Source organism: Pelobates fuscus, chromosome 3, assembly GCF_036172605.1.
Source record: "Pelobates fuscus isolate aPelFus1 chromosome 3, aPelFus1.pri, whole genome shotgun sequence".
NCBI classification, from domain to species: Eukaryota; Metazoa; Chordata; class Amphibia; order Anura; family Pelobatidae; genus Pelobates; species Pelobates fuscus.
This window is the reverse complement of record NC_086319.1, coordinates 373,656,140-373,788,936: the sequence shown is the minus strand read 5'-3', so window position 1 is coordinate 373,788,936 and position 132,797 is coordinate 373,656,140. Positions and strand designations below refer to the sequence as shown.

The 132,797-nt window shown below is 42.6% G+C and overlaps 3 protein-coding genes across 4 annotated transcripts; 2 read left to right on the top strand and 1 right to left on the bottom strand.

The window, feature by feature from the left end:
- Positions 1–56,401: 56,401 nt before the first annotated feature.
- LOC134603458 (TRPM8 channel-associated factor homolog) lies at positions 56,402–72,573 on the top strand. The gene is made up of 8 exons (XM_063449445.1): positions 56,402–56,518; positions 61,902–62,527; positions 64,025–64,989; positions 65,895–65,989; positions 66,396–66,609; positions 67,488–67,727; positions 69,896–70,233; positions 71,590–72,573. The coding sequence occupies exons 2-8, from the start codon at positions 61,911–61,913 to the stop codon at positions 71,824–71,826; spliced, it is 2,706 nt and encodes a 901-aa protein (XP_063305515.1). The 5' UTR covers positions 56,402–56,518; positions 61,902–61,910; the 3' UTR covers positions 71,827–72,573.
- Positions 72,574–74,074: 1,501 nt separating this feature from the next.
- Positions 74,075–95,401, bottom strand: LOC134603457 (zinc finger protein 271-like). The gene is made up of 8 exons (XM_063449444.1): positions 95,293–95,401; positions 93,402–93,472; positions 89,197–89,958; positions 86,348–87,043; positions 82,793–83,494; positions 81,181–81,669; positions 75,571–75,906; positions 74,075–74,825 (listed from the first exon to the last, which is right to left on the bottom strand). Exons 2-8 carry the CDS (start codon positions 93,403–93,405, stop codon positions 74,287–74,289), a joined length of 3,528 nt encoding a protein of 1,175 aa, XP_063305514.1. The 5' UTR covers positions 93,406–93,472; positions 95,293–95,401; the 3' UTR covers positions 74,075–74,286.
- A 301-nt stretch (positions 95,402–95,702) lies between these two features.
- Positions 95,703–110,716, top strand: LOC134603461 (hydroxymethylglutaryl-CoA lyase, mitochondrial-like). Of its 2 annotated transcripts, none has more exons than XM_063449451.1 (9): positions 95,703–95,814; positions 100,269–100,352; positions 102,072–102,179; positions 103,483–103,578; positions 105,347–105,495; positions 106,258–106,321; positions 107,063–107,251; positions 108,285–108,410; positions 110,021–110,716. In XM_063449451.1, the coding sequence occupies exons 1-9, from the start codon at positions 95,725–95,727 to the stop codon at positions 110,120–110,122; spliced, it is 1,008 nt and encodes a 335-aa protein (XP_063305521.1). In that variant the 5' UTR covers positions 95,703–95,724; the 3' UTR covers positions 110,123–110,716. The 2 variants fall into 2 exon arrangements, with proteins under 2 accessions (XP_063305521.1, XP_063305522.1); XM_063449452.1 differs by lacking the exon at positions 95,703–95,814 and adding an exon at positions 101,808–101,850 and having other exon boundaries at positions 100,271–100,352.
- Positions 110,717–132,797: the final 22,081 nt, after the last annotated feature.

Sequence of the window (132,797 nt, the reverse complement as noted above, 5' to 3'; positions counted from 1 at the left end):
TTGCTGTGACAGAGAGCATGAGGATTGCCTGTATTAGGTTTCCGAGCTCACACGCATCACTTTTTCGTATAGAATTCTATGCTATCCTCTAAGCTAATAATTAATTGGAAGACAAAGTGGTGCCATATCTTTATATAGTTTATTAGAGATCTTAGTTTTCTGACAAATCTGCTAGCAAATTACAAAGATGACATTTTATGTCCTATAAACTTGTATGTGCCATGACAGGTATACTTCATGTTGCATTTAAATCTAGTGCTTACATTAATAAAAGGAATGGAACATTTTAGTTATGAAGAAATGTTAATAAATTTAAACCTCTTTAGTTTAGAAAAACATTGCCTTAGAGGGGATATTATAATATTATACAAATATATTTGGGGGCCAATACAAACCATTGTCTGGAAATCTATTAACAAACATGACCATACATAGTGCACTAGGTCATGCTTTTAGAATAGAAGAAAGGAGATTTAGTCTAAGGCATAGGATTTTTTTTTACCATAAGAACAATATGGATGTGGAATTCTAAAGAAGGGGTTTTGTCAATCTGTACAGATGTTTAAACAGCAACTAGATGTTGTATACTTGCAAAAGCATAATATTCAATGATATCGTTTTTTAAGTGTAGGGTTATAGCTTCTTGATCCAAGGATAAATCTGGCTGCCATTCTAAGGTCAAGAAGTTTTTTTTACCAGTTTGTAGCAAAATTGAAAGCGCTTCAAACTGTTGGGGGTTTTCTTTTTGCCGCCTTTTGGATCAACAGCAAAAACAGATGTGAGGAAGGCTAAACTTAATGGACACGTCTGTTTTGAGCCTTTGTAACTATGTAACTGTATGTTACCACTTAACTATGTAAACCCAACTTAAGCTTGTGTGATTCATCATTGGTTTTTACCATATTGATAATTCTATGACTCCATCAGGGCCTATGACTCCATATTCTGTCCTTCTACATCTATTTTCTGCATTCACTTACACGTACTCCATAGTTCACAATTTATTGAATAAACCCATTGATATGTAGATCAAGACAGTTTTATTTTAGTAGATTTAAAAGGGTGAAAAACACACAGACCTGAACTAGCAACTGGGCAAACTAGGCAACAGGATATAGACTGCCACAGGAAGGGGGTTGGGTTCCGCCTTTGGCCATCCATTGCCAGCATGCTGATGTTTATAATGCACAGAGCTCACATTAGGAGACCTGAACTCTCAATCTGCGATGTAAATGATTTTGCCAGAGATGAATTACACCTCCAGCAGCAAAATTAAATATCTCAGTATGTGCAGCCCCAAACACCATAACTACTTTAAAAAAATGAAGTGGTCGTGGTGCTTGGAGTAACCCTATAAACATAGTTAGTGGAAGAGGAGTGATTAAAATAATATTTCTGTTCTCTTTCTCATTTGCATTGTGTGCATTGTGTGTTTCTGAACTGGATTGTGATGTTACTTGCTACATCTTTCATATACATTTGTAAAGGAAAAAAAGGACCTCTTTAAATGCAAAGGTTAAAAAACAATGCAGGTTATTTCCACTGTGTTATTTAATGATGTAATTTACAGAGACGTGACTACCCCACTTTCTATTAATTATCTTCACAGTATTCGTTAAGGGTGGTGATTGACAACAAACCATATGTTCAAACCACAATTTTTTATTTTTTTTTAAGGAATAAAATATAGAATAATGACTTTCACAGCCAGAAATCACTACATGTAGTGTTCATCTCACTGAGTTCTGCTACAGTACATATTTATCTTTGAACAATGCTGCATATTATATCTCAGACTGACCTATTCCAAGTAGTTGTATAATTCCACGTTTTGAGAGGTCAGAAATTAGGATATAATAATTTGCTCACTGACATTTATGTTAATACGTATATCTTTTTTTTTTTTCTTTTTTAAAGCTGTAGGAAGTATCCCGGTAACTTATTTTGAGAGTAGAGTTTCCTCTAATTATCTTGTAAGGTCAGAATATAGGATTTCACAGATTTTGTCTTTGTGCATAATATACACGTATGCATTTTATATTATTCCTCAAAGTTCTATCTTTATATCATTTAGTGGCATTTAAAGGTCACTAATTTCCCACTGGCTATCCTGTATTTAGTTTCAGAGTAAATCCTACTTTATGATTAATTTAATTCCCATGTATCAGGTGTACATTATCAGAATTTAAAATTTAAAACAAAACGGGAATACTCAGAGCGAAGCATATTTATAAAGGAAATGCTGAAAAAAATGCCAAGGCAGAATTGTAAAGGTAAGTCAATGAGCAGAATTCCCAATTGCATTGGTCTTTGTAGTGAATAGTAGTTTAGACCTTTACTATATAATTGTTTTGCCTATATATATATATATATATATATATATATATATATATATATTTATATTTATTTCTTTTTTGGCAATTATCTTATTTTACTGATTTGAGTAAGAACGTAAGTTCAATATACTCCTCTGCTATAAAAAAAAAAATAACATCTCTATTATGAAATAAATTAATAACTAAATAAAAGGATGTACCATAATGTGTGATTAACTAAGGTACAGTTGCAAATTTGAAGTAAATTAAATTTGAGAGCCTTTTTCTGCAACTAGAAGTGTTCTAGTGAGTAGTCCCACTACAAGGGTCTGGCTCTGGGTGTGAGGGCAGCTGGCTCTGGGTGTGAGGGGACCCTCCTCGAGACAGCAGGGTATCCAAAATATCTCTAAGCTTGGCCCTGTGCCCCCTCAGTTCACTGAGGAAGCATTGTAGTCTGTAACAATGTTCCCGTGTTCCCCCAGTACTTCACAATGCAACAGCTGGCACTCCGAGTCACTGACTGAGTGCCCAGAGGGTGCTCTTAAAGGTGTTTGAACCTTGTATTGGTCCAGATTAGTGATGTCCCGAACAGTTCGCCGGGAACCGTTCGCCAGCGAACATAGCGTGTTCGCGGTCACGAACACGCGCGATGTTCGGTCCGCCCCCTATTCATCATGGAGATGGAAGGGTCTGGGAGGGAGGGTCTGCTGCTGATTGGCTGGAATGTGTCTGCTGACTGTGAGGTACAGTGTCAAAGTTTACTCAATGATGACGAATAGGGGGCGGACCGAACATCGCGCTGGCTATGTTCGCTGGCGAACGGTTCCCGGCGAACTGTTCGGGACATCACTAGTCCAGATGATAGAGCTCTTACACTGGACTTCAAGTTATTCAGCTCACCCTCCACTGGACCACCAGGGAAAGTAAAAGCAGGGGGTAAAACATACACACACAGCAAAAAGACTCCCTACACACACAATTCACAACAGTCAGCCAACACACACAAACAATTTGAGACCCCCCCATACAGCTCTCACCCTCATCTATACTCTCAACACTCACACACTACACACACTCTCACACACACAGCACTAAGTTAACACGTACACCACTCACAGAAACAGAGCTCATGGCTATAGGGGGAGATAAAGTATATTTATCACCGGAACCAAGGTCTGTAGCTCTTATACTGGGCTTCATGTATCATGTTGAAACATTTTTACCAAGAGGGATATTCAGATATTTCTTGTTTCTACCTGTGTAGCATTGTGTTGCACTGCAAATGCATACTATACACCACTATATTGTTAGAGAATGTACCTAGAATGACTCATTAGCATCACACCAGCCGCGGTGTCAGGGTCCAGGTGACAATGTCGGTGCCTCTACATAAATTTAATATATTTTTTCCTATTGTCGGTGTCCTGTTCAACACACTGCACATGAGTCAATGATGCACAACCAATGCAAGGGCCTGGGCTTATATAAACTTATGCAGTCTATGGTTCAGTGCCCTGGTTTGTGGTTCCAGACCTTTAAGCGTGCTGTTCTGTATGCTTTTTGGATCTATTTATTCTAGTCTTGACCTGGCAATTTGTTATTCTGGTAGCCTTGACCTGGCTAGTCCTGACTTTTATTTTTGCCTTTTGTTCTCCTGGTGTTGTTTACCCCTGGTTAGATTATCTGGCATAAGTTATTCATCGGATAGTTCTGCTACTTCCAATATCTGTACTAAGGATTAAGCCAGGCCACTCTAAGGACCAGTAATACGCCTCTTATATCCCTCCTACAGTGCCGCTTGTTAGTGGTTAACTTATATTTAGCTGAGGATCCATTCTGATCCGGCAAAAAAATAAAAAAGGTGCACTGTGTCTTTAAATATAGACTCAAATATTTAGGTGCCAATAAATTAATGCACGGCTGTGGAATATAATCCCAATTAACCAATTTTGTGCAAAGTAGCAATTATGTGCAATCCAACAAGAATATAAAAATGGAAATGGTGTTTTAGTGTTATAGTGATACACAACCACTTACATAAGTTCGATTTTCAATGCATATAGCTGTTTCTCTTCCACAGAAATGTATAAAGAAAGAGACAAAATATATATAGTGTGATACCGTTATACATAAACAGTAACAAGGTGAATATTAAAATCCCACTCACAGGTGGAGAGCAGGCCAGCCTGCTCTAACTATCAGCGTGTGTATCAGCAAGGGAACAAGAATGCAGCAGCAAGTGACTTTCCCAAATCTTTATTGTGGAATATCTCCATAAAATCACTTCTTTCCCCTTTTCACCTTCCGTCTGGACCTCCTTCCCTGTGTCTGGATATAGCTCCTCAGCTCGCTGCCGGCTAAACAAGAGATGGATTGCACGGAGTACCAAACACTTCCTAGTGGGCGGAGCTTCGTCCTTGACGTTCAACGTGATGACGGGATGCTGTGTGATGACGCGTTTCGCCACAGATCGGCTTCCTCAGATCACTCCCCTTGCTGTCATTGTCTTGCTCTTAAATACACCTACATTGGGTGTGTCAAAGTCCCATATGAACTGTCCATTGGTGCTTATACGATCTATATGCTAATCAGTCCCCAAGCAATGTGGTCTATCTACTAAATGTCCAAAATACAGGTACTGACAGAATAACATATAAATAGAACATTAGAAGAACAATAAAAGAGAACCTACTCATTAGAAAAAATAAAAGGACAAATATTAGTTTATATGGCACACAAAAAGCAATTCTAGATATTATTCTACATAAAATATTCTATTATAAAATACATAAACTTTAAAAATCCTCTACAAAAAAAAAAATATATATCTATAGAAAATTATACAAATCAAACTTAATGTTAAGCCCTTTTGGTTCTAGAGTCCCTAATTTGTGCACCCATCTCATTTCTTCCTTTCCTATATTAATCAGATAGTTTCCGCCTCTCCATGATTTTTTAACTATTTGTATCCCTAAAAATGTTAGTCCTTGTGGATCCTTATTATGATATTTTCTAAAATGAGCTGAAACGCTGTGTTGCTCAAAACCCTTTTTGATATTGTATACGTGCTCATAAATTCTTTCATGTAGAGGGCGAATAGTGCGGCCTACGTACTGTAGGCCACAAGGACAAATTAATAAATAAATAACATTTCTGCTAAAACAAGTAATAAAATCCTTAATGCAAAAATCCTCTACTTTATATTTAGTTTTGAATTTACTTATTCCTTTCAGGGCTCTATTTGTGCTGCATTTGCAGCCTGCGCATTTTCCACAAGAATAAAAAACACTTTAATTATTGAGAAATTTTGTTTTTGTTTCCATTTTAGGGTGATTAAAAGTTAACATCCGTTTAATATTAGGTGCTCCTCTAAACGTGATAAAAGGTTTTTCTGGAATTATTTTTGACAACTCTCTATCTTTTTTTAAAAGAGGCCAATGTTTATTAATTATGTATTTCATTTTTCTAAAATCATTATTAAAATCAAACACTAGAGGCATAACATTATCTTTGGATTTCTCATTTATAGTCTTATCCTTAAAAATTAAATGGTCTTGGTCCAAACTACTTACTTCATCCAGAGCTTTATCTACTATTGCTTTGGGATATCGTTTTTCCATAAATGTATTCACAAGTACATTAGCTTGTTCTTTAAAAATTTCCTCATCTGTACAATTTCTTCGTATTCTTTGGAATTGTCCTTTTGGAATATTATCCAACCAAGGAGTATAGTGACCGCTATTGTATAAAACATAACTATTTGCGTCCACCTTTTAAAAAAAAAAATTATTTGTTTTAATATTCCCTGATTCTAAAAAAACCTCCAAATCCAAAAACTTTATATTTGATTCACTATACGTACTGGAAAGGTGGATTCATATTTCCTGCACAATCCATTGAGAAGATTTAAGCATGATCTATTTCTGTACAAAGCAACAAAAGGATAACGTTTTGAGATTAAGTTTGGAGGAGGAAATTTTTTTTTGTAAACTCAATGAGAGATTAGACAAAAATGTATACTTTAGGATTGTATTAGTTCATGTCCGGTGCATATTTTAAGAATGGTGACTTGCTATATAAAGTTGCAGTAGACTAAATATATTTATTAGGTTTAGCCAACTGTATGAGTTTAGAGAACTGTGCGTATTGTATAAATGCCAGGACTAGAATGTAAACAGAACCTCTGATTGCAGTATCCAAGCTAAGTCTTCCTTCTTCACCTGATCTGATTGTCCGTAGATCCTAATTATATAAGCGTTGTTCCAACTCTTGACTGCATATCTCTTAGGGCAGACAGGAGAAATTCACTTAACATCTGTGTATTTTATTCTTGAGTGTTGTTATACATAGTTTTGTTTTGCCAACCAAAATTTATTGTATCTCTTTACTTCTGTTTAAAGGCTTTAATGCCTTATATTATAAAGCATTAACAATTAACCCGAATGCAAAATTAAAGTACTCACCTTTAAAGTTTCTGCATTAGCTGCAAATTCCCAGGGCTTTCAATTTCCTGCTACAATATCTGCCTCAAACTAGGAAGTAGCTGACCAGAGAAAGTAAGTCAGCATTTTAATGGAAACATAAAAATTAGAATGGAAATTAACAAGAAAGTAAGTGTTGGGCAAAAAGGTGGCAGACCTTTGAGGCAGCCCTCTCCTAGACAGCTGGATTATCGCTGGAAGGGATTCCCTTTCCCCCTTAGTGAAAGCACCCAGATTGATTATAGTTTCCCCATTGTCATCAGCCAAGGTTGATGTAAGGGTACAACATGAACACTTTATTGAGCCATTGTCACCTTGTTATACACGGGTCCCCAACAAGGGGGTCACCAACAGAACAATAGTGTTGCACAATACATTACGCAATCCTGGCATCAGGGTGTCTGTATATAACATGATAACTTTATTAACGATCAGACACCTGGTCATCTAACAATAGTGTTCCCTAAAACAAGGTGTTCACCTGCCCGTATCCCCAACTGATTTTAACTACGGAAAGCTCTCTCCTCAAAGGGCAATAAGTTCAAAAAGTGCTTGGATCAGAGGTGGCTAGCCCAAATAGTCTGAAGGAGAAGTTTTGACCGGCCACGAACATCCTCCAATCCAGTGATGAGAGCTCTGGGTGGAAAGTCCTGGTACATGGAGCTCCCTTAGGTCTTGGTCCTGGGTGTCTTTGGCTGCCCTGCCACCTCCTCGATCAACCCTCAAAAATAGAGCCATGTTTGGTGGTCCTGGGGCCTTGAGCTACCTCGATTGAGTTTGACTGGACTGCGGAAATCCAGGAATCAGAATTGTAGTTCCAGGAGATTTCTAGATAGCTGCTAGTTGGGCCTGCTGTGCCTGTGAGTTCCCAGCAGGTCCCCGGTCTTAGTTGCTGGTTAGGTGGCAGACATGGTAGAAGGGGGGTTAAGTGGGTGATTACAATTCCTTCAGGAGAAGGTGGTGATTGGGAGACAAGTACTAGTCTATGGTGACCAGGTGGTCTGTCACAACCTTCATTAGCCTTTGAGCCCTCCGTCTACAACCACTACTACCCAAGCTAATTTCTACAAATGGGATCAGTTCAAGGTATGGAGGCACATAGCAACACAACCTAAACCTTATTTATGCTTCAACCAGACAGGGGGCTCATTCACTTATGGTTTTGAGAGATGCAGAAAAGGTGTTTGACAGGGCAGATTGAGATTTCCCGCTAACAGTTTTATAACAATTAGATTAGATTAGATTGCGGCCCTCTACTCAAAACCAAAAGGGCAAGTCTATGTGAACAGTGTACCTTTGGTACCTTTTGGGTTGTTTAGCTCTTTTGGTACCTTTTAGATTGTTTAGCTACACTTTATTTTTGGTTTTTGTAATTTATGTGAGAAGAGCATTTTTCACGATATATAGTGCTGCTTTAAATTTGTATTGTACTGTACTATTAGTTTTAGCGCCATTTTTTACTTGTCTTTTGGTACCACATGGAGGGGCTGAGGGGCGAGAGAGAATGGGACATATGGAGGGGTAGTGGGGCAGAGGGAATGAGATACATGGGTGGGTCTGGGTGCAGGAATGAGACACATGCAGGAGCTGGGGGGAGTGTATGAGACGAGGAGGGGAGGGAATAAGACACATTGGTGGGGGACAATTTTCACACCAGGGCCTGGTGGATTCTAGTTACGCCTCTGCACAGACCCCAGCATGGGGTCTCTATTGTCTGTACTCAGTACCCACCCAGGAGTCCTGTGTCCAGGAGATAATTGAGTTGCTGATCAGTAAACTAATTATCTCTCGAATACAGAGTGCCGAAAATAAAACATGAAACAAAAAACACCCCAAAACACAGTAAAAGTACAAAGGAACCCCACATATCTTATATACCCAGATAGCTCTCGTCTGAGTGCCAAAGCTAGAAAAATAGCACCCGGATCCATAAAGAATTGAAAAAAATTGCCACCGGGGTAAAGTTTTGACCAGCCGCACACAAAGACTAAGCCTAAAATAGTTCCAGTGCGAAAGTGGCTTTTACTGGTCAAATATCAGGTACTCCTGCGGCTAAACTAAATGGGGCTCCCCCTGGTTCTCTGGGAGTGATTGTTACAAAGAGTCTTTAGTACTTTCCCTCCTAATAGCGCTCCCCTGGAATGTCAGCAAGCAGGTCAAAACAGGCAGACAAGTAGACCGGGAACCGTATGGTCAAGTAGCCGTATAGAGTTCCATGAAGTTCGCGGCTAACTACAGCTGGGGTCATTCGGGAGGCAAAATGGCCACCATCTACCAGGGAGCATATGTTTGGCAATACGTTTGGTGGAAGGGAAAGTACCAAACCAGGGGGACAGTGAATAAGTCCTTTGGGGAACAATAAGTGTACAAGAACAGGGTCCGCCACACACACTAACATTTAACCCCAAACAAACACATTACACACACACCCTGAATCCACAATAGCCACAGGGTGGCATACATAGGAATAATCCAGAGACCTAATTGACTTGTCCATCTTAAGCTCTTGGTGATGGTGACTACCATTGCAACAGGGATTCGTGAGGGACTAGGAGAAGGTTGAGTGATGGCGTACACCAACAATTTACTTTTCTCCATCTCAAACCCAGTAGAATCTCTACCTTCCATTATGCATGAGTTTCAGACTGTAGCAGACTCAATCCCTTTCTGTTCAGTGGTCCGTACCCCCTTGTTCGTTTCCCAAATGGCCGATGTGTAGTCCCCCTTTTATACCCCCTTGAACACCGACCAGGCCTGGCTGTTAACCACAATTAAGTAATTAACTGGAGTGCTTTTCCTGGTTGGCCACCATTCACTGGAGCACGTGTGTTTGATTATGCAATTGGCGACCATTTTGTCTCCCGACAACACAGGCAGCATTATTTGGTTGTCGACGTTCGGGAGACTGGAACTACCGACTGGGGGGGGGGGGCATTCACCCCCTAAAAGCCAGTGGGAGCATTCGTCAGTGTTCGCACAGGAACCCCCAAAAGTGGACAGGCCGTTGCCCCCGTTTCTCTGGAACTGTTATGGCCCATCACCACGTGGACGACCAGTCAGAACTACCCAAATGGCGATTCCGTTCTACCGAATGGATCTGAGTGCTATTTGGACAACTTGGGCGCTCAGATCTGGACTATTCGGGGAAATAAGACTTCCTGTGAAATATGATGTTTTTGGGATGTTTCATGTATTTTTCACGTAGTTTCCTGTAACCGGATAAACTGAGTTACCAAGTTTACATCTTCTGGAGAGATATAGAGCTAGCACATGTGCAGCATCCTTGTCAGGAAATGAGTTCCAGAGGAGAGTGTTGGAGGAATTGGCCTCCTTCTGAGCTAATCCATCAGCAGAGGTGGTGCAGCAGATCTGGAAGGAAGTGCCCGTAGAGATGGACCAGGCAAACATAGCATCCTTCAACTCCTGCTCTTTTTTTGAGGTGTGGCAACAGCTGTCCTTTTATGGCCCTGATGGCTCAGTGGAGACCCTCAAGGAAATCGCAACCCAGATGGCCGTCTTTTTACATGAGAGACCGTTAGTTCTGGTTGGCCGAATAGATGTCAGAGATCGTGGGTGGAGGGATCCAACTAAAAGAGGGTTGCAGTGGCCTATCAGCAGAGGTGGTGCAACTGATCTGGGAGGATGTGCCCACATATTTAATTGGCTTGACATCCAAGGATGTTGGCCAGGTAGGTGTGGAGGTACCCATGTTCTCCACAACGTAATTAAAGGGACTCTGGGCAGCCAACCCTGATCCCCAATCCTCTGTCATAGGGAGCCTGGCCACCTCGCTACATCCCCACCAGCATATCACTGCCAAGGTAATAGAGGCAGTTGGCCTACCTCCCCAATGGCGCATTACAGCCCAGCGAGCAGAGGTAGAGGTAGCCAGCCTCCCTCCCCAGTGGCAGATTGGGCTACAGGGAACGGAGATTGTCAGCCTTTCTTTCAGCGGCAGATGGAAACCAAGCAAATGGAGGTAGAGACAGTTGGTCACCCTCCTCAGTGGCAGATAGGAACCCAGCAAGGGGAGGGAGAGGCTGTCGGTCTCCCTCCAAAGTGGCAGATGGGACCCCAGCAAGCAGAGATAGAGGCAGTTGGTCTCCCTCCAAAGTGGCAGATGGGAACCCAGCAAGCAGAGGTAGAGGCAGTCAGTCTACCCCCACAGCGGCAGAGTGTAACTAATGGAGTGGAGGTAGCTGGCCTCCCTCCCCAGTGGCTGATCCCAATAAAGGGAGTGGAGGTAGATGGCATCCCTCCCCAGCTGCAGCTTGGAAACTAGGGCGTTGAGGTAGTTGGCCTTCCTCCCCAGTAACAGATGGGGCTACCTGGAGAAGGGGTTGTCATCCTCACTCCCAAAAAGCAAAGTGCAACACAGGGAGGAGAGGTAGTCGGTCTTCCTCCCCTGCAAAAGATGGCAACCCAGCCACAGGATGTAAAAGTAGCCAGCCTCTCTATCCCAGCAGGCTGGCTGCTTCTATCCCCAACAGCACAACAGAGCTAGATAGTGTAGCTTTGTTCAGAAGGTTGCTAGGGTGGATAGGCTTTTTGGGGCTGGTTACAAGACTAACTTAGGCTAAGGCTTTATGTTTGTGCCTCGGCCGCCCTTCCATCAACTTAGATTATTCTGAGTATGCTGTTGGCCATTTTACCGTGCGCTCAGAAGCACTTACATTGTTGCTGACTAGCGCCAGGTAGAATACTGGTCCGGCGGCATTCTCAACAGCCCTCGCTCCCGTCCCTTCCCCTGTACGTGGGGAGAAGTGGGCAGGAGCATAACAGGAAGAAGAAATATGCTGAGAGAGGATGTAATGGGCAGCCAGCAGCAGGCAACAAACACCAATTAAGGTAAGGTATATCAGAGTATATCAGTCAGTATGTTTATGTATGTCAGTCTGTATGGGTCAGTGTGTCTGTCTGTATGGGTCAGTGTGTCTGTCTGTATGGGTCAGTGTGTCTGTCTGTATGGGTCAGTGTGTCTGTCTGTATGGGTCAGTGTGTCTGTCTGTATGGGTCAGTGTGTCTGTGTCTGCATGGGCCACGGTGTGTCTGCCTGGGTTAATGTGTGTTCCTGCATGGGTCAGTGTGTCTATATGTGTGTGTCTGCATAGATCAGTGTCTGTATGTGTGTGTCTGCACGGATCAGTGTGTACATATGGGTCAGTGTGTTTTAGTTTACATGGGTTAGTGCGTGTGTGTCAGTTTGCATCGGTCAGTGTGTGTGTGTCAGTTTGCATGGGTCAGTGTGTCTATATGTGTGTCTGCATGGGTCAGTGTGTCTTTCCGTCTGTATGTATGTGTGTGTGTGAGTCTGCATGGGTCAGTATGTGTATATGAGCCTGTGTGCGTCAGTCTACATGGGTTAAAGCATGTGTGTCATTTTTCCTGGTTAATGTGAGTCTACTTGAGTCAGCGTGTGTGAATCTGCATGATTTGGTGAAGCAAATGGGGAGGCAAATTTGTTTTCGCCTAGGGCGCCAAAAATGCTTGCACTAGCCCTGCTCAGGCATAGACCGATTGGAAGGTGGAGATATGTGACAGAAGCTCCTATGCCATGGCAACAAACTATTCATTGTTACTTGATAACTCTGCAGTGCCATCTACTGACTGCATTGAATTGTGTATATTTGCATAATGCTGGTATGCAAATAATGCCCACTAAATAGGCAGTTAAATGCATATATTGTTGAATATTATTTTGTTTGAAAATACTATTTGTAGTATATAGTTCATGTATGTGGCAAACCTAGCCACTTCTGGACTATACTATAGAAGGGTTGTCCGTAGGCTATATGTATGGCTGTGTATATTGTGCGGTGTGGGTATTGTATTATGGTAGTTCGCATGCTGGCAGCCGTAAGCTACCAGCATGCAAACACTTTGTTCGACGAACCTCGGCTATCCGGGCTGTTTGTCAAACGAATACGGGCTCCCCAGGTAGACCACACACTTAGAGTCGTGTGGCGCTCGTTAACCGATTGCAACAATGTTGCAATCGGTAATTAAAGGCTCTCCTAGGTGGGCGTCGTTCGACTACCGACCATGCGGCGGTCGGCCATCTTGGGTCCTTTGTCTCTGCAGCGGTGTTCGGTCGTCGAGTGCCTGGAACCGAAAACGGCTACTCGATGATACGAACACCGCTGGACTTCCAGAGCGTTCGGGAGTTCCGCTCTTCTCGCATTATGTTCCCCATCGGTGTTCGGTCATTTCTAACCGAACTCGATGGTTAAGTGTATTTCGTGCGGCGTTCGGTTAGTTTAGCTGGGATCTGAGCGGTAAATGTGCCCGCAGACCCCAGCTATCTACCGAACGACTGTTTGTGTAAAAGCGATGTATAATGTGTAAAATATGGATTTTCATATGAATTGTCAGTTTCGCTGCACGAGGGGATAATCCACTTAATCGTACATTTTAGTGGGAGTATCCCTCTCGTGCAGCAATGCCTGTTGGGATAATTACACTGCCTGATGGGAGAAATCCCCTGTAACATCTGTACGGAAACCCCTTGCAAGGGGAACTGCATAAATATGGAAGTCTGTGAATAAAGCAAGTTAGTTGACTCCCAAACTGTGTTTCGTCCGGTTATTGGGAGGATTGGGATATTGCCTTACTTTTCAGCGCTGATTGTGGATTTACCTGTTATACCAGCGGAGATCATGGATTTTAATTTTGCACTCCGCTACAATGTATTAATTATAATTGCTCATTCCACAATGCTCTATATATATTTGTATATATGTATTTTAAATGGCTATCACCACATGGTTAAGGAAAGCTAGTCCTTGTATAAAAATAAAGAATACTACTCAAGTTAACTACTAGAAGCACACTATTTAAATTTCTGTACTTCCACAGTGAACTGGATATGCTTTACTCCTTCCTTATTTGTTCTAAGCCGCGTTATATGTTTCTGTATTTTGCACAATGTACAAATTTCTGTATCAATGCTTCAATAAAGCAAAAGTTACACAAATTTATTTTCTTCCTTTTACATTTGTTGTTGCCAATAATTGTGCAAACTGGAGCTTGATATGCCTATAAAATGAGATTAAAGGGGCACTATTGTCACAAAAATAACTTTTGCTTAACCCCTTAAGGACACATGACATGTGTGACATGTCATGATTCCCTTTTATTCCAGAAGTTTGGTCCTTAAGGGGTTAATGAAGCAGTTTTGGTGTATAGCTCATGACTCACTACTCAGTTCTCGGCCATTTAGGTTTGAAATCACTTTTTTTTTCTGTCCATGCAGCCCGTGTCCCCCTCCCCTCCCCTCCTCCCCGTGCCTGTGACTGACACAGGATGCATGAAAAAGAAATGGTTTCATTTTCAATCAGGTGTAACTTACTTTAACCCCTTAAGGACCAAACTTCTGGAATAAAAGGGAATCATGACATGTCAGACATGTCATGTGTCCTTAAAGGGTTCAATGATTTTTATTGCCTGTCCTGTTAATTGAGCTTTAATTACATACAGGGGGCTCCTGCAGGCAGAACAGGAGATAAGAAATACTAAATTAAACAGAACTTGCAATAAAGGACTAAAGGTGACTATCCTGTCGTGTTTCAAATGTATCTTGATGTCCGTGTGTGTTTATGCATGCTTCAAACAAACATTTAGGGTATTTTTTTACATGTGTATTTGTTGTGTTATCAAGCCATACTATGTTTGTGTAACAGTGCTTATTTCTCCTTTAATTCATTAATGAGAAATTGTTAATATATACGTTTGTTGATGTTGACAAATGTCATCAACTATGGGAGGTGTTTGTTGTGCTTACGTATACACTTTTTTTCTGATTTTATGGTATTTTAAATTAGTTGACGGGTGTTTTCAGTGAGTTCTGAACTCCTTTTAGCTGTTGATTTGGAGAAGGGTACATTGGTTCAATTGCCTCCCCTGAGAAACAACAGTGCCTTGCTCTCCCCTGTTGGATGCCTTCAAGGACCGGAGAAGAGATCAGTGATCTCCCTCACTGGTCCGCTGGTACTTTGCCGGCTGGGGAGGGAGAGAGGACCCGGGAGCTCAGTCTGCAGCTTCTCCGGGACCTCTCACAAGCAAAGAGCGTTGCTGCGGTTACCACAACAACGCTCCGGTTCTTTGGGAGCTGCAGGCTAGAGTTCACTCTCACCACTAGGACCACCAGGGTTTCTCCACCGGACCACCGGGGATTTCAGGAAATATCCCCCCTCCCTCAGCACACATACATGCACAGTCCCCAATAAACACACACTGCTCCAATACACTCACAGCACTGTCCCCCAATACACACACACACTGCACCTTTCACACACACACACAGCCCCCAAATACACACACACACAGTAACCAATAAACACACACACTGCCCCAATACACACACAGCTCTGCCCCCAATACATACACAAAACACTGCACCTGAATACACACACACACTGCACCCGAATAAACACATACACACTGCATTCCAATACACACACCTGCACCCCTCACACACACTGCCCCCAATACACAAACTGCACCCCCATACACACACACACACATTGCCCCATACACACACACTACACCCCTCCTGCCCCATACACATACTGCACTCCTCACACACACACAATGCTCCCATATACACACACACACTGCACCCCTCACACACACACACTACTGCTCCTATTCCCTACAACTGTCCCTATTCCCTGGGAGAGCACCATGGCACTCCTGGCACCATAACCACTACAGAGAGCTGTAGCGGTTATTATGCCTGGATTGTTTCTTTTAAAAATCTACCATTGCCCCTCCTGAGATTAGGTTCTAGACACGCCCCTGGCAGGTAGCATGTCAATAACTGTGTAACAATAGATTGTAAACTACCCCCAAGTTGACTAGAATCAGGTAGAACAAATGGGAAACTTGTTAGACTTCCCTAACATAGGTATGCTGGAAGTATAAATTGTACAGATTTTGTTTTCCAAGAATGCTTTAGACTTCCACTAGGGGTCAGTAATTAGATGTTGGTTGGAATTACCATAGATATAAGTTACAATTAGTGGAAATGACTAAAAGTCCCTTATTTATTTCCTACTTGCATTACAGATGTGAAAACTAGTGATGCCACGAACACGAAATTTTCGGTTCGCGAATGGCGAACGGGAACTTCCGCAAACGTTCGTGAAACGGCGAACCGGGCGAACCGCCATTGACTTCAATGGGCAGGCGAATTTTAAAACCCACAGGGACTCTTTCTGGCCACAAAAGTGATGGAAAAGTTGTTTCAAGGGGACTAACACCTGGACTGTGGCATGCCGGAGGGGGATCCATGGCAAAACTCCCATGGAAAAATACACAGTTGATGCAGAGTCTGGTTTTAATCCATAAAGGGCAGAAATCACCTAACATTCCTAAATCACAATGGATATGGATCGACACCTGACATAGGACATAGTGACACCTTGACATATGGATTGACACCTGTCCTCAGAGACCCTGATATACACTGACACAGAGCAGAATAGGGACTGTTCCTCCTACATAGGGTCACTTGGCAGATATGGAATGACACCTGTCCTAAGGATCCCTGATACACACTGACACAGAAAAGCAGACCTAATGGGTCAGAGAGAATAGGGCGCCCCCTAGTGAATATCTATATATACATATGTACAAAGCATAAAATATAACTTTTAATAGTTAATGCATTAAAAATGCTTGAGGTAAGGACCCAGATACAGAAATGAAGTGAAAGAAAAAATAACACACACAAAAAATAATAATAATAAAGAAAAAATAATAATAGATGGGAGGATATAAATAGACGTGAGAGCGTGCTGAATGGGGATAAAGTAACTTGAGGTGATGTCTCAAGAATTACTGTATGAAAAAACACACACACCCCAAACTGCTGTCTATCTCACAATTACACACTAAACTCTTAGTTAACTCGTGCTGTACACCCTCAGTATATTCCCAGCAGGCACACTATAATATGCCTCTAGAGAGGGGAATAAGCGCAACCAGAGAATAACAATAGGAGTAAGTGTATCATATAGTGGAGATCTGTCTCAGGATGATACTAGTGTATCTGTGATTGATACAGTTGTAGGAGCAATATCTCTGGGGTTGGGGAGAAAGTTCCGGTGAGGAGAAGGCAACCAACACTATTCAGACAGTGCTAAACGGCACTAACCACCCATTTATGCAGTGGTGTCTTGGAAGGAAAATCTCTCTCTACCCACCAAACGTCCCCCCTCCTGCACCCCACTCAAATAGAGATAATACAACTTTTGGAGATGGCTGCGGGAACAAAATCTCGATGTATAGAGAGCGCTCACTAGCTGACATGCGGGGTTACCGAGGACCAGATATGACCAGCCAATTTGCACGTCTTGGAAAATGGTTTTGAATTTAAAACACTAAATAAATTCCCTCTGTCCCCTTGTCGCATACAGCACCGGCTCAATACATAATTTCACCAATTCTGTCCCTTAGTCGCCACCCCTCTAAGTCGAAGAGTACAGCACGAGTTAACTAAGAGTTTAGTGTGTAATTGTGAGATAGACAGCAGTTTGGGGTGTGTGTGTTTTTTCATACAGTAATTCTTGAGACATCACCTCAAGTTACTTTATCCCCATTCAGCACGCTCTCACGTCTATTTATATCCTCCCATCTATTATTATTTTTTCTTTATTATTATTATTTTTTGTGTGTGTTATTTTTTCTTTCACTTCATTTCTGTATCTGGGTCCTTACCTCAAGCATTTTTAATGCATTAACTATTAAAAGTTATATTTTATGCTTTGTACATATGTATATATAGATATTCACTAGGGGGCGCCCTATTCTCTCTGACCCATTAGGTCTGCTTTTCTATTCATACAAACTTGTAAGGGTTAACCCCTAATTTGGTCGCCCCAGGGCACATCATTAGTTGAGTCCCAGTCTGGGTATTCAGCTTACTTTATCCTTATTACTAACAAGGTTTCAATACCTACCTGTGTCCCACTATACAATTTATATCCTGGTGTGTATGGTTCTCACAAATAATGGCTAACTTTTTAAACCAACTTAAGGATCCAAACCAATGGTGCCTTGATGCCGAAAATGTCTTTACAGACAAAGAGAGTGTGTTTCTTTCTCAAGATACCAGCATTGAATCTAAATTCAGAGTGGTTTCCAATGCTTGCAAACAACAGATTAGACTGGGCTGGGAAATTTCTTCTATTCACAACTACCTTAATAAATCTATGATTCCTAGAGGTCTTAGAATTCAAGTCTTGCCCAACATGCAAATGGAGGACACTGCCCTCATAAAGGAATGGGAGGATGCAGCTAATCTATGCTCCCGCACCTTTATGAATATTATTTGTAAATTTGAGAGTCAAAGATTGGAACTCATAAATAACAATGTTAAAGAAGCAGTAGAAGCTGTTCAAAAACACAAAGATGATCCATCCTTTGACTCACAAGAATTGAAACTCCAGCATAACTTAAACAAGTACAAAGATACCATTAAAAATCGGAAGCACAAAAAGTTTATAAGGGACAATCTAGACTATAAAAATGGTAGAGTCTATAGAAAATTCAACAGAAAAAACATACGCACGGACTCAGATCAATACTCAACATCAGAATATGAGACTTCTGATACAGACACTGAAAGCTCAAACACTAGTTCTACACCCTCTAATGCCCCTCAGACAAGAGGCATCCTAAAAAAGGGGTGGCTTTTTTAGGCCAAAACCCCCGAGAGGGGGAACCCCAAGCACAATACAGGCAGACACGGTACAGGGGGAGGTCACGCAAACGTTATTAAACCCCAGTAATAAAGTCATCAACTTCTCAGATAAGGCACTTACAGAAACCCAGGTCCAGGTTCTCGTAAAAGGGTTATCCTTCGTCCCAGTCCCTCTATTCAACAAGTTTGAATGGATAAAGGATATCCACCTTTTTGGACGGAGACTGGCCCTCCATAAATTCTTTCTCATTGGGAAAGAGAAAAAAGCCAGAGACCTGGGCTTCAATATGAGGGAATATCAGTGCCTCCAAGATCTAGTAACCTTACTGGATGAGAATGATGACTCTGAATTGCTACCTTACACCGACCTTAGAACCAAGAGTAAATTCACCCCGAACATCAGGGATTATAAGAATATTGATATGTTCGTAGAGTCGTCCTGTAAGATGATACAAGATCTAAGACTGGATAATCTCGAACTTCGACCACACAGTAACCTTTCAAGGGTTGAATGGCAAGCCCTCTGTGAACTACAGTCAAATGACGACATTGTCATTAAGCCGGCAGACAAGGGGGGTAATATAGTGGTACAGAATAAAACACAATATGTACAAATGGCCCTGAATATACTCAAGGACAGTACCACATATAAACACCTACCTTCAGACCCCTCAACCAAATTTCTACGAACACTTAAAAACCTCCTGGACAAAGCCTTTGATGAGGGAACCTTGGGTAAAGATGAATATTCGTATATATACGTAAAGTGCCCCACTGTGTCCACCTTCTACTGTCTACCAAAGGTGCATAAACAGTATGACGTCCTGTCTGCCAGACCTATAGTGTCGGGGTCTAACAACTTAACATGTAAAGCCAGTGTCTATATAGACAAGATTCTTCGTCCCTTTGTAGAGCAATTACCCTCCTATCTCAGGGACACCAAGGACACCTTAAAATGTCTTGCTTCCATTAACCTCCCTGAGAATGCCATTCTATGCAGCTTGGACGTAGAAGCACTCTATTCATCTATTCCCCACTCCCTGGGTTTAAGACACACCAAGCATTACTTGCAAACACGTGGTCCTAGACATCAGGCCCACACCTCATTTGTAATAGACCTACTACAATTTGTCCTGACCCATAATTTTTTCCTGTTCAACGGACAGTATTACCACCAGGTGCAGGGTACAGCTATGGGGACATCTTGTGCCCCATCGTATGCTAACCTGCACCTGGGTTGGTGGGAGGAGCACGTGGTCTTCAGTAACCTTAACATTGAATACACTAAATTCATCTATATGTGGAAACGCTATATAGATGACGTACTAGTGGTGTGGACTGGCACGAGAGATCACTTCTCATCCTTTGTAGAGACCTTGAATTCCAATGATCTTAACCTGAAGTTTACAATGGAGATAGGTGGGTCCTCCTTGAACTTCCTGGATTGTACGTTCACGACCACATCAAAACAAACCATAGAGACGACCCTATTCAGGAAACCAACCTCAACCAACACTATGTTGAGGTGGGAGAGCCACCACCCCCCTGCACTGAAGAGAGGCATCCCTGTGGGGCAATATCTCCGGCTCAGGAGGAACTGCTCTAACGTGGAGGAATTCACCATCCAAGCCAAACTCCTCAGACACAGGTTTAAAGAGAGGGGTTACCCCAACCGCTGTCTAAAACAAGCGTACCAGAGGGCTCTACATAGTGACAGATCGGAACTCCTCAGCGACAAATTGACAATTGCCACACAAACGCCTATTCGCTGCATCGCTAACTTTGACTCAGGCTGGAACCAGGCCAAGAAGATACTAGGCAGGTTCTGGCCACTTATATCACAGGACCCCCACTTCAAGGGGACAGTCACCCCCTACGTATCCCTAACAGCACGGAGAGGTAGAAATTTAAAAGAGACACTAGTACCTAGCCATTTATCTTCCAAGAAATCTGGACAAAACTGGCTCTCAGTACAGGGCACTTACAAGTGTGGCAAATGCGTTGCGTGCAACTACATCTACAAAGACTCTAAACATCTTATGGACTCAAGCAATCAGGTGGTCTGCAATGTTAAACAATTTTTTAATTGCAGTACCAAAGGTATAGTTTATCTCCTGATCTGCGAATGTGGCCTCAAATATGTGGGCAAAACGATCCGCCCTTTTAAAAGGCGAATCATGGAACATGTACACTCCGTGAGAAACCTGAGGGATACACCCGTGGCAAGACATATCAGAAACCAACACTCTGGTGACCCCAAGGGTGTTAGGTTTGCTGGCATTGAGCGAGTGACTGTAGGTCATAGAGGTGGAGATTTGGATAACGCTCTGCTCAAAAGAGAGTGTTATTGGATTTATAGGTTTAAAACCTTGGCCCCTAATGGTCTAAATGAGGGATTTACATTCACTCCCTTTATTGAGAAATAATCACTCCAGGATTTTAATAACATAATGATTACATTACATTTGTACATATTTCCTTTAGGGACTGTATATACCTTCGTTACACTTCATTCATCATCTTTCCACTTTGATTTATTATATACACATTTTTTGTTTCATTTTGCATACTTCATTCATTTTCATTCATCACTGTTTTATTCAAGTTTTATCAACGGGGTCCCTATATTCCAGTGAATAACCCATGGTGCTCTAATCCCCCTTATTGTCTACCGACTAACCCTCCTGTGATTGGATCCCACTACGGTTACTCCATGGATCTGTAGTAGTCGCCTCTTATTAGAGGACCGGTATGACTGGAGGCTACCCTATGACCCCCGGTCCCTGTATTCTTCGGGGCCCGTACTTTCATACCAATTGACACTCTATTACCTGTTAATACAGGCATTGTTTGACCGGGAGTAGCCTCCTCTGTACATTAGGATTCTTCATACTCCAGGACTCTATTATGGCTACTGGCACTGAAAGGGTTAATGGGCCTGGTTAGTCCCAACACCACTACCCAATCAGCTATACACACATAGTTAAGGGGCGGGGCTTATCCGTTCCCGGCGTGTTCGGGCGCAAAAATGTCAAACACGCCCACAGCCGGGACTTAGCCTTTAGGGATATTTAAGGGGCTCCCGTTCTTCACTCTTCGTTTAGCCTCAGAAGAAGGCGCTTGTATTGGCGCCGAAACACGTGTCAGGCAGGCAGATAGGGAGGATATGTTCACGAGTCTGTCTGTATGGACAACTAGATAGTAAGCTGAGCAAATCGTAATTGATCCTCACTAGTGTTATAGAGTTTCTCTTCGACTTAGAGGGGTGGCGACTAAGGGACAGAATTGGTGAAATGATGTATTGAGCCGGTGCTGTATGCGACAAGGGGACAGAGGGAATTTATTTAGTGTTTTAAATTCAAAACCATTTTCCAAGACGTGCAAATTGGCTGGTCATATCTGGTCCTCGGTAACCCCGCATGTCAGCTAGTGAGCGCTCTCTATACATCGAGATTTTGTTCCCGCAGCCATCTCCAAAAGTTGTATTATCTCTATTTGAGTGGGGTGCAGGAGGGGGGACGTTTGGTGGGTAGAGAGAGATTTTCCTTCCAAGACACCACTGCATAAATGGGTGGTTAGTGCCGTTTAGCACTGTCTGAATAGTGTTGGTTGCCTTCTCCTCACCGGAACTTTCTCCCCAACCCCAGAGATATTGCTCCTACAACTGTATCAATCACAGATACACTAGTATCATCCTGAGACAGATCTCCACTATATGATACACTTACTCCTATTGTTATTCTCTGGTTGCGCTTATTCCCCTCTCTAGAGGCATATTATAGTGTGCCTGCTGGGAATATACTGAGGGTGTACAGCACGAGTTAACTAAGAGTTTAGTGTGTAATTGTGAGATAGACAGCAGTTTGGGGTGTGTGTGTTTTTTCATACAGTAATTCTTGAGACATCACCTCAAGTTACTTTATCCCCATTCAGCACGCTCTCACGTCTATTTATATCCTCCCATCTATTATTATTTTTTCTTTATTATTATTATTTTTTGTGTGTGTTATTTTTTCTTTCACTTCATTTCTGTATCTGGGTCCTTACCTCAAGCATTTTTAATGCATTAACTATTAAAAGTTATATTTTATGCTTTGTACATATGTATATATAGATATTCACTAGGGGGCGCCCTATTCTCTCTGACCCATTAGGTCTGCTTTTCTATTCATACAAACTTGTAAGGGTTAACCCCTAATTTGGTCGCCCCAGGGCACATCATTAGTTGAGTCCCAGTCTGGGTATTCAGCTTACTTTACACTGACACAGAGCAGAATAGAGACTGTTCCCCCTACATAGGGTCACTTGGCAGATATGGATTTACACCTATCCTAAGGATCCCTGATACACACTGACACAGAGCAGAATAGAGACTGTTCCCCCTACATAGGGTCACTTGGCAGATATGGATTGACACCTGTCCTCAGAGACCATGATACACACTGACACAGAGCAGAATAGAGACTGTTCCCCCTACATAGGATCACTTGGCAGATATGGATTGACACCTGTCCTCAAAGCCCCTGATACACACTGACACAGAGCAGAATAGAGACTGTTCCCCCTACATAGGGTCACTTGGCAGATAAGGATTGACACCTGTCCTCAGAGACCATGATACACACTGACACAGAGCAGAATAGAGACTGTCCCCCCCCCACTTTGGGTCACTTGGCAGATATGGATTGACACCTGTCCTCAGAGACCATGATACACACTGACACAGAGCAGAATAGAGACTGTTCCCCCTACATAGGGTCACTTGGCAGATATGGATTGACACCTGTCCTCAGAGACCTAATTGTGTAATAATGGTAATGCTATTACCTATTATATAACATTGGCAGGGGCAAGGAAATTCCCTCTAAATAGATGGGTATAGGCAGAGAGTATGGAGACCGGAGTGATAAAGTGTCAATAAGGTGATATAAAGTTAAATGTATCACAGACACACAGCCACCCTTTCTCTTAGCTAGTTTCCAGAAATGCTGGATAGGTAGAAGGGCTATAAAGACCCAGAGAGGTCTAAGAAGAATCCTCTAAACTAGCCCTAATCTCCTTAAATACCTTTAAGGGTGTTCTAAGCTAAAGCTCAATCTAAACATTTAGATGACTGCCTGATTTCCCATCACAGATGCTGGCTAGGAATAACAGTGTGCAAGACAAAGAGTGGGTCTAAGTGCCCATAGTGCAGTAAAGTGTCCCTAGTGAAGTGAAAAAGAGAATAACGAGCTGGCGCCCAAGAGAATAACGAGCTGGCGCCCTATCAGGGAACGTGTATATGGCATCGATTTTAGGAACCGGGAGAACCGGGTCCTCCTACTTCAAATTTGGGGCACTGCGCGTGCAATCTAATGTGCCACCAGATAGGAGTGGTGTGTTAAGTAGTACTATTCCTGTCAGTTTAATCCCTGTTATGTGCCTTTTTTTTGGTTTGGTTTTTGAAGCCACAGTGCAGCACCAGAGGGCCGAAAAATTAGGCATGTACACATGCCTGAAAAATTAGGTATTGTTGCAGCCAGTGTCGTACATACCAGGGTCGCAGGGGTCGCGGCTGCGACCGGGCCCGGACCACCAGGGGGGCCCGGCCGCCCCTGCGACCCGGTATGTACGCACTGGGCCAGCCTCTTCTCCTGGGGGGCCCAGGAGCCGGCCACCTCCGGGCCCCCCGAGGCTGGCCCTGCTTACACCCGGCGGGCAGTCAGGCTGGCCGGTGCGCGAGGGAGCACTTTCCCCTGAGTGCTTCCTCTTCAGCTCCCTCGCGCACCGCACTGATACCGGAGCCGGAATATGATGTCATCTTCCGGCTCCGGTATCAGTACGCGGCGCAAGGGAGCTGAAGAGGAAGCACTCAGGGGAGAGTGCTCCCTCACGCACCGGCCAGCCTTACTGCCCGCCGGGTGACCGGTCCCCCAGGAGCCCAGCAGCACTGGACCCCAGGGAATCCCCTCAGCACTCCAAAAGGTAAGGAGGCTGGGGGGATTAAATTAAAAAAAATGTGTTAGTGTGTGTGTGTGTGTGTGTGTGTGTGTTAGTGATACTGTGTGTGTTAGTGTGTGTGAGTGTTAGTGTTACTGTGTGTGTTAGTGTTACTGTGAGTGTTAGTGTTACTGTGTGTGTTAGTGTTACTGTGAGTGTTAGTGTGTGTGTGTGTGTTACTGTGAGTGTTAGTGTGTGTGTGTTAGTGTTACTGTGAGTGTTAGTGTTACTGTGTGTGTTAGTGTCACTGTGAGTGTTAGTGTCACTGTGTGTGTTAGTGTCACTGTGTGTGTTAGTGTCACTGTGAGTGTTAGTGTCACTGTGAGTGTTAGTGTTACTGTTAGTGCCGGACTCCCTTGGCGCTGGGGATCCCTCCGCTGCTCAGCTCCGAATGCGCATGCACGACAACAGCCGTGCGCGCATTCAAATCGCCCATAGGAAAGCATTACTCAATGCTTTCCTATGGACGTTCAGTGTCTTAGAATGGCGGAAGCTCCTCTAGCGGCTGTCAGTGAGACAGCCACTAGAGGCTGGATTAGCCCTCAGTGAAACATAGCAGTTTCTCTGAAACTGCTATGCTTTCAGCTGCAGGGTTAAAACTAGAGGGACCGGACACCCAGACCACTTCATTGAGCTGATGTGATCTGGGTGTCTGTAGTGGTCCTTTAAGTGTCTGTGCATCTGCATGCACTGGTGTACATACCGTGGTCGCAGTCCTGCAACCCCTGTGACCAGGTGCCCGCCGCCATGTGTTGCGGCCCCGGCCTGCGCAGAGTAAGCGTGCGGAGGGGGGCCCACGTATCAATTTTCGCACCGGGGCCCCATAGATCATGTGTACACCACTGGTTGCAGCCGCTGCTGTAGCAGCGGCCATAAAAATTTATGTTTGTTTCCCAGGCAGAAAGTGCCCTAAAACATTGCGGCTTGAACCCTAGTTGGTGGCGGATAAGTCACGCAAGTCAACCGGCATTCAGAGCTAAAATACAGCAGCGTGTGGACCATTTTTAGCCCAGTGTCAGTCCCTTCGGGATCCATCCCTCATTCATCTTAATAAAGGTGAGGTAATCTAGACTTTTTTGACCTAGGCGACTTCTCTTCTCAGTGACAATACCTCCTGCTGCACTGAAGGTCCTTTCTGACAGGACACTTGAAGCGGGGCAGGCCAGAAGTTCTATCGCAAATTGGGATAGCTCAGGCCACAGGTCAAGCCTGCACACCCAGTAGTCAAGGGGTTCATCGCTCCTCAGAGTGTCGATATCTGCAGTTAAGGCGAGGTAGTCTGCTACCTGTCGGTCGAGTCGTTCTCTGAGGGTGGATCCCGAAGGGCTGTGGCGATGCATAGGACTTAAAAAGGTCCGCATGTCCTCCATCAACAACACGTCTTTAAAGCGTCCTGTCCTTACCGGCGTGGTCGTGGGAGGAGGAGATGACTTCCACCTCTCCCCCTGTTAGATTCCTGTTGTGCTGTGACATCACCCTTATACGCTGTGTAAAGCATACTTTTTAATTTATTTAGCAAATGCTGCATCCTTTCCGACTTGTAATTCGGTAAAATTTCCGCCACTTTCTGCTTATACCGGGGGTCTAGTAGCGTGGACACCCAGTACAGGTCGTTCTCCTTCAGCCTTTTTATACGAGGGTCCCTCAACAGGCACGACAGCATGAAAGACCCCATTTGCACAAGGTTGGATGCCGAGCTACTCATTTCCCATTCCTCCTCCTCAGTGATCTCAATGAAGGTATGTTCTTCCCCCCAGCCACGTACAACACCATGGGTACCAGATAGGTGACAACGAGCACCCTGGGATGCCTGTTGTGGTTGGTCTTCCTCCTCCTCCTCAAAGCCACATTCCTCCTCTGACTCCTCTTCCTCACAATCCTCTTCCAGCGTTGCCGCAGGTCCAGCAAGCGATGCTGATAAGGCTGTTTCTGATGGTGATGGTGACCACAACTCTTCCTCTTCCTCTTCACGCTCATCTACGGCCTGATCCAGCACTCTTCGCAGGGCACGCTCCAGGAAGAAAACAAATTGTATGATGTTACTGATGGTGCCTTTGGTGCGACTGACTAGGTTTGTCACCTCCTCAAAAGGATGCATGAGCCTACAGGCATTGTGCATGAGCGTCCAGTAAAGTGGCAAAAAAATTCCCAGCTCCCCAGAGGCTGTCCTAGCACCCCGGTCATACAAATATTCATTAACGTCTTTTTCTTGTCGGAGCAGGCGGTCGAACATTAGGAGTGTTGAATTCCAACGTGTCAGGCTGTCGCAAATCAAGTGCCTCACTGGCATGTTGTTTCGCCGCTGGATATCTGCAAATTGCGCCATGGCCGTGTAGGAACACCTGAAATGGCCACACACCTTCCTGGCCTGCTTCAGGACGTCCTGTAAGCCTGTGTACTTATGCACAAAGCGTTGTACGATCAGATTACACACATGTGCCATGCACGGCACATGTGTCAACTTGCCCAACTTCAATGCCGCCAACAAATTTGTTCCGTTGTCACAAACCACTTTGCCGATATCCAGTTGCTGCGGAGTCAGCCACTTTTCCACCTGTGCGTTCAGGGTGGACAGGAGTGCTTGTCCAGTGTGACTCTCTGCTTTCAAGCAAGTCAAACCCAAGACGGCGTGACACTGCCGTATCCGGGATGTGGAATAGTACCTAGGAAGCTGGGGGGTGCCGTTGATGTGGAGCAAGACGCAGCAGCAGAAGAGGACTCAGCCGAGGAGGTTATGGAAGAGGATGGATTAGGAGGAGTAGAGGAGGTGGCAGCAGGCCTGCCTGCAAGTCGTGGCGGTGTCACCAACTACTCTGCAGAGCCACGCATTCCATGCTTGGCAGCCATCAGCAGGTTTACCCAATGCGCAGTGTAGGTGATATACCTGCCCTGACCATGCTTTGCAGACCAGGTATCAGTGGTCAGATGGACCCTTGCCCCAACACAGTGTGCCAGACATGCCATTACTTCCTTTTGCACAATTGAGTACAGGTTGGGGATTGCCTTTTGTGCAAAGAAATTTCGTCCGGGTACCTTCCACTGCGGTATCCCAATAGCCACAAATTTTTGAACGCCTCAGACTCCACCAGCTTGTATGGTAAAAGCTGGCGGGCTAATAGTTCAGACAAGCCAGTTGGCAGACGCTGGGCAAGGGGGTGACTTTCTGACATTGGCTTCTTACGCTCAAACATGTCCTTGACAGACACCTGACTGTGGGCAGATGAGCGGGAACTGCTCAAGGCAAGAGACAGAGTGGCGGATGGTTGAGAGGGGGCAAGGAGGACAGTAGTGGTTGACGTGGCTGAAGATGCTGGACCAGGAGGAGGATGGCGGCTTTGAGTTTGTGTGCTGCTTGTACTCATGTGTTGATCCCATAGGCGTTTGTGATGTGCGATCATGTGCCTACGCAAAGCAGTTGTACCTAGGTGGGTGTTGGACTTCCCATGACTCAGTTTCTTTTGGCACAGGTTGCAAATGGCATCGCTGGTGTCAGAGGCAGACACATAAAAAAAAATGCCACACTGCTGAGCTCTGCAATGATGGCATTCTGGTGGTGGACACAGCATGCGTTGATTGGCGTGCTGTCGGGCTGACCCCGGGTGCCGATGCATGCTGTCTGACTGTGCCACTAGCTCCTTGCGACGACCTCCCCCTGCTTCCAACTCGTCTCCTCCTCCTCCTCTCTGTCTCCCCATCTGAACTTTCGTCCTGTTCTTCTTCTTGCCGAGCAGGCACCCACGTGACATCCATGGACGCATCGTCATCATCAACCGCTTCACTTGTATCTGACAACTCAGCAAAGGAAGCAGCAGCGGGTACAATATCATCATCATCACACCGTACGTCCATGTGTGTAATGCTGCCTGCCTGATACATATCCCTGTTATCTACATCCTCTGGCAATAATGGATGCGCATCACTCATTTCTTCAAACGGATGTGTAAATAACTCCTCTGACATACCAAGTGAAGCGGCTGTGGTGCTAGTGTTGGTGAGTGGCGGCAGGCGGGTGGGTGGAGGAGGATGGTGCGTCAAGGTTCCGAGCGGAAGCTGTAGAAGATTGGGTGTCCTGTGTTAGCCAGTCAACTATGTCCTCAGAACTTTTCAAGTACAGGGTACGTGGCCTCTGAAAACTGGGCATTATTCTAGGGACAAAGGGAATCACAGCACCACGACCACGATGGCCCCTGCGGGGTGGCCTGCCTCTGCCTGTCATTTTTTTTTGGATTAGCGGTACTATGCGTGCAAGCTTCTGTGAGACCAGATATGAGTGGCAATGTGCACTGGCGGAGGTTGGCAAAGTACACGCTGTAGGCCTGACACCCGCTTGAAGACAACTAACTGCTATTCAATCTATAACAGTGAAAAACTTTTTTCTTTTTAAATGCACGCTATAGTGACACCAGATATGAGTGGCAAAGTGCACTTGCAGAGGTTGGCAGAGTACACGCTGAAGGTCTGACACCCGCTTTAAGGACACTGACTGCTATTAGCTTACAGTAAAAAACTTTTTTTCTTTTTAAAGGCACGCTATAGTCACACCAGATATGAGTGGCAAAGTGCACATGCAGAGGTTGGCAGAGTACACGCTGTAGGCCTGACACCCGCTTGAAGACAACTAACTGCTATTCAATCTATAACAGTGAAAACATTTTTTTTGTTTTTAAACGCAAGCTTAAGCTATTGTGACACCAGATATGAGTGGTGGCACTGGGCAAGTGTGCACAATATCCACTGTGAGCCTGACACAGAAGCTGGCAGGCAGGCAACTGCAATTACATTACACAGAAAAAAAAAAAGTAGACTGATGTTCTAGCCCTAAAAAGGGCTTTTTGGGGTGCTGTCCTTACAGCAGAGATCAGATGAGTCCCTCAGGACTGTAGTGGACACTGAATATGCTAGCCTAGCTATCAATTTCCCTATCAAATGAGCAGCAGCTACACTTTCCCTCCTCTATCTAAGAATGCAGCTTCAGAATGAATCTAAAATGGATGCTGTACAGGAGGTGGGAGGGTCTGGGAGGGAGGGTGTGCTGCTGATTGGCTGGAATGTGTCTGCTGACCGTGAGGCACAGGGTCAAAGTTTACTCAATGATGACGAATAGGGGGTGGATCGAACCGCGCATGTGTTCGCCCGCCGTGGCGAACGCGAACACGCTATGTTCGCCTGGAACTATTCGCCAGCGAACCGTTCGGTACATCACTAGTGAAAACCTACACATTTGGTGCAATATTTTATGAATGTTTTAAATGAGGTTTTGGTGCAAGGATTTAGTATATATATTGTTTCATCATGCAAAGCTGCCAAATTCAAGATATTTAATTTTTCTTGCCTGGTTTACCTCCCCCTCCAGATACTGTCAATCATTCAACCCAAATATTTTGTTTCTAGGTGGGCTATGTAAATTTTATTCAAGATTTACATCAAATAAAGGAAAGGTACTTTGTGCATAAAAAAAGGTGCTTGTATAACAGTGTTTGGTGGTGCTTCTACACTCGAGTGGGTTTCTCTCTTTCCCCCATATATAAATATACATACACAAACAAGATTATTGGAAGGATAGACCACCGCTCATCTATAGAGTGGAGCACATCAAGTGGTCTATATAGATGGAAACACCTACCCCTATTTGGGGAACAGCAGATATAGCTGGTGTCCTAAAAAGTAAAAAGATCTCTATTGTGCAGATCAATAGCATAGCTAAGACCCTATATGATGTGATGATGCTTTAACTCAGATTTGTTTTCTAGACAAAATGGAATTCTTCAAAGCACACTTTTGGTCATGCAGAAGTTAAGAGCCATGAATTTGGAAAGCTTCAGTAAATTAAAAAAATAAAAATAAACGGTTGATCAACAGAGACAACTTTTAATTCAAACTGGGAAGTAAGGCCCTGGGGAGATAGCGCAGCTAAGCGGACAAGGGCACATGTAGGAGTGTGGGGATAGATGCATGGGATTGGTTGTGAAGAATCTGTTGGTGTGATTATGTTTTGTGTAAGACAGTGTGGGGGAGGTCTTACCTCAGTGCCACTTGGGATTCGGGCCAGCAAACAGTTTCCTGTCTCCTGCTCCTGTTTGCCTGGGCCTGCAGATTGACACAGCTTGATGTTTGAGGCTTCTGGCTTCCCTCAGGGCTGCTGCAGCGTGGATTGTGGCCGGCACCTGTGGGTACAATGGGCAAGCATTAATGAGGTATGGCTACCGGTGTGGGCCCCCCCCGTGGCCTACCTCCCCCTGCTGCCTTCCCCTGGAGCACCCCCTGGGGTCTCCCCTGCTGCCTCCCCTGCGGCCCCTGCCCCTGGGGGCCGCGACAGCGCTGGCAGGCGTTCCCACCCACCTGCCAGGCTCTCCCCTGATTCCACTCCTCGGGCCCGGTTGATGAGGTGGAGCCCGGGCCCGAGGCATCAACGGGCCGCGTGTCTGGGGGCTCCAGACACGCGGCCTACCTCCAGTTGCTGTGCTTTGCGGCTTTCCGCGGCTGCGCGCGTGGCACGGCCTTTTGCCACGAGGCCTGCCACTGCCGCGCAGCCAGCCGCTTCCATTGGCGCACAGCCTGGGACTCCCAGGCCGGGGATGCGGCCTGGTACCGCCGCGCGGCCTTCTGCTTCCGCAGCCGCGCGGCCTATTGCTACAAGGCCGGGGATGCGGCCTGCCACCGCCGCGCGGCCTCCTGGTGCGGCTGCCGCGCGGCCTACATGTTTTCTCCTCATTTCACCATCCGCCCCGGCCGCCTGTGCTGGATTGCGGTCCGGGGGCGGTGGGCGGCGGTTACAGCCATCCGGGCGGCAGGCGGCCGCCCGGCAACGGTCCGGGTCCCCCCGCGGCCCGCGGGGTGGTGTGGTGGTGAGTAGGCTCCCAGGGCTGTCTCACCTGTCCCCCTCTTTCCCTCCTTCCCCTGTTGGGCTGTCCTTTCCGCTGGGGGCCCCCCTTGGCTGGTCCCCCCCCCTCCGCTTGCCTGGTTTCCTCTCCACCCCCCCCCCCCCTCTTCGGTGGCCCCCTTCCCCCCCCCCCCTTTTCTGCTCTAATTTCCCCCCCTCTCCCTCTCCCATCCTGTTCCCCCTTTTCTGCTGTATCCCCCCCCTCTCTGTCTCTCCCCTCTGCCCCCCCCTCCCCCCCCCCTTACTAAGCCTGCCCCCCCCCCCATGTAGGTCACTTACCTCGGCCATCTCCTCTGGGGCGTGGGCTCTCATCTTCTCTGCTGCTTCTTCTCAGGATACCGCTGCAGTTCATGGACCGTCCAGCAGGTGGCGCCTGGATCAGAGCTGATGTCTTCTGTGGATGTTGGGACTGCTGTTTCTTCGCCTCAGCCTTCTGTGAGCGCAGTGCCGGGCTTGGATCGCCAGGCTGCGACCGGTGAGTACGCTTCCCCCCTCCTTTTCGCGCTTCGCGTGCATACGTTGTTCTTTCCTTTATTCAGTCTGGTCCTCTTGCACACAAAAAAAAAAAAAAAAAAAAGAGATAAAAACAAATTATTACAGGACAGAAATAATCTGTAAATTGCCACATGGAATAAATCACAAAACATAACAAAATAAAAAAAATAAAAAAATAAAAAAATGATGAGAGATAAAAATACAATGACAAATACAGGAAGGAGGTTAAACGTTCAAAAAAAAAAAAAAAAGAGAACCTGAAATATAATCCAAGTACTTGGGTGCATGGACGCCGCTTCCCCCTCCCCCTTAATTGTCAATATGTATCGTATGTTTAAGTGCGCTTTCCTGCAGCGTCCAGGGTTCGCGTGACTCTGGGTGTTGCTGAGCTACTATGGCTCGCTTGGCTTGCGCGCAATGCTAGGGTGCAGATGGGGGGAGGGGCTTTTTACTGCAGGGGCGTTCCCTCCTGCCTCGGGGGTGCCTTGACTAAAAAGGAACATTAAGGTTTCCGGGTGGGTCATGGGGTACGTGCCGTGGACGGTAGCGCCCCATGGCGCATGTTCGAATGCACCCTGTGTTCTGGATAGCATGGTCGGGGTGAGGGCTCCCCGAGAATGCGCTGCTGTCAGAGCTGGGTTGGTGGAGGTACGTTTTGCACTTTCGTTGGCGGTGCGCCCCTTCTTGGCCTGGGGCGGGATGGACTGCGGCCTCTGGTGATACTTAGGACTCGCCTGGTGCCTCAGCACGGTGCGTTTCTCGTCCTCTCTGCAATCTGTCGGGGTGGGGACATGGGTGCTCTCGGGGCAGGACCCTCAGAGTGCTCCTTTCGGGTGATGTGGGTCTAGTTTACCAAGAGCGCTCGGTTAGCTGACTTCCCGATCGTTTAGTGGGCCCCTGGGGTCCACTTTGCGGGTCCCCCCTGGGGGATGTGGTGCCCATGGAGGAACGGGGTTGATGTAGCCTGATTCATTATTTACTCGGTTGTCGTTTCTTTCCGGGGCTGGGTTTTGAGTTGGTGGCTCACCACAGCGGTCTGCGTGGGTAGGGCTGACGAAGGCGGCTGTAGAATCGGTTTTCCGGCTGCTGCCGGTATGCCCGTCGAGTTGTGGTTTCGGGCTGTGTTTTTCTGACGGTCAGGATTAGGTGGCTATGTGCCTCCACGTGAGTTGCTCCCGATGTCGCTTGTGTGGGACCGTCAGTGGTGCATGTACGCGCTCTACTGCTACAGTGTTTTCTTGGGATTGGAGTTTCGGAGTTCCGTGGCCCGGGCCTTATCCGTGGGTCGGGATGTGTGCTCTTGTCTCTGGATAGTGGGATCAATTCCTGCAAGGGGAACGTCGGTGCCCCTGGCTGCGGTATGGGGCATCGGGCAGGAGGCGTCTGTGGTTTGGAGGGGCGTTGTGGGTTTCGGCCGCGCTACTCATGGTCTCTCCTGGGAAAGCTGGGCTTTGCCTGTGGGGGTTGCCCTTGGGACTGTATGGGGTTCCTGCAGGGGCCTCTTTTAACGCTGGCTTGTGCAATCTGGCCCCTGAGTCCTTTCCACTGGCTTCCAACTGTTTTGCCGCCGCAGTAGGTTTTGGGGATTTGGGTCTCGGTGGTGTGCTGCCTCTTGCCCAATACGCTGGCCCTGACGGACTCTGGTGTTCTTGGAGGTCCCCCTTTCTGGTGGCATGGTAGGCATGTGGTACCCAGCTCACGAACAAGGGGGTGGGTTTTCCTCGGGGACCATCGTGGGTGATGCTGGCTGTCTTCGCATGTTACAGTACCCTATACCCCGGAGGTACTCTGGTACTCTGGCTCGGTGCTGTTTGAGTCTAGGGGCGGCTGGTCAGGGTTTGTCCGGTGGTTACCGATACGATGGCCGATGCTCTGTCTTGTTCATTATAGAGCGTACTCGGGTGGAGGTGTCACGGTGGTCCGTAGGCAATCTCTGGGGCGGCGTGGGGCCCGCTCTAGTAAGGTTGGAGGGTTCGGGACGGATGGGTACGTTTCTTTTTGGGTTCCGGGATTTGGCTGCTCATATACATGTTTGGTTCCGTTGAGTAAGCGTTGGAATGGACTTCCTTCAGGTTTCGCAGCTCGATGGCTGTTGTCGTCGGGAAGGGTAAGTTGGTTGAGGTTGGCTGTTTCATCGATAGAATCTGTACAATTCTTGGATGTTGCAGGGTTGACTTTCTGCATCCTCCTGGGGTAGGTGGGATGCACGGGGTGATGGTTGGGCTCCTACCAAGCTGTGGAAGTTTCTACCTACCTCTATTGAAGTCTCATTCCATTTTGGTCCGCTTGGAGTTCCAGTGGAGAGTGGAGACGTCCAGCCGCCCAAGCTTATCCGGGCAGGCACTTGTTCTGGTGATTTATTCACTTTGATCTTGTGAGTGCAATCTTGTATCAGCGCATTATCTTTTCTTTTGCGGTATTACACTAGGTAATTTTTATTTATTTATTTATTTATTTATTTATTTTTTCTGTTCCTGTTTTAGATTATGTACAGCCGTATCTCATTCCCCTATGTGTCTATGTATATGTTGTAAAGGTCGGGAACTGGGCCACGACCTTGAGAGGCTGTTGTAACTGCACCAGATTAGTGTGGGTGTATCTAGATGCCATTGTCACTAATTTGGAGGTATCATATGTAGTTATACTGTTTTGTATTTTGTCTTAGCAAGCTGTAATGGGTTTCCAGGATGGTCTGTAATATACCGTTCCGATCGGGGGCGGTGCAGGGTTCCGTCATTTGCCTGTTTTCGTTGGGAGGACTGTTCCGTCCCTGGGATTGTTCGGCCTCCTCCCCGGTTTGTTTCTCGGAGGTGGGTTTTTTCAACCCCGCGTCCATCTAGTTGGGGTCTTCCTCTTGGGGGCTCGACTTCCTGGATAAGGATGGTGGGGAATTCAAAGGGCATTTAATTTGGTTGGGGGCGGCTACAGACGCCGCCAGGCTGGGCGTGCCTGCGCCGATGGTTCGGAGGGCTCGAATGGCGGAGGTTCGGTGGTCTGGCTCCGGCTACGTGAAGGGAGTGTGGCTCCTCCTCATACGGGGTCAGCTGCCCCGCCTCATGGGGTACCAGGGGTTTTGTCCTCCCGGGGGTGGAATGACGTGGGTCGGTGGTGGTTTAGGACTTGGGTGCTCTTCGGTCGGGACATGTTACGCATTCTGTTTCTTCCCTGAGGTTCCCAGGGGCTAGGCTGCGCCTATCGCCCTTTCCTGTTGGCAGTGCACTCCGCAATGTGAGTGCCCTGGTGAGCTGCCGTCGGTCATCAGAATAGATGGGTTTCTAGGTTTGTCATGGCCATAACAAAAATGACTAAACGTATGACGGACAAAATGAATAACTAAAACATGAACACTTCCGGTTCGCATTTTGGGTTTGGCCAAAGGTGGCCTGGGTATCTCGAAGGGAGGGGTGCGCTTGCTGGAGGTCGGACTTGACCTCTGGTACTCTAGCGCTGCGTGAAGTGGTGGAACAGGCCATGGCTGGTTGTGATGGGGTCCCCCGCTGATTTAGGCGTAAAACAGCGGGGTTGTGGCGGGGGTATGTCCTTGCCAATTGAGTTTGAGGTTACGTTTAAGTAGATGGAATGAGATGAACAAGTTTTTTAAGGTCTCAAACCTCCCCTGCTCTAAAGGTTTTAACTTTAGGTTGCCTGAGGTCTCGTGCCCATCGAGCGTGGATAAGGTCGGCTGATGGCAGGCATTGGAAGGATTTTTATGACGAGGGGGGAGGTGAGAGGGAGTGGTGATTAGGAACCACTCCATGTTTTTATTGGCAAGGACGGTTGGGTCACTGTATAACACTATGGGTGGAGTTATATATGTATATATGTTAATTTATGCTTATTTATGTCTAATGTTTTGGTTACAGAAAAGAAGAGATTTAATAAATAAAGTTATGGATGTGTTATGCAGTAATTTAGTTGTGATAATAAATGCTGTGGCCTGTTTCATCCATACTAAGTGGTCTGTCGTTATTGGGGGTGTTTAATGGGGTTAGATTTTGTTCTAGGCTGCATCGCAATTCCCCACTACGTACATACAAGGCCCTGGGGAGATAGCGCAGCTAAGCGGACAAGGGCACATGTAGGAGTGTGGGGATAGATGCATGGGATTGGTTGTGAAGAATCTGTGGGTGTGATTATGTTTTGTGTAAGACAGTGTGGGGGAGGTCTTACCTCAGTGCCACTTGGGATTCGGGCCAGCAAACAGTTTCCCTCCCGCCCACCCTCTACTATAATTTGTCGCAGCTAGCCGGGGGTATGTCCTTGCCAATTGAGTTTGAGGTTACGTTTAAGTAGATGGAATGAGATGAACAAGTTTTTTAAGGTCTCAAACCTCCCCTGCTCTAAAGGTTTTAACTTTAGGTTGCCTGAGGTCTCGTGCCCATCGAGCGTGGATAAGGTCGGCTGATGGCAGGCATTGGAAGGATTTTTATGACGAGGGGGGAGGTGAGAGGGAGTGGTGATTAGGAACCACTCCATGTTTTTATTGGCAAGGACGGTTGGGTCACTGTATAACACTATGGGTGGAGTTATATATGTATATATGTTAATTTATGCTTATTTATGTCTAATGTTTTGGTTACAGAAAAGAAGAGATTTAATAAATAAAGTTATGGATGTGTTATGCAGTAATTTAGTTGTGATAATAAATGCTGTGGCCTGTTTCATCCATACTAAGTGGTCTGTCGTTATTGGGGGTGTTTAATGGGGTTAGATTTTGTTCTAGGCTGCATCGCAATTCCCCACTACGTACATACAAGGCCCTGGGGAGATAGCGCAGCTAAGCGGACAAGGGCACATGTAGGAGTGTGGGGATAGATGCATGGGATTGGTTGTGAAGAATCTGTGGGTGTGATTATGTTTTGTGTAAGACAGTGTGGGGGAGGTCTTACCTCAGTGCCACTTGGGATTCGGGCCAGCAAACAGTTTCCCTCCCGCCCACCCTCTACTATAATTTGTCGCAGCTAGCCGGGGGTATGTCCTTGCCAATTGAGTTTGAGGTTACGTTTAAGTAGATGGAATGAGATGAACAAGTTTTTTAAGGTCTCAAACCTCCCCTGCTCTAAAGGTTTTAACTTTAGGTTGCCTGAGGTCTCGTGCCCATCGAGCGTGGATAAGGTCGGCTGATGGCAGGCATTGGAAGGATTTTTATGACGAGGGGGGAGGTGAGAGGGAGTGGTGATTAGGAACCACTCCATGTTTTTATTGGCAAGGACGGTTGGGTCACTGTATAACACTATGGGTGGAGTTATATATGTATATATGTTAATTTATGCTTATTTATGTCTAATGTTTTGGTTACAGAAAAGAAGAGATTTAATAAATAAAGTTATGGATGTGTTATGCAGTAATTTAGTTGTGATAATAAATGCTGTGGCCTGTTTCATCCATACTAAGTGGTCTGTCGTTATTGGGGGTGTTTAATGGGGTTAGATTTTGTTCTAGGCTGCATCGCAATTCCCCACTACGTACATACAAGATGTGTGTATGTGTTTATCTTTGTAAAGCCTTTATTTGTTGAATCCCGACACGTTTAATCCTCTAGCTACACACAAACGGAATGATTCATGCTCTGAGTCTCTTTTTTTTTAATTCTTTATTTTTTATTTTATTTGTGCATAAGATAACAGAAAGCGGGCAGAGCCACGACAGCTGCTGCAAGCGTTTTCATAGCATTACACAGTGTGGCAGGTTAAACAGCACATTTTTTTTTAAACATGAAAATTGAAAACAATGAAAAACAGATTAGGAAAGCATTTTCAGAGACAGTATATTGCTGTATGTAATCAGGTCTGCACTTTTTAAACATTAATGCTTACTACACTATCCCTATTAACAGATTAATACAGTTAGATTATAACGTGGTATTCATGCTAGGTCTAAATATTTCGCTTTAATAGAGTTAAGTCGCTTTGATTAGGTTATCACCCTGGTTGCTCATACAGTCTCAGTGAGGAGGGCCATCGACATGGAAGTCTCGGGGTTCTCGTGTGCCAGGGTAGTCGCATCGCTAACCGATACCTGCTTTGTTCTGCATGGGTAGCTGGGAGTGAGTGTCCATTATATGAGCCGTCCTGGCTGTGCTGTGGAGTTCTCTCTGGGTGGTTGACTCCCGCCATAGTAAGGAGTTTAGCGTCGCCCGCATGGGTTGTCTGCGGGTTGGATCGGTTGGTTGCAGGCTGGGAGGGATGTGAGTGGTTGGGCGGTTTCCTTGTCGGATTGTACTGCTGGGCATCAGGCTCAGTGTTTCCATGCGGGTATGTGCGATGCGCGGCATATTTCCGTCTCCCCGGTGTAGCTGTTGACCTCGTTGGTGATGGTGGCTGCGGGGGTAAGTGAGGGTCTTCCTGCTCCTCCGTATGGCAGGGTCGGGAGGTGGGAGCCGCGGTGTCTTCCGTAAGCCGCATGAGAGGGCCGGTCGTCCCCTTGTCCTCTGCGCACATGGCGCCCAACATTTTGAATGCAGCGGCCAGGCCCCCCGGTGTCGGTTGTAGTGTCCTGATCAGGGCCACAGGGTGAGGGCCGGGATAACCCCCACCGGCCCACAGGGGGGGGGACAGGGCCGGGTCCGCTTCGATGTGCACCGCTGGTTGGGTACTGTGTAGCAGGATAGTGGGGCAGCGGCCGTCCGCCCCACTCACCGCCGGAGAAGGCCTCAGTTGAAGTAACGAGAATTTCTCCTCCAGGGGACTGCAGCTCTGTGAGCCAGCCTCTCCCTGGATCCAGTGGTCCTTTTGTTCAGGGCACCATTGATGTCGGTCTATTTTTAGCTGGAAAAACATGGTTTAGTTGTGTAATTTAGTAGTTTAGTTGAGGAGCAGCTCTAGCTTGCAACCGTCCAGCTCGGCGGTCCGGCCCCGCCCCATGCTCTGAGTCTCTTAATTAACTTAAATGGAATATTAAGACTTAAAGGGACACTCCGGATCCCTAAAACACGTTAGCTTGCTGAAAAGTGAGTAATATTTTTGTCAGTTTACAAAATGTGCAGATTTTAAAAGAAATTGGCATTTATATAAATTAAACCCCCGAACAAACCCCCGAATCACCAGTTACTTTTCTACTGTTTTCACATTATGTTGTCCCAACAGACTATAGTCACTTCCACTTGCTCCCATCACTGGTTTCTCCAAACCAACTTGATAAGAGCGTCCCTTTTCCTGACTGTAAGTCCAGAAAGCCGGAGAGAGATCAGAAAGACCATTTCCCTACCAGCTACAAGAGCGCTTTTTGGAGGGAAGGATTCTCAGACTATGTGATACAATCGCTCCCTGAGAGCCAGGGGGAGCGCCCCTTATTTCCAGACATTTTGATCAGCCAAAGCCCTAATTATTTTGGAACTCTTTTTGGCATGAACTTTGTGTGCGGGTGGTCAAAACTTTACCATGGTGGCTATTTGTCAATTCTTCATGGATCCAAACACTATTTTGCCAACATGGGCGTTTGGATCAGAGCTCTCCGGGGATGTATGATATGTGAGGATCTTGTGTGTTCTTATTGTGTTTTTGGGGTGTTTTTGTGTTGTGTTCTATAAAAATAGAGGTCATTAGTTTAGCGAGCAGCAATTCAAATACTTGATAACTCTGTTGCATCCTCTGCTGACTAAATGGAAGTATGTACTTTTACATAATGGAAATAAATAAGGGCAACCAAATTTGTAGTTAAATGCATGCATTGTTGCTTTTTATTATGTTTGAAAATGTTACTTTTAATATATATTTCATTTATTAATTATAATTGCTTGTTCTCCAATGTTTTGTGTATTTGTATTTTAAATACTTGTCACCACATTTTTAACTACTAGTCCATAAAGGCTAGTCCTTGTCCAAAAATAAAGAATTGTATGCTAATACCTTTTGGAACTGTGTCCTTTATCTAATTTGTTTAGAGATTTCAGTAAATGAGTCTTTGAACCTGTTGACTGTGGTCACCCTGGAATGTAACAAAGCCAAAAGAGCTAGGCCTGTGAGTTACAAGTGCCTTTATAAAGGCAGGAGCTAATCATATTACAGGGGGAGGTGGGGATAACTGCCTTGAAGGAGAGCTGCAGAGAGGACAATACCTGACTGAAAGGATAGAGCTGCAGCCTGGTTGGGTGGAAGAGTTCCGGAGAGACTGCAGTCAAGCTTCGGCGACTGGGTCTGAAGTGTTCCAGAGTCCCCGGTGACAGCGAGGAAGCGGACTTGGTGGAGGCAACTGGTCGGAGTACGGGATCTTCATCACAATAGTTTATTCTTCATTATCAGCTGTCAGGGCAGGAATTAACATTACTAACTGCAAGAGTGGTATAATAACGTCTACCTCCTAGTAGTTCCTAATTATATATGTAAAGCCTCCAGGACAGCTCCTTACCTGACTAGCTATGGCAAGATCACATGCCACGAGCCATGGCATTTAAGCAGGCCTCCTAACAGTCCTGGATTGACTAGGACAGCCCCAGTGGCATCTTGCTTTACCATCCTGTTTTTATTGTCAGTAGTGATGTCGCGAACACAAAATTTTCGGTTCGCGAACGGCGGATGCGAACTTCCGCAAACGTTCGCGAACCGGGCGAACCGCATAGACTTCAATGGGCAGGCGAATTTTAAAACCCACAGGGACTCTTTCTGGCCACAATAGTGATGGAAAAGTTGTTTCAAGGGGACTAACACCTGGACTGTGGCATGCCGGAGGGGGATTCATGGCAAAACTCCCATGGAAAATTACACAGTTGATGCAGAGTCTGGTTTTAATCCATAAAGGGCAGAAATCACATAACATTCCTAAATCACAAAGGATATGGATTGACACCTGACATATGACATATTGACACCTTGACATATGGATTGACACCTGTCCTCAGAGACCCTGATACACACTGACACAGAGCAGAATATGGACTGTTCCCCCTACATAGGGTCACTTGGCAGATATGGATTGACACCTATCCTAAGGATCCCTGATACACACTGGCACAAAGCAGAATAGGGACTGTTCCCCCTACATAGGGTCACTTGGCAGATATGGATTGACACCTATCCTAAGGATCCCTGATACACACTGACACAGAGCAGAATAGGGACTGTTCCCCTACATAGGGTCACTTGGCAGATATGGATTGACACCTGTCCTCAGAGACCCTGATACACACTGACACAGAGCAGAATAGGGACTGTTCCCCCTACATAGGGTCACTTGCCAGATATGGATTGACACCTGTCCTCAGGGACCCTGATACACACTGACACAGAGCAGAATAGGGACTGTTCCCCCTACATAGGGTCACTTGGCAGATATGGATTGACACCTGTCCTCAGAGACCCTGATACACACTGACACAGAGTAGAATAGGGATTGTTCCCCCTACATAGGGTCACTTGCCAGATATGGATTGACACCTGTCCTCAGAGACCCTGATACACACTGACACAGAGCAGAATAGGGAATATTCACTAAATGCCAAACATTGTTATACAGGGGAATATTCAGTAAATAAGGATACGGGGGGGACCTACTGTCCTCCCCCCCTGGCCCCCACCCCTGCGCGGTGGGTGGGGGCCATAAATCACAATGGGGGGGACCTACTGTCCTCCCGCCCGCCCCCACCTGTGAGCGGTGGGTGGGGGCCATAAAAATAATGAGGGGGGACCTACTGTATGATGTTGTATCGATCAGGTAGTGTAAGGGTTACGCCCGCTTCACAGTGACAGACCAAACTCCCTGTTTAACGCACCGCAAACAACCGCAAACAGTCCATTTGCACAACCGCAAACTCCCCATTTGCACAAGGTTGGATACCAAGCTAGCCATGTCCGTTCCTTGTCCTCACTGATGTCATTGAAGGTCTCTTCCTCCACCCAATTACAGTACAATCACATTGTCAGGCCTGCCAAAAATCTTCATTTCGGGATACTCACCCAAATGTGATGTTGTTATGGTTGGCCAGGAAGAAAGGTCAGTGCCAGATAGCCTTAATAGTTTGATTGTTGTGCCTATTTTCTCTCAGCAATTTGAAGAATGTCAATGACCTATTGGGTACTGCATAGGATGATAAATGATCATAGATGATAGAAGAATCTATTATCTGATTTGACACATCACCTATTTACACAGCTATCATTACAATGCAAAACGGTGTAACTGATATATATCTGTGGTATGCAGATACTTTTATTTTGTGTCATTAATATAATTATATACGTCTTAAATTGTAATCAATGCATTCTTTAAATTGGGTGACTATTTAGAGGTTACTGTATGGGTTTTACATATAATCTGCAAATGTTCTTACTTTTTTTGTGCGCTAACCCTTGTGATCGCTTTAACCCTACTAATGTCAATCCATACTTACAGAAGGAAAAGTGAAAGCTGTAACGGGAAGATCCAGAAGGCGTATAGAAACATCTATTTAAAGATCAGTGAGTAATATTAGCCTGTACTGTGTGAGTTCTAGGACACCTACTTGCTTAACTAAGTTATGTGTAAATGTTTCATCTTTAAAGGAACACTTCACTGCCCAAATTATAAAAAAAAGAAATAATTGTTCAGTAGATACAGCCTCAATGAATACATGTATACATTTTCATGCATGTATTAGTTGGGGGTATATCTTAAAACAGTTTGAAAAAAAGCTAACATGCTTATTGAATGCAGCCTTAGAAAGCCCTCCCCTTTACTCCAAAAAAGACTAACATTCTCTTACCGTGGAAATAGACAATCAGAGGCTTATCATTAAATAGTCTCTAAAACAGTGGCGTAATAATAGGGGAAGGGAGGAGCGGCAGTCCGCCCCGGGTGCCACACATTAGTGGGTGCCATGACTACCATCCACACTAGTATGACGGGCAGCATTATTTAATTATGAGGAGCGTGTAGGCATGACGTCGACGTGCTCGGCCTGTCTGCCCCCCCATGGTATTACGAGCAGTAGCGGAAGGATGCGCTCTGCTGCTATGTGCGGCACCGTGGCTGAAGAGCCTTGAGGCCGAAGCAACAGCGGCCGGAGCAGCAATTTTGTGTGTGTGTGGTTTTTTGTTGTTTTTATGGATATTACTGGCAGAGGTGAAAAAGAAGGGGGTGGGTTTTTTTGTGAAAATGTGTCATGGGTTTTTGCAAAGAAGGGGGGTTAGGGGCTTATGTGAAGAAGGGGGTGCAGGGGATTTGCTAAAGAAGCGGGGTGCGTTTTTTTGTGAAGAAGGGGGGTGCAGGGGTTTATGTGAAGAAGGGGGGGGTTTGCAGAGGGGGCAGGGTTTTTATAGAGGGGTCAGTAGTTTTGTAGAAGGGGGGCTGGGCAAGGTGTTTGTACAGGGGCATGGATTTTGTAGAAGGGGGCTGGGCAGGTATTTTTCTGAAGGGGGTGCAGGGGGTTTTCTGAAGAGAGTGCAGGGTTTTTTCTGAAGGGGGGCAGAGTTTTCGTAGAGGGGGAGCAGGGGTTTTGTATTGGGGGCTCTGGGCAGTGTTTTTGTAAAAGGGAGGTGGGCAGTTTTTTGTGAAGGAGGTGCAGAGGTTTTTGTGAAGGGGCTGGACAGGGGTTTTGTAGAAGTGGGTGTAGGGTTTTTTGGGAAGGGGGGATGGGTAGGGTTTTTTGGGAAGGGGGGGATGCCAAATGCTCGAGGTACGCCCCTGCTCTGAAATTCTCCTTGCATTGCCCAAGTAGCAAACTTCTCAGGTCTAAACTGTGGTATGAAGTATGCAGGTGGAGGCAGGCGCACTCAAGGGAGCTGATGGAAGCAGGAAGAAACCCCCCTGGCTCTTTGATTGACAGTCAGGGGGTTTATAAATTATTTATAAATTACCGATTTGTAAAAGAACTGCACTTTTATAAACTGTCATTATTATGGGATACTCCTCACCCATAAAGCACTTAAGCAAATTAAAATACTTTATGGGTGTGAAGTTCTTTTTTTTTTTTTTAAATTCTTTATTTTTGATGTGCAGGAGATGACAGTTATGCTTGCAATGCCACAATAGCAGTTATAAGCACTTCAAAAACACAGTTACGGTATATGGCCTACCTATGTAGATCAATTGCACATTTTTAAAATATAATAAACAAAAGTAACAAAGGCTCTGGTGCTCATGGCTAAACAAGATATAACAGCGTAGTCTAAAGTGTGATAGTGCTTATGCTTATACTGATTAGACAGTTGATAGAAACACTGGAGAGTACAAGACCACGCTACACAGGCTGACCTCTAATCATGGAAATAAAGTATAGAGTTATCATACATTATAAACTAAAAGGCTGGGATACTGCCTGCAAAAAGAGCATGTTATGCTAACTCAATGTGTTAGGCACTATCACTGCACAGAGTAGGCTAGTGCCACTTGCTACCGAACTGAATATATGATTGCAAATGAGCCTGCTGAACAATGTGAAACGGTCCACCCAGTATATAGGCAAACACAGTATTTGGCCACAGTGAAGCATCAAGAGTGGGTTATCGCCAATAAAAGTAAGTGTCATATGAGCATGCATTTGGCCTGGATAATACAGTAGAAACTAAAAAAGAAGAAAACAATAAAACACAACAGTTGTAACTGCCCTATCTGGTATTCATTATATGCTTGGGGAAATGTTACATTGATTAATCAGCCAATGCCACAGACCGGCTTGATCCGGCCCCTGGGTCTAGGTTTAATCTCCAAGTCCCATAGATCAGCTCCCCGCCGGCCCCAGACTCCTTCACAGTCCAGCACAATCCTCTCACAGGTCCACGGGTCACGGAGTTCCCAAGAGTAATATAGCTGAAGGTAAGACAGTCTCATTAGTGGTGAGTCCCTCAAAAGGTGAGTAAAGGAAAGCCCTTTCAGCTGCAGTTTTGTTGTATCAGGGTGCCCGGTCTGCTGCCCACCGCTGGGTGTTGTTCACTGGGCGAGTTCGTTTAAAGTGTTCTTGCCGCGTGCGAGGGGTTTGGGTGATTGCTCAACTGCTTCCTCACGTGTCGGTAGGCCCCGCGGCGCGTTAGTGGTTGTGGACAGCCGATGCATCTGTGCGTCGTCTTGTTTCCTTGCCCTGAGGAGGGAGGAGGCCCCTGAGACTCCAGTCATAGAGGAGGTGAGTGGCTTGTTTGGGTCCGAGGGTGTATGCAGGTGGTAGGTGCTTACGGTCCGCTCATGGTTTTGGCGCCATCGCACACGGCCTCCGCCATCTTGGCTGTAGTGCTTGGGTTGCGGGTCTTGGCGGCGCTGCCTCACATGCTTTATGGTGGTCGGGTTCCACGGGTGGGGACCGGGATAACCCCCCCCGGTCCAAAGGGGGGGTTCGGGGCCAGTTCCCCGCAGGTCTGACTCATGGCTGAGCGCTGATCGGCAGGCAACGGGGCAGCGGCCGTCCACCCCGCTCACCGCCAGAGTAGGCCTTGATAGTGCCAACGAGGAATCCTTCTCCAGGGGACTGAAGCCCGTTTGGCCAGCCTCTCCCTGGATCCAGGGCTCTCGGCCCGCTGGGGGCCACCGTCGCTGGATGGTTTTCTGCTTGAAATTGTAGCTTCATAGCTTGTTTGGGCATAGCTTGCAGGAGCTGGTGTCGAGTTCGACCGTCCAGCTCGGCGGTCCGGCCCCGCCCCCTATGGGTGTGAAGTTCTTTAAATCCTCCAGTCCATGCTTTTTTTATCTGGGTAATAGCTTCCAACATTTCACATGGGCAAAGAGAGACACTTTGATTTTAGGGGTGTGAGTGGGGGTTGTGGACAGGGGGATGACTTACTAATTTTAGGTGATATACTAATTACAGTTTATGCAACTAAAATTTAATTTATAGCATGAACAATGTATAATTTTTACACAGAATGATTTCTAAACACATTTATTGTAGCTTAGAGGCTTTTGTCCAAGTTCTGAACCAAAACAAAACCTAGAATTTTAGTTAATGTTTATTTAACCACAATTGACTAATTTCATATTAAGCGCACCCACACTTATTATAAATCATTTTGTTCAGGAGAAATAAGATACGTCAAAGATATTAATATATATAGAATATAATTTAATATGAATATTTTTTTCTTTTACTTTTTAAGTCTGAGAAATTAAGAAATAATATTTTCTGCATGTCATTTTAACTGTGAATAACATAATCCTGTTAGCATTCACTGCAATAAAATACACATATTTGTATGCTGTGATTTCCCACGTGTACAACAATGCACTCCATGTACAAGTTTCATAGTGTGTTGGATAGTTACAGGGTCAAATAATGAGATTACCTAGTTTTGTTTTTACACATTGGAATTTGCCAGATCGGTTTGCTGGGCCAATGTTACCTTTGAGACTATGTGAAAGCCCAGGAATACAAATTATCCCTATCATGGCATACCATTTGCAAAAGGAGACAACCCAGGATATTTAAATGGGTTATGTCCAGTCTTTTTTAGTAGCCACTTTGTCACAAACCCAGGACAAAGTTAGTGTTCATATTTGTTTTTTGCATTTTTCACACCAACAATGCACATTCACTGATGATATAATTATCATTATACATTTGACTGCTCTAAAACACTCATAATTGTGATCAGAGATTGTCTCATGAATACAACAGTACCCCCCATGTACAGGATTTATGGGGGTTTGGAAAGTTACAGGCTAAATATAGGGATTGCAGACTAAATTCTCTAGAATGTCTGCCTGCATTGTCAGGCAGGTCCCCCAATATATAATTAATACAAATATATATAATTATATATTAATAATATATAAATACACTTAGAATGAAACTATATATATAGTTGGAGAATTACCAAGAACTGAAAGAAGAACTAAAAAGCATGTGAAAAGTGAAGGCAGTAGTCGTCCCAGTTGTGATAGGAGCACTCGGGCTGTGACTCCCAAGTTGGGGGAGTGACTTCAACAGATTCCAGGTGGAACATCTGAAATCCCTGTCCAGAAGAGTGTAGTTCTAGGAACAGCTAAGATACTGTGCAGAACTCTCAAACTCCAAGGCGGGGTGAGAAAATCACTCCCTCAACTTTGGAGTCACAGCCCTGAGTGCTCCTATCACAACTAGGACTACCACTACCTTCACTTTCCATATCCTTTCTTGCTCTTCTTTCAGTCCTTGGTATTTCTCCACCTTCTTATGTTCCTTCTTCCTGATGTTATAGTTACTGGGTATTGCCATATCCACCACAACCGCAGTCTTACGTTCCTTGTCTACCACCACAATGTCGGTTTGGTTGGCCAGCACTTGCTTGTCTGTCTGGATCTTAAACTATATATATATATCGGGGTTGTCCTGATGAAAGTTCCTGAATGGAACAGAAACGTTGACTGTTACACTTTTTCGTAAAAGAAGTTCCTAGGCAAAGCTACCTGGGAGTGCTGATTTTTTTCTTTCAAACATTTAGTGCAATTGAGCACCAGGTCAAAACACCGTAAGTAGGATTGCAAGGCTTTTTTTTTTCATAAATATATATATATTTTAATTCTAAGTGTATTTATATATTTTATCTTGTCAGTCAAGCCGATCTTAGTTATGTGATTGCAGTGTCGCCTGGGTTGTCAGGCAAGTCACGATTGGGGCTGGAGGGAGGGCCTGATCATTAGGAAGTGCTATGCCGCCCTGACAGCAGTAAAGCCCTCCTTTTGTAGAATGGTACATCGGAAAGGTTAAAGACACATTACAGTCATGGGCGTCCGCAGGAATTTTTCCAGGGGGGGGCATAATTGTAATGACACCCATGCTTGGCCCCTTTTTGACAGTGTCATGAAGGGGAGGAGCATAGTCATTATCACATAAAGCCAGGGTGAATAGCGTTTTCACAACTATGGTGTCAGGAATACATGTTTGTATTCCTGACACTATAGTGTTCCTTTAAGCAAATTAAAGGAACATTCTGGTCACCATAACAACTTCATCTAAATGAAATTGCTAGGATGCCAGGAAGCCTCAGGGTGATATCTTTCCTTTAAGGGGTTAAATGTCTCTCAAATGGTTTAACCCCAAAAGCTTCCTCCAGCTTCAGGTCGCTTAGTGGTATTCGGCATCTGAAACGGAGTGTCAGGAAGTGCAGATTGATGTCAGGCATGGGTGCCGCTGATTGGCTAGAGTGGACAGTTGACGCTCTAAGCCAATCGCTAGTTCCCGGTTCATAAAAATGTTTTACTTTTTTATGAATGGGGAGCTACTGATTGGCTTAAAGTGCCAGCTGACTGCTCTAGCCAATCAGCAACACCCTTATCCAGCGGCACTCTGTGCTTCCTGACACTCAGTAAATAAAAGTGAACACATTAACACTGATATTTATTTTTACCTGGGGAGATGAGAAGGTCCAGAGTTTCCCTGCCAGGCCCAGGTACCAAAGCCTAATGATGTGGTGTCCAGAATAAAGTGGAGGGTTCACTTCATTTGTCCTTCCTGCTCCAATCTCCTTTTCTTCTCCTTCATTTGACGGTCTTCTTTTTCTTCTGACACTGTCTTCTATCCTTGGCTCCTTCTGCTCCTTTACCTTTCTGCTACTTTCTGCTTATTTTGCGCCCTTCTGCTCCTTTCTCATTCTGATTCCTTTCTGCTCCTTGCAGACCCTTTCTGCTCCTTCTTCTACTTTACCTTTGTGCTCCTTGCTGTCCCTTTCTGCTCCTTCTCCTACTTTACATTTGTGCTCCTTCTGATTATTTATGCTCCTTTACCTTTGTGCTCCTTCTGTCCCTTTCTGCTCTTCTGCAGACCCTTCTTCCCCTTGCAGACATTTCCTGCTCCTAGCTGCCCCTGCTCCTTGCAGACCCTTCCTGCTCATTGCTCCTTGCAGACCCTTCCTGCTCATTTCTGTTACTTCTCCTTTCTGCTCCTTCTCTTACTTTACCTTCCTGCTCCTTGCTGACTTCATTTAGACTGCCCCCCCAATGCCTCACTTCCCTAATCTATAGGCTGCCCCCCCATGCCTCACTTCCCTAATCTATAGGCTACCCCCCCAATGCCTCACTTCCCTCATCTATAGGCTGCCCCCCCATGCCTCACTTCCCTAATCTATAGGCTGCCCCCCATGCCTCACTTCTCTAATCTATAGGCTGCCCCCATGCCTCATTTCCCTTATCTATAGGCTGCCCCCCATGCCTCACTTCCCTGATCTATAGGCTGCCCCCCATGCCTCACTTCCCTAATCTATAGGCTGCCCCCCATGCCTCACTTTCTTAATCTATAGGCTGCCCCCCATGCCTCACTACCCTAAACTATAGGCTGCCCCCATGCCCTAATCTACAGGCTGCCCGCCCCATGCCTCACTTCCATAATCTATAGGATGCCCCCCCCATGCTTCACTTCCATAATCTATAGGCTGCCCCCATATGCCTCACTTCCCTAATCTATAGTCTGTCCCCCCATGCCTCACTTCCGTAATCTACAGGCTGCCCCCCCCCCATGCCTCACTTCCCTAATCTATAGGCTGTCTCTGCTGGCTGCATGTTTTGCTCCCCTTAGGTTTCAGTCAGCAGTGAGAAGCAGGGATAGATGTAGCTTCCTATCCCTGTCTCTCTCCATACACAGCTCTGCCTACTGGCCGGCACCGGTATTGCAGTCCATTTTAAATCTCACATGAAAAATAGCAGAAGCTGAAAAATCCAGGGGGGGGGGCAAGTGTCTCCCCTTGCCTCCCCCTGTGGACGCCCATGATTACAGTACACCTCCTAACTTTCCCGCTTTTAGCAGGACAGTTAGGGTGCTGTCCCACTTTAGTTAACTGGTGTCCCACATCTGGGGACACAAAAGAACTGTTCCCATGCAGCACAGCATGAGCGCATCATTCCCTGTGTGGTCCTGAATTGTTGGGGGCTGGTCCTTCAATCTAAGCCTGCCTCTTTTTTTGGGACAGACAGCCTCCTTTTCAGGTGAGATCACTCCTTTTTCAGGCAGCCCTGACCATTGCAGATGTTGCTAGTGATGTGGCTCATGTCACTGGTGATGCCCCCTCAAAACTCATCCTACCCACCCCAAGTTGGAGAGCCAGTATGTTGGGAGGTATGTAGGTGTGAGTATTATTGCTGTGGAGTTCTGTTATACACTCAGACACACCAACAGTATAGAGCTCCTGAAAAAAGATGGACAGAGGGATAGAGAAAAAGGGATTTAGTGCCAAAATAGGAACTGTCCCTCCTATATAACAAACAAATTTAACAATACTTACCAGGGATGTTAGATCGAAATACACAAATATTCTCCAAATTCCTTTAAAGAGGCAGAACAGAGATATATTTGCGTACAGAAAAATACCACTTCAAAACACACAATAACATGATAAATATGCAGTAGTAATTACATTTCTCGATGAACCAGTTTCCTGAAAAAGAAGCATGCTTCATATCTGTCTGTCTGTGGAATGTGTAGAGTTACAGTTTTGAAACCAGGTACCTTCCAGGTTTTGTCTATTGTCGAGAGAGTGTTAGAACAAATTGATTGAACTTTTATAGGATTTTTTTCTGCGTAAAGACTATATATGCTGTTTCTTCTACTCTTACATTTGGCTGACACGCTAGTCGGTGGTATTTATAAAAATTTTGTAAGCAAAATTTTCATGCAAATGTAATACGAAAAATATCAATTCTATGAGTTCACATATGGGTATTAATAATTAAAAATCATATATCAGTGTAAAAATCGGAGACATACTTTGCAAGACTATGTGAATGAGCTGAATTCATTTCTGCCCAGCCCTGCCTAACAAGTTTACTGGGATCAATGCACAATATTATCATATTTGTGGGAAGTGTTTTTGACGTTATTTCTGCTCATGTGCAAACACACTGAAAATGTTCTGAACTTGAGAAAGACCAATTGTTAGGTCGAACGTTGTACAGCTTGCTTTTTCACCTATTCATGTGTACTTGGCATTTTTCTTTTTGTATTCTACATTGAAAATGGTCAAGGCATAGGTTGTGCAGGGCTAGATGTACTCTCTCTGCTGCCCCAAGGCCAGTTTCCTCAATGCCCATGCCCTTATCGACAAATGGAAGTTCTGACCATCAAAAATTAACATTGTTCTCGGACAACAGATTGGGATTGTCAACCAGGTATCTTAAAAAATAAATTTAAAAAAAGCTTCCAATTCATAGAAGTATATTAGGAATCCAGTACGTAGCTTAATAACCACAGGCTTTGTATGATTCATATAATGAGTCATCTTAAAAGAACTGACACAGAAACAAGTATGCACCATTGTCTTTGTGGTTCAAGCGTGACCTTTATTTGGAATTAAATATTACATTGATGCTTTTTAATATAATATTTCTTTCATAAAAGCAAAGCTAAAAATCTTTATATGAACCATGTCACAGATGCATTGATGTCTATCACATGCACAGCCACTAAAGGGAGTGTAAAGATTACATTTGCCTGCATTACTGCAGGTATAAAGGGATAACGTTATCTAAACTGCATGCTGAGATGGGTCCCTACTGTGAAACAAGTCTTGTTTAAATCCTAGGGTAGAAAAAAGATTTAAAAATGCAAATGGCCATTGGCTACAGGCAGCGGCGTACATACCGCGGTCACAGGGGTCGCAGCTGCGACCGGGCCCGTCACTCCAGGGGGCCCGGCCGCCATGCGGACCTCTGCAACCAGGTACCCGCCATTATCTTTTGCGGCCCCAGCCCGTGCGGCAAACCGCCGGGGCCACCATCCAAGGGGTCCATCGGGTGGCCCATGCTACCAGGGCCACCCGATGGATATGGATTGTCAGGGGGCTCGGTCAGCGCTGGGAGCTTTAACAGCACAACCGGCCCCCGGTGAATCGGGAGGAAGCAGAGGGAGTCAGAGTGGGAACTCTGACTCCACTCCACCTGAGCCATCACTGGACCCCAGTCACCCTCCTGCACCTAAAAGGAAGGAAACAGGAGGGTGACTAAAATATTTTGTATGTTTGTGTGTATTTGTCTTTGTATGTATGTGTCTTATGCATGTGTCTTTGTATGTATGTCTTGTGTGTGTCTTTGCATGTATGTCTTGTGTGTGTCTGTCTGTATGTATGTCTTGTGTGTGTCTGTATGTATGTGTCTATGTGTCTTTGTATGTATGTGTGTCTTGTGTGTGTGTATGTGTGTATGTGTGTCTTGTGTGTATCTGTATGTATGTGTCTTTGTACGTATGTGTGTCTTTGTATGTATGCCTTGTGTGTGTCTGTATATATGTGTGTATGTATGTGTCTTTGTATGTATGTGTGTCTGTATGTGTGTGTGTATCTGTATGTGTGTATGTGTCTTTTTATGTATGTATGTGTTGTGTGTGTCTGTATGTGTCTTTGTATGTATGTGGCTTTGTATGTATGTGTGTCTTATGTGCGTGTGTTTGTATGTATGTATGTATGTGTCTGTCTGTGTGTCTGTATGTATGTCTGTCTGTGTGTCTGTCTGTGTGTCTGTATGTATGTATGTGTGCATGTCTGTGTGTGTGTCTGTCTGTGTGTGTCTGTCTGTATGTATGTGTGCCTGTCTGTTTGTATGTATGTGTATTTGCATGTATGTGTGTCTTGTGTGTGTCTGTATGTGTGTATGTGTATGTGTCTTTGTATGTATGTATGTATGTGTTGTGTGTGTCTGTATGTCTGTGTATATGTGTCTTTGTATGTATGTGTCTTTGTATGTATGTGTGTCTTATGTGTGTGTGTTTGTATGTATGTATGTGTCTGTCTGTATGTCTGTCTGTGTGTCTGTATGTATGTGTGCATGTCTGTCTGTGTGTGTGTCTGTCTGTGTGTGTCTGTATGTATGTATGTATGTGTGCCTGTCTGTTTGTATGTATGTGTCTTTGTATGTATGTGTGTCTTGTGTGTGTGTGTGTGTGTGTGTTTGTATGTGTGCCTGGCTGTTTGTATGTGTGTGTGTCGGTCTGTATGTATGTATGTGTCTGTGTGTCAGTCTGTATGTATGTATGAATGTGTCTGTATGTATCTGTCTGTCTGTATGTGTCTATGTGTGTGTATGTATGTATGTATGTGTGTCTGTATGTGTGTGTGTCTGTGTGTGTGTGTGTGTGTGTGTGTCTGTCAGGCGGTGGGAGGGCGGGAGAGGGAGGGAATGGGGGGGAAGGGACACGGATCAGTTTCGCACCAGGGCCCCGTGGATTGTGTGTACGCCACTGGCTACAGGGATGTAGTACATGCTTCTGCACTCAAATCCAATTTTGTAAATTCAGCATTCTGTATAATTAATTGTGTTGATTTGTCCTAGAAAGTGATTACACTACATATTATTGTGATAGATTAGAATGACTAATAATTAAATCTAGATTTTTGTGCATTTATCTTGCCTGGTTCATAACCACTTCTCCAGTAATCTGTCTCACACTATTTTGAGCAATATGTTCAGCCCCACTTGCTCCGTTTTGCAGTGGGTTCAAAATCAGGACAGAGTTCAAGTACAGATCAAGTTAGCACGGGTTTAGAGAGCATAGCATCCAATTTTATTTTATTTTGTTTTTTTTTTAAATCTCCCTCATGACTCCACTTTTATTGTCCCCCTAGTCACTCCCAAATGCCCATAAGTCCCCCATTTTTTTTTAAAGCTTTATTTCTTGCCCAGTCCAAAGGCGCCGCCATCTTAGTGTGGGAAAATGAAGGCACTGTGGGACACGTCATCTGCTCACATTAGATAGTGCTGTAAAATTTTGCGTATGTCCAGTTGTACACTTGGGCATTTGCTATTGTCCGAAATTCAGACAGTCTTTGTTTAGTTTATTACAAGGAGGGAGCAACCAACTCACAGCTCCCTCTTTGCAATATGTTAAAATACAATCTGCAGGGAGCTGTGCTCCCCACCACTTCCTAACCCTCCCATACCCCCCTCTGACTATTGGGGTCATTATGAACCCCATATTAGCATAAGGGACATTAAAATCTCTCTCCTGCCCCTGCTCTCTATGCAGCGAGTAGGGACATGTCTACTAAAAGAGCAATCAGTGGTAGGCATGCCCCCTCCCCAGCCCCCTATTGTCATCCCCCAGCCCCCATCTATTGGCAACGGGTAGGGGCTAAACTGTAAAAATAACCCCCAAGTGACTAGGGGTCCCCAAGCCCCTAGATATGCCCCAATAAAATAAATCCCTACCTACCCCCTCACCATAATAATAGTAAGAAGGAGCACTGTCAGGGCCCTCCTGATATGTGGGTATACAGCTGATTGCAGGGCTGCCATTAAAAATGTTGGGGCCCCTTACACAGCTCAAGTCCCGTGCCCCTAGGGCTCACACCCAAGTCCGACCGCCCCTGAATCCCCACTTACGAGGTTTAATGAAGTGAATGCAGTGTGTTTGTGTGTGTATATAGTAGACACAGTGTGCATGCATGCATATGGATACAAAATGTGTATGTATGTGTATAGTGGATGCAGATTGTGTGTATAGTGGATGCAGATAGTGTGTGTGAGTAAAGTGGATGCAATTAGTGTATAGTGGATGCAGTGGGTGTGTGTGTATAGTGGGTGTATTGTGTGTGTAGTGGGAGGAGTATGTGTGTAGTGGATGCAAGATGGATGTAATGGGTGTAGTGCATATATAGTGGATGCAGTGCGTGTAGTCGATGCAGTGTGTGTAGTGGATGCAGTGTTTGTGTGTAGTGGATGCAATGTGTGTGTAGTGGGTACAGTGTGTGTAGTGCATGAAGTCTACATATTATTCCTCTTTCCTGCTTCTTAGCTGTGGCCAGGAAGGGGGGGCATTACACAAGTAGATGGAGTCGGTGTGTTGTGGATGAGTGTGTGTATAGTGGATGCTGTGTTTGTGTGCAGTGGATGGAGTGTGTATGTAGTAGATGCAAGGTGGGTGTAGTGGGTGAAGTGTACGCGAATTGTGGTATAGTGGATGCTGTAGTGGGTGTACTACATGTGTAATGGATGCAGTGTGTGTGTTTAGTGGATGTAGAATGTGTGTAGTGGATGATAGAATGTGTTTAGTGGGTGCATAGTGTGCATATTGGCGGGCGGGCGGACAAGGGAGCATTCTCCCCAGAGCTCTCTTTGCCCAGCTCCCTTGCATGCACCACAGTGATGCCGGAGCCGGAATTACATCACTACGGCCTCAGCATCAGTAAGCGGCGCGCGAGGGAGCTGAACAAGAGCCCCAGCAGCCCCACTGGACCCCAGGAAAATCTAGAATCCCCTCAGCACTCCCAAAGTTAGGGGGATTAAAATGTGAGTGTGCATGTGTGTTAGTGTGTGTCTGTTACTGAGTGTGTTAGTTGTGTGTTAGTTTGTGTGTGTCTGTTATTGAGTATGTGTCTGCTAGTGAGTTTTAGTGTGTGTGTGTTAGTTTGTGTGTTACTTTGTGTGTCTGTTACTGAGTGTGTCTGTTAGTGTGTGTCTGTTAGTGAGTGTGTGTTTGTCAGTGAGAGTGTATGTTTTGTAAGTGAGTGTGCATGTGTGTCTGTCTGTCAGTGAGTGTGTATGTATGTCTGTCACTGAGAGTGTGTCTGTCAGTAAATGTGTGTGTCTGTTAGCTAGTGTGTATGCGTCTTTTCATGAGAGAGTGTGTGTGTTGTTAAAACCACCTTCAGTACTTGCCTTTCTCCAGCGCCGGGCTCCTTTGGTGCTGGGGATCTCTCCGCTTCTCAGCTCTGAATGCGCATGCGCGGCAAGAGCCACGAGCGCATTCAAACCGCCCATAGGAAAGCATTACTCAATGCTTTCCTATGGACGTCCAGCGTCTTCTCACTGTGATTTTCACAGTCAGAATCGCGGAAGCGCCTCTAGCGGCTGTCAGTGAGACAGCTACTAGAGGCTGGATTAACCCTCAGTGAAACATAGCACCACATCAGCTGCAGGGTTAAAAATAGAGGGACCTGGCACCCAGACCACTTCATTGAGCTGAAGTGATCTGAGTGCCTATAGTGGTCCTTTAAGTGTTAGTGTATCTGCATGCACTGGCGTACATACCACGGTTGCAGTAGTCACAGCCCTGCTACCAGGTGCCCGCCGCCATGTGTTGCGGCCCCGGCCCGCGCAATGTAAGTGCCGGGGGGGGTTCCAAGGAACAATTTTCGCACCGGGGCCCCATGGATCGTGTGTACGGCACTGCATTTAGTGTATACAAGGTGTGTAGTGGATGTAGTGTGTGTGTGTGTGTGTGTGTGTAAAGTGGATGCAGTGTGCATAGTTGATGCTGTGTGTGTTGTGGGTGGAGAATGCGTGCAGTGGATGCAAGGTGTGTGTAATGGATGAAGTGTGTGTGGTGTGGATGCAGTGTGTATGTGTGTGCATAAAGTGGAATGCAGTCTGTGTGTGTAAAGTGGATGTAGTGTGTGTGTTTGTAGTGAATACAGTGTGTTTGTATAGTGGATTCAGTGTGTTTTGGATATAATGTGTGTATGTGTATATACATTTCTCGGGTAGGATAGAAGCTTCTGTTTTCACAGTTTTGTGAATAAACCCAAGCTGTGTTATTCAGTAAGTACGTATAGAGATACTTTGTTGTTTCCCCTCCCTATTTCCTTCACATGTCTACCCTGTACTTTACATTCTGATAATTCCATTCCCTTCCCTGTGTTTTCTAATGAAGCCTTTGTGTACACAGTCCTGGGATTTCCCTATTTAATTTAACCCTCCCCTGGTCCTCCCATGTACCTCCTCCAGAACCTTCCTCTCCTGCATGACACTAGAACAGTGTGTGCTGACACCACCACACCCCTTCATTAAATAAAGTTATTAGACTGTGTGTCATCAGTGTCACGGTGGATCCTTTTGCTCTCCTGCACTCGAGTGACATACAGCAACACACGTATGTATTCCAGATCTATACTTCCCCTTCCAGTATCAGCGTGTGAAACTTTGTTACCATGTTTCTATATGTGAAACGAGCAGAGTGTTCAGACAGATTATGTGAGAACTTGAGAACACTGAACTGCAGTGAACTGCAAACCAAATTACATTTAGGCAAAAATACCTGATTTGTAAATAGTCAGCTAGAGCTTTGGCGCTTCGGGTTACACTGCAGTATAATTTTGTATTTGACGTTGACTGTGTTTAGTGATTCAGGGGTTTATTCACTAAATGGTGTTCTACGGACCATTGGTAAGGCAAACAAAGCAGAACTGGAAACTCTTGTTTAACTATTTCCCCACCTCAGCTTTTTAACCCAAAATAAGGAATTCCCAATTTCGGGAACACTGAGCATTTACGTCTGGAGAGACCATTAAAAATGTCAGCCCGGAATTACAAATTGCTAACAGTAGAGTTTTGTAGTTTAGTCGTTTCTAACATTAGCGGCAGCAATGTTTGCTCTTAGAAGTTTGTAGAAAAAAACTTACAGATAACATTGATAACAATCCAATCGCTCAGTGACGAAGTCTGTCCTAAATTTTGATATTATAGCTAAGGGACTCTATTGTCATTGTCATTAAAGTATTAGCATTCCTTTAACACAATTCAGGACATAGTACAGAGCCTCTATGTTACTCTCAAGTATTAACTACTGATAAACAGCTGGTTAGACAATATCTCGAGTCCTGGTGTAGACAATTGCCATGGCACTGTCAGTGATTGGTAATGTTTGCTCTTTACGTACCGGGGATGATCAGTCATCTGCTACTGCTAAGTTGATATTGTGTTGTAGGTTTTGTATAGCGTTAATCGTCCTAGATGCGCAAAAAAAGTTGTGTTAAGTGTCATTTTTTCTTAATTCGCGTCTATAAATGATAATAATGCAGAGTTGATTATCGGCTTGTAAACTAAAGGTCTTATTCGCTAAATTACAAATTGTGGAGAACTGCCAAAAAAATAAAAAAATCACAAATATTAGGATAGAAAAATGAGATAAAACATAGAAGCTTTTGCAATATGGCTTGTTTAGCCAAACATTTTCAGATCCGTTGTCAATACTTCACAATTCTGGATTTATTGGACAAGCCCCAAAGAGTTAGTGGAACTGCCATCATTAAATTAGTTGACATTTGAATCTACCATTCCATTGCAGCTATTGGCAGAAACATTCCATAGGTGGCTGGGCGCATTTGTTCAGGTAATGCATTGTGAACGAATGCTCGAACACATAACATAAGCCAGTTTTTAACAGAAATAATTAATCTGAATTCTGACAACACAAAAATGTAACTGAAATGATCTTTCTATCTTTTTCTTTCATTCTTATATTATATAAGAATGAAAGAAAAAAACAGAATGATCAATTTAACGTAGTTACATTACAGTCACATTTTCATGTTGTAAGCATTCACATAAATTATATATAATTTAGGTGGCATTTTTTCTATGTGCGTATTGCTCATTTTCAGGTCCTCTACCAGAGGCCTGGGAGTCTGAAGCTTCTGTGCAGTTTATTAGCTGTTCCTAGAACTGCAATCTTCTGGTTAGAAATCTCAGATGTCCCACCTGGACCTGGTGAGGCCACTGTCCCAACTCCTCCCATTTGGATTTAGCATACTCTTGGCCAGGTAATTATACCAGCTAGGCATCTGATGGCTGGTAGGGTGTATGTGTTGATGGCATGGATCTTGTTCTTGCTATTGAGCTGCATCCTCAGGACCTGTCTGACTCTCTGGAAGTACTTGAATATTGATGTCCTCCTTTCCTCTTCCTCATACTTGCCATGTGTTTGTGGGATCCCCATGTACTCAGATGTTCTCTGTGCCTCTTGTTTTGCTTTCTGGCAATACAACTCCTTCAGTCTTGATCATTTTCCAACTTTTTGCTATCATCCACCCATACTTATCTAGTTCATATGACATTCCTATGTCCTTGCTGTAAATCCTAGTTAGGTGGACCAGTGAATTGTTGTCCTGCTCATTCTGGGCATATAGCTTGATGTTAGCCATGTAGAGGAGGTGGGTGATGGAAGCTTTACTATGAACCTGTATCCGTATCCACTCTTCATGACAATATAGGTTGAGGCCTATACAGAACAGCATCAGGGATAGCACATTACCTTGTTATTAGCAACATTTGATATTTACTTGCATAATTGCCTTGAAATTATCTCCACTTGCCTAATGAGTTCTTGAGGAAGGCTCTAGTTTCTAGTTGATCTTGTATAGGTCCAAGCATTCCAGTATCCACGTGTGTCATATTGTGTCGTAGGCATTCTTGTAGTCAATCCAGCCTGTGCACAGATTGGTCTATCTAGTCTTGGAATCTTGTTTTGTGTTCATTTAGCACAGCCCTCACCCTTGCTAAACAATCCTAGTTTTCTTCTCTTGTTAGTTCATGGTCACGCAATCCCAGGCGTCTCTTTAATGCCTTCAATTCTCTCCTTCACCCACCTCAAGCCACTCCTCAAACTGACCTTTTAGCAGATAGCCTTGCATGCTACTTTACCGACAAGATTGAACAGTTCAGGAAATAATTCTCTCCCCTTTGCTCCTCCCTCTCGCAACCACACATGGACTTACCTCCCCTACTCTACAAGCCTTCTCCCCAGCTACAGAACAAGAGGTGGCTTTGCTTCTCCTCTCGTCCCAAAACCTGACCGCTTGATCTAGTACCTTCCCACCTTATGAGATCTCTCTCCCCTTGTCTTGTACCATCCTTAACACACATCCTAAACTGCTCTCTTGTATCTGGTGTTGTCCCTGCTCCCCTTAAGTATGCAACTGTCGGAACCAACCTAAAAAAGCCATCCCTAGTCTTCTCTTCCAACTATCGTCCCATATCCCTGCTTCCTTTTTCCTCAAATCTTTGAGAAACATTTGTCTTTACTCTTATGACTCACTTAGTAAATTCCAACTCCCTCCTCGATCCATTCAATATGGCTTTTACTCCCTCCACTCTACTGAGACTGCTCTTATTAAAGTAACAAATGACCTAATCACAGCCTAATCCAAAGGCCACTACTCCATACTAATTCTTCTTGACCTCACTACTGCCTTTAAAACTGTTGATCACATCCTCCTTCTCCAAACTCTTCAATCCCTTGGTCTCTTTGACACTGTCTTCTTGTGGTTCTCCTCCTATCTCTCCCAAGGTTCATTCAGTGTCTCCTTTCGCAATGACACCTCCTAATTTCGCCCTGTCACGGTTGGAGTCCCCCAAGGATCTGTTCTTAGTCCCCTTCTGTTCTCTCTTTATACTGCCTCTTTTGGCAAACTCATTAACTCTTTTGGATTCCCTTACCATCTGTATGCCGACAACAGCCAGATATATCTCTCCTCCCCTGATCTCTCCCCCGCGGTCCTGCAACATGTCACTGCTTGCATTTCTTCAATCTCTAATTGGATGTCCTCCCGCTTTCTGAAACTCAATCTCTCTAAAACTGAGCTTCTTATTTTTCCCCCTCATAATGCTGATCCTCCTCCTTCGCTTTTCCTGCAAGTTGATGGCACTTGCATCAGTCCATACTTGCAAGCTCGTTGTCTTGGTGTTATCTTTGACCCTGGCCTCCTCACCTTTGCGCCACATATCCAGTATGTTGCTAAAACCTGTCGATTCCACCTTAAAAACATCGCCCTCATACGCCCCTTTCTCACGCAAGATGCTGCCAAGGAGCTTATTCATGCTCTGGTAATCTCCCGCATGTATTATTGTAATTCTCTCGCTCCTCCCACACCTCGCCCCTCTGTCAATCCTTACACTGGCTTCCTGTATCCTATAGGTGTCAATTCAAAATACTAACCCTTAGCTATAAAGCTCTAACCAACTCTAGCCCCTCTTACATTTCTTCCCTGATTCATAGATATACCCCTTCTCGGTCTCTCCGCTCACACCCATACTGCTAACTCGTGCTTGCAGGACTTCTCCCGGATGGCTCCCTTCCTTTGGGACAGCCTGCCTACCCCCATCAGACTCTCCCCTAGTCTTCAATTGTTTAAGAAGTCCCTCAAAACACATCTGTTCAGAAATGCTTATGGACTCCCAGAGTAGCTTATCTTTACTTATCCAAATCTGTTTTTTGCTCTCCTAAAGAGCCATACTCCGCTCTTACCTCAAACTCTGCTACTTTTCCACCTTGTTTGGTGGCTGTCACCCTTGCTGCCCTGTTGTGTATTTGTACCCCACCTGATCTAGACTGTAAGCTCGTTTGAGCAGGGTCGTCATCTACCTATTTTTTCTGTCACTGTGTAATTGACTTATTAATTATAAATCCCCCCCCCCTTTCATAATATTGTAAAGCGCTGCAGAATTAGTTTGCGCTATATAAATACCAATAATAATAATAACTACTTGGTCTACCTGTAGCTGGTGTTCTGAACTTCGGTTTTGTTTTTAATCCCCTTCTCAGTATTGTTCATGTATTGACTTATTTGCCCCTAGAGCTTGGAGGCTGTGATTCCTGACCAGACATTCCATGTTGTGAAAGGTAGGTAATTGTTTGGTAGTTAGAAGATATTGTTCCCTGGTACTTCATAACGAGCATTGATCTGCCTTGTGTTAGCCACTCAGAGAGGGAGCCTCTTGCAAGTAGCTGGTTTATTTTTGCTTGGCATTCATGCAGCATTGTTAGTTTCTTTACACAGAAGGTGTGGTTCATATTAGGTCCTACTGCTGACCAAATCTACTCATTATTGGATATCTACAAATGTGATGGTAACGCGTTCCTATATATATAGACAGAGAGATAATCCCTATCTTACTAGAAGAAAACAATTATTGGTACCCTCTTAAAAAAGTTATCTTGGCCCACTGGTTTTTATAGGAACTAGGGAAATTACAAAACTTTGACCCCCAAATTATATAATTATTGTGTATATGAAGTGTAATAATGACAGGGTGCAGGATAGCAACTTGTCCTAAACATTTATTCAAATTCAATTCTGAGTACATAAACTCAACATACCTGGGTTTAGGGAGTCAAACCTCTGGTAATCCCTATGCAGGGTTATCTCCATGAAGTATTACAATAGTAACATAATAATTAAACATAATAATGCAACCAGATATAGATTTCATGCACAAAATATGGATGCAGATGCATATATTTATTAAAATCTGTAGACTGCCAACATATTTCGCAGTGCTGTACAACGGATAAGGGGTGGCATCTATAAGACAATGAGTAATATGTTCAAAAGTGTTTTTTGTTCCCTTCCCAAGTTTAAAACATGGCTCACAAATGTTAAAAGATGTAAAGTTTCGTTGAGATTTTCCATAAGATAATGGGTGGATAAATAATTATCCATTGGTGAATAATCAATTGATTTTTTTTTGTTTCACAGTGATAGAAAATGACATCAAATGAAGACTACCAGTCATTGGTCAGAGGCCTTTCTGAGCTTGACTTCTCAGAAGATATTAACTCATGCAAACTTCTACTAACTGGTGACTGTGCATTCCCTGTGGTGATTACTCAAGGAAAAGATGTGCTCATTGCAGCTTCCCGATATGGAAAGGGTCGAGTGGTGGTTGTTGCCCATGAGTCCTATTTAACAAACAATCAACTCATGGGCTTCCTGGAGAATGCAATAACCTGGCTGAATCCCTCCCCAGGGGCAGTAATTGGTTTGCAAAAAGGTTTGGACCCTCTGGCCAAGATCCTTGCTGCATCTGGATTCAAAGTTCAGTCAACATGTGGCTTGGAGCAAGGTCTGGGGGTTTTGTGTATTGATGGCTATGAAGATAAACAGGCCAAAGAAATCATAACTTTTCTACGGGAGGGTGGTGGTCTATTGATTGGAGCTCAGGCCTGGAGTTGGGCTACTAAACACCAAAATGAAGATGTTTTGCATAATTTTCCTGGAAACAAGATAATATCAGTGTCTGGAATTTACTTTACTGACAAAGCTGCAGAAAAAGGAAAATGTTACATCCGCAAAAATATACCCTGGATTCCAATTTACACGGAGTGAGTAGTTTTATATATTTATAAAATATTTTACCAGGATACATTGAGATTTCTCTAATTTTCAAGAATATGTTACGCATGTCTATTTTGAAACGTAGCACACATATATTTTGTAATTTACAGCTTAAAGGAACGCTATAACGTTACGAATACAAACATGTATTTCGAAAACACCACACTGTCCTGTGACCTGTGACCTGTTGGGGGTTTAAAAATTTTTTACCATTACCTGCTTTTCAGCCCTTCATTAAGATGAAACGTCCAGGGTGCCCATAGTGTCTTTTTAAGCGGTAATGTATCGTTTCTAGGCAGATAGCAACACCAAACTATTTTAAAAGGGAGGAAACATTTAGAATTATATGGCTTTGAAATATGGAAATATTTATGTTACTGTTACCCAACTCAATGGTACTCATTTTATCAACCAGAGAAAGACGAAAAAATTAGTCAACGTTATCTGGTAGTAAACTGGCACCCCTGAGGTTTGAGCAAGTTCTGCAACAGGGAAATTAAACAACCAGTTAAATATACACAATGAGAATCTACAGAGGGGCTGCTACTTCAAATGTATTTGCATAAAACAATTTACAAAAATATATATATATATTATTTTCATGTAGCAAAGCAAAAGTTTTTTTTTGTTGCTAAAACTGTTAATTTCCGTTCTACCAGTATATTTTTTAGCCAGGAGTCAGTTATCCTTAATGTGTATCATAATTTTCAAAAACTCAGTGGCAAATAATACTGGAAAAAAGTTTCATATAGAGCTGCCTGTTAGACTATTTAATTTATGAGTTAAAGTCACCAGTTTGGTATAGTCACCAAAACAACTTTAGCTTAATGAAGCAGATTTGATGTATAGATCATACCCCTGCAGCATCACTTCTCAATGCCCTGCAATTTAGGAGGTAAATCGCTTTGTTTATACAGCCCTTCGCCCACCTCCAAACTTGGAGCATTAAACAACATGCATTATCTGCTCTCATAGTAATAGTAATACCCCCGCACTGTGCTGGATAATTAACTCAAAATATGTTGCATTAAAGTGCCAGGGTCACAAATGATGTCACTGGAGGTATTTTCTCTCAATATGACAAGGGACTTGGGCTAACAATAAATGGGTTCCAAGATCAGACCCAGGGTTTTAAGGAGCCCACTGCTCACTCCAGCCTGAACCAGTCTCCCCCTCCCCCATCTTGATTATCTGTCTATTTAAATAAAGGGCAGATCATGTAATATCATACCACCCAACTCTGGCGTCCTGAGAAGCGGGATGCTGGTGGGAAGGAGGTAAAGGGGGCAGACCAGTGACACAATTATGAGCTAGAGCTAATGGCAAGTCAGTACCAGGAAGCAAAGGTGGGACAGGACCTGGAAATCGAGATGGTTGGGAGGCATGTAATATAAGACTAACTATTGCATTTTAGGTAGAGATTTAACAGAGTAGAATGACTTCAAATCTGTCATAAATCACTTTCTCTGTCCTGTCTCACACAGTGTGAACTTCTCACAGGATTTAAATCATCTTCTCCGAGATGTCTCCCATTTGGACATCAGTGGGCAAGCTGTACCCTCAGAGCTACTACTTCATGGAGCATTGACATTTCCGATTGGGATAACTGATAGCAATCAATGCTTTATGGCTGCTGCAAATTATGGGAGAGGGCGTATTGTTGTGGGAACTCATGAAAGCTACCTGGCTAAGCCAGAACTCAAAACATTAATTCTTAATGCCATATCATGGCTGGATATGGGCAAAAAGGGAATGATTGGAGTTAAAAAAAACCTGGATAAGTTTGCAAAACTCCTACAAAAAGAAAATATTACTTGTAAGGTAACAGATCTGATCCCAGGTCTGAGTGTGTATTGTTGCAATTCCTACAGTGACCATGAGGCCCAACAAATCCACGAGTTTGTGGCAGAGGGAGGAGGACTCTTGATTGCTGGTCATGCTTGGTATTGGTCTTATGGAAAGTCACACCAAAATGTGCTTTCTGATTACCCAGGAAACAAAATCCTGAACAGGTTTGGCATTAGCATCTTGGAGAAGACTGCAACCCAAGGCATCTACAAGGCAATAGATTCTCAGGCACCTGGGAGCTTCTATCACTTCCCAAGGGCATTCTGCCAGCTGCAGAGAGACCTAAAGAACAAGGTGGAGATACAACCTCCTGTGAATGGTTGGTTGCAGAAGCTCAGGCAAGATACGTCCAGTTTCATGAAGCTGCCACCTTCCCCACTCGTTTCTTCGTTACAGCAAAAGTTTGCATGCCTCGTGCAAGGATGTGCACTCCCCAATGTTAGCAAACAGTGCCCTGTAAAAGGCAATTCTAAAGAGGCTTTAATGCTTGGTTTGGCCCAAGATGTCGGCTGCATGGGCCTAGCAGAAAGCCAGAAATGGGAAAATTTTCCTTTTCAGTACAACCCCCCAATCACTGTGTCAATTGATGGGACAAATACAGGTAATGTATGCACCAGTGTGTGTCCATATTTTTGTCTATTGTCTGTACACTTACTCAAACAAGAAGCTATGGACTTGTTTGCATTAATGACGGTAAATAGCAGTCACAAGTTGCTATTTGCCAGTATTTAGGAACAGCTGTTACTTACAGATAGATTTAAACCTTGTCATTACTTTTATTGGCTGGCTGGCACGAACGTTCAATCACAAATTTAGGACCTGTTTTAGATTAGCCACTTGCACAGAAATGCAAGTGGCATGTAAGTTGTTACAAAAAACAACCACACTTTTCTGGTTAAAAAAACAAATCTATGATTTGCCTTAGCAGGAGAAAGGGAGAGTGTATAAAATGTATTAAATGTTGGGTTTGTGCTACACCAGATACATGTCTATGTAACTAATGCGGATCATTTCTTTTTTGGGAATTGCTCCGTTAAAAAAATATGAAACATGCACTTTTTTAAAAGAAATAATATTTTAATTAATTTATATCTTTTTTTTTTTTATACCCTTCATTTTTTTTATACCAAGACATCTGCAGCTTTTGCAAGCTGGTTTTAGATATAACCCCATTAAAAAAAATGCATAATTACATTTATGCCTGTTTTCATTTGGGGTATATCTACTAAATTGTAAATAAATATGTTTCTATTGGGAGTGTTCCTTTAATCACGAGACCAGTTGTATAAATGAACACACAGAACAGTGGTTCCCATCCCAGTTCTCTGTATCCCAACTGTAGATATGATTCTAGAACTGGGTTAAAGGGAAAAACTATAGTACCAGGAAAACAAAGTTACCATTTGAGTTGTCTACTGGCCTAGAAATATGCAACCCTTGATGGCCAGAATGGTAAGACTTTTTATTGAAATGTCACCTACATGTATTTTATACGTTCCATTCCAGGTGGAGCTGCATGGAGGAGCACTGGACTTTATATAAGGCCTGGAAAAACAGCAGCACTCCACTTTCCAGCATGTGCCGTGGGGAAAGGACTTGAGGTAATTTTAAAAAATATAAATTGGAACATTTCTATTCATATTTAAAAATAGATTTTAGTGCACCTTTATGATAGGCTGTACTGTACCTGGGTGTTCCTGATAAAAAAAAAACAACAACCTTTTTTATTAATATGGGAAAATAACTAAATTCTTAGCTCACACTGCACCCAGACTGACTATAGTGTCCCTTTAAACCTTGCTTAGGCTTGTTGTTGGTTCAATTCAAGATCCATATGGTAGGTGGAAACCGTAGAATGGTGGAAGGCAAGGAGTGGGGTGGTGGAAGGCAAGTAGAACTTATAACATTCCTTGGGCCCTGTGTCTGATAGGACTGCATAGTTGGGTGCATGCAAAGACTGGTATGTGGACCCTTGATCTATTAACTAGCCTATTTTTCATGTTACAGGTGCAGGTTGGTTGTCACACGGATAACCTCGGCTCTGCAGACAAATTGTGTCGTGCTCCGGTGGTTGTGAAACGAACCTGTGTGCATGATGAGAGGATTCTGATATCTTGTGTTTGGGGTGGACTTCTATACATCATTATGCCAGCAAAGTGCCAGTTGGGAATGATATCAGTTACTGTATACGGGGCAGATTTAGCACCAATCTATGTAAAAGGTATGTAAAATAAGCTGTACTTTTATTGCTATGGAAAGTGCAATTCCTTTTGTGCAAACTCGTGGGTATCTCTGAATGCTGATCATCCTCATGCTTCATAGTACTCTAAATTTAACTGACAATGGCTTAAGTAATTATCTTAACACACGTCAGTCTGTGAATCTTATAATTGACATTGATGTCTCGTAAATTCCACGTTGTTGGTGTAGTCTTTATTGTTTACGCGTTTTTCCATATGTAGATTACTGCTAAATGCATTTAAATTAATGTAATCTCCTAATTTGTAATGGGGTTGCATTATCTTTCTTTTAAAACTATTGATTTATGCATGGAAAAACAAATTCAACACAGAGGAAGAATAAAGAGCCATATGCCATTCCTCTTGTTCACTTTTATTTTTGCCAAAAATGTGCTACTCTTTTATCCTCATTGTAAAATCTAAAGCAATACAGAATATACAGGCACTGTATAAATAAAGAATATCTGTTTCTGGCTGAATGAAACCCAGTCTGCTCCCAAACAATGTAGCATTGTACTGCCTTGTGGTTTCAGTGTGGTATCACTAAAATCACCCTTGCCCCCCCTCTTTTAGGTAAATCAGCTTTGTTCCATGTGGCATCTTAATTCTGTAGAGAATTAATTGATCCTTTGTCATGGATTGAACTATATACCGATTTTATTCATCTTTGATAATATGGTTCGGGTATGTTGCCTTTGGTAAAGAATCTGCCTTTAAATCTAGTCTCTTCTGATTAATTTACATTTTGGACACATTACTAGAAGTTTCCTTCATAATATTTAAACTGCCTTCTCCTGGATTGTTAACGGTTTTATAAGGCAAAAGAACTATTATAAACATTATTTATCTTTTCCCCTAGGCCACACCGGTGTCCAAGCCTGGGTGCAATATATCCGTAACCTGCCAGCTCCATGGGCTGAGTTAGTTGCAGAGAACATCATACTGACATTGCCTTCAAGCTCAATCCGTTCACTAGATGACCCAGAAGCCCTTCTTCATCAATGGGACCAATTTATGGAAGCGATAGCTGGGCTTGCATCGATTCCTAAAAAATTCAATCGTCCCGAAAGAATAGTAGCAGATGTGCAGATATCATCTGGTAGGTAAAGCAAATTGAACTTAATCGGGTGTATGTCATCTTGAGATAACCTTGCATTAACATTATATTTTGTTAGTATATTTATCCAGTTATTTCTTAAAATTTTAACAATGTTGATTTTGTGATTACTCTTTTCAATGAAATATCTATATAGAGGGGAAAGGAGGATGATATGATGCTTGTTTAATTGCGCTTGTGAAAGTAGTATGGGGAGAAACTGTAGAGTGGCAAGACAAAGAGTAGATAGACTATGGAATCACAGATGAAGTGTGGAGAAATGGGACCGTTAAATACCCAAAGAAGTCACCCAAGAAAATGGTAAGCTTTCCTAAATAGTTGGGTTTTCAGTAACTACTTAAAGGACTGGAAGCCTGGAGAAAGTGATAGGGTGATGCAGGATATTCTACAGGAAAGGTATGGGCCTTGAGAAATCCTATAGATGAAAACTGGCAAAATTGGAATGAAAAAAAGACAAAAGGTAAATTATAGAGCAATGGGACCGAGAAGGGTATATTTGTTAATTAATGTTGAAATGTAATAAGGAGTGATATTGTTGGGGGCTTTGTAAGATAGTCAGTAGTTTGAATTGGATCCTAAAGGGTATTGGAAAAGAACTAGGAAAGCATACATATTGAAATGGAGCAATGTCAGTAATTGAAAGGAAGAAGAAACGTGAGTTTCAATAGTCAAGGCAGGAAATAATAAATTTGTGTGGGGAGCTAGATTGAGGTAGAATATTTTGGAGAGGAAACTGAGAAGTTCAGTTTTAATCAGACTGAGTTTTAGAAAATGGGAAGACAACCATTTAGAATTAGAAAAGTGGCAGTTAATGAAAAAGAGCAGCAGAATGATTATGGTAGGACATGTAAATCTGTTGTCAGCAGATAGAGGGTACTGAAATCCAAAGGAGCTAGTAAGGTTACCAAGACAAGAAGTGTAAATAAAGAACAAAAGCAAACCAAAAAACGAGCCTTGGGGAATTTAACCGGACCGGTTGGGAGGTATAATATACAATTTTTGTGTGTAGTTTTTGTCACTCATGTGTTCTTGTTTATTAACAATGTACTTGTTAATTGGTGACAAATAATGTGTTGTATTGGATGTACAAAAATCTTCTGTGACATATTGGCCTGCCTTAAATTAAATACCGGTAAAGACCCGGTAGGGTCGAAACGTTGCTGTTTTTGCCTTAATAAAGCTGCTATTTTTGTTATCCCGGAGTGCCTGAACCGTTATTTATTCTGCATACCTTAAATTAAAAAACAATCCTTCACTAGTCACATTAAGAGAGAACAGTAAATGCAAATACTGCACATAGAATCTCATGTAGAGCTATTGATAGTGAACTAATAACACCCAAAACATGGGCACATCAATAAAGGTAACATACACAATGTTTAACATTTATTTTATGGCTAAATAAAAACAGCAAAATATTAGAGCAGCTACTGCAGACTCTGCAACAAACCACCAGTGCCCCAGTCGAGCAAACCTTGTTGATAACCCACAAACAGCAGTCTGCCCGTTTAGTTTCAAGTAAACTTTTTTGAAGAGCTAATAATACAATGCAGGCCTCCTAACAATCTCACTTTAGTTCTCTCGTATCCCCAGATGCAGGAATTGTCCCACAGCAGCTCAGCATATGTGAATCATTAGACAAGTAGTGCTCACTGTATGGATCTGAAGGCTGGGGGCCTGGCACTGAAGAGGCCCATCCCTTTTATGGGTATCACTAGTGATGAACACTTTGACATTGTCAATGCAACCTCAGGGTCCCAACCACCCAATCCCAATTCCGCATTCCTGTATGTTGGGAGGTGTGACCATGTCATACCAATGTCATAATGTCATGACAATGTCATAATGGCGTGTCACTAAATAGGTTCCTTAAAATTTGAGGAACTTTGTATCAATATTTTTAAATTGGTGCTTGGCTTAACTTATGAATTTAAATATTCCCAAATAAACTTGACTGTCTGTACTTTTTTCATAGTTATCTATATCTAGCATGGTGTAAAAAAAAAGAAAACATTATGTAACTTTCCAAATACTTTTAGTCAGAATTGCAGATACACAAGGTTAGAGTAAATTTTTAAAAAAATACATTTGTCTGTTTGTACCACATGGAAAGGTATTTTTTGGAGGTTAAAGCACTTTTTTTCTTACAGGATGGATGCATTCAGGTTACCCAATCATGTGTCATTTGGAATCCGCCAAAGAACTTACAGATATTCAGCATATGAAGAAGTCTGGCCTTTGGGGGCCTATACATGAGCTGGGACATAATCAACAGAGAGGGTGTTGGGAGTTCCCACCACATACCACAGAGGCCACGTGTAACCTGTGGTCTGTGTATGTTCATGAAACAGTCCTGGGAATTCCACGAGATAAAGCGCATACTGCTCTCAAGCCACAATCCAGGGAAGACCGAATAAAAGCATATATGAAAAATGGAGCCAACCTGGGGCAGTGGAGTATGTGGACTGCACTGGAAACGTATTTGCAGGTAACATAGTTTGTTTACATTAAATGATTGCAGCAAAGGTACTGCTGCTCTTACAGGTCAATTAAGAATGTTATAAACAAATAATAGTAGACTTTACAAGCCAATCACAATGCCAGCATGGGAAAAAAATTATTCTCTTTCTAAAAGTAGGTTATAACCAATCAGTAATTGATATTTGCATAGCATTTAGAAGAATAATAAATCAATGTTTAAATGCTATTTGTAATACTTTTTGAATGAGTCAGCTCCCAGTAGAGTGAGAGACATTATTTTGTTCAGCAGTCGAACAGCCGGTATCGTCCAATTATAGAGTTAATGTGAATTAACAATCTTTGGTGACATAAATGTATAAGAATTTTCTCAGCCACTGGGTGTGTAAGCTCTGCGCATTTCCTTTTATGATTGTAGCACAGGGCTGATACAAGGTATTGTGCTGATTGGGGCCAATGACAAAATTGTGCCTCCACCCCACCCGACATAAAATTACAGACAAACACACGCACACAACACTGGGAAGGTACACAGTACAAGAACATAAACTGAAACTTTGCTCTAAACCCATTTCACTTTTTCTGGTCCTCACTCTGTTGATATATCCTTTTCTTCAAGTGTAACGGTCATTGTTTAGGTTCTTTGAATTTTTGACATGTCTGCCTTCATGGTGGCACACTGGGGAGAGGAAAATGTACCTTTCTCTCCTTAGCTCTGTCATATTTTTCTTGGCCCCAGTCATCAGTTACTGCCAGTTTCACGTGTTATGAGTCATATCAGTGTTGTACTCACACACATTCAAGAGAGGACAAAATTGGAATACTTAGGTCCTGTGAGATTAATACAAATCTGGTGGTATATATATTGTGTTTTTAAAGGGTTACACCAAACACCATGAACACTTGCTTTGAAGTGGTCATGGTGCTTGAAGAAATAGCAGTTTGATACTGAAGATCCACCTCAAGCAGCATCTTCAGCCAGCCTGGAATGAGAGTTCTGGGCTGGCTAATGTTAAATCTGTGCATATTTGGCGTCTGTCTTAAGCATGCCTATCATGCTAGCAACAGCCAATAGCGGTACACCTCAGTCTCAGCCCGTCCTCTGGGATATTTCTCCACCTGCAAAAAGGATTAACGTCACTGGAAGAGGATTTGGCTATAGAGAGAACTTGGGCCTGGTGCTGAATCACAGGTAAATATATATATATTATAATTTTTTTTTTGGGTGGAGGAGTGGGGGAGGCAGTAAGACATGTTAGCAAAGCATGATCTTGATGTTGCAGGTCCGGTATTGCAAGTCTGATATTTACGTGGATAATTTAAAAAAATATACCTGCTATAAATAATGTATGTTTTTATTTTTCAGCTACAAGAAGGCTTTGGCTGGGATCCCTTTAAACGTTTATTTGCTGAGTACCAGACTATGTCTGGTCTCAGTAATGATAAAACGGAGAAGATGAACCTTTGGGCAGTGAAGTTCTCTCAGGCTGTAAATATGAACTTGGTTCGGTTCTTCAAGGCCTGGGGATGGCCCATTAATGATAAAACCAACAGCATATTATCTTCTTTGCCTGAGTGGGAGAATAATCCCATGAAATCTTGAACTGTATTAATAAAAGGAAAACAACAAATATGCACCTGCAGAACATCACAGTTAATGCTATTCTTGTTCATTCCTGTTAAGGTTAGAGCTTACAGATATGGAATTTTACGGAATTCCACCAGCAACAAGAATTCCCCTGAATACACTCTGTAAATAATAGATGCTGTGGGTGAAAGCATGCTAGAAATAATGTTTGAGGCCAGTGGATTTTTATTTAAACTTATCCCAGTACGGTGATGGTTGATTTTAGCATAACAGAAGGCTATGAGATATATTTACATGCAAATTGTGATGCCCTGCTTAGCCTTTGGGGGTGTCTTTTTAAAATGTATTAAAAGTAGTTATGTTTAAAGAGACAAGTAAATCATAAATGCATCTTTTCACAGCAGGCCTTATTGGTAATTTGCAACGTTATATAAAAAATTTCTTAATGAGGCGTTATTAGATATTGGATGTTATTGCCTACATTAGCTACCATATTAATAGAGATATGCATCAAAATAATAATCAATTATTACTTGTGCTATATAAATAAGGTTCTATTTTCATTAAAATTAATATAATAAAAAATGTCTGACATCACAGCTGCCTTATGATTAACTAAAGAAAATAAAAATGGAGACTTGACTCGCAATATGTATGCTTAATACCAAGAATAGATTGGTTTTGTGCACAATATAAAAGAGATAAGAGCCTATAATTGTTTTATGAGATATAGATATTTTAAGGTTAACGGGTTACTCCAACTCTTTTAAGTGCACACATTTTTTGATTTTGCATGCCCCCCCCTCCCCTCTGTCATAATGCCTCCCCCGCCCCCTGTCATAATGCCTCCCCTGCATGGTCCAGTCATCAGAGAAGCATTTGATTGGACTATTTCACCAACTCAGAGCGCAAATGCTCACTCTGAGCTGGTGCGTGGAGTATGGCTGGGAATTTTTTTTTTTTTTCATTTAATCTTGGAATTTAAAATGAACAATCAGAGCACCATATCAACTACATCATAATGAAATTGTTATGCATGAGGTTCCCTGGCACCGGCTTATCTTTAGGTGTGAAACGGTTAACGAGCAGTTTAACCCTAAAGTCTACAGTCCAGCTCTGCCCTTGAACTTCCATTACAATCCGAGGCTTCAATCAGGAAGCCTTGGACAGAAGTACCGATGACACAAAAGTGAGGGAGAAAAATATTTACATTTCTCATTCAGTTATCTGAATGGGGAGCTATTGCTTTGGTCACAAGGAACAATATATTCCATGATTATGCTTTAATCACATCAAGAGGTGTCAGTGCTATACATTCAAAGACTGTAGGTTGAGATTTCCATGATTTCTTAATTCGAAGAACAGGACTGTCCAAATATTTATGAATTCTATACTCTGGGGCACACCTGAAGATTTAATGCGTCAGAAAACTAAAAACACTTGAAATGTGTTCCAAACAGGGTTAAACCAGGGATGGCTAAAAGGCAAATCTTCAAGTCTTACAGAACTAAATCTTCTAAAAGTTGTATGTCATAATTTGACAACAACAGATAATCTACCATTTATCCATTCTTGGTTTTAGTCATATGTTACATATAATGTATTGGTTCCCATGTCCCCTGCCAATTAACTAACTAGGAGTGTTACAGATAAAATAAAAATCATCTTAATTCAAGTATAAAAATTACTGCTGGAATACGTTACAGACCAATCATAAACCTGTGCCAATATGTTACGTTTTTATACATGAAGAAATGAAGCCAGTAACCCAAACATATTACATGTATTTAATGGATTCCCTGATGAAATAAACGTATAATTTGGAGCAAACTAACATTTTGATCACTTGTGGATCTCTAAATAAGTGGTTTTAGTCCCATTCCTCATGTCGCACCAATAGTCCAGGGTTTAGACATTTCCCAGTTTTGTTCCATCGTGGATACTGACAAAACCTGCATTCCTTATGAACTTTGTTGGGAACTACTGCTCTAGAAAACAATGCTGTAGCCTGAAAGATTTGTGACATCCAGATATAGCATTTAAAATACATACCGCAAATGTTTTCAAAAGCAGGTGTTCTACCTTGTAAGGACATGTCAATAAATGCCATATCCTGACGATCTGCTATAATATCCTACATGATTAGGCTGTGAGCTTGTGTGCACAGGCAGGCTGCCATGAATTATGTATGTTTTCCTTTTACCCATTATACAGTGCTGTGGAACATCCTTGCAGATTAGTTTTTTTAAATAATATAATAATCTAATTTTCCACCGCAATTTATTTGATTCACGTACATGAGACAACATTAGATATGTCCAGGAACATTTAATATCAATCTTTAATATCTTCTTGGGAATACAGGATGATTCCATTGTTATTAGCTCACTGGTGATTTGGCAGAATAGTTTATTCAAGCAAGAAGCGCAACAGACTTTTTCTGATGCAACTCAAAATTTGGTGGAAGTATTGGGACTAATGGACGGTTAAATGAGGTTCTGTATAGGGCCACTCTCCAGTATGGCTAGCCTGGTGTTGTAAAAACTTTGTGTATTCTCTGAAGCTTTTCCCACATTCAGTACACGTGAAAAACTCGGTAGAGTGGATTCTTTGATGTCTCACAAGAGAGGATTTAAGGCCAAATCTCTTCCCACACTCTGTGCACATGAACAGTTTCTCCCCAGTGTGGATTCTCTGATGCACTATAAGGGATGATTTACGTGTGAAGCTTTTTCCGCAGTCAATGCACAGATAGCGCTTCTCCTCGCTATGACTTCTCTTGTCTACAAAATCGGAACTATTCCAAACACTTATTCCAAAGTCATTGTTCTCCGTTCCATCTGTGCTAGGATTCTCTGTATGGTTTTCCTTACTCTTCCTATGTTTCGGTAGCTTTGTAGAGTTTTCATCTCCATTAAAAGACTTTGAAATGTCAAATTCAACCCCCCAGTCAAGTGAGTAAGGGTAAGAGGGAAAGTCTTCAATTTTGTCTCCATCTTGGTGTCCTTCACTACCTGAATGAGAAAAAAAAAATCACTATTAAGATTTGTCTCAATACTCAGTAATTGTATATGCCAGGCATATTCTGTAGATCCTGCAGAAGGCAGTTACAACTAAAAAGGAAACCTAAAAGCTGCTTTAAAGCGATTAAATATATACTCCAAGCACCAAGATCATTAGCTTAATTAAGCAGTTTTGTTGTATAGATCATGCCCCTGCAGTCTCACTACACAATTCTTTGCCATTTAAATGTTAAATCACTTTTTTTACTATTTGTATTTGTGTGCACATAATGGTTAACCTGTGTGGACAATGTGAAACAGGAACTAAAGAATGGAACGATGAGTTAATATATATAGCACCTAAAGCAGGGTTTATAATATCAACTAACCATTGGCAAGTGAAGCCCTGGTAAGTATGCCAAGGATTTGACTACTACCGTGTTTCCCCGAAAATAAGACCGGGTCTTATATAAATTTTTCCCCCGAAAAACGCACTAGGGCTTTTTTTCAGGGGAAGGTCTTATTTCGGGGAAAAACGTGTTCTAGAAAGCAGGTCTATGTTCGGAGGAATTCCCCTGAACATAGACCAGTTCACTAGGGCATGGAATCCTGCAAATCTATGTTCGGGGAAACCAGAGAAAATAAACAAAAATGTACATTAATTTTGATTTATACCTTACTGAGAACTATGTACTATATAATAGCTTGCTTCCACTATAAACGTGTATACACTGATGGCAGTGTATGCACTACTCACCTGTACTAGTGTTCTCAGGGGATTCCTGTTTAATGTTTAGTGATTCCTGGTCGAGCACATCTTCTTCTGTTTGTTGATCTGACTCAGTACATTCTGTATCCAAATAATTATGCACATTTTCAGATGCAACAGGCATTTTCAGTTGCTGTTGGTTCTTCTGTAGGAACCCCTCACTGTCAGATCCTTGGTCCTTAGTTAAAAGACATGAATCTGGATGTTTCAGTAAAGGCACACATCCCAAGACCTTATCTACACTCAAATCTAGATCGGGGAGGTTTGGGCTTTTTTCGGAATCCATTTCAGATATTGTGCCATCAGATTTTATTTGTGGTTGGCCTGGAAGACAAACAAACAAAAAACAGATGGAACGTGAAAATTTTCCAGTGAAAATCCAAGACATGCTTACAAGGGATATAGAGAATTAAAGACATCTCTGAAAGTTACTGGATTTAAAAAGGACACAGAAACTGTCTAGGGACGCTAAACTGTAACGTTTAACTACAATTTAGCTTAGAAGCATTTTTATAATAATAATAATAATAATAAAAAATAAAAAAAAAAGTTTTTTTTTTTCATCAATGCAAGACGATCATGACACAATTCCAAAATCCAATTATTTCCAATATGTAACTTGTGACTGTGAATCATGGAAAAATTCTACTTGTGCATGCATATTCATGTAGAACATACAGGAAAATGGATCAACACTTGCTGCACAACACAACACTGCAAACACTTCATTTATTTTTAGGGGGTAAGTAAGCAAAAATGGTCAGCCCCACTCAGGGTACGCCTCATACAAGCCAATAGTACCCTGTGTCACAAATGCACCACACTCCAAGAGTGTGCGTGATGTAGTTGTGGTAGTGAACGGGTTAAAGTTCACGATTTGTCTGCACTAGACCGGAAATAATGACAAAATCCACCTTAACACCACCCACACTTAAACATAATAATATAACTATTACTATGTTCATGCTGCCACCACAAAGACAATTTATAAATGGGGTGCCCTGGTCCACCAGGTAAATCAATAATAGAAAAACACACCAAATATACCTTAGCACAATAGCCATGTAATTGCAAAATACTAATTAGTCTCTTCAGGTAACGTGATTATTAAACCAGACAAAGGCAGAACTTAATAAATGAATGTTTATTATGAGCAAAAAATAGTCACAGTGATTACAAAAATGTAGATAAAAAACAAATGATTTACACCAACAATAGATAAAGAACAAAAAGGGATAAAATGACAGGAATCCTAATAACTTACTCAGCACTTCAAAGTAACACTTCTGTCCCAGGGGGTCTCTGATAGGAAAGATGGCGACTCACTTAGAAATTAGATTCTGACCCCAAGTATAATACATAGAGATCAGCTTACAATTAGGTATTATCCTTTTGTTAATACACATTTGTTCCCACTGTGTTATAGTGTGTGTAGACATGATATAATCTGCCTCTTGTGTAACGTATATCTTCAAGAGTGATTGTAGTTGGAGGTATGAATATTGGGAGGCATTCGGTAGTGTGTATGAGGCCTGGAGCATCTTAAAATCTAACATAGTGCTATTGTCGTAGAGGTGGAATAGGTGTGTGGCTCCACGTTGGTGCCAGGGTTTAGCAGGATCCTGTATGGTAGAGCTAATAATCGGGGTTAGAATAGCTCTCTGTCCCCACACAGTTTAGGTTTATATTTATCCCAGACTTTGAGGAAGAGCTTGGTGTGGGTGGGGGGTGGGGGGCAGGGGGGGGCAACTGCCTCTGTGACCGATATGATTTAGTTATCCACATTAGAGTAGATAGGTCTGTTGTGTGCAAGAGTTTATTTTCCACATTGGGGGTTTGGGTGGGTGAGGAAGTGGGGTATAGAGGTCCCCAAGATGGAAGCATGATAGTAGGTCTGTATGTTAGGGACTGCCAATTCACCAATTTTTACAGGAGCTTGCATGAGGCTCCTTGCTACTCTGGATCTGCCTCCTGCTCAGATAAATTTCATACGCTCCGCTTGGGTCGTTTTGAGGTACGTCAGGGGTAGTTCATTTGGGAGTGTCCGAAATAAGTATTGAAGGCTTGGGAGTATTGACATTTTCACTGTTATGCGTTCAGACCAGGACAAAAATTAAGGTGACCATTTGTGCAACAGAGAGCGGCATTTATTTCAAGTGGAGATATAATTGGCCGAGTATAAGTCTGTAGGGTTTTTTGTTATTGTCAGGCCTAAATATTTGATTGGAGTCCTTACGCCACTCAAAGGAGAAGTTGTGTCCCAGGGAGTTCAGTAAAAGTTGAGGGAGCCCTATGCCCATGGCCTGCGTCTTGGTGGTATTGAGAGAATAGTAGGATACTTTGCCATATTCCTCTATTAGTGACATCAGAACAGGTAGAGATCCTTGGGGTTGAGTAATGAATAAGAGGATGTCGTCTGTGAACGCATTAATCTTTACCTCCCTCCCAGGCATCTGCACACCTTTTATGTTTTTGTTATCTCAAATAGCTTGTAAGAGGGGTTTGAGCACAAGTACATAGAGGAGAGGGGGCACCCCTGTCTCGTTCCATTAGAAACTGGGAAGGGCGAGGACAGAAAGCTAGTTGTTGGACCTGTGTTGTTGGGTTGGAGTAAAGTGTAAAGATTTGGTCGATGACCTTCTGCGGAAAGCCATATCTCCCCAGAACCCTGAGCTCATTCAGTACCAATGATAGTTTGTGGGTATTGTCCAGACCCTGTCTCCCCATCATGAACCCAGTTTCATCATCATGGACCAAGGAAAGGAGTAGTGTCCCTATTCTCTGTGCTAAGATCTTGGAAGAAATGTTTGCATCCAAGTTAAGCAGTGAGATAGGTCAGATGTTTTTACAGGAGTCTAGGGTTTTGTATTTTTAGGTATGGTGCCAATGGTGGCTAGGAGCTTGTCCTTTGGTAGTGAGCCTACTTCTGTTGCTTCTTGAAATACCTTAAGGAGGTGGGGTGCTAAGTCATCTCTAAATTATTTATAGTGAAGGTTTGTAAGGCAATCGGCGCCTGGTGATTTACCAGTGGGCAGATGGTCTATGGTGTCGAGCAATGATATAGGTTTGAGGATTGACTGTTGTTGGGTAGGGGTAAGTCTGGATTGGCAAATAGATTCTAGGACATTATTTATGTCTTGGGCAGTTGGGGAATGGGTTTGGTGGTCCGTCTGTAGATTATACAGTTTGGCATAGAACTGGGCATATTTCTGACTGATCCGTTGAGTGTTCACGACTTTGTTGCCGTTTTTGTCTAATAGATAGGGGATTTTGGAGTCAGCAAGCATGAATCTTTGGTGTGGCATTCTAACAAGTCTTTTTGTTGTTTGTTCTTAATGTAAGAGGATTGTTTGATGCACTGTCCCCTCGCAACCGCTTTATGCACGGACCAGACAGTGGAGTCTGAGACTTCCCCATCGCCTCTTTTCAAAAAAATAGTTGTGTATGGTTTGTTTGATAGTGTTAACAAATGTGGGATCCTGCAGAAGGGATTCATTAAGTCTCCAAGTACCTCCACTCCTAAACTGACATGAGTCCAACAGGGTCAGGGTCACAGGACTGTGGTCAGACCACGTAATTTCCCCTATTGTACAATAAACCATTTGGGCTTATGCGTATGGTCTAGAAAAAAGGTATCAATTCTGGTATAGGTATTATGTGCTCGGGAGTAGAACGTGTAGTCCTGATCAGAGGGATGGTTGGTCCTCCAACTGTCATAGAGATCGTGTAGGGTTAAGAGCTTGGTTAAATTGTTGCACACATTGTGCACTTGTTTTTTACACCTCCCTCTGGCGGTGGAAGTAGTATCTAAGGTCGGAGACTGTATAAAGTTAAAGTCCCCACACAATATAAGGTTCCCCTGTTTAGTGAGTTACATTTTGTGGAGTAAGAAGTGTAGGTAGTTTCTCGAGTCAGTATTGGGGTGTATGCTGTTACCAGGGTTTATTGGACATTATTGAATAGGCCTAGCAAGATAATGTATCTGTCCCTGGTGTCTACCTCTATTTTTTGTAGCGTGAATGCTACTTCTTTGTGTATGAAGATGGACACACCTTTAGTTTTTTTGCCTGCAAGGGCATGGTATTGAGTTGGTTAATATTTTGTTAAAATTGCTGGAACATGTGGTTTCTTAAAATGTGTCTCCTCTACACATGCTATATCTATTTTTGACTTTCTGAGATCCTGGAGGAACAGCTTCCGTTTGCCAGGGGAATTAAAGCCCTTAACATTATATGTTACAATTTTCATACGTGGGGGTTAAACATATCGTAATGCTTTGTAATATGCCAATCTTCGGCTGACGTGTAGAACTTAATGTAGTTCAGAGGGGGGAGTCCCCACCACTTGTACATCATCCGGTTCTTATGTATGGGGTTATGTACCCTGTGAGTTTGTAGAAATTCATGAACCTGTCAATTTGCGTTGGTGGGTGTTGTTATAGGGATGGATTGTGGCTTCATGTGGCAAGTGAGTGCCTCTTGTAAACATTGCGAGAGGGTCAAGGGGGAAGAGGGAAAGCAAACTATGAGGAAGTGGGAAAGGAAAAGCTGAACTGAATTGAAAAAAGCTCCAACATTTAGAGCTAGGAACGTGTCAGTCCTTATGAGTGTTGGGGGTGACGGTATAGAATTCTGCAATTGTAGAGAGTCGTTAAACAGTGGGGAGTTAATTTTCCCTGAATTTCTGTAATCGAAGGTACCGTGAATTATGTTGCGTGCCTTAAAGTTATAACATAGATTTTAAACTCTTAAACTTTTAAAGGAAGTGTAGGAACAAAGTTACTGAAGTCACTCCGGTCAGTCACCAGCATGCTAATGAAGCCTGCATTTTGACCATACTCAGGAGATTTGCCCTGCTTGGGGAAGTGTTCCCAAGCAGGGCAAATTAAGAAAACTGAAATCAAAGCATGGTGAAACAGAGGTGGTTTTTACACGAAGAGTAACACCTTTGGAGTTAAGAAAAAGTTGTCGGTGAAAAGACATCTCTGTGATACGCAATGTATTCAAAGAATTTGAAGCTGATTCAAGGCAAGTAACACTTTGGAACTGAAAAATCTAATAATATATTGCATAAATTATCATCTGAAGAGTGCAGTCTCACACTAGCTGTTCTAGAAACATATCACACGAGATTAGTCTGATTTTGCAAACAATCTTATACAAAATTTAGGGTCTAACAATTGTTAAATTCTAATCATCGGCTAGAATTTCTTTTTAAATTGTACTACAGTTTATTCTGACTTATAGTGATCACTTTGAGAGAATAGGCATTGGATTGATTTACTGCTCAAACACTGCTGCCCGTGAATCAAAAGACAAGCAGTGTGATAATTACATGTAAACTTGTATATCTAACATTAGGAGAAAATTTTCAACTTAGTTTTCATGTACAGGGACGCTCTTTCCTCTAAAATGCTTTCTGTAGCCCCCTATACAGTCACTGATATACACATTTTATTTGTTCTGTTACTTTAATGCAATTCTCTTTTTCCTCTAATGGTTGTAATCGGTAAAATCAATAAAAAGAAATAAAAGAAAAAAAAAGGGTAAATCAGTATACGATAGAAATATATAAATACTGCAAAGAAAGGTTACTCACCAACATGTATTTCCAAGTGCAGCAGAAGGTCTGAATATCTACTAAAGTAGATACCACATTCAGAGCAGATATTGAGTGCATGACCAGTGTGAGTTCTCATGTGCCTGACGAGAGATGATTTGAGACCAAACCTTTTCCCACACTCTGCGCACACAAAGCGCTTCTCCCCTGTATGTATTCTCTGGTGAACAATGAGCGAGGACCTTCTTGTGAAGCTTTTCCCACAGTCACTACAATTATAGCGCTTGTCAGCACTGCGGCTTCTCCTGCACGATTTGACCTTGGAATCAACAGGAAGCTCACGGTCTTTATTTAATTCGCCAGAGACCAAGTCTGCGTTGGTGTTCACTGATTCGGGGATTTGAGGATTCATGTAATGATCCTCTTCAACAAGAAAAGACTTGGCAACATATTCTGTCTCCCGGTCTAGAAGATCAGGCCTGTCATCAGGCTCTCCACCTTCACAGATTGGAAGAGATTTACAATCAGCTGGAATATAGAAGCACATTGCAATCTTGTTATATCATACAATGTGAAAAATAATCCAACAATTTACTTAAAGAATAAAAGAACAATTTAAGTTTTTTTTTTATATATTTTGGTTGCTGTTTAAATCTCATAAAATAAGACAATGATATTCCACGCATACAAGCCACACTTTTTACATGCAGCAACAATGCCTAAAACTAACCTTACAGTGAAATAATTGAATCTTCCCTTGGATATTAATAATAAAATCTTTTAAGAACTACTGTTGGAAAAATGCAGGTGGCCAGGTGATTTAGTGGAACATTTAGGATACCTAAGAAGAAAGATGTAACGATGGGGGGTGTGGGACAAAAAGCACTCTAGCTGAGCAGTGATACACAGCATGATACTTGAAAAGATCACATCTTTATTAAAGGGTTACTCCAACCCTCATACATTCTTTATGCACATCTGCAAATCCAGACTCATACCACCATGACCACTTCAAAAGGCAGAAGTGATCTTGATGGTTGGAGTAACCCTTTAATGTACATTTGAATATGTAACAAATATACATTGCTGATGGGAGAACGAAAGGCAAGTAGAAAGATGACCAAACCTTCCGAACACATTTTGCACAGATTTAGCGTCACTCTAGGCTAGGGATCTGCTATCCTACCACCCACTAACAGTGTTGTATACTTGTTGATTTTAAATAATCATGGAAACGTTATGTTATGTGTATTTTTCCAGTGGAAGTGCATCCTTCAATCCTTTAGCTTCTTTCTTAGAATCCACTGGATACAGAAATAGGCCTATAAGGGGAATCTAAAACAAAAAGAAGTAGACCAGCACTTCTGACAATTATATAGACAGGAGCATGTTCCCGAGGTTCCTTTCCATGAACCCCAAAGATACACTAAGTGAAGAATAATGGAGCCGTAACACCAAGGTTCTCAGATTAATTCCACCAGAGTGGAGATGGCAATATTTTGACCAGATGATCTTGTCATGCGAAAGGAGAATCTGTCATGCATAACTCATGTAACAACAGTAAAAAGTAGATTTTTCAGCGTATTTCTCTGAAAGGGTAACAGTTGTCATCCCTACTCTATTGTCATTCAAAGGTCTACCCAGCACTTACCTCTATGAATTTTCTGATGTGCCAATAGTAAATTCTCCTCGAAGAAGCTCTTACCACACTCCATGCACACATAGGAATGTTCAGGGCTATTGGTACTTGAGTGAACATCAACTTTCTCCTCACATTCTCTTTTCTCAGACTGCTTCTCTTCCTTGTGTGTCCTCTGGTGGAATACAAGCTGTGATGCCCGAGCAAAACTTTTATCACACTTAGAACACTTAAATGGCTTCTCTCTCCTGTGGACCTTCTGGTGTTGGAAAAGGCTGGAATACCGAGTGAAGCACTTACCACAATCAGGGCAAATGTTTAGTGTTTTTGGAGTGTGAGTTCTCAGGTGTCGAACGAGAGAGGATTTGAGGCCAAATCTTTTGCCGCACTCTGTACACATGAAGTGTTTCTCTCCAGTGTGGATTCTTTGATGAACCATGAGGGAGGATTTTCGTGTGAAGCTTTTCCCACAGTCAATACAAAAATAGCGCTTTTCCCCACTGCAAGTTCTCCTGTCTGATATATCGGATCCATCCCAGATGCTCACTGCACACTCACCATTTTCTGTGATTTCTGGGCTTGTTGCTTCTAGCGCACCTTTATCTTTTTTGTCCTGATTTGATTTTAGTGATACTTTATGTATGCTAACTTGTTCACAAATAGTGGAATCTGTCCTAATTAAATCAGGATTTGCTTCAGCATTCTGGTCACTTACTGGACAAAAAAGAAAAAGAAAAAACAAGAATAGAAGAGAGAAAATGAAAAGAAAAACCAGAACAGGTGATATTACTATAATGATGAAAAACCGCACCTATACTAATAAGGGAGTTATGTATTTCTAAACCAGAAAAAATATAATCATAAAAAAATAATTTTATTCTCTTTGTAATTTACCACTAGCTATTTAAAATTAAATAGCATTTTTCGCCCAACAAATTCACATAATATAATAATGTCTGATTTCCTGTTAAAATCATGTGCTGTTTTTACTTACTATTTCTATGAAGTGATTTTTTTCTCCCATAATTTTTTTTTTTTTACAAAAACTACAGCTATAAAAAAAAAAGTGTTTAGAGTAATTAATTTGCGGAACTCACACTAAATGAAGAAACTATTTTAAGTGATGAGTAAGCCTCTCAGTGAAACTTTAAATACATAATCATTTAAATAGAGCCAACACATTCCACAGGGCTCTACAATTATATAAAGACATTTGAAAGACCTGTCCCTTGTCATTTCCTAAATACCCCAAATCAACATTTAAAACAAAACAAAAAAATAATAAAAATCACAGTTTAGCGTCTCTTGATTGCCTTGGATTATATTTGGTGATATGTCTATGGCAATGAACAGTGAAACAAAACCTTTCTTCACTGATTCAAACATGAAAAAAATAAAATAAACACAATAGAAGAATGCACGATATAGGTATGATATGCTTATTCATACATTGCATATGGGTTGCTTACTCACACATCTATATAATATGGGTTTATTTATTGTATGCACACCATGAGAATGTGCTCTATCATTACCCCATGTGTATTTGTACCCCATTACCTTTTGATCATAAGCCTTTTTGAACACAGCTCTCACTACCTTTTGCCTTGTGTATCCATTGCACAGCAACAAGGAAAATGTTGACACTTTATAAATATTTACAATAATGTTCTGTGGAATGATTGCCTTGTTTCAAAGGAAAAACAAATACATGTATTTTCAATATTCACACTCCAGAATAGAAAATAAAAAAGGAAAGCACTGTCATCAGTGATCAGTACCATAGACGGAATTCTACATTTGTGATCATAATTTTTTCGTTATCTTGCTTGTTTTGTGCTTTGGTCCTTACTTGTGTAATATCTGCAAATCTTGGAGGAAGTATTTGCTGCTGTACGGTTTAACTCCAGCTATGCATGCATCATACAACATACACGTGTCATGCTCTAAAATATGTTCAAAGCAAAACAAACTTTACATTTTAAAGGGACACTATAGGCACCTGTTCCCTGTCCCCTTCGCCTTGGAGCTGAAAACATAGCATTTTTAGAGAGACCGCATTATGCTGATTGCAGTGTTAATGTAGTAGCGTATACACAAGAAAGAAACATAACACCTAAATGTAATAGGAAAGTGAAAATGACCACTTATCTCAATGGATGGTGATGACAGCTTCCTCCAGGGATATCCCTTTATATACCATGTGCATGCAAACAAAAGGAGTATAGAGCTGCAGATATAAAATGTGAATAAAAAACAAATAATAGTGTAACACTGTTAAATGAGTGTAAATGCGCTAAGTGGAAAATCACTCACTAGAAGGATGAAAGAATATCGCCCAAGGGTGCCTCCCCTGATGGAGATGGGGGGTAAAACCACTCCTCCTGTTCCAAAGATGACAGAGTGGATTGTAGAGTAGAAAATTCTTCTTTATTAAAACAAGTATAAAAATAAATGCATAAGCTTTACCCCCCCATCTCCATCAGGGAAGACACCCTTGGGCGATATTCTTTCATCCTTCTAGTGAGTGATTTTACAATCATTTAACAGTGTTACACTATTATTTGTTTTTTTATTCACATTGTAGATCTGCAGCTGTATCCTCCTTTTGTTTGCATTAATGTAGTAGTGGTCTGGCAGAAAGCCAGTTGAGGCACTTCTTGCTATTTCCCAGAGTTTTTAACTCCGTGAAACAGTGGAAATCCTCATGCTTATCAAAAGGACATCCAGAATCTTCTACATCCACATAGGAAAGCATGGATTGAATGCTTTCCTACGGGGAAGGCCTAACACGCATGCAGCACTCACCGCTCATGTGCATTAAGTTCCCCCTTGCAATGACGTCGGAGGAGGCTGAGACGGAGCCAGCGCTGAGGAATGGAAAACTCACTTTATATTCTCACTTAAGTGAATAATAATGTACATTTTACACTAACATTATTATCAGGAATAAAATGAGAATCCATTGAATTGAAAATAGCCAATCTGGAAATATTTTCAAAGTCAGCTATTCTTTAATTTCAATAACAAATAAACCGTGCTATATAGGCGCTCAGATAAAATATAATGAAGAACCTAAATACAATAGGCAGCTCAACACACGTGAAGGTACCTCCAACCTTAACACAATAACATGCAAAAAAGTGGGGTGATGTAAGTGGGGCAGAAAGGTCACAACAAACAAGACCCAGTGGAGCGCTAGTACTGCCCCACTTACATCACCCCACTTTTTTTGCATGTTATTCTTTAAGTTCAGCTACTCTGGCCTTAAATTTGAAATTCACTTTAAATTCTCACTTTAGTAAATAATCTTGAAATCTGTCTGGCAATATGAGACCTCACCCATCTAAAATTATCAGAAGTCCCCCAGGGCAATCAGCAGTGACAATCACAAAAAGGTAGGTCAGGTGATCACAACATCTTAGTGGTATCATAGTGACAGAACCGGTTGATACATTTAATCAGCAGATAAGTGTATAAAAGAAAAGTGGTATCTCTAGTAATACTGAATTAATTATAGGTGACCATGAGGCAAATCAATAAAGAATATATATTGAGCTAACTCACCTGTATGGGTTTTCAGATGTCTGATGAGTAAGCTGCGCTCTCTGAAGCTCTTACCACACTGGGCACACATGGGGGATTTCTCAGTCCTCTTGGTTCGGGAGCGCTTAGAAATTTTGTTGAGGTCATTGACATTCTCTGTTTGATTGGGCTCTTGCTCTCCTTTGTGGGTTCTTTGATGGACTACAAGTTGCGAAAGCCGAGGGAAACATTTTTCACACTGAGAACATTTATACGGCTTCTCTCTCTTGTGGACCTTCTGGTGCTGAAAAAGGCTGGAATACCGGGTGAAGCATTTGCCACAATCAGGGCAAATATTTAATGTCTTTGGTGTGTGAGTTCGCAGGTGTCGAACAAGGGATGATTTAAGGCCAAATCTCTTCCCGCACTCTGTACACATGAATCGTTTCTCCCCTGTGTGGATTCTCTGGTGCACTATGAGGGAGGATTTACGCGTGAAGCTTTTCCCGCAGTCAATGCACAGATAGCGCTTCTCTGAACATGGAGTTCTTCTTTCTGTTTGAATGGTTTTACCTGCAGATTTTACAGTTTGCTCCATATTCTTCCTACAGCATCCCTTTTTCTTCAATGGCTTCACACAGTTCTTTTTTACATTACGCAGTTTTGAAATGTTGTCCATTCCATCAAAGGAACCGTTATGTTCTTCATCTGAATTATCCTTCAACACAGAGTCCTTTCCTGAAAGGATTAGAAAAACATCAAACATTAGATATAAGATGTAAAGATCAATCGCAAGGTAAAATTACATAATAGGTTGGAAAAGTAAAAAGAAAATACAAAATGAAATAATAAGGAATAATTCTGCTATGGAAATGTATTGCATAATGTAAAATGTACCTCCAGTTATGGAACTAACAATAAACAAGCAAAGTTAATAACAGGCAGTGCAAATATAATTATGAAATGAGAATTAAAAACCTACTGAAACAAATGGATTTTGATTGTGCATATTTGACTGCAAAACATGCAGTTGATAAGAAAGCAGAATGTAAGCAAGTCTTTAGCTTCTGTTGTCAGTGGCATAAATATAAAGCAATAAATTAAAGTAGCAAATGTAAAGAATAAATGTGGAGAAAAAAATTAATGCTCCTGATTGCTATAAATACATTGCCCAAAATTGTTTTTTATTATTAATTCCAATTGTCATGTGTTTTACTCTGACTAGGTGAGCAAACTGCTTTTCAGGTGAGATTCTTTGTATTTAAAGGAAACTGATTGTATTAAAAAGAAACTTATTACACTTTTAAAATGAAGTGAGTTTGCTTCACAAAGTCACAATTTGTTACGGGGGATCTGCATAATTCTAAATCCATGCACACAATGAGATTCAGAGAACACAAAGGGACACTGTAGGCAATGGAACTGCTTAATCTTATAAAAAGGGTTATAGTGTCTAGAATTCCCTGTTGCCATCAGTTCATTCAACATTAAACCATTTTTAATGTTTCTATGATAAACAAGAGTGCCGAACAGCACATCCCCTCTGTGTTACGTTGGCTAATGAGAAAGATGTGATTGGATGAGCAGACAATATTCAGCCTATCACAATATCCATTGCTGGTATGAATTGGTATGGCTAGAAGGAATTGTGGTATCTCTGCCTTAGCAATAACCCCAGTGGGGGCTGGGCTGTGGATAGCCAGGTATACTTATTAGGGTTCAAAAACAGTTTAGTACAAAAAATGGGCATTCAATTTTGGAAGGAACACAATTTTAGAGAAAATTGCCTCTTTCGCCCATTCGTCCGAATGGCACAATGGAAGCATAAACTAATGAACGAAGATTAGTTAGTTAATTCTTGTAAATAATTCATACAACTGGCACCCTGCCAAGTTAGGGAGCTGTGTTCAGTTGATATCTCCCCATTTCGTATCCTTACATACAGTAATTCTACATAACGGTACAACATTAAGGACCTATTTACTAAACAGCTGAAAGAACAAAATAAAGAAAATACCTTTTTCAATACATATTGAAACTCTACTATAATGGTACTAAATTATGGACTTATCCATTTCTAACCACTGAAACATCGCGGCATTCCATTCGTCCATATGTAAATTCTAAAACGAATATATCTAACAACTTGAATCCAAAATGAATCGACTCATAGACAAAATTCATTTGAGCCGAAACTTAATTTATTTTCATCCAAATTAATTCAGACGAACTGAAAAATACTGCCGTGCGCAACTCTATTTAACACAGAATAGAGTGACAGTGGCAGGGGACTCCAGGCACTATAACCTATTCAACATGATAAAAAGGTCTAAGGGCTTACAGTGTTCATTTTCATCAAGCCAACACAGTAAATCAAGTTTCCTGAGAGGTGCAAATATAGAGCCAAAGCTCAGATTGCTCTTTTATTTGATGCAAGTCTGCCACCTAAGGGCTTTACGTTTTAATGCAACAATTTACTCTTCTGTGTAACTGTTCAACTCAATTAATAGTTTTATGTACATCATGGGAGATTTGAATCTGGTAGGGTAACTCTTGTATTATTGTTTAAATGTGACAATGGGGTCATCAAATGATGAGGCTATTAATGAAGGTACAGGCATTCACTGGAAGTCCAATCCCTTATCAGCAAGACCTGCTTTATAGACTTTTTATAAAAATGTAACATGTATAGCTAATGCATTTTACTCTATGCACCATTTAGATGTGTTTAGTGCTTAGAGTGACCACTTAGCATGTCTTAATATATGCATATATACCTTCCAAAGTTAATTAATATTTGGGGTGACAGTTTCTTTTTACTTTACTCCTTGCTTCAGACACTCAGTAAGCTTTCTGATTTTTAACTCAAGGAATACCTCATAAGACCTCACCTGTATGTGTTCTCTGATGTCTCTTGAATGCACTTTGTTCCTTAAAGTTCATACCGCACTCTTCACAGACAAAAGGCATCACTGTGCTACTGGTGTTAGAGTGGTTATCACACCTGTCTTGGTCATCAACATTCTCATTACATTCTTCTTTTTCACAGGGTTTTAACGTTTTGTGGGTTTTCTGGTGAGCAACAAACTGAGGTTCCCGTAAGAAGCTTTTATTACAGTCTGTACACTTATATGTCTTCTCTCTCCTGTGGACCTTCTGGTGCTGGAAAAGGCTGGAATACCGAGTGAAGCACTTTCCACAATCAGGGCAAATATTAAGTGTCTTCGGAGTATGAGTTCGCAGGTGACGAACAAGGGAGGACTTGAGACCAAACCTCTTCCCACATTCTGTGCACATGAATTGTTTCTCCCCTGTGTGGATTCTTTGATGCACTATGAGGGATGACTTGCGTGTAAAGGTTTTCCCGCATTCATTACAATGATAGCGCTTCTCCCCGTTGTGAATTCTACTGTCCATCTGAACTGATCTTTCCCAGAAGTCTAAGAAATACTGACCATTTTCTACTTTATCTGGCACTGATTTCTCTGTCTCTGCAACATGAATTCCTTTATTTTCAACCGCTTCCTGGAAATTACCATAGTTGTTATCTTCATTACGGATAGAAAGGGAAATGTCTGTTTCTCCTTCCCAGTCAACAGGAAATGATTCTGTGTGATACTCATTTCTAATTGTATTGGAGGTGGTACAACTGTCTGAAAAGAAACAGGAAAAAAAAAAATGACTCATGGATTGTTGAGAAAAACATTGATTTAAAGTTCAATCCAACTAACTCAAAAAATATACACACAATATTGCCAAGGAAATTCAAGCCTTAATTTAAAAAAAAAAACCTCTATGTAATTCGGAAATTCATATCAGATAGAGAGATTACAAAATAAACTTGCCTGATGACTGTTTAATTCCTCAAAGTAGGCCACCAGAAATAAATGCATGTTGCGGCCCACATGGACTGTCAGCAGACAGCTTTGGAAATTTCTAGTGCCATGGACCAGCATACCCAATAGAGGAATTGTATTGGTAGGTATTCAAATTAAATATCCATCTATTCATTTGATAGTGATTTGGCTAGTATAATCAATTTCATGGAGCTGTAAACTCTGTCAGGGTTCTAAAAGAATGTGGTCAATAGAATAGTCCTTTATCATAGCATTGCAGATGTTTGTGGACAACATTTTCCAATATGCTTTGCAAGCCTAAAGATGTAAGTTTCTTAAACAGGTTTGTATGTGTTCCTGGTTTGGTGGGTGTGGGTAACTTATTTTACTGGGTGTGTGGCTTGGTAAATATGACTGGATGGCTAGTGGTATGTAATGGATTGAATGGTTGTATGCAAAAAGGTAAATATGACTGACTGAGGGTATGTGACAGGTTGGGTGGCTCAGCAAAAGTGAAAGATTGGTTAGGGATATGGGACTGCTGGTGAGTGAAAATATAACAGATAGTAGCTATTTATACATCGGCTGTTACATAACCCTTGAGGGAGCTGTCTCTGCTCATAAAGTGTACAGTCTCCTCCCTTTTAGTCTAAACCAGAGTTTTCCAGTAATGAAAGATCAAAAGACCTCTCCTAACTAGGCCACAGAGCAGTTCAGTGCAGAGAGGGCTTAAACAGAACTGTATTTTTTTCTGATGAGTCACTTCTTTGTTCCAACACCCCAATAAATACTAGTGAAACATTTAATGTGATGTATAATCACGTGGAGTACGGTAAATAAAAAATAAATAAAAAAAACAACAATTATTACAACTGCACATCTGCTTTTCAGGTTGTGACGGACCACCTGGCACCCCGACTGGGTGCCTCAGCCAATCACTGCTTTCTAGTACCTCCGAATAATTCCAAGCACCGCACCGGACACCATAACCACAGTAAACCTCACAAACCACCGCAGCTTGGTTGGGATTTCGCTGTCCTCCATCCACCCTGTACCCAAGACCAGGATCCAGCTTCCAGTGGGTAAACCTCTCCCAATCCAGAGAGCAAAGCAGGCTGCTCTTACAAGAGCAAGTTTTGTAAATCAAGGGAGTATAGTGATTATAGCAATTCCCAGAGTGAATATAGCTCTCCAATCCGCCAAACATGAGCCTAGACTTCATGAAGGTTAAAACAAATGTTTAATGGCAGCCACAACTGGCCTTATATGCAGGTCCTCATGCAAGGGGTTTCCGGTTACATATTCCAGGGGCATTCCCCACTGGACCTGAGAGTAGCAGCAAAAACATACACATTGGTTCTCTGGTCCAGGACACTGCCACATAAAACAAGATAATTGATCTACAAGCACAGAAAACACACAATTTATAATACCTCAAAAGTAACCCCAAAACACACGGAAACCCCACAAAAGTCTTATCCCCTGATAGCACCGATCTGGGGGACCAACATTCCAAAAATCACCCAGATCTGTTCAGGGGTTGGGGACTTCCATGGAAGTCCTAATTTGACCGACCACACATGAGGCTCCTGCCCAAAACAGTTCCAGGGCTTGCGGTCGGTCTAGTTTGGTAGTTTAAAAAACCGAATAAGCTACCGAACATAGTCAATGGTCTTACCCTGGAGCTTTCTCCCCTCATCCAGATGAATGATTCCACCAAACAGTGCCCTTCTAAGTTGTGTAGAACTGAACGCAGGTCATCCTGGAAGTCCAGCGGTGTTTGGGAGTGTTAGTGTCCATGAACTCGGGAACAAGAAGGCCGCCACCTCGTGGTCATTCATGCGAACAGTGGCCACCCAGACGAACACTTAGAACACTGCAGTAGAAAGTGTTCCAAACTGTCAATTAGGCTTAACAGGCTCCCGGGTGGTCTCTGGTTCATGCGCCTGTTCAGTTCTCAAATATAAATATGAAATCCCATGAACCAAGCCTGTTCACATCTTTCTGTAAAGGGCCCATAGTCCTTTGGCAGGAGGCTGTCAAGCAGGCCCTCCAAGAACCTGTGCCGAAGTTCTGTTCGTCACACAGGTGACTTCACATGCCATGATGATTCGATCAAATCCATGTGCACTTATGCATTCGATCAATAGTGCTATATAAGCGCAAGGCATCACCAGCACAGCATGTAAATTAAAATTAAAACTAGTGAGAATTAAAATAAACAGCACATCCAAATTTGGTTGTGCAAAATTTTCACAAATGACAGTTTCACTTTGTGATGGAGCTTCTTGTACCCTGGCAGCCACAAAGGAAAACCTGGAATGCATATATAGGAGTAATCACAACTTGGGGTTATAAAACAAAACAATATGGGGAGCGACCTACAAACCTCCTGAACTCTAGATCAGATCGCAGTCCAGTCAAACTTCATCAAGGTCGACCTCTGCCTCAGGACCACCAAACAAGTCGCTATTTGGAGGGGTGATAGAGGAGGTGGTGAGGCATCGAACGGAACCAGGAACTTGAGGGGGCTCCATGCACTTACCCTGTATGCAGAAATTGAAAGTGAGTGGGACTTTCCACACGGCACTCTGGAACTCTACGTCAGATCGGAGGATGCTCCCGGACCGTTCAAAATATATCATATTGGAGAGGAACTTTCGAACGGAGAGCTTTTTGGGCTGAACTCCTGTCTAGGGAAAAGCTATCCAGGAGGATAAACAGTTTGGGGATGTGGGCATGGGAACGGATTGTTTTGGGGTGACTAATGTTCGGCGGTGATGTATCGGACTAATGATCTCCTGTTGGGGACCCATGTATAAAAAGGCAACAGTCACTCTAAATCAGGTATTCTTGTTTTACTGTAACCTCAAGCCTCGGCTGATGACTAGGGTCGGGATATAATCACTGTCGGGCTTTCACTAAGGGAGAAACTGAATCCTTGGCAGCAACACTTTAATCACCTAGGAGAGGACTGCCACAAGACATGCGTACATCAAGTTCAGCCATTGACATTATTAACAAGTTAGTTGGATGGGCAGCTGCTTCCATAAGAGTAGCAGTCGCTAATGGTGTACATGCCACTTACGTAGTTGGGAACTTGGGTGCAGTTCACCTGGTGTACCTGCCTTCACTTACTCTTGTTTACAACCCATGTCTACTTTAGCTTTGTCAGTTTGTAATATAGATAACACAGATATTAAAGATTTTATAAAACATAGCAGAGGAGAAAAACAGTCAAACAATCAAAAAGTCATTACCCATTAGCGTAACTCAGGCTGACACATGGAGCATCTGCGTCAAATCATTTTCCAAACTTGTGCTCTTCCTCCTATATCAAGCCAAGAAGCATCAGATTATCTCTCACCGATAGTGCTCTTAATTTTATTAGCCTACATATATTGCAGAGATCATCTTTTGATACAATTATATATCTAACTAAAGGAAATTAACATTATGCACAGGTTACGACATAAGGGCACTTTGACTCCATTCTCTCTGTCTCAAATCTGCAGTGATTTGCACAACCATCTGCACTTAGAAATTCAGTCCATAATTCATCATTCTATATAACTCAGGGAAGCTATGCATTCCCCTAAACATATAAATAATATAAATACAAATCTGCACCTCATACAACTGTAACATGGTCCTGCCCCACACAATGTTTTATTATTGTGAACTTATTACTAACAAACTGTGCATTAAAGGAACACTCTAGGGTCAGCAACACAAACATGTATCCCTGACCCTATAGTGTTAAAACCACCATCTAGCCCCCCTGGTCCCCCTAAATATAGTAAAAATCATAACTTTATTCCAGTCTTATGCTGCTGGCTCTGCACCGGATTGGCTTGCTTCGCTGACATCATCAGAAATTATTCTCTCAGCCTATCACAATGCTTTCCCATTGGATTGACTGAGACTGTCAAGGAGCCAGCACAAATCAAACACAGCCCTGGCCAAGCAGCATCTCCTCATAGAGATGCATTTAATCTCTGAGGTAAGAGGGTGTCTGAAAAGACAGTGTTTACTGCAAATAGCCTGAAAGGAATGATTCTACTCACCAGAACAAATTCAATAAGCTGCAGTTGTTATGGTGAATATAGTGTCTCTTTAAACTCCTGTGTTTTGTGAGTAAGATATAATGTAGGCAACTACATTAAAATAATTTCAGAAAAAGGCAGGAAGAAAATTCACAAATAAAAGCTTTTCATAAAATGCAATGAATTGAACTGGCGCCCTTAAACTGAATTGGAAAACTGATTTACTGAACTTGACACTACAAAGGCCATCCAAAGCAATGGTTTCTAGTTTACAAAAATCAAATATTGATTCACTGTACCAAGCTGCCTCAAAAATGTATATGCATTTGTATGGTCTCTGCAAGTCCGAGTTTAGTTTTAAATAAAATACAACCGAAATACACATGCAGAATGTTTGTACACAACTGGGAACTGCTAAAAACTGACATACCATTGTACATTTTAGGCCAATATATCTTGATTGTTTTCAAGTATTTAACATACAATTTGCAATGTCCCCTATCTATTCTGTACAAGCTCTCATTTAGTGTATAAACCTAGCTTTAATAATTTTATAGCGGATAACCAAGAAAGGGATTTTCAAATTCTAAACCTAACTCCCCACTACAACGCAAGGCTTGTACAACTACAAGTTCGTGACTAAAGGCGACAGGGCACTCTTTTAGTTGAAATTTACGTCATTTAAAAATTGTACTTACAGGGTTATTAACTAAAAAGTGAGAATTCCAGGTGAATTCCTAAATTTAAGGTAAAAAAAATAGCCAAAAAAATTCTCCAGGTCAGCTATTAGTTTGGCCACTCTTAAATTTGAAATTCACTTTGAATTCAGTTTAAATTCTCACTTTAATGAATAACCCTGTTATTCTTCACCAAATTCCTTAATGTCCCTATCTAGCTAGTAAACATACATATAAACAAGGAATAGTGTTTACCATTGGGATAAACAGACCCGCCATCCCCCTTCTGTACAGACTCTGTGCACAATATATGTGGATATCAAGCCTCACACTGTTCTATTATTGTCTATTTCTATTAATGATTACACCTATTTATGTATCAGTGATATAAACACGTGCAGTGGGGTGTTATGGATGAGCCCACAAACCTGTCACTCCCCTCCATGCAGAGCTGCAGACTGTAACCCACAGTTGGTAGTGGAGCTACTTCCGGTTGTAGTGGCTTCGCTTGGCATGCCGGGAGTTGTAGTTCATTGTCCGCCAGACGAGCAGGGAAGCGAGCTTATCGACTCTCTCTCCGCCAAATACTTTTTTTTTTTTTTTAAATCATCCGGTTATCCGCACTGAAGCACTCGGCCAGCCCCGCTGGTCTATCGCAGCCAAGGCGAATCTAGGACTGTGCGAGGAGAGAGCCCAGTAACCAGGGGAAAGGGAGAGAGCGAGGCCAGAGGTGGGCTAGTTGCCATGGTGAAAGCAGAGCGTCTGCCAGCAGCTGACTTGCACTTCCGGTCGGCAATCTCTGTTGCTCGCTAGACCCTGCCTGACGCACCGGAAGCGGAAGTGAGAGCTCCCATGTTGACATGATAGGAGGCATGATAGCGGTGACTGCACGGAGAGCTGTGCCCTGGGGGCTGGGGGCAGGCTGGACACCCGGGCTGGTGCTGCGCCAGGTCAGAGAGAGGCCAAGGTCTATTTATAACCAGGCATAGGAAACCTTCGGCACTCCAGGTGTTTTGGACTACACCTCCCATGATGCTTTGCCAGCATTATGGTTGCAAGAGCATCATGGGAAATGTAGTCCAACACATCTGGAGTGCCGAAGGTTGCCTATCCCTGTAAAAGCTGTTTATGTATTATCTATGCCTGTAAACGAAAAGGGCACAATTTTATGCTCAATCAGCAAATGAGACTTAACGTTATTATTATTTTTATTATCGCCATTTATATAGCGCCAACAGATTCCGTAGCGCTTTACAATGTTATGAGAGTGGGGATTTAACTATAAATGGGACAATTACAAGAAAACTTACAGGAACGATAGGTTGAAGAGTACAGCGATACGGAATTTGCTGGCGCTATATAAATAATAAAATAATAATAGTAAGAGGACCCTGCTCAAACTAGCTTACAGTCTATAGGAGGTGGGGGTATAAAACACAAAAGGACAGGATATTGTACATTTTGTTGCACAACTGCTACTTCCTATTTTGGATATAACCAAAATCAACTGAATGCTGAGCAGTTCTGGGCTCCACCGTGATTTTGTTGAGAGGGGCAGGTTACACTTGATTTACACCTTCATTTTATGAATGAGTGCATAAATATATTTATGGGTTACAACAGGTTCTGCATGGAACTAAGTTCTTAACCAAAATAAGAACATACATGTGTTTTAACTAAAATTAAATTAGTGTAGATTAGCAACATTTGATTAAAATGACGAAATGTTACCCACATTTCCAATTCTCTTTGGCTAAAGGCATAATTTAATAAGCACATCTCATTACTTTTCAACTAGTGTCTGCTTAACCCCTTAAGGACACATGACATGTGTGACATGTCATGATTCCCTTTTATTCCAGAAGTTTGGTCCTTAAGGGGTTAAAATGCATAATTGTCACATGCAAATCTATGTAAATGATCACATACATTTTTAAGCACCAAATTCAAAGAAAACAAATCCAGTAGTAGGCAAATTCACAAATAAAAGCACCTGGTTTCAGGTAAGCTTACGGAAATCTGAAATACCGTATATACTTGAGTATAAGTCGACCCGAATATAAGTCGAGACCCCTAATTTTACCCCAAAAAACTGGGAAAACTTATTGACTCGAGTATAAGACTAGGGTGGGAAATGCAGCAGCTACTGGTAAATTTCTAAATAAAATTATATTCCCCCAAAATTATATTAATTGAATATTTATTTACAGTGTGTGTATATAATTAATGCAGTGTGTTTGTATGAATGCGGTGTGTGTGTGTATGAATGCAGTGTGTATGAATGCAGTGTGTGTGTGTATGAATGCAGTGTGTATGAATGCAGTGTGTGTGTGTATGAATGCAGTGTGTGTGTATATGAATGCAGTGTGTTTGTGTGTCTGATGCAGAGCCTTGGTGGGGGGTGGGCATTTTTATTATTTTTTTTAAATTATTATTTTAATATTAAATTATTTTTTTTAAATTATTATTTTAATATTAAATTATTTTTTATATATATTTTATTTTATTTTTATTTAATAAATTTTTAAATTTATTTATATTTTATTCGTCGTGCCCCCTCCCTGCTTGTTAGCTGGAGGGGGGCTCTCATTCCCTGGTGGTCCAGTGGATGGGCTGTAGGGGGGGGGCTTGCAGAGAGCTGTAACTTACCTTCACAGCAGCTCCTGTCAGCTCCCTTCTCTCTCCTCCGGTCGGCTCCCTCTGCAAGTCTCGCGGCCGCGCAGAGCGTGGCAATGCTCTGACCCCGCGGCTCTCGCGAGACTTGCAGAGGGAGCCGACTGGAGGAGAGAAAAGGGAGCTGACAGGAGCTGCTGTGAAGGTAAGTTACAGCTCGCTGCCAGCCCCCAACAGGACCGCCGGACTTATAATGAGCCCGGCGGTCCTAGTCTGTATTATGGCAATTTAAGTTGCCATAATACAGACCTTGACTCGAGTATAAGACTAGGGTGGGAAATGCAGCAGCTACTGGTAAATTTCTAAATACAATTATATCCCCCCAAAATTATATTAATTGAATATTTATTTACAGTGTGTGTATATAATTAATGCAGTGTGTTTGTATGAATGTGGTGTGTGTGTGTGTATATGAATGCAGTGTGTTTGTGTGTCTGATGCAGAGTGTGTTTGTGTGTCTGATGCAGAGCCTTGGTGGGGGGTGGGCATTTTTATTATTTTTTTAAAATTATTATTTTAATATTAAATTATTTTTTATATATATTATATTTTATTTTTAAATTATTATTTTTTATATTATTATATTTTATTTTTATCTAATACATTTTTAAATTTATTTATATTTTATTCGTCGTCCCCCCTCCCTGCTTGTTAGCTGGAGGGGGGCTCTCATTCCCTGGTGGTCCAGTGGATGGGCTGTAGGAGGGGGGCTTGCAGAGAGCTGTAACTTACCTTCACAGCAGCTCCCTTCTCTCTCCTCCGGTCGGCTCCCTCTGCAAGTCTCGCGGCCGCGCGGAGCGTGGCAACGCTCTGACCCCGCGGCTCTCGTGAGACTTGCAGAGGGAGCCGACCGGAGGAGAGAGAAGGGAGCTGACAGGAGCTGCTGTGAAGGTAAGTTACAGCTCGCTGCCAGCCCCCAACAGGACCGCCGGGCTTGTAATGAGCCCGGCGGTCCTAGTCTGTATTATGGCAATTTAAGTTGCCATAATACAGACCTTGACTCGAGTATAAGACGAGTGGGGGTTTTTCAGCACAAACAAATGTGCTGAAAAACTCGTCTTATACTCGAGTATATACAGTATTTGCCCACTGACCACAGAAGCAGCTGAAATATAAAAAAATATAAAATATTAATTTAATGCATTTATAAATAAGCATAACATATGCATTTTATAAAATACATTCTTATGTTTTAATTATTGGAATATAATGTACCCCGCTATGGAGTTATCCTTTCTCCATAGGAATAAGTTATCTAAATTGTGCTAATGACATTTTATATTTTATTAGAAAAATTGGCCACTATCTGCCTGTATATTCAGTAAAACTAAATTGAATCAAATTTCCTGGGAGATAGTGACCAGCTACTATAGATTATGAAAAATCAGTTGCAAGCTGAAATCCGGTCTATAGTCAATCTAGTTTGAAGGCTGTGTTGCAAAATCCAGACACTGATCAATCTTCAGAACAGTGTCCAGTTTTTGCGTTCCGACTGCCAAAGATTAGTTTTGAAAATTTAGTAAGCAACTAAAACAGTTGACAAGGCAAACACAAAGCAAAGATTGGTTTAAAGGAACACATATCTGTATTCTTCACTCTATAGTGTTAAAAACACTATTTTGCCCCCCTAAATATAGTAAAATATTACTTTCATTCCAGCCTGCTGCTTCTGGCTCGGTCCCTGAACTGCCTGCATGTCTGACATCAGACACAAGTGGTTAACTCAACCAATTCCAATGCTTGGCTGAGCTTGTCAAGCCAAACACAGCCCTGGCCAATCGGCATCTCTTCATAGAGATGCATTGAATCACTGTGCAGCACTGCCCCAGGAAGCCATCTGAGGAGTGGCCACTGGAGGTATCCCTAGGCTGTAATGTAAACACTGCATTTTCTTTGAAAATACAGTGTTTACTGCAAAAAGCCTGAAGGGAATGATTATACTCACTAGAACAAATACAATAAGCTGTAGTTGTTCTGGTGGCTATAGTGTCCCTTTAACCCCTTAAGGACCAAACTTCTGGAATAAAAGGGAATCATGACATGTCACACATGTCATGTGTCCTTAAGGGGTTAATATATAAACCCACAGATGTCTAATTTTTTTAAGGTTCACATTGCGTTTACAAAAGGAATCTCTGCAGTTTACCAGGGGTGTTGCTTGGTTACAGGAAAACCTGAGGCTGGAGCCCAAAATAAATCACCATGTTCCCTACACCATCATATAAGTTGGGTTATGTCATTACATACCACTGCCTCTCTCTGTTATGTCCCCTTCTCTCTACCCATGAACAGCAATGAGAGCCTAGTTGGGAACCGCAGTCTCGTGACATGGTAGTGGAGTTGGCAGGGGCTCCCAAGTAAGAAGTTAAACCATTCAAAAATGCATTTCTAGCACCATAACCTCGACAGTGACCTGTATTGGCTATTGTTTCCTTCATATAATTATGTTAATGTAGACTATTTACACATAAAATATTGAGCGTGGACATATACCTACTTACAGGCTTTTATCTACATTGAATATTTAATGTTTAACCTTATGGATGTACTGCTATCTTGGATTTTAAAAAATCATGTTGCTTTCTAAATGGTTCTATGTAACAGGCGTACAGCATTTTGTTAGCAGCCACATTAGCACATAGTCGTATTGTTTGTTTTATTGGATGCTTGTCTCTTGTTACTATAAATATGTACTTTGGTAAATTGGCTGATTGCGCTATGTGTATTACAGATTAGCTCCTTACCCAGTTACACATTCCCTAAAGAAGTAAAAATTGTTGAAGTTGGACCAAGGGATGGACTACAAAATGAAAAGGTACAAATACTAAATGTGTGCTGATGCTTGTATGTAGGATAAGCCTTAAAGTAAATCTGTCTTGTTTTTCTTCTTTAATTAAAACGAAGCGTCTCCACACATTATTATGTATAACTAAAAAAAAAACTAAGATGTGTTTGGGAAAAAAAAATCTAATAAAACAAGGAGAAATAGAGGGCTAAAATTAACAGAGCTACTTTAAGTCTATATTTCAATTGATTTTGAATATTATCTATGAGAACCTTTTAAAGAGCTTTACTTTACACCAGCCTCAGGTGAAAACTTCACTTTGTGTCCATAGCGTTACTCCCACAAAGTACAGCAATTCTGATTAGCCTTTAAGATTAAACTTTTAATTCTTTTACATTCTCTGTTTTACTATCCTGAATTGCACATAACATTCCTTATGCTATAAGCAATGGTATCTAATAAAACAACCGATATTGTTACGTATTGTTTTTTTAAGATTAAATATATTTTTGCTTTAGTATGCCAAGTTCATAGGTGTGTTTCTGAGTCTATAATACATAGTAAAGACAATACAATTAGTTGCCATGTTTGGTATTCATCGCCCCTATATTGTTTAAAACACTATTGTAGATGTATTGCAGAACTGTTTTCTTCTATTTAGATAATAAAATGGATTGTGAATACCAAACAGTATAAAACTCCCTACAGGTTAATGCATATTAATAACTTGCTGTTGTGCATCATTTGCATATCTCAAGTAGAATCTTGGAAAAATCCACCAGTAATTCCAAGAAATTATGTTTTAACAGTTATATCACCAGCATAGACAGGCATTATGTTTGAGATCTCAAGCTTTATTCCTGCAGACACCATTGGCATAGGAGCACTGTTTTATACACAGCTTTTTGAACTAAAGCATGGGTCCAGTTCCAGTAACCAGAAACCAGCCATGGGGCTCTGCAAGCGGTGTAGAAGTCGAAATCCTCTCGCGTATAGCTACATACTAAATAAGTTGTGGTGAGACCTACCAAGACAGAACTACCCACATGTTTATGCTATTTTGAAAATTCCTGTTGGGCATCTTCAGTATATCTCTAAAAGCTGGGGAAAAGTAATTTTGAGAAACCATGTTTACACAAGTCTCAAAGAATGCCCAGCTCTGTTTAACCCCTTAAGGACACATGACATGTGTGACATGTCATGATTCCCTTTTATTCCAGACGTTTGGTCCTTAAGGGGTTAAAAGGCTGTGTTTAAAACATTACTCCATTGCAAAGGGTGCTTCAGTATGAAGTCTGAAACACTATGCCTCTCTGTCCTCAATTGCATGTCGTGCTGGAATAATTTTGGATTACTGCGCCCAAGGTGGTCCTACCTACGATATGCAGATGACACTCAACACTCATTTTTGGAATTTCTATTCTCTTAAAAAGGATGCCAATAATTGGTTTATATATCTAAACCTGGTTTCTGCACATATTACAGATACTTCAAGTTTGCTGGGGATAGTTCAAAGGAGAGACATTCAGTAAGATGTTTTTTTAATTTTCTAATAAGGGGAGAATTATTTTATTCTGTAGATTATTAGATGATGTATTTGCAATGGATGGAATAAACCAGGAATGTTCTTTCAATACGTTGATTCTTTGTAAAGTGCCACAATGTATGATATGATTATGATTGTCTTAATTTAGCATCTACTATCACGTGTATTAATGACATCTCAATATTCTTTTGCATATTTAATAGGCAATTGTACCTACTGAAGTAAAAATTAATCTAATCAACATGTTATCAGAAGCAGGACTGCAATCCATAGAGGCCACTAGCTTTGTGTCTCCCAAGTGGGTACCTCAGGTGCGTACACTATGTTTTTGCCTAAAGTTTTCTAGCTTGGCTATCAGTTCACTACAGTTCAGTGTTTTGTGAATAAACGAGAATAAAACAATAATTGTGGAGAATTTTCACAGGGAAAGACAACTTGGGTTCACTCCGCTTTGGTCATGGCTCAAGTCGGGACCAGGCTGCAAGGGGACTCTTGTTTAGTGTTATACCATTAAAATGAGATGCAGTGGTTATGGTGTTTAGAGTGTCCTTTTAAGTGTTGCCATTCAAATTTTGACATTATGTAAAATTAACAGAATTGCAAAAATCTATCCCATCTGTGTTGGAGAGTGTTTTTCCTTACTTTATACGGTGGCCTAAGTTCCTCGTGCTGAATGCACAACAGGTCAGTGTTTAGTAAATTAACCACTAAATTAATCACATTTGTTGTATGATTCAATGTGAAAGTGTGTCAATCTTTAACAAATAAAAGTGGTAGGTGTACTGAACTGCTGCAATTATTAGACAAAGAAAGTGGTTTGTACAAAGATGGGGCACACAACGGTTCTTATGGACAGGAGGCCCAGAACAGTAGTATTGTATAGATTGACCAATTACCTAAAACACAAACAAGTAATTCTGTTTTCATTGCTCAGTGATCAGGCAATATTATAGAATGGATGGCCATTCACAATCATAATGGCATGTACAGTGATGAAATACAGACGATAAATGTTGTGCTTAACATGTATAGCAAAGACGAGACAAGAGGGATATGATAGAAGCATTTAAATGTATAAAGGGAATCAACATAGTAAAGGAGGAGGATATATTTAAAAGAAGGAAAAAACTACCACAGCAAGAGAACATAGTCTTAAATTAGAGGGGCAAAGGTTTAAAAATATCAGGAAGTATTACTTTACTGATAGAGTAGTGGATGCATGGAATAGCTTTCAAGCTGAAGTGGTAGAGGTTAACACAGTGAGGGAGTTTAAGCATGAGTGGGATAGGCATAAGGCTATCCTAGATGTAAGAGACTAATGCAACTATTTAGAAAATTGGGCAGTCTAGATGGGCCGAATGGCTCTTATCTGCCGTCACATTCTATGTTTTAAGGGTGATGTACAGAATTGTTATGGCATGTATATGGCTTAGCCGCATAGCTCTGACATGTACAAGGACTTATATACCAGAGCATTGATGTATGGAGGTTCAGATGCATATAAGTAATAGTGCATTCAGAGTGTGACAAATCATAAATATGAGTACTGTTAAAATAAAAAGAAACATTTTAAAAAATTTGTTGTTTACAAACATTTTTCTCCCTCCTAATTAGATGTCAGACCATGCAAACGTGATGCATGGCATTAAGAGGTTTCCAAATGTTAGCTACCCGGTCCTGACTCCAAATCTCACAGGATTTCAATCTGCGGTAAGAAACATTAACTGTTTAATGATTTAACTAGGACTCTGTTTCCATTCCTGAAAGGTAAGAACCCACACCTTTCTTTATTAACACCATTTTGTTTTGATCTGATGAACTGCCATGCCTTCCAAACAAAATTATTCTAGAAAATAAGACGTTATAACAATTAATGATTTCACTAATAATCGCTTAAAAAATAATAAAACAAATTCTAGTGTTATGTTTTGTGATTAATGTGGAACATTTATTTATAGTTAGGGATGCACCGAAATTAAAAATCTGTGACGAAACCGAATATTCAGGATGCCCTTTGCCGAAAACCAAAACTTAAAATGGCCTTTTTCCCTAAATGATTTTGATGGGATAGGCCCATTTTTGGCCGAACATTTTGATGCATCCCTACATTACAGGCTATGTTGTACAATCACAGGCACACATTACAGCTATGCTGTATAATCACAGACAGACACACATTACAGGCTATGTTATACAATCACAGACACACATCACAGGCTGTGCTGTACAGTCACAGACAGACACACATTACAGGCCATGTTATACAATCACATACACACATTACAGGCCATGTTATACAATCACAGACACACATTACAGGCCATGTTATACAATCACAGACACACATTACAGGCCATGTTATACAATCACAGACACACATTTCAGGCCATGTTATACAATCACAGACTCAAATTATAGGCCATGTTATACAATCACATGCACACATTACAGCTATGCTGTATAATCACAGACAGACACACATTACAGGCTATGGTATACAATCACAGACAGACACATATTACAGGCCATGTTGTGCAGTCACAGACAACAAACAAGTAGCACAAAATAAGATGCTCAAAAAGTTTACTTCTTAGGATCTATTCACCAGTCGGACACTCGAGTTATGTCCAAAGAGTTTAACCCTATAGAGTTAAACATAAAGAATTTCACCTATTCCACCACTAGGTGGATAAGTAGAGTCTGGAATAGTGTAGTTAGTATCTTATAGTAAATGGAATGATAATCCACTCTAAATACACAGGATGATCACAGAACACATAAATCTAAAGTGCAAAAAATAAATAAGTACTAGCCTTATAAGGCTACCCCTTTACCAAGTTACAGCTGTAAATATCCGTAGAAAACCTCCAAAGTTGTGCTTAGAAACTCAAGTACGTGAGCTTCAGTAAAAAGGCTTGTTTTATTTGCACAGAAACTTGTATACAGACAATAGATCAATCTGGAAGGAAGACAAGGGGTAAAAACATAAAATACATTGGAGGTAAGACCAAAGTTACTAGTCTAGTGAAGTCACTAGAGGCTGTCAGATGGTCTCGGCCTCTTCTCCCATGTGCAGAGCCTATTGATCTGCCGCAACAAGCTGCAGAGCATCCCCCCCGGCTCTCAGCAAGCTGAAGGCCCTGCGGGTGTTGGATCTGTCCGGTAACGAGCTGGAGAAGCTGATGGCGAAGATCACTCAGCTGTCTGACCTCTGCACCCTGAATGTAAGCTGTAACCGGCTGCGGGGCATTGTGCCCTCTTATAGTGCTGGCTGCTAACCGGGCATTGTGCCCTCTCATAATGGGGGCGGGGGGGTGTAATTTTCAGCAACCGAAATTTCATCTCATCTCTGTCCTGTCATATCATGTATTTATTTAGATATTAAAAATACACCTTTGCCTACCCTGCCCCCATCCCTATCATTAGTACACGGAAAAGCCATACGTATAATTATCTTGTATTTTTAATTCGATTACAGGTGCAGTGTGGTGCTAAAGAAGTGGCCATTTTTGGAGCAGCTTCTGAGTTGTTCAGTAAGAAGAATATTAATTGTTCAATCGAGGAAAGTTTGCAGAGATTCGAAGCAGTCACAGCCGCAGCAAAAGAAGCAAACATCCCTGTACGAGGGTAGGAAAAAAAATGAGATTATTGTGTTTTTGGCAGGCAAGTCATTGTGTTGAAAACAAGCTTTAGTAGAATTTTAATGGTTTGCTATGTTTATAGAGAGTTTGCTTAAATACCAGTCAATTGATTAGCTCTTTTCTTTGAGCCATATTCAGTAAGCTACCCCCCTCGTCATGTTGTTTGCTGCATCCTTTGCACTCTTACACAGAGGTTTTCACTCAGCACGCCTGTGTAGAATGTATATGATGCATCTTTGATGGATGGACGTAAATTGGCAGCACCAAGCACTGCTGTGTTCTCACATTATATACATTAAAAAAACATTTTTTTTATTAAAGCATTGTGGAGAAATGAAGACTCTGAATTGATATATAAGCTTGTTTTAAAATGTGTATTATGTGGAATTACTGCAGCAGCACAGTCACAACCATTGACCATAATAAAACAATATAATCTGTAAAAATAAATATAATAAGTGGATAGCAGAGGCATCAAACAATGCAAAAACATACATATTATAATCTGCAAAGCTCTTAAATGTAGGGTAAGCCCAATATTACAGGTTGTGTGGGCTCCTGGTCATGGGTCTGCAAAACACTTTCATTGTGCGTGTTTTCTTGCTCTATCTCTTGAATAAATTAAGCTGCTTTATCTTGTAGTTTATCCTCCTCATTATATATTCTTAAATCCACTCTCTGCTTTTTGTTTATTGTTCTCTCAACTCGAACCAGTACATGTAACATTTACGTTTATGTGCTGTTATAGGTATGTTTCTTGTGTTCTTGGGTGTCCGTATGAAGGGAAAGTGCATCCCAGTAAAGTGGCTGAGGTTAGTATCCTAATATGTATGCAATTTTAAACATCACATCCCAACATAATTAAAAGTATTACCATTCTAATATTTAATCAATTTTTTATTTTCTACAAATGTGTTACAATGTGTCTACTGCAATCCATAATCCCAATAGTGGCAAAGCTTGCATTAGAGATGCATTACAGTTGGCACTGCATGTTTTGTGAACTTTAACTTAAGTTGTAGTGCCAGATGTTAGCAGTCACTTTCCTAATTTAATGGGATGAGAAAAAATTCTCAGTTTTTTTTCTTTTTGTAACCTGATACAGTTTTCTTTGTTGGACTCAATGCTTCTCTTTTTGAGGATCTTGCAACACTTACATACTTTCACGTGCATTATTCACTGACCTCCATTATGCATGAGTCACCACCAATAGCTTAAATGGAATACCATTCTTGCTTCATTGAGCACATGCTATTCGTTGAACTATTTATCATGATTATTAGAATTATTGGCATTTATTTAGCGCCAACTTATTACACACCGCTGTATAATATTATAAAGGGGGAAACTTAACAATGAATGAAAATGGTGCAAAATGTTACAGGAACAGTAGGTTGATGAGGGCCCTGTTCAAAAGAGCTTGGGGTTATAGATGATTCTTCCCTAATCAGTCAGCTGATACCAACTCATGCGTGTGTTTAGCTAATTGTATCCTACCACCAACACACACATTGTAAGTAGTCTGTGTTATGAGATATGCTCTTTGCACACAGGTGGCACACAAGATGTTTTCTATGGGCTGCTATGAGATCTCCCTGGGTGACACAATCGGAGTGGGGACTCCGGGCAGCATGCGGGACATGCTGTGTGCCGTACTTGATGTGATTCCAGCTCGTGCTGTTGCTGTTCACTGCCATGACACTTATGGTCAGGCGTTAGCAAACATCTTAGTGGCTCTGCAGGTAACCTTCCGTAATATTGCAAATATAATTTTATTTTACAGCAGGGAATAAATGGGCAAATCACAATCCACCTTTGATATCCGATCCACTGTGCAATCACAATCCGAATGATTGTTTTAGCTTCAATAATAACAGTGTTGATTGACACTAGGAACAGTGATTTTGCTCAATTACTCTTCGATGTTGTGGAACATTACAACAGTATTTTTGTTGAATTAGTAGTATTACCTGTAGTAAACTTTCATACTGTTCTTAGGATATTTTTCTGATATTGTGGTACAAGGAGATTTGTTTTTGCTCTCTTATAACCAACAATATTGACAGATGTTTGTTTTTTTGTTTATTACTCACTGGCTTTGGTACAATACACAAAGTGGCATACTACACTTATTTGCATAAAGAAAAGAAAAAGAATATAAGAGATGACTAATAAGTAAACTTGCTTTAAATCCTTATAGTGTGCGGAATCTTATCTATTATTTTTTTATTTAGCAAAAAATGGTTGTATTTTGCCCCATACTCTTTGGATTAGGAAGGATAATGTTTTCCAAAAGCAAACAGTAGGGTCACATCACCTCCTTTTGGTACTTACAAGCTGTATGTTTGGACAACCTTGCTGCATGTACTAGGGTGGTATCTCTAGATATTTCTTCATTATAGTATGCTGAGTTTTTATAAATCTATATACACACACACAAAAAGCTTGTCAAAATTCTGTTAGTCCAATAAAAAAGGTATTACAAGATGCAAATGTTATCTGTTATTTTACATCTGCATCACTGGACTAATAAAGCATTACAGAAAACATCTGAACAAAGAAAAAAACTTACTACATCTGGGTATCAACAAAATATGAGATAAAATAGAATCTTCCTTTTTCCTGTGAATTGATAACCATGTTAAGTTCTATTTATATTAATTCCTTTTGACAGACTGCTTAGACATCTTTTATATCTACATGTTTAGCTTGAGCTTGCCATGACTTTATTATTCTTTACGTTTGTGTGATGACGTGTTAACTTCTCTGCTCCAGATGGGTGTGCAAGTGGTGGATTCCTCTATAGCAGGTCTTGGAGGATGTCCGTATGCCCAAGGAGCTTCTGGGAACGTGGCCACAGAAGATGTTGTTTATATGCTTCATGGACTTGGTATTCACACAGTATGTCGCTTGCTACAATATTTTTTTTTTTTTTTGTCAATCTTTCTTTTATTGAGGCAGGAGTTAAATAGGGTACAGAATAAAGAGTAGGGGATATACAGTGTTTGTACAGGATGGGATCGCTCTAACACAATAGTACATCTCCTACGAATAACAGCCTCATTTTATGTTTTATGTTAAACAAGCTTTGCAGTAGATTAATAGCATGCATGAAGTAACAGTTATAAAGGTATTTTACACTAGGCAATGGAATCATCAGGAGTTAAATGAAGTAAACAAAAGTAAAACTAATGAAAAACCCATCTTCGCTAGTTGTTGCTAGACTGGTCATGAAAGGTAGATAAATCTAAACACGTAGGTACACTCCAGTTGGCTCGTTGCTGTGATCGCTTTAGTGGTTGAAATGTTAGTTAAGGCATCGATTTAAACTCGCTATGTTAGGATAGACAGATATCAGGTGATACATGGGTAAATAGCAAGCTAACAATGTAAGGGAACATATGAGTCAAAGAACGCGGAATGTGCTAGGCCAATGCATCAAGCTAAGTAAGATGAAATGGGAGCAGGTAGTCTAAACACACGCCTAATGAGTGTAGGCATAAATTACAGTATACTAGATTCACCGCTAGATAGATTACAGGCTTTTCTACTTTGAGTTATACGTATGGTTGTAGTTAGTGCTAGTGGTTAGTGCTAAGCTTGACTGTGAAACAAATTAGCTTATATTAATTATGCGATAAATGATAAGTAAGAGTCCCAACATGTAAATTTGTGAAACTTATGTGCTAGTCCTCCGACCTGCCTGTGCCTCATGGTTGAGGGCCAGTGCATCGCTGGTGGGTCGGTTTCAGCCAATTCCCTGCTTGCAAGGGAGTGTAATGGCCGGAGAAAGCGCCTGACTGGGATCCGCTTTGGGCATCGTTTTGTGTGGCGGTTCGGTCTCTTGGGCATGAGCTCTCAGGGGCGCAGTGGGCGGTCGGTGGGGTTCCGCTTTGAGTCTCTTGTGTGTTTTCCCCGCCCGGGGAGCGTTGACCTTCTTGAGGGATGCAGGGCTGCGAAGGGGTATGCTCTGCACGGGGGCAGGACGACTCACCGCTGGTCTAGGTCTGTGGTTGTCATGTTTGCGTCGGGTCGACCGCTTCCTCTTTCCCTCCCTCTTAGCTTCACCAGAGCCCCGGTCGGGAGCCGCAGGTCTCAGCACGTCCTCTCTTTGGGTCACTGCTGGTGCGTTCTCCTCGTTAGTGCTTCCCTGGCGATATATTTTTGCCCAAAAGGCGGCAAATAGGCGATCCAGCCTTTCCTCAAGGGGCGGCAGCGGGTTACACGTGGTGACTTCCATGGCGTCAGGCACTGTTGTCGCTGTGCTCTTTGTTGCAGGCTTCGGTTACCGGGATATCCCTCACCGGCAGGGGTGGGGGGAGAGAGTGAACCGGGGAGACCTCCCGATTAGTGGGCTGCAGACAGCGTAGGGATCGGCCGCCTCCCCCGCTGTAGCTGAGTAGGCCTCAGGTAGGCCTCAGTTCAGCTACAATATTTTTGTATTAAAGTCTTTACTATATAATTCAGTGTTTTGTTATGTCTCATACATTTGTTTAATCATGTTTATTTAGGGTGTTGACCTGAAGAAATTGACAGAAGCAGGAGCTTATATCTGCAGAGCTTTGGAAAGGAAGAGCAACTCCAAAGTATCCCAGGCAATGTGCAGACTTTGAAGAACGAGACATTTGAAGCTCTTTGTTAGAAACTAATTTTATTCTCAGGGGAATAGAATAAAAACTACAAACAAGAAGCACTATGTAAATTTACAAAAACTTAACTTCTCTGATCTACTTAATTTCATTTTCACATTTTATAGAGCAACTGATTAGGAGCTACCTTCTGAAATAACAAAGCCATGGAGTGTAGCTGCAGAAGAACAATAATTAACAATATGGGGTTGACTCCAAGCACGGGTTTCTATTGATCATTGTTCTTGGGAGTTTGTATGTGCGTTTTAGTTTGACCATGTCAATAAAGGTTACTCTAGCCACAAAAGAGAGTTTTTACTGAAGTGAGCACTGTCCAGAATTCAAGGTGAATTTCATAGTCAAGACCTAAATAGCTATACTTCCACTTAGTAAATATCCCTGAGTATTTTACTAAAATACTGTAAATTGGTTGGAGTAACAGATTAAGAATTCTTCTGTGTGAAGATACAGGGTTCTATGTGGACACAAATATGTTTTCGGTGTATGTATTCTTTAGTGTTGTCAAGACCTATACGCAATATAACTGTAATGCTTATTAAATAAACTATTTTAAACAAAGGTTTAATTGTAAACTGATCTTTTCATTTTGATACCAGTTGGACAAATAGGAGAAAATCCAGGGTGCTACAGAGGTTAAGGTCAAGATCATTGGCTGTGCTCCTACACTCTAAAGCTACATTTCTGGAGCTTGTAAAACTCTTAACACAGTAAGGACCAATGCCTAATTTTTTCCATCATGGTTGTCCTTCCATTAAGGGAAGACTAACTGACTGATGCTCTGATTGCCTCACTCAAAGTGAGCACTGCATACAGACATTTAATTGGGGTTTTAAATCCTCATTGCTTTAATGTGTTTGTGAGCAGGGTTAAATAAGTGCTCGCACCAAGTAGACCAGGGTATCAAATGTCAGTTAGGCCCATATTTATTGCACACATCACATCAGCCATGGTGATTTATGTGTGCAGATTGCTTGATGGAGAACCCCAGGGTCTCCCTTCATGGTCCATTGCCATTTTGATTGGTGCTGGGCTTTGCAAATTGCCCAGCGCCTATCACAGTGTTATGGTAATGCATTTTGGTACAATAGGAATATTTATCCCTGTCATGCTTGAAACATCCAGTAGATGTTGGGAACATACCAGTTTTTACTGTTTTTAGCAGTACAGATATTAGCATGGGAATCCCTTGGGATTAGGCTTAAATAATTAGGTTTAGCATTAGTTTTAAGATTAGGGTTTGGTTTAGGATTAGGGCCAGCGAGAAATTCCTCTTCTAAATCCTTATAACTCTATTGCAAGGGTTAAGATTGATATTTAAGTTAGGTGTAGGATAAAGGTTAGGATTTTAGTGAGGTTTAAGATTAGGGAAAAGAGTTGTGACTAGGATTTGGTTTAGCCTTAGGTTTTTTTTTTTTATGTGATTGTAAAAACATTTGAACATAAAATAATACCACAAACTTTGAAATAAATTGGTGCATAAATAGCTGTATAATAAGGCTCAAAATATACCATATGATATACCCCATAGTGTATACTTTCGCAAATGGTATTCATCTATGAGATAATTTAAACTGTCACATTGCTGCAATACCCCAAAATGTGGAATAGGTCAATCAAATTCATATATGAAATATATCTAAACTGTAAAAAATGAAATAGTTTGTTTTCTTATATTCCACTGTAACTTCCCAAGATAGTGGCAATGGCTGGCAGTGGCATACGAGGGGGTGGGGGGAGGGATTTCTTTATTTGCTGAGCATAATGGCATGTAACACATTTTTAACATGCCCATGACAAATGTAATGTGTGTGCAAAAATGTATTCATGCAATTTTTCTTTTTTACCACAGGCATTGACATAACTGGTAAAGAAAATGGCAGCACATTAAGGCACAATATACACCATGTGAGCTATTGAGTTATGTCTACTTTCACAAATGATAAGCCTTTGTAGAGTAATATGAACAGTCAAATTGCTAAACATATGCCATATAACAATATACCGACATATGTAGGATATGTTTATTTATGTATTGTACACTGATACATGATTATTGTTTTTAATTGTGGTCCCTGAGGAAGTTCCTACAGAACGAAACGCGAAGAACAACTTTTTGTTATTTATATCCTATGCTGAATATGGTGACTACACTTTTTATTTAAATACATTTTTTATTGCTGAACCCTGACCTGTGGATGTCTTTTGGTGGAACAAGGATCCAGAGGTGACAAGCAATACCAGCTAGCCCCCCATTACTTCAGGGGAGGCACCCTAAGAGCGCTTTTATCGTCTACATCTTGTGAGTGCAAAAGATTGCTGCACATGAAATATTGTATTTTATAACAATATCACACTATGTTTTGTTTTATGTTTCTTCTGTAGATTTACATATCCCGAATCTTCTTTTTTGGTTTACACTATAAAAAATATAAACTTGCTAAGAGGGCTTGCAAAATGGCAACTAGATGGCCAAAACTCAACAATGAAAAGCTTTACAGCAAAAGAGAGCAAGACCAACCCCACGTATGTTAATACCAAAAAGTTAAGAATAAAAGTGTTTGTCAATTAGCCGGCAAACAGAACAGATAAGGATAAAGAGATAACATAGTCAGAAAACAAAGCCAAGGTCAAGTACGAAGGAACAGAACTGAATACAACAAGCGCTAAAGGGAACTGTAACAGAAACCACGATAGGGCAAGGAACTAAGGGGAAAAGGTGAGTATATATAACTAAACACCTATTTTGATTGGCCCCTGTCATATCCACGCCCCTAAAAGGTAAGTGTATGGGGAGTGTGGTATGACAGGGACCAATGGGAGGCCTTTTCCAATTTAGGCTCCCACTGTCCCTCTAAGAGCGTGCCCGAGACCCGCGGCGCGCTCTTAGAGTCAGGCGGGACACGTGACCGCTTCTCGCGGTCACTGCCCACCTTCCTGTTCCAGCCGTCGGATGAGCCGCGTGCGGCTCGTGCAGCAGCAGGACCGCGCGCAGCTCAAACAGAGGACCCCGGCCGGCCCCTGGAAAGGGTAAGTACCGCTACAGTACCCCCCCTGAGGACACGCCCTCCGGGCGGGGAGGGCCAGGCCTGGCAGGAAAACGAGAATGGAAGGAACGCACAAGGCGAGGAGCGTGAACAGCATCAGCGGAAATCCAACTGTGCTCCTCAGGCCCATAGCCCTTCCAATGCACCAGGTATTGAAGTCGACCTTTAAGGAAACGAGAGTCAAGAATGGCAGAAACTTCAAACTCCTAATGACCCTCCACAGAGACAGGAGGGGGAGGAGGGGTATGCCGGGTATAGCGGTTGCGTACGTAAGGCTTCAACAACGAAGTGTGAAAGACATTAGGAATACGCAGATTCTTGGGAAGACCCAAGGCATACGAAACAGGATTAACCTTATGCAAAACACGATAAGGACCAATAAAGTGGGGAGCCAATTTCATAGAAGGCACCCGGAGGCAAATATTTCGCGTGGAAAGCAAAACACTGTCCCCCACGACATAAGAAGGAGCCGCCCTGCGATGCTTGTCAGCCTGCACTTTCTGGCGAGCAGCGGAATCCACCAAAAAACTTTGAACCTGTTCCCAAGTATTACGCAAACCAGCCAAATGCTCATCCAGAACTGGCATGCCCTGTGAGGAGAAAGCAGCCAGAAGAACAACGGGATGCTGGCCATAGACAACGTAAAAGGACTTTTCCGGAAGAATCATGAGTAGCGTTATTCCGAGCACACTCAGCCCAAGGAAGAAGGTCAGACCAATTGTTCTGATGGTGGGATACGAAACAACGAAGGTACTGCTCCAGAGATTGATTGGCACGTTCAGCAGCTCCATTAGACTGGGGGTGGTATGCGGAAGAAAATGAGAGAGCAATACCCATTTCCGAACAAAAGGCTTTCCAGAACCTGGAAATAAATTGGCTACCCCTATCGGACACAATAGATACGGGAATGCCATGCAACCGAAACACCTCTCTAGCAAAGATAAGTGCCAGTTCCCTAGACGTGGGCAGCTTGCGAAGAGACACAAAGTAGGCTATCTTGGAAAACCGATCTACTATCATTAGGATAACTGTGTTACCATTCAAAGGGGGTAATTAAACAATAAAATCCATGCACAGGTTAGACCAAGGTCTCTCGGGAACGGGTAACGGATGCAACAGCCCACAGGGAACTCTACGAGAAGATTTCATACAGGCACAAGTAGTACAAGCACCTATATAGTCGGTGACATCCTTGCATAAGGAATCCCACCAGAAATACTGAGAAACAGCTGACACCGTTTTGGAAATACCAGGATGTCCAGCAGTCTTAGTGTCATGATACAATGACAGAATCTCCTGTCTCTCGTGAACATCAACGAATAGTTTATCAGTAGGCCTCTCGCTAGGAGCCATGCTTTGTTTCGCTTGTATGGCCTGCAAGAGGAACGAGGAAATAGACAAAATAGTAGTAACTATTATCCTGTCTGGGGGAATGACGGGAGTAACATCAATCTCCTGTTTGTCAGCAGTTTCAAACTGTCTGGATAGAGCATCTGCTTTAGTGTTGCGATCACCTGGCCTATAGGTGATAATATAATTGAAATGAGACAAAAACAGTGACCACCTATCCTGCCTAGAAGACAATCTTTTAGCCTCACTAAGGTAGGATAGGTTCTTGTGATCCGTAAATATGAGGATAGGATCCTTAGTTCCTTCTAACAAATGTCTCCATTCTTTAAGTGCTAAAATAATAGCAAGGAGTTCACGATTACCCACATCATAATTATTTTCTGCTTTGGACATTTGTTTGGAAAAGAAGCCCCAAGGATGCAATGGCTTATCAGGCGACTCTCTTTGGGATAAGACAGCACCTACCCCGATATCGGAAGCATCCACTTCAAGAATATAGGGCAGTGAGGGGACAGGATGCTGTAAAATAGGTGCAGAGGCGAACGTAGTCTTAAGAAATTCAAAAGCCTGAAGTGCCTCGGGAGACCAGACACGAGTATTGTCATCCTTTTTAGTCATACGGGTGATAGGCGCTACAATAGAGGAAGAACCTTTAATAAAATGTCTATAATAGTTAGAGAAACCAAGAAAACGCTGAATGGCTTTCAAACCTTGTGGTAGAGGCCATTCTATGACAGCAGAAAGCTTCTGGGGATCCATACGAAAACCTTTAGCGGAAATCAAATACCCGAAAAACTGGACTTCGAATTGGTCAAATAGACATTTTTCCAGTTTACAATAAAGGCCATTAGCAAGAAGGGTCTTCAGAACAGTTGTAACATGTCTGTGATGAGTGTGTAAATCTGTAGTATATATTAATTTGTGGTCGGTTAATATCGTATCGTGAAATACCTTGAGATTGGAATTAAGTCGGTGTGGTGTGCCGGAACCGACGTAGGGTTTAGGCCTGTAAAAGAGGGCCCTCCCGAATGGATTATAAGAGGGTGAGGTGGGTGGGGTGAACAGCGTGCGTTACGGCAAGGTAGGAAGGGGGGAGTAGCGTTTATATAGGAACGCTTAACTCCTCCCACAAATACAGGCCTCCGGCCTTAAACATGTCATCCAAGTACACAATTACAAATGTGTGAATAAAGTCTCTTAAGACGTCATTAATAAATTCTTGAAATACTGCGGGGGCATTACATAGACCAAATGGCATAACAGTATACTCGTAATGGCCAGATTTAGTGTTGAATGCCGTCTGTATTGGCGGACGGCTACTGGATGCGGTACTTATTGAATGGACGTCCTAACTGGAGTAAAGGTCCCAACTTAATCTAATGCAAGGAGTACGGATGTAGAACCGTATATTTTTAGAAGTAGTTAGGTGATTATTAGTAGATAGGGTGTCTGGCTGTCTGCATTGAACGTTGGCGTGTCATGAGTTTGTGTCTGTACGTACTTGATCTTCCTTGAGAGGAAGTGAATGCTAATCTGATTTAGCATTGATCGTGAAGTTTATGTACCGTAATCCTTGGAAGTATAGAGGCCCGGAGGTTTAAGACCGGGTTATGTGGTACGGATGCTGTTTAGGGAGTCTGATTCCTGGAATTCCCATCTATGTATATATAGTGGAGTGATGAACCAATTACTTATACCATACCATCTTATAAAAGCACTTAAGAAGACTGAGTATGATTGAAAGGCTTGACAAAACATGTTATTGTAATGTCTGATTGTTATAGTGTACTAGTGGTGAATAAAATTAAAGGTGGCAAAAAGGAAAAATGTATAATAGACTACAGATTGAACGTATGCTTGTGGATGTTGCATTCCACTGAGTCTTGGAAAAAACGTCACGTCGGTCGTCTGTATTCTTGTTGAAAGCGAGTAATGATATAATTGACAACTTTTTGTCGTCCCAAGCCGGGCGACCGGGTGCGGGAGTGATGATATGAGGGATTTAAAGCATAGGTTGTAACTGAATGAGGAACGGCAAACAATGAATAGACGCTATTTATTATAACATTGCTACTAGTTACAGTATATGAAAACGTGTAACCGAGGAGAATGTAACAGGGTGCTTACTGGGAGTGACCCAACCCAATGTGAAACTTATGTATAATGAGTAACACCAAGTGCGGGTACGGCTGTGATATGTAAATAACGTCAAACTAATCCTCTGTACTCATGACCTTTGGTATAATAAATATGGACAGATGGTTTTGCCATGAGCCCCGAGGCATATAGTGCAAACGTGAAGTAATTCGCAGTTAGTGAGACTACATCTGTCAGTGTTGAAATTAACACAAATTAGCGGGTGAGTAGTTAGAAAGTGAGGGGGGGTGAAAGGTGACGCGGGTGGCCAACCCTGTGTGTAGGTGGGATTAAGTGAGAGCATGGACCCTGCGGGAGAAGGGTCTATCTGAGCCATACTGGTGCTCTCTAAGGCATCCAGTCTATCACTGAATGACTGAAGCGTAGCCAGAATGGAGTTCAGATCTCTTATAATGTCCAAGGTTTCTCCATGTGAGCTGGCCCCCATCTCGGCATTCTCAGCGTCTGGCTTAGTGCTTGCACACGGTAGAGAAAGTTCCTGTTCGATGTTGCCTTCTTGGGACATACTGAAAAAAGAATATCACGATACAAATGAACTGATTAACAACAACATGGTTAAGAAGTATAGAACTGGCTGGTTAACTAGTGCCGAAGCTAAAAACTCTCTACCCCGTGACAAGTGAGGCCCTGCTAGTTGCCAAGCGGCATGTGAGAGGCTCTACCTATGATTTGGGCGTGGGGCTCGAGCCACTAGCGTGGTGGCGGGGTGTCGGCCTCTCAGTGACAGTAAAAGATCCAAAAACGTGTGGCCGTGACAGGTGAGGCCCTGACTATAAACCCGATAGGTGGGCAAATGCGAGGCTATAACTATGATTTGGGCCGAGGGGCGAAAATCTCCGTGTTGAGATTGGGGAGTTGGCCTCGCGGGACCAGCTTCGTAGTAGAACTAAGGCCAGCTCGTAACCCTATATAGCCAGTTCTCTGACCCTAAACGGGGGCTTGATGATGGGGTGATGTAAGGTATATGCGTATCGAGTCGTGCTTGTGATAGGGAACCTTGCGGCCCCTAGAACAGATAAAGGGGGTGAGCCAGGAAGAAGACAGATGAGGAAAGGAGCAGTGGTGGGTGCGGACGAGAGAGAGGAATTACGTTTAGCACGTTGTAGTTTTTTTAAGAGGCACCTGAGAGTGATGAAAATTCCCCTGGTAGTTACTATATATCCCAGCAAAATAGATTTAGGAAGGTGTCGTGCCGTGAAAGCATAATAGTACGTGGCGGAAAGTGGAAGGTGAAATGTGCATGGTTAAAATAGGAAGATTGTCTACAGATAGAGGGTTCGAATAAACGTACAACGTGTTTTTGAGTAGAGCCGTGGCCAGTCGAGGCAAGGCGGGAATCAAGCCCCCGTACTCAATTACCCCATAGTGTAACTGCGTGGCCTTGTTGAGGCAGTTTATTGCAAGGTGAACGAATGTGTGTACCTGATAGCGATAAAGACAATAAAGAACCAGTAACCGTTTACTGGTAGAAAGTCGTCCGAATCTGAATTACAGTGCTGTTTTAGAAGGGAAAAAATATCCTTTAGGTGACCTTTAATTATACAATAGCCTCCTCCTTAGTTAGTGGTAGTAAATTCCACCAAACATGAAAATTAAACTAAATTAGATGTTGTTAGCAGATGGTAATAAGCAGGTTCCATATAACTTGTTTACTTATATGCCCATAAGTAATTACCAGAAATAGTACATTAATGGAATGAACAAAGTTGATAAGGATCCACACAACCTAGCCACATGGAACAATAAATGCGTGATGCAATAGACCGGCTGGAATACTGAGTAAGGAACTAGGTATAGCTGGTGTGACAAGTGTCCGTTGTTTAGCATTAGTAATTCCCCTAAGGTGACCCCTAAATCATCGTGCTTAAAATGTGATAGTATCGATGGAGGGAAAATGGAGAAGAAATGAAAGGTGTTAAAAGGAGTTCAGAATGTTATTGCAAAATATAGAGTTGATGAACATGTATGACGAGTGTCGCCGTGGCCAGGTGAGGCAAGGCGAGAATCAAGCACGCTATGTAAGTACCCTTTCATGGTGTCATGTGGCCTTGCAAAGGCAGTAAATAGCGACGTGATTTAAGATATTAGGTACAGAATGTGTATTCTGTGAATTCCAGCGTACCTGCTTAAATAGGAATTAACGACTGACTTACCATGTACGAAAAGAAACCATTGACAAAGGTAATGACCTGAACCCACATTAGACCTACTTGAAACTCTAAACCAACGCCACAATACTTATAAAGTGTCACTAACGGATTTATATGCAATTAACCATAAATACATAACCTGCTTGCTCAGGCTTTATAGGTTTATGCAGTTAGTGATCTTGACAGTAGATGGCAGCACGAATTACTGTGTTAAGTTCGTGCCTATTGATTCGAGAGTTATTGTGCAGAGTGCTTGGTGTTGATGAAAGGGGCTATAATGTGCCGGTGGACAAAGTTAGTTAGGCACTGATTGTGTAATGGAATGAGGGGGTCCAGGGGGAAAAGAAGGGTTCCGCAGGGGCTAGGTCTGATATCATTTAAAACATAGTGTTCTGCAAGTTAAATGATGCTATGAGGTCTCTGGCATGTAGGGGGTTAAATTACTGGCTGTAGAGGAGAAGAACATGGCCGAGAAATAGTTAATTGGTGAAGTGAGTCTTGTTCCTGCCCGGTCGTGACTGCAGAGTTAGGTGAATATTGTGAAAGGTTTGCATGGAATTCTGTTACAGGGAGAAGGCAGACAGCAGTGAATATGGGGAACAGACTGCAGGTTTGCTTATACTTGACACAGGGTGATAGCGGTGTAACTAATTTGCGTAAAGTTAGTTACTTGTAGTTTAAACATTAATTGCATGTGCATAAAGCCTACATACATTCGAGTAAATAGACAACGAAATGTCCTAATGTACAGGTGATTTGTAAAACGGAACCTGCTTGAGCGTAACCAGATACCCCATAAAACGAATGAATGAACCGAATAATTCCTAAAATAGATGCTTTCGTGGGAATGAGTGAACATAAGTTGAAAGGTACCGAACGGTGAGAATAGCTGAAGTGGTTATTCTCGCCGATTACCTGCGTTCGTTAGTTTGCCGTTTCGAGCGTCCGTGCGAACGAAGGCTAGCGGGAAAGCACCGAGGAATGTCGGGACCGGAAGTGCTGTTTGATGAACCGGAAGTTCTGTTGACGAGAGGGAAGCGAGCCGGCCAGGTGAACAGCGTGCGTTACGGCAAGGTAGGAAGGGGGGAGTAGCGTTTATATAGGAACGCTTAACTCCTCCCACAAATACAGGCCTCCGGCCTTAAACATGTCATCCAAGTACACAATTACAAATGTGTGAATAAAGTCTCTTAAGACGTCATTAATAAATTCTTGAAATACTGCGGGGGCATTACATAGACCAAATGGCATAACAGTATACTCGTAATGGCCAGATTTAGTGTTGAATGCCGTCTTCCATTCGTGGTCTTTCTTAATACGTATTAAATTGTATGCACCTCTAAGATCCAATTTAGTGAATACAGTAGCATGTTTGAGCCTGTCGAATAATTCAGTGATTAAAGGAATAGGGTATGCATTTTTGATAGTGATTTTATTTAGACCTCTATAATCGATACACGGTCTTAAATCACCTTCTTTCTTCGATACAAAGAAGAACCCCGCTCCAGCCGGAGAAGAGGATCTCCTAATAAACCCCTTTTCTAGTGATTCCTTAATATACTCCTCCATGACACGGTTTTCTTGAACAGATAAAGGTTACACCCTGCCCTTTGGAGGTATAGTGCCAGGCAATAAATCGATAGCACAATCGTAGGGTCTGTGAGGCGGTAATTTGTCAGCCTCCCTTTTATCGAAGACAGTCTTGAGAAATAAGTACTGAGGGGGAATAACCGTAGACAAAGGAGGAGTAGTATGCACATTAATAGAATTCAAAGGGGTGACTTCAATAGTACAAGACTCGTGGCAGGCTTCGCTCCATGATTTTATTTGCCCTGACTCCCAGTCGAAAATGGGATTGTGAGCACGTAACCATGGGTACCCTAACACGAGGTGTGAAGAAGGAGAGGTGATGACCTGGAACCGAATGGTTTCAAAGTGTAAAACCCCTGTATACATGTGTAACGGTACAGTTTCATGAGTAACAACTGGAGAACTTAATGGTCTACCATCTATGGCCTCAACGGCCAAGGGTATCTCCTTCTCTCTGATGGGAATGTTGTTTTTCTTAACAAAACCAGAGTCTATGAAATTTTCAGCTGCCCCGGAGTCAACCAGAGCGTATATGTGCTCAGCTATACAACTCTCTCCCATATGTAAAGAAACAGGGAGAAGCAAACCGTTAGGAGGCAATTTAGGAGACTTAGATATCACACCCAAGGCCAGTCCCCAATAAGGTCTTAGGTGCGAGAGTTTTCCGGAAGCAAAGGACATTCCTTTACCATATGGTCTCTCCTACCACAATATAGGCAGAGTCCGTCCCTTCTCCTATGTAATTTTTCAGTATCAGAGAGTTTGGCAATCCCTAATTGCATGGGTTCCTCCTCAGATACTTTAACACCCTCAGGTTTATCAACTCTTGGGTTAATAGGTGTAACCAAACGTCTATTCCTGTTCTTAGTATAGAGCCTGTCACGAATCCTATTATCTATATCAATGAGGTAGTCAATAAGGTCCTCTTATAAAATAGGAAGCTCCTTAGCTGCTACCTCATCCAATATAGTTAACCCATTGTTGGTCCAATCTACCTGTGAAGCAAGGGTACGAAACTGAATAGCATAGTCAGCCACAGACCTAGAACCCTGTTTAATTCTCATTAATGCTCTTGCGGCATTTTTTGACCTTTTCGTTGTATCAAAAGTTCTACGAAAAGCCGTAAGAAAACTGTTGAAATCATGCACCATAGGTCCATTAGCCTCCCTAATAGGATTTGCCCACTCAAGTGCTTTATCGGTAAGTTGGTGCATAAGGAACCCCACCTTAGACTTTTCTGTGGGAAAGGAACGTGGATACATCTCAAAGTGGAATTCTATTTGATTAATGAAACCTCTGCATGTCTTAGAGTCCCCTCCATAACTAGGAGGAGGTGTTAAATGGGCCGAAGTATTAGGCAAAGCAGATACCTCAGGAAGAAGAGGTGTAGGAGGGTTAGGTGTGGTTGCTGGAATAGTTCTAGATAAGAGCGTCTGGAGAGCCTGGGCTATCTGATCCATACGGTGATCCTGCTCTACAAATCTAGCCTCATGGGATGCCATCTGCTGAGCTAAATCTGCGGGGTCCATGGCCCTATCGTAATGTAACGAAAATATACCCCAACACGCAGGATTCAGCTAAACAGAAGACAACACAGAGGGGAGATACGTCTACCGGACCTTAGAGTGGCCGGACTCGACGTATATAGGAGAAGTACAGAGTCAGGAACGATCCGAGGTCAAGGGCACAAAGAGACAGCGTAAACTAGGACTAGCCGGGGTCTGGTACACAGTAAACAGCAAGCCGGCAAACAGAATAGATAAGGATAAAGAGATAACGTAGTCAGAAAACAAAGCCAAGGTCAAGTACGAAGGAACACAACTGAATACAACAAGCGCTAAAGGGAACTGTAACAGAAACCACGATAGGGCAAGGAACTAAGGGAAAAAGGTGAGTATATATAACTAGACACCTATTTTGATTGGCCCCTGTCATATCCACGCCCCCAAAAGGTAAGTGTATGGGGAGTGTGGTAGAGTCAGGCGGGACACGTGACCGCTTCTCGCGGTCACTGCCCACCTTCCTGTTCCAGCCGTCGGATGAGCCGTGCGGCTCATGCAGCAGCAGGACCGCGCGCGGCTCGAACACAGGACCCTGGCCGGCCCCTGGAAATGCTAAGTACCGCTACACTAACGAGGCAGTGTTAAGATTTTATAGATAATTTTTTTTTAAATTACTTGGATGCTTTTTTTGTAAAAACAAATATTCAAGGACATAATTGACATAAATGTGAACAGGTTGTTAATCCAAGTAAAAGTCTGATTGCTATTATGGAGTCATGAAGGATTTCTTCCCTTATTCAGGTATAATTGGAACTTGCTACATTTATTTTTTTTTTGCTCAAAAGAATGGGCTTCAGGGTTGAACTTGATGGACTTTAGTCTTTTTTTCAACCTAAACAACTATGTAACAATGTGAAAATGTTTTTTGTACAGGAGTAGCACAGTAGATTACCAAATACACAGTGTTATATGTGTTAATGTAAAAAAAAAAAATATATATATATATATATATATATATATATATATATATACTTAGCAGAGATTGGCAGTTAAATGGCTACATATAACCTGTCAAAATACCCTATGATGTTTACTCTCTATAAATATATACTTATTGTGGCAATTTTATTTTCTGTGATGGCTGTTAAACTTACCAGATTCTAAAATCCTTCCACATTGAAACCATGTTTTACTCCTTGAATTTTGTGATCTGTAACTACCAAAGATAAAAAAAAATCCTAGATATGGGGGGTGGTGCCGAACTGGCAAACTGACTAGACGCACATTACACGAGCTCCTCCAGTGAGGGCCCAAAATCGACGAATAACTCTAGATTAAATGCTGAAATTTACCCAAAACTCGGCTCATTGAAAAGAGGAAGCAGCCACAAACCTGCCGGTACTATACATGACACCCTTCTGACGAGCCAGGTCAGCGAAACGCACGCGTCAAGGGGCTTTTTCGCACGCTGTCTTAGACTTTGCAAATTACAGCGTTCATCTCTGTTTTGATCTATTTATTATAATTATTCAGCAGGGATATCTAGGTGCCCTTGAAGGCACGGGTGGTTACAGCTAGTATTTAGTCTACATTGTACTCAGGATCATAGCCGATTTTTACACCATCTAGCATTGATGTATATACACTGACCAGTGTATATCCCTCTATTTAGCAGCAATTTATCTAGGTGCCCTCCAAGGCTTGGAGGGGTTATAGCATGGGTTGTCAACCTGGTCCCTACTGCCCACTAGTGGGCATTTAAGGATTCCAGGTGGGCTGTATTAATTTCAGCGGCTAAATCCTCTTTTTTAGAGGATTTCTCCTTTTGGGTGGGCGTGAGCGACTATGTGGGCGCAAGATTTCAGTGACCGGCAGGAGGGAAGCGCTCCCTCCTGCCAGGCCACTTTCTGGACCCCAGCCTGGCGTGCAGCTCTAACCTCTCTGCTCCCTCGCGCAATGTTTTCTGATGCTGCGGGAGCCGGAATATGACGTCATATTCCGGCTCCCGGCATCAGTAGACAGCCCGCGAGGGAGCAGAGCAGAGAGGTTAGAGCTCCCTCGCCCCCTCAGATTTGAACTATGCCGCCCGCTGAAGTGAAGCCCCACTGGACCCCAGTATGTAAGTGTATGTGTCTGTAAGTATGTGTGTGTGTGTATGTGTGTGTGTCTGTAAGTGTATGTGTGTGTCTGTAAGTATATGTGTGTCTGTCTGTAAGTGTATGTGTGAGTGTGTGTATGTTTGTCTGTGTGTATGTGTTTCTCTGTGAGTGTGTCTGTAAGTGTATGTGTGAGTGTGCGTGTGTCTGTAAGTGTGTGTGTGTGAGTGTTTGTCTATGAGTTTGTGTGTCTGTAAGTGTGTGTGTGTGTGTGTTTGTCTGTGAGTGTGGGTGTCTGTAAGTGTATGTGTGAGTGTGTGTGTGTGTGTGTTTGTGAGCAGAGTACTTGTAGAATAGAAGAAAGAAGGAGCAGAGTATTTGTAAAAAGGAGAAAGAAGGCGCAGAGTACTTGTAGAATAGGAGAAAGAAGGAGTAGAGTACTTGTAAAAAAGGAGAAAGAAGGAAAATAAAAAGGAAAAGGAGAGAATTGTTGTTGGCTAATAATAGTAAGTGGGCTGCGTAGCTCAGCCTTCCTACTGGGCATTGCTGTAAGGAAGGTAAAAAATAGAAAAAAGGAAGAAAAAAAAGGTGAGGAGGGAGAGGAGGGGAGCTGATGCACAGATGAGAAATCATATTATGAGCAAATAGAGAAGTCGTCTGAATATCATCGAAAGAGGAGACCTTCGTTTGTTCCTTACAAAAATCGAACCAGATATCAAATATTTAGTCTTGCAGCATCAACCTCAAGGATCTCATTAATCACTAGTAAAGGTAATTTCAATTTACTTTATTGTTTTCTAAAGTTAAAAACAGTATAAACATGCATTAAGTAGAAATAAAAAGATAAATGTCCGTACATTTATATTTTTAAAAACAACCTCCTTTCTAAAAAATATTCTGCACTTGCGCGAAAACTGGTGGGCGGTAAGGACATTTTTCCATCAAGAAAGATGCATTAGTGGGCGGTAGGTAGAAAAAGGTTGATTACCACTGGGTTATAGTCAGCATAGAGACCTCATAGTACTAACGTTACTTTAGCTGACCTCCTTATAAGTTCCTTTAGCATTTGCTTGGTTAACATAATGGCATACTGCAACAATTTATCTATAGCACATACTATCTAATTAAGGATACAATTTAACCTAAATGCTTTCTGAGTTATATAATGCCCAGTTCACCACTATATGCAGCATTTATATGCTATTAGATGATTTATTTTTAATCTGAATACATTTGACTATGCTATTTTTGTACTAGCAATCTGAATACGCGCATCATCTGGTGCATTATATTACAGCTCATTATATATATTACGGTCATTCTTCATTTGTATCCTGTATTCACAGTATGTACCATTTATATGCTTTATGCTATTTAACTGACTACTATTGGCTCTATATCCCCCCCAAATATCAGTATCACATCCAGTTACTCCAATCATAGTTTCCCTGATAGCACAGACGTGTGCTTCTGCTGATGATTTATCAATTATATGTTCTCAGAAATTTTTATACTAAGCTACTATGCTCTTTATTAAATGTTGATTTAATTAATTTTCAGGTTTCCACTATTGTTTTAGGGTGCAGCACTGTGGGTGATTGCTTATTGCAAATTTTAATCAATTAAAATACTTTTGTTTTTTTGTTTTCTTTGTGGTTCTAGTTTTATATCTGATATGGTAGCATTTTATATATTAATAGTGATGTCGCGAACATAAAATTTTCGGTTCGCGAACGGCGAACGCAAACTTCCGCAAATGTTCGCGAACGGGCGAACCGGGCGAACCGCCATAGACTTCAATGGGCAGGCGAATTTTAAAACCCACAGGGACTCTTTCTGGCCACAATAGTGATGGAAAAGTTGTTTCAAGGGGACTAACACCTGGACTGTGGCATGCTGGAGGGGGATCTATGGCAAACTCCCATGGAAAATTACATAGTTAATGCAGAGTCTGGTTTTAATCCATAAAGGGCATAAATCACCATTCCTAAATTGTTTGGAATAACGTGCTTTAAAACATCAGGTATGATGTTGTATCGATCAGGTAGTGTAAGGGTTACGCCCGCTTCACAGTGACAGACCAAACTCCCTGTTTAACGCACCGCAAACAACCGCAAACAGTTCATAAACATATACGTAGGCAAGAAAAGGAAAATAAAAGGACAGAGCGTAAACCGGACCTTAGAATGGGCGGACTAACTAATACGCTAGAGACAGAGAATGGTCAAAGGGAAAGCCGAGGTCAAGGAAGCCAGAAAATGCACAATACCGTTTACACAAGCCAAGTCAGGGAAACCAGAATTCAGAATAACCAGGGAAAAGCCAAGATCAGGATAGCAGGAAATCAGATTCACAATGATAAAGAACTCTCAGGAAACCAGGAACAGGAAACCATGACAGGGCAAGGTACTGGGGTGAGCTAGGGATTTATATCACGCGGCGGGCCAGCAGCTGCGACACCCTGTTATGTCCCCCTCATCAGGCCTTTTTTAGTCGAATGTATCGCCCACTGTCAGTCCCTTCGGGATCCATCCCTCATTCATCGTAATAAAGGTGAGGTAATCTAGACTTTTTTGACCTAGACGACTTCTCTTCTCAGTGACAATACCTCCTGCTGCACTGAAGGTCCTTTCTTTTTTTTTTTTTTTATTTTTTTTTTTTGCAGTGCACAGAAAACGTTACAAGCAGGCATGAGGTGCCCCAAGAGCTGTCCTCAAGCTTATTCACGCAAAACATGCGGGACATTTAATTACAAGGCACATTTTTATATTATTGTTAGCTTGTACTTTCAGTGTGTGAGAGTAGTGTTACATGTTAATTAGGCTAGAACAGTGTTTAAACTAGTCTGTGGGCATCACAGATTATGCATATATGAGAGGAGAAGAGAAAACAGATGTAAGATTTAATCATGCAAGTTGTCAGGCAGGCAGGTATATCATTGCTATGTTGCTGCAAGCTATACTGTCCAGTCAGCCTATGCCTAGGGGCGGTAAGTCACTTTTTCCGCTGCCATCAGCTATCTCTTTTGGGGCCCCCCAGTCAGTACAAGCTTGCATGCAGTATAGTGCCATAACCCACTGGGCGGCTGCAGGACACCAAGCGGTAGCTTGCTTTTGGCGGATCTTGTGAAGCTGGTATAGCGGGTATATGAAAGGCAGGATGCGTTGTGGGAGTGCATGCTTGTATGCCCGACATCGGATCGTGGAGGTGTGAGTGTAGGGCCGGAGGCGAAGTGCGGACCTCAAACGAGGCTGTCTCCTGCGTCGACCTCTCTGTGGAACCCTTCTTTGAGCACGTGGGGGAGGCCTATTCAGGCGGCGCGGCCCAGTAAAGTGGACCCGATGTGCATCAGGTCGGCTTGTAAGCTTGTGGGTAAGTTCCCTTTCGGCCAGTTTAGCCCAGAAGGCAGCACAGATGCGGTCGAAATTTAGGAGAAGAGAGTCCATCGGTGACGGTGATCGCGGGAGCGTGTCTCCGGCTATAGGGCTCATCTTGGTAGCCATCTTGGGAGATAGGTCTCAACCCTCTGGTTCAGCTGCAAGCTGTGTGGTAGCGTGATCCCAGCGCCAGTGGGGACTGGGATATCCCCCACCGGTCCAAAGGGGGGAACAGGACCCTGAGCAAGCGGTTTCAATTCAAGGCTGGGGATCGGCCGTCTCCCTCACCTCGTGTGTGATTGTAGGCCGCAGGAGAGTCAAGCATGGGCACAAAATCGCCTGTTACGGGTAAAGTAGTCGCGGAGAGGCTCTAGGGGGACTCCTCAAGATTACCTGCAGGATTTTCCCCCTATATAGTGTAGTTGTCGTCGGGTTTAGCGCTGAGTAGGTTAATTTATTGAGGAGCTCCGGCACCATGCGACCGTCCTGATCGGCTGTCAGGCCCCGCCCCTGAAGGTTCTTTCTTACAGGACACTTGAAGCGGGGCAGGCCAGAAGTTCTATCGCAAATTGGGATAGCTCAGGACACAGGTCAAGCCTGCACACCCAGTAGTTAAGGGGTTCATCGCTCCTCAGAGTGTCGATATCTGCAGTTAAGGCGAGGTAGTCTGCTACCTGTCGGTCGAGTCGTTCTCTGAGGGTGGACCCCGAAGGGCTGTGGCGATGCGTAGGATTTAAAAAGCTCCACATGTCCTCCATCAACAACACGTCTGTAAAGCGTCCTGTCCTTGCCGGCGTGGTCGTGGGAGGAGGAGGATTGCTTTCACCTCTTCCCCTGTTAGATTCCCGTTGTGCTGTGATAGCACCCTTATACACTGTGTAAAGCATACTTTTTAATTGATTTTGGAACTGCTGATGGTGCCTTCGGTGCGACTGACTAGGTTTGTCACCTCCTCAAAAGGACGCATGAGCCTACAGGCATTGCGCATGAGCGTCCAGTAACGTGGCAAAAAAACTTCCTGGCTCCGCAGAGGCTGTCCTAGCACCCCGGTCATACAAATACTCGTTTACAGCTTTTTCTTGTTGGAGCGGGCGGTCGAACATTAGGAGTGTTGGATTCCAACGTGTCGGGCTGTCGCAAATCAAGCGCCTCACTGGCATGTTGTTTCGCCGCTGGATATCTGAAAAGTGCGCCATGGCCACACACCTTACTGGCCTGCTTCAGGACATCCTGTAAGCCTTGGTACTTAAGCACAAAGCGTTGTACGATCAGATTACACACATGTGCCATGCACGGCACATGTGTCAACTTGCACAAATTCAATGCCGCCAACAAATTTCTTCCGTTGTCACAAACCACTTTGCCGATCTCCAGTTGGTGCGGAGTCAGCCACTGATCCACCTGTGCGTTCAGGGCAGACAGGAGTGCTGGTCTGGTGTGACTCTCTGCTTTCAGGCAAGTCAATTCCAAGATGGCGTGACACTGACGTATCCGGGATGTGGAATAGTACCTGGGGAGCTGGGGGGTGCCGTTGATGTGGAGCAAGACGCAGCAGCAGAAGAGGACTCAGCCGAGGAGGTTATGGAAGAGGATGGAGTAGGAGGAGTAGAGGAGGTGGCAGCAGGCCTGCCTGCAAGTCGTGGCGGTGTCACCAACTCCTCTGCAGAGCCACGCATTCCATGCTTGGCAGCCGTCAGCAGGTTTACCCAATGCGCAGTGTAGGTGATATACCTGCTCTGACCATGCTTTGCAGACCAGGTATCAGTGGTCAGATGCACCCTTGCCCCAACACTGTGTGCCAGACATGCCATTACTTCCTTTTGCACAATCGAGTACAGGTTGGGAATTGCCTTTTGTGCAAAGAAATTTCTGCCGGGTACCTTCCACTGCGGTGTCCCAATAGCTACAAATTTTTTGAACGCCTCAGACTCCACCAGCTTGTATGGTGAAAGCTGGCGGGCTAAGAGTTCAGTCAAGCCAGCTGTCAGACGCCGGGCAAGGGGGTGACTTTGTGACATTGGCTTCTTACGCTCAAACATGTCCTTGACAGACACCTGACTGTGGGCAGATGAGCAGGAACTGCTCAAGACGAGAGACGGAGTGGCGGTTGGTTGAGAGGGGGCAAGGAAGACAGCAGTGGTTGACGTGGCTGAAGATGCTGGACCAGGAGGAGGATGGCGGCTTTGAGTTTGTGTGCTGCTTGTACTCATGTGTTGATTCCATAGGCGTTCGTGATGTGCGATCATGTGCCTTCGCAAAGCAGTTGTACCTAGGTGGGTGTTGGACTTCCCACGACTCAGTTTCTTTTGGCACAGCTTACAAATGGCATCGCTGTTGTCAGAGGCAGACACACAAAAAAAATGCCACACGGCTGAGCTCTGCAATGACAGCATTCTGGTGGTGGCAACAGCATGCGTTGATTGGCGTGCTGTCTGGCTGACCCCAGGTGCCGATGCATGCTGTCTGACTGTGCCACTAGCTCCTTGCGACGACCTCCCCCTACCTCCTCCTCCTCTCTGTCTCCCCATCTGAACTTTCCCCCTGTTCTTCTTCTGTTCTAGCGAGCACCCACGTGACATCCACGGACGCATCGTCATCATCAACCGCTTCACTTGTATCTGACAACTCAGCAAATGAAGCAGCAGCGGGTACAACATCATCATCATCACACCGTACGTCCATGTGTTTAATGCTGCCTGACTGAGACATATCCCTGTTATCTACATCCTCTGGCAATAATGCTTGCGCATCACTCATTTCTACCAACTGATGTGTAAATAACTCCTCTGACATGCCAAGTGAAGCGGCTGTGGTGCTAGTGTTGGTGGTGGCGACAGGCGGGCGAGTGGTAACTTGAGAGGTGCCCGAAGCTAAGCTGGAGGAGGATGGTGTGTCAAGGTTCCGAGCGGAAGCTGTAGAAGATTAGGTGTCCTGTGTTAGCCAGTCAACTATGTCCTCAGAACTTTTCCAGTTCAGGGTACGTGGCCTCTGAACACTGGGCATTATTCTAGGTCCAAAGGGAATCACAACACCACGACCACGACGGCCCCTGCAGGGTGGCCTGCCTCTGTCTGTCATTTTTTTTTCGATTAGTGGTACTATGCGTGCAAGCTACTGTGACAACAGATATGAGTGGCACTGTGCAGTGGCAGAAGTTGGCAGAGTAGACGCTGTAGGCCTGACACACACGCTTGCAGACAACTAACTGCTATTCAATCTATTACAGTCAAAATTGCATTTTTTTTACACTACTTTTTATACTACTGTTACACCAGATATGAGTTGCACTGGTGTGACACTGTGCCCTGGCAGGCCCTGAAACGCACACGTGTGAAGGAAACTGACTGCTATTATATTACAGTCAAAAAAGTTTTTTTTTTTTTTTAAATGCAAGCTATTGTGACACCAGTGAGTGAGTGGTGGCACTGGGCAGGCCATGAAACACACACGTGTGAAGGAAACTGAATAATATTATATTACAGTCCAAAAAGTTTTTTTTTGTTAAATGCAAGCTATTGTGACACCAGATATGAGTGGTGGCACTGGGCAAGTGGGCACAGTATACGCTGTGAGCCTGACACACAGGCTGGCAGGCAGGCAGGCAACTGCAATTACATTACACAGAAAAAAAAAAAAGCAGACTGATGTTCTAGCCCTAAAAGGGTTTTTTTGGGGTGCTGTCCTTACAGCAGAGATCAGATGGGTCCTTCAGGACTGTAGTGGACACTGAATACACTAGCCTAGCTATCAATTTCCCTGTCAAATCAGCAGCAGCTACACTGTCCCTACTTTCACTAAGAATGCAGCTTCACAATGAATGTAAAATGGATGCTGTCCAGGAGGTGGGAGAGTCTGGGAGGGAGGGTCTGCTGCTTATTGGCTGGAATGTGTCTGCTGACTGTGAGGTACAGGGTCAAAGTTTCCTCAATGAAGACGAAAAGGGGGCGGACCGAACATCGCATATGTTCGCCGGCGAACCGTCCGGGACATCACTATATATTAATCTTCAGGTCGATTTTTCAGGATTTGTGAGATATATATATATATATTTTTTTTTTGTAAATATGATTTTTATTGCAAAGTTAAAGATTCATAGCGAGACACGCAGGTCTCCAAATGCAATTATATCCAAGATTCAGGACACAACGTGTGGCCAGCCAGGAAAGAAACAAGATAACAAAAACACAATCTTGCGGGCGCGCAGGCCCTATGGATCATTGGACTCGCAGGTCCTCGTCATTAGTTAGCATACCTCCTCAATGAATCAGGCTACAATTTGTCTGGTAACTTCGGTCTTGCAGTGGACTAAGTCCGTTGTTACATGGAAACATAATGATCACAGTATACTCAGTTGTGGGCTAGCTCTTGGGATGCGTAAGCTGGCAAGGCAGTTGAGCATGGTTGTATATACTAGTCTCCAACGCCTATTACTCTTGTTAACCCAGCCTAGTGTGTCCACTCGTTCTGGGTTGTGGGCTTGCATCCCTCTAGTCGGTGCGAGGTAAGTGGGTCGGGGTAGGGGGGTAGGGTTCAGGTAGGGAAGGAGGGATAAGGTTAGTCTGTTGTCTCTGCATCTGTCGGTCGTGGGTCTTCGGCCGTTTGACCCGTCAGTATCGTCTGGAATTCTGGTTTCGTAGTCGTCAGTATGCACTGCGTCCATATGTCCAGGTAAGTCTGTTTTTGTTGTTGCGGTCCAGCCGCGTGCATAGTAAGCTCCTCAATAGCTCTGAGGTCTTCCATTTGGACAAACCACTGGGGTATGGATGGGGCCATTTTTTTCTTCCAGAACTGTGGGATTATTTGTTTTGCTACGTTGATGATCCGGATCGTGAGCGTCTTTTTGTATTTGGATGTGGGGATGGATGTGTGGTGGAGCAGCATGGCTGCCGGATGAAGTGGTGGGGGATTATCTGAGAAGCGGGCTATTATTTGATGGATAGTGTGCCAGAAAGGCTGTATCAGTTCACAATTCCACCAAATATGTATGAGTGTGCCTATCTCCTTTTCACATCGCCAGCATAGGCGGGACTCTTGAGTGTTTATGTGGTGCGCTGTAGCTGGTGTATGGTACCAGCGTGTGAGCAGTTTATAAGCTGTCTCCTGACTTTTACTAAAAATGGAGCAGTGGTGGATGATATTACACATCTTTTCCCATTCTGGGGCGCTGAACGTTTTGTTCAGGGATTCCTCCCATTTTCCTATAAAGTTAGGGGTTTCTACCGGGGTTTGCGATTGGAGAAGGGAGTAAAGGTGTGAGACTCCGTGTGATAGAGGGTCTGGGACAGAGCACAGCCTTTCAAAGGCTGTGAGATATCTGCCGAGAGCCTGCCCCTGTGGGAGAAGTCTTACATAATTGCGTAGCTGTTCGTATCG

Bases quoted from the DNA above. Each gene is read 5' to 3' on its own strand.
- LOC134603458 (XM_063449445.1), top strand. From the start codon at position 61,911: ATGACATCAAATGAAGACTACCAGTCATTGGTCAGAGGCCTTTCTGAG. The intron at 64,990-65,894 runs GTAATGTATGCA...GTTCCATTCCAG, and splicing joins AATTGATGGGACAAATACAG to GTGGAGCTGCATGGAGGAGC. The intron at 65,990-66,395 runs GTAATTTTAAAA...TTCATGTTACAG, and splicing joins CCGTGGGGAAAGGACTTGAG to GTGCAGGTTGGTTGTCACAC.
- LOC134603461 (XM_063449451.1), top strand. From the start codon at position 95,725: ATGATAGGAGGCATGATAGCGGTGACTGCACGGAGAGCTGTGCCCTGG. The intron at 95,815-100,268 runs GTCAGAGAGAGG...TGTGTATTACAG, and splicing joins CCGGGCTGGTGCTGCGCCAG to ATTAGCTCCTTACCCAGTTA. The intron at 103,579-105,346 runs GTAAGAAACATT...ATTCGATTACAG, and splicing joins TCACAGGATTTCAATCTGCG to GTGCAGTGTGGTGCTAAAGA.
- LOC134603457 (XM_063449444.1), bottom strand. The intron at 87,044-89,196 runs GTGAGGTCTTAT...TAATCCTTTCAG, and splicing joins ACATCAGAGAACACATACAG to GAAAGGACTCTGTGTTGAAG. The intron at 75,907-81,180 runs GTGAGTAACCTT...TTTGTCTTCCAG, and splicing joins GCACTTGGAAATACATGTTG to GCCAACCACAAATAAAATCT.